This window comes from Saccoglossus kowalevskii, chromosome 22, assembly GCF_978046115.1.
Source record: "Saccoglossus kowalevskii chromosome 22, keSacKowa6.1, whole genome shotgun sequence".
Lineage (NCBI taxonomy): Eukaryota > Metazoa > Hemichordata > Enteropneusta > Harrimaniidae > Saccoglossus > Saccoglossus kowalevskii.
Window position 1 is genome coordinate 18,516,589 of NC_140662.1, and position 134,685 is coordinate 18,651,273.

The window sequence follows — 134,685 nt, forward strand, 5'->3', positions numbered from 1 at the left end:
TTTTTACGTTCGATTTCACGCATAATGCGTGATTCTCGCAGTGAATGGTCTATTCGCCTTTCCAATAAATCTCACTATCTAGGTACAACTTCATCTGTGACGTCAAAGTGACGTGGATATAGTGTTAAAATAGAGTTGCACAAATCCACTCTGTAAGGTTAGGGATAGTTCGTCATTTGAAACACAGAAAACTCAAAATAATATTTCTTGTTTACTGTCGCTGTGAAGGAGATCTCTTACACACGGTGACTTACACCAATGTTACGTAACTTCGTAGATAGAATTTAGCTAATTCTAAATGACGCTCATTTGTATAGTATTTATTATCGGATCTGCTACTGAGTGTCCGACTCTGTAGCGCTTCCTCTGTGAGGCACTGTGAAAACGCAATATATGTACTATTTTTTTTTTATTACGAGACTGCTCAGCTGCGACTTCGAATATTTGCCGATGACGAACTTCAGGTAACATATTACTGATGGTTGTAATGTCTTCATTTGTTAGCTGACACGGTTTACCGAGCTTGGATTATGTTTCAAGTTTAAAATGTATTAAAATAAATTTAAAGACAACGTTAGTTATTCAATATAATGATCCACAATTGTGAAAAAGTTGACCTTACCTTCCTTCCTACCTAAGTTGATTTCTAAAACTTTAATTGAATGTATGTGCTGAATGTGGAATTCAGTGCAGATTGTAAGCCGAAAAAGTACACCCCATTGTTGTGTGTACATTTGGGTTAGCATTATAGCGCCACCAGGCGTTCAACTTCACTATTTTCATTTCCATTGTTTTTCTACATCACCGGGATTTTTGAAGAGTATACAGAAATCGATTATACTGCCTACAATTCTAAATGACCGCCTCGTACACATATATGTTGTAATACTACTTTGTTAATAAGCGTCTACTTCTGATGGCTGTGGTTCTGATGGTTACTGTTCTGTTTGGTTCATTTTCACCGTTGTAAATGAGGTGTTTGCTAAGCTAGCCATTTCAGACTAATCATCACATGCTTATCAAGTTGAATGAATACGTATACGACGACGCTTTAAGTTTCTCCTGTTTATCACGTGACATGTAAGAACATGTGTGCATGCAGTCATTCTTTGCTCTTGGGATTAACTTGCGGAATAAGTTGTGATTAAAGAAGAGCAGAGATCTGGATTTTGTCACTCTGTACACGAAATTTGAGATCTATGAATGAATTCTGACGATAAAAACGAAATGCCCTAAATATCGAGTATAAAACGGGCTGTGAAGTAGACGACACACGTCCGCTTTGCTTGGCGTCATTTCGCCTGTAGAGGGCCAGTCAAATGATGTCATCAATGAACACTGGTAATTGAACCCATTCATTCTAGTATGTCAATCCCATAGAAGTGCTATTATGAATGACCTTGTTAACTGAAAATTTAAAAGTTGAAACATGATGAGGTGTTGTGCGATTTTTAGAACAGTCTACCTTGCTGAAATGTACAATATTATTTTGCAGGGCAATGAGCTCACGCTTCGTATCTCGGATTTGTTTGATACACTCGCCGCTGATCATCGGAGTCAAGCTCACCAAGGCAGAAAGTTTTAATTTCTGCAATAAGTGTTTGCGATCTTGTGGCCACCTCGAAGACATAGAAATCGAATACATGTCGTATTATACTGAGTTCATTATTTAGTACAAGAATGGACCCTTTTGGCACAGATATATCCTAAAATGATGCCAATTTATTCCCGATGAAATAACGATGGGTAACCGACCTAGTTTTTGAATAATGAACCCTAATTGTGTTTCTCCAAATTCACAAAGTCGTTGTCTTTCTGTCATGCAAATGATGTCTTTCATGCCCATCCTCAAATTATTTTTCTTGTGATTTTAAAATCTTATCTACGTGACTGGGTGAGTATTCTTCGGTTTCTATTGAATCAATCCCAAACAACACACAATGCTACAGATATGTTTTCCCAAGCTTGTGAAATGCAATATCATCACCGTTTTCAACAAACTACTAGTATCCTAACGAGTCATGCCCTCTTGTGACAGAGCGCTTCTGTGATGTCGTACGTTGTGAAAGAAATGTCGTTCAAAACTGTGGGCTGTGTTTGGTTGTGTAGTCGTTCGTCGTCTAGAGTTTAGGATTCATAAAACGTCGCACTTGTCTACATTTTGCGTACGTGAGCTTGCGCAGTAACTGGTTGGCAATAACTGGTGGTTCGCTCCGAAGATAAAATAAAATATAATGAAATAAAGGCGTTGTTCGCTTCTTCCGTTATTGAATATTCATGTACGTTTCTTGTTAATAAAAAAAACTAATAAGCAATGTTGACACATATTCTCATACTGTTTGGCAAATATGTAAACATATGACGTGACATTGCGACGGTATGTAAAATCCTTGGTATTACACAGTAGACTATTGGTACCTTCCTGGAAGTCGAAGATCGGCGTTTCGCCTGCACGCGCGCCGTTTTGAGGTGTAACGTAAACTTGCACGCGTGATGCTGTGTGAGCTGCTGGGTGTACCAACCAATGTCATAAAAATAAAAGTATATTCTATCGACTATCAGCAAATTCACATGTTTGTATTTTGCGCCATGACAAAACAGAAGTATTTCTGCACCCCAGTCTCGCTACTTCCGAGAAAGTGGTCTATGTTTTATCCTATATACCATATGTTTTTCTATATCATTCTACGTAATCCGGTGATTGATTCGTGCAACGCATTGCAGATTGAACTGTTGAAATCATGGTTCTTGCACTTTCGGGACCCCGTAGTCTAGTGATTAGTTCACTGTATTTCTTGTCGCATTGTTATGAATTCTTTGTTACGAATTGTTATGTTTTTTTTTTTGTTTCGTATGAGAGCTAAAATGTGTGAGTATGTGTTATAAAGCTCCACACACCACACGCGCGAGACATCTTTTCTCCCAGGCAACTTGTCTGCATACCGCATACCTGGCGGCGTCAAATTATAGCTAACTTCGGGGATTCATTTCGTGAATGCCACAGATATAATTGATTTAGAATTAGTAATCATGTTACCAACACACTCCCGTAACCACATACTGGTGAAAATATCTCACAATCAAATGGGAGTAATAAACTCAGAACAGGTGATCATGAATGATATTGAGACAGAACGCTTCACAATGTCTTGAATACATCATCATCACAGATAACGTGTGTAATAAATCTGATAGTATAGTGACACTCATTACGCATATCATTATGTTCTTTTATATTTATATCTGAAAAATGTCTGACAGTATCTGCAATCTGGAATTCGTACACGCGCGTAGTATGAATACAAGCCATGCATGGCACAGTCCCCGTTAGTTATCGAATTTGAGATATATAGTTTTGTTTATAGTAATATAGCTGGAACATAAACATGTCAGCAATATGATTATGATGATTGTTTAACATTAAAAAGATTGACATTTGTATCTGATCGTCAAACGAGTATTGAGAGATATTGCTCTGGAACAGCATTAAAAAAATACATAATGAATATATAAAATTTGAACATAATCAGTCAAAGCATGTCAGAGATATGGCACTAAAACCACATTCATTAAAACAAAATGGCCGCTAGTCGGCCATTTTTAATCTTATCCGAAAAACAAAATGATGTGCATCAAGGTCCTATAATGTGTAACGTATATACCAATTTCGAACAAAATCCATCTGTAATCAGCCGAAAAATGCTTGATTTTGATGATTTTTAGCTATTCGGCCATCTTGAATCAGATCGTAGAACAAATTGACGTGCGTATGTATAATATCATGTATGATGTATGTGTGAAGTTTGATTGTGATTGGTCCAGGCATTTCTAAGATACCGGTCCGGACGCACGCACGCACGGACGCACGGAGGTCAAAACTTAAGGTCTTATGCCACTAATTAACCAATGGCTGCAATGGCTGCTATTTTGGTGTTATGCTGAGTGTGTATGTTGCCACTTTCTACAACTAGTTGTCTGGGTATAGGGCGCCACCAAGTGGTAGATTTTGATAAATAACTCCTAGGGTTTAAATTTTGGGGATTTTTTATGCATGGGAAATTACTCGTCTAATGATATTCCGTTATATATAAGATCAACAAGAACTTTATTAAACCTTCTTATTTCTCTTAAGGTCTCATGCCACTAATTAACCAATGGCTGCTCGTAGCCTCAATTTAAATGCCTAGCAAGAACCAATGAAATTTTTTAAATATTATTTTTCTCAGGTGCTCCCTGTTTGAGGGCGTAATCACCTGGGTCAGAGGTGAGACCAAACATGTGGTCTTTTGTTTACTACTTAGCGGCTGTGTACCTGTGGGTTTATTCTGTGTGTTAATGGATGTTCTAATCTTGGTGTTTTTCCAGTGATTTCTCTTGGTGCAATCCAAATACAGTAGGTGTGTCTTGTTTACCTGAGATTTGCAAGAGTTTGAGCTGGCCAACATGTTAGTTTTTTTCATATGGTTGATTACTGGCATATTGATTTCCCATTTTTAAGCCATATTTTCAACTTTCTTCGTCATTTTCATATAGCAATCTCGTCATATGTTAACATTGTCGTCTATGGAAATTCAATTAGTGGTATGAGCCCATAAGTCCCCGTTTTCGGACTGCGTCCGAACGGGAACTAATAGATCATCACGTACATTCAACAAATCTGCTGTATTGGTATGTTTCGACGCAAGAGGGCGATGTTTCAATGAAAATAATACACAATGCTCAGAGGAGTGTTCTCATAGTTATCTTCACACTTATTTTCGACGGCGTTCTTACTTAGACATATATTCTTACGTTTGAATATAATCGGGCATGGAACTGTGCCAATGGACGGTACGGCCAACTTCCACGATTTTATCTAAGTTAAACTTGTATGCACCTAAAATAAATGCTATGCATTTACTGCTAGACGATGCAATTCCACTTTAAATGCAAACATTTGTTTTCATAATATACTTACAGCTGTTGACATAACACCGTCCGGATTGTGTTATTTTGAAAACAACTAATGACAAGAGGTGGTGATGGTTGTGAACCATAACTGCCTCAGCACAACGACTGTTGTGTAATACAAGGGTTGTAAAGGGAAATGTATTGTAGTGTTACCTCTGTGTAATTTTGCATTGTGGGATATCGATATATGGATGATAAACAGCAAATGATATTTCCAGAGATATAGATGTTTTGTTTACTAGAAGGAAATGTCCTTTGGCAGCATTTCTTGTATTTATTTCCATTGCACAAAAAAGCGGCAAATACTGTTACTGAAGCACAGGATTTGCATGTTTTTTCCCCCGGCCATTCATGCAAACTGCAAATCAAGTCTTATACTGCGTCGATAGTTGTTGACAGTCGCCATGATGGATGTATTGTGACTTATTTTAACCCCCGGAATCTGACCCTGCATTCTTGCCACATTTACTGCCCTTTCATACCCGTTCAATTTCCTTTCGATATTTCATCCAGACTCCATGATATTTAATATTTAAAACCAACTTTTTTTCACAGTCACTCTAGTTTTCACTTTTCTAAAATTATTTTACTGATCAAAAGACTGTTCACTCCCATCATGCAATCTCCCATAGTACTTCCGCAGACACAGCGGCGATCGGCAACATAACTACAAATAACCTCGCTCCCAGGAGCTGAGGAATAACACAAAAAAATCATTATCTTGTGGAAATCAAGCATTGGAAAAGTCAGTTCTTGTGCAAACCGAAAGAAATCTTAAACCTGACTTGATGTTTTATTTAAATGTACGATTTAAAAGATTCCTCGCAATCCGGACGGTGTTTCTACAATTACTGTACTGGTATGGCTCATCTCTTGACATAATATAAAAGGGGCAGTTCAGATACATGTAGCTACCGACATCATACATAACTGTAAAAGTATTGTTTTTAGTGCTACCTGCCTTTACTTTATTGTTGTGTCTGTGTCACACACCTATTAGCAATTCCACAGCACGTAAAACATTGATGACGGAGATTTGGGTTTGACTATTTTACTTTTAAACTGTGCAAATCGTCACTCTGCTACATTACATTGCATTAAGGCATGGGTATTTTTTATGGCAATGTATTATAAAACCTTTTCCTCCGGAAGACGTTTTATTCCACTCTTGCACTGCATATAAAAGCTATTTGGCAACGCCCATTACATACGTGATTTACCGGTAGTTAGTTTTCTTCAATCAATTACCGATGTATGGCAATGCGAGCGATTTCTATTATAATACTGTCATTTATAAAACATTTACAAACTAGTTTATATACAATAACATTCACGCCTTCGTAAAACTCACTATATCAATTTGATGTAAATTATAGAAACTGAAATGTTTCAAATATTACCCTCATCCAGAATCCAAATCAGGCTAGGTTTTCTTTCAGTTACTGATACTTTTTTACGTGCGATATTCAAAGTAAAATGTGTGGTATTTCTGTCATTTTAAAATTCTTTTAATTTTTGTATCATATTTGTTCTATTTATACTGTTTACAGACGTCCTGGTTATACGTGATTCAAACTATGCATGGTGTGAGGAATATCTCTTTTATATGGGCGTTAACCTCATTTTTTTAACTTGAGAAATTCAAGTAGAGGCATTAACGTTACACTTGGGGGAGTTGTTGGAGTTTAATTATAGGGCGGTTTTGTCCGTTTATAAATACCCGACATGGTATGTGACTAAATCCTGTATCGTCAGGCACTGGCGTTTAGTCTACGCATTTTTCTGATTCACACCTATCGACCATTAAATGTGTAATTATTGTTTTTGTTGATCACCATCAGGTTTTCCCACGTGGGTTTTCCGTACTGAGATTTTCCGTATATGAAAGGGGCGTAGCTAACAGCAACTCCGGGTCGAAAGGTCAGTTCATACCCGATCTAAATAGACGACGACAGCACCACGGCGACATGAACGCGGGGTAGCTTCCTTCAGAACATAATAGGACCATGCTAACTACACCGAGATTTAATACGGGAGAAGTAAGCAACACGATCACTTAACAGCAATGTTTACTGACAAAGTTGCCAAGCGGTGGGGCCAATTGCACCGGCACTCCTCGCCGAAAAGCAAACCGGGTACGATGAGAAAAAGCAGGACGGAACCGATATTTCACAATGTAGAACAGGTATGGACAAATCGCAAGATTATTGTCACAATTGGATTGACTCTGTGTTGTTAACAATATACATTAGCAGTTGCCCAGCTAATGCGTTCTAAGTGCTGGGGTTCGAATATATGAGTTTGTATTGTGTTGGATGTTCGACTAGAATACATTACATACACATAGAATACAGCCTGAGAGGGGGGACCTTGTTTACACTTTGTGTCATGGTGTTGAATAACCAAAGTTCCATAGAGCACGATAAGCCGTCGCATGACAAGATCCGTATTACGTGTATCGAATTTCCTCGACTTGCTCCATTTTAGAAATCATGTAATATCAAGGAAACACACACACAAATATATAAATATAATTTAGTACTACGTTGATACGATGCAGCGACAGCGGTCCACGAAATCCCTGAAATTGCGACGACATAAACGGTAGCGCAGGTGGTGTCCGCCCCTTTAACGGTGACCACTACTTATTAATATATAGAGCGAGGGCCGTATAATCGTGTGTGTTGTGGTCGTCGCCAGAAGACCGCCAACAGAAATCGCTTTCAATTATTCATTTATAGACAAAACGTACACAATTTGAGCAATAACAACAATAGCATGTTAATCAAAGAGTTTTCGTTTCAGAGGTTTCTTTGCGTGAATATGTTATTTGTTGCGCAGAGCCTGTATGTGACCGAGTTTTGTCAGTATGATACTGCGACCCTTTACTTTATACCGTACGCAAGGTCACGTCGAACAAAGTACACCGTCATTCGCCGCACTACATAGCCTCACTGTGGCACGTGTTTGCCCAGTCTGTAAATAATAACAACCTTCAGATGGCCCTATATAATATTTACGACGTCACTCCCGTGCAAAATAATTATATTGGTATTTCGAGAAGTGAAAATAATCCGTAACGGCGATGAGATTTGGAATTCAATCCTTTGGGCACGTGAATCATGTTAATAGGGAACAGCGCTGTAGTAAGCGAAAATTACGGGATATAGCATTTCTTTATTGATTCTTTGCTGAGTATGTCTTATATCACCTACTTTGATTTGGTAAACAGACCAGACATCACGACGTATGATATTTTGTTTCCACCTGTAGAACCCTAACCCCTGACAGTTACGTACGGCTGTCACGTTGGGTTTTGTCCCGTAATGACTAGACCACTGTTTGTCTATTATTTTGCGTAATGGTAAGGCCAATCGCTGGATCGAAATTCAATTAATTATTTAATTTAATATTTTTTTTTCAATATTTCACTACGGCGGATGTCTGCGGTTGGTGGATGGGCGGTTGTTAGGGGCGATGAACACTTAAATATGAATTCGCTTCCGTTTACGACCTGCCTCCCTGAATGGACAGCGGAATGGGAAGGGTTATGGCCGTTAACGATCATTAAAAGATCAACAGACATCACGTGACGAAATGTTCCTATACTCACCTTCGAAATGCCTTACATCTGACATGCCCTTATATGGTATGCAAATATAGTTCCATTTGAATGGAATCGCTGAAGGCAGTCATCGATATATGAATCAGGACTCACTTATGCTAATTTCACTAATGCTAATCTACTGGTTATTATAACAAATAATGACTTGGTAATATCCAACAATTAGTGTTTATATTGCCTTCTACATGTATATTAGTATTCTATTGGATGCCCTTGACGGATGACGTCATTTATCAAATGATACGTCATTTGGTTCCTAATCAAAGTTGTTCTATATGTTGTTGTAGCATTCAAAGCCGGGATGTCGTCAACTGCGCATGCGGCAGACAGCCATAGTATGTCATTGTTTACAAATGAGCGCCTACCCATGAGCCTTTGCGTGCGCGATCTCTACGCTTCAAACTAAATATGAATTTGTTGGAGAAGATAAACTTTACAGTCATCAGAGTCGTTAAAGGCAGCTCATCGTTCTTGCATTTATTCTGCGGTCATGGATTGGATATGTTCTAAGCAGAATGGCTAATCAATGTAGACCGACAAAGTCACGTGAGTTACGCCCTCGACGACGGCAACATATTTTATTTGTCAATGCTTTATTTAAAGTAACACACAGTTGTTATTTAACGTCACTCACGGTGATTGTGCTCTCATTGGTGCGTCAATGTGTCAAATAATTTATCGTCTGCTGCTGAATTGACGTTTTTGTAAAATAAATATCGCTGCCAATATTTATTCTGGCAGACAGTGGGGCACGTGACTTAACTTGGCGTTCGGAATGTTTCGTGTGACATTCCGATGATATACGAGATGCCTTCTCCCACTTTCTCCGTCATGTAAGGCGTAAAACTTTATCGTTTCCAAGGAGGAAAATAAACTGTATTTTATTTTACTGTTTAATATAATCTGTAATCTGTAAAATGATATCAGTCAATTGAGCGATGTAAAATTATTCTTGACTCGGAGTTGCCTGGGTGTTAACATTATGTTTTCCCTGGTGATTTGTTTTCGTACAGTTCAGTCCTACTCAAAGTTTCAATACATTGAGTGATCGGTGCTCTGATGGCTCTCCCCGGGATATATTCGCGATAATATGAAGACAGTACTAGTTATTATTGTGAATGAATTGCTGTTTAATTTGTTGTTACACGTGTATACGTAAACATACCCTCACCTTGCCACCCATAGCTCGTATAGAGCAACTATACGAAACAATACACTGTACCGCGTTTACAAATTATATTCATACTTAAAGGGGAAGTCAAGTGAAACAAAATAATGTTCCCCAAGGAAAGAGCTCCACAAATGTAGGAGAATGCAATTTACAGTTTTTGTATATCACTTTTCTTTCTCTAGATATTCGACTTTTCATCACGATTATGTAGTCCGCCATCTTGATTCTCCAGCAAGGTATTGTGGGTAAAGTGTGACATCATATCCATTGCTATAACGTGAGAAATACTGATGGAAATTTGTTCAAATTTTCGGTGTGCATATAACTCATGTATATCATTATAGTAATGGAAATTAGAATGTTACAAATACACATAAAGTGAAATTATTGCTAAAATCATTATTTTAGTCGTTAAAATAGAATGACACTTTTTAGTCTCTTTTTTGTGGTCAACAGGCTATATATTACCTATACAACCTACTCACATCGATAAATTGTATACAATATTGGAAAATTTGAGCATTTGGTAGAAAAACACAAAAATGAATATTTTCAGTACTGTTGCCATGACAACTTTTTCATAAGCATGTTTGGCACCGGTACATGCATGTTACCATGTTCTAAACTTTCAGCCAATTTAAAGTTCAACTTTTGAAGTTATAGATGAAATCATTTTCTCAATTTCTGACAACAGTGGATTTGATGTCATACTTTACCCATAATCCTTTGCTGAAGAACCAAGACGGCGGACTACATAATACTGGCGAAAAGTTGAATATCTAGAGAATGAAAAGTGATGTAAATAAATTGTAAATTGCATGTCCTAGAATTTGCCGAGCTCATTCATCTGGCAGTAATATGTTGTTAGTCTTGATTTCCTTTAATTTGTAATCCGTATTAGTACATGCCAATTCTACTCTCTCCATTTGGTTGAAATATGGCCTGAATCTAATTTCAATTTATTTTTCCTTTGAGCTCTGAGCATTTCTGTCATATGAATGTCTTGTGACCAAGTCCTACGACTTCTTGGGTGCAGAGGTTGGTGAACTACGATCTATGCACCGCGTGATCTTCTTTCATCGTATTCACCCCACTATTGTGAACGCTTGACATGTTCGTCACGTGACTTCGCAAAACCAACACGGACACTACTGCGTGTCGTCATGACGATATGAGTGTCATTTTGTCTTGGGTGATCCATTAAAACCAACTCGGATGTATTTTTTAATTTTCGGAGTCATTTCGTACCCAACTTCACGCAATAAACACTTAACAAGACACAATATACCGTTGCGGTTGATCGGATGTTTATTCAAAGATTTAGCTCCGTGATTTAACAGAATGTACTTCCTGGTTCAGAGTTAATGCAACACTCCTTAGACAGCGGAGGGGGGCGGTCCGGGCAAAGTTCGTGGGACTAACAGTGCCCCAGACGGAGGATTGTAAAAAGTACATGTTGCACAGGCATGGATGACGGCGAGGTAACTTTGTAGTTTCCCCTGTCACGGCTCACGGACCGGGACGAGATGATTAAAAGTACAACGTGACGCTAAAAACAAACTTTCTTGTTTAGTTTTTACAATACGGTTCGAGTGACAATGTCTGTGTTTATTGCAGATCGAAGCAGTTCAACAGGACAGAGAGGTCGAGTCTGATTACAAGGCATATTCACGCAGGTGAGAACATTTATATGCAAGTTCATTCGTTTTGACACCTGGTAGCAACATTTTCGGGCAACTACGTAGCAAAACATGTACGAAGATGCCCATTAGAGATACTTCTGCGATATTTTGTTGTCAGCTTTCTTTCCATAGTTGTATGCTCACTCAAGCAAGACACCGTGACAACAACTCACTGTGTTGCCTCAATGACAAAAGCCATTTTTTTGACTCCGTATAGACTTAAGTATCTGCGTCTGTCTCCGTGCCACTTCAATGAAATCAAATGAACCTCGTGTCGTATTTTCACCTTCCTAGTTTATAGTGTATTTATAATACTAGTATGCAAAATTAAAGGGGAAGTCCGGGCAAACAACATACAAGTAATCAGTGGTGGCGGTACGGGGGCAGAGGGGCGGTCACCCCTTCGAAAAAAATGCTGGGGGCGTCGCCTCTTCAAAATGAAACCCTTGGTGTCAGCAAAATTTGCTCCTCAAAATGCAGGAAATAGCGTTTGAGATGGTTTGGATTTAAAACAATTTAAGAGGGGGCATGCCCCGGACTCTCCTAATAAAATCACGCCTCAAGTTCGGCGTGAGGTTGGTGAGCAGATCTCGCCGCCTCCATGCAAAGTTTCGTGCCGCCGCCTTTGATAATTCTCACAGATGAAAGACCTTCACAAAAGTAGGAGAATGCAATTTACATTTATTTTAAATCACTTTTCATTCTTCTAATATTCAACTTTTCGTATGTCTTATTTAGTCCACAATCTTGATTCTCCATCAAAGGACTGTGGGTAAACTGTGACATCATATCTACTGTGGAATTTGAAAAAAAAAATTAGTCGGTTGATAGCCTGAGTTCTGCACGAAACTTATATACTAGTATGAACAAAGGAAAGAAAAATATATTTAATACATGACATGCGCAGGCGACGACTCTCCCGCTTTAAGTATGATTATTGGTAATATTTATTGTTTATAATAGTTATATCAGTCGGTGATAATTAATTTGTCTAAATAGAGGTCTACATTATTTGCCCACTACGCGGGTACCATGTAGTATTGCTGTTTCATACACCAGTCTACAGAAGGATCTAAATAATTCAATGTTGTATAACAATTTTTTGTGTTTACCGTGTATAAGTATTTTACAATGAAATGAAAGTCTTCCCGGCGCTTTTATGGGACATCACACTTTGTATTTGGTATACTACATCCGGGCTATAAAATTTGTATTATGAAATAAACTATGGAATCGATATAGCTTTTATGGCTATACATGTAAAAATATGACACGACCTGTCCAGCTATAGGTCAAACACCCCCCTCTCAGGTCAAATCAGAAAGTTTGGGGCAATATAATTGATTGATTTATTTCATAGACAATTGGACCTTACCATTATTCCATAAGATAGCTTACACAAAAGATGAAAGTCCCTAAAACAAGACCAATTCGTTGACCCAGCTGAGTACTCTCTTCAAATGAAGCAATCCGCCATTTAAACTGCATTTTAGAATTTCAATAAAAGCCTACTCGAAGTTTGTCACTCGGTTAATAAACTCGGCGCGTACACTAGAAGCTGTCAGTTAGTTTCATAGTTCCTTAACTACATTTGCTAAGCATTTTGAACTCATTTATATGACAGTTATTGTTGTTACAGTGTTCTTAGGTTCGACTATTAGACTGTTGAAGGAGGAAAAGCTCGGCAAAGTGTTTTTTTTTCTGCATAAATATATTAATGCTCTCTGGAAAACCTTTTCCTTAACTCCACTGAGCAGAATTCTTTTCTGCCTCGATTTTTCTAGCAGATTTCGTTTTCTTATTTTCCCCGCACCCTAAAAACCAAAGATGGCCGAGTCTACAATGTAATATAATACACAAATTTTCAAGTAGTTTAGTACAATTTTAAATTACGACTTTGTTTCCAAATTGAGAGACGGTTGTAAAATAAAAATAATTAGGTCAACTATACATTATCGGAGGAACGTTTTTTAAACGCCTTTGGTGTCAGCTACATGCAGTATTAAAACATTTACTAGTACACTCACTGTACATATCCATTTTCATTTGCAGCGAGACTGTTAGTCGTGTTTCCGAGTCCATGCGCGAAAAAAACGTATATGATGATAAATACTGAAGCATTCCCTTGAAAATATCGGTAAGAGGATTGACACCAGGGAGGATGCACGCTTGTTATTGTTTCCTTATCTAAAGCGAACCCGGATTTTTCAGTGAGATGACTACATGACCTTTCCCCTCTCACGTCAATATCCTGCGATCAAGACAAAGCTCCCACAGATCGGTAATTGGGTCACGTCTGTTCATACGGGCACTGAATAAACACACAAATACAACCCGGACTTAGAAACCTCTCGTTGCAAAACGTAGTGAAACGCGTGAGATTTGGGGTTGGTTTCGATGTTTTTTGCTTTTAATTTTTAATTTCAACACTTAACCTCATTCGACCCGCCCAGATGGGAATAATTATATCGAGAGGGCGAACTTCAAACAAACAATAACAGGGCGTGTCCGGGAGTGCCTCCCGCCCACCGCGACGGCACGCTCTTAGGATTTTCCAACGAATAGCGAATAGCGAGTTTTCCCAAAAATTATTTCAACCGACATTCCACTCACGTGATGCAAAACATCGATAAAAAAGCTCACTTCTCGAATTCGGTAAGATCGTTCTTGGTCCCATGATAACTTCAATTAACGATACCGCTCCAAGTATTGTCGAGTTACAAGTGCGATGTTTTCGATATTCAAATTCGATTGCATTCAACTGTTCATTTCACTGTGACGACGGGATATTATTATGATTATGTGTTTTTTCTACGCTTACAGGAGAACAATACTGGTGAAGCCAAGGAGGCGTGGCTATGGCTTCTGTCTGGAGGTAAGACTTAATTTAACGTCAGCTGTAGTCGTAAGATAAAGACTGGCAATACCCCGGGGCAATACCAACCCCGTATTCTGTATTTATAGCAGAAGCAGGAAGTTCCGTGGAGAAAATAAAATATTACGTGACAGAATACATATTTTTGCTTGATCGATAGAGGGCGTCACTATGCTCACCACCATCTCAGAGTTTGCGACCAAATGTCATGCAGATTCTATCGTTTTAAATACAGTCTTATTTTCGGAACTTTGAATAACACACAATATTTGACTCGATTTTAAATCATTTTAGTATAAAAAAGTAAAATATGATTACGTCATTTGAAAATCACACTAGCATAGTTTTACGTTTACTACCGAAACATACCGTCACATAAACCTCTTCTGAGATGACAACTGTGTTTTGTAACAATTGCGTGACGTACTATATGATGGTGATGATGGTGATGATGAATATATGCACATTGTTAGAACACACATGGGAAAAAAGGAGGTAGTCGTCGCGCAGCGCGTGGTCGATTTTCATGTAAATAAACAATGTATTTGACATGCGTTGTGTACGTCGCTATGAGTCCCATATCGAACAGGACGCGGCACGACGACCACCACCCTTTAACTACTTGAATACAATTGCAACGACTTGGGCACGTTGTTGTCGATTCGATGAGCCCCATCCCACTTTGAAGGAGATGATTTGAAATCTTAAAATCGTGTTTATTTGCAGAGTTACAGGATCTATCACAAGTCGACGGGTGATACTGAGATCGTTACGTTTGTTTCCAACGTGCAGTACGACGGCCCAGCTCACATAGCAGGGATGAGAATAGGTAATACAAATCACGTCAACATTTTTCCATTCACACATGTTCGATGAGTCGTGCCCTCTAGGGTCGGAACTTTGTCATGACGTAACAATTAGATAAGCGATATTTGTGTTTGTTTCCGAGTCGTTTGTTATTTAATAGTATGATAGCAAAATATCCCAAAAACAATACGTTTTATTGACGACCGTATCGCAGCTCCGCCGCTCAAGTTCTCGGACGTACACAGCTCAAAGCCAGACCGTCTCGGAAAGTGTACTCAAGCAAGACGTCTGTTTTTGTTAAGGCAAAACAAACATGTAAATCTGCTGATATTCACTGAAAGGGGATCTTATTTTTGTCAAATCACTTACATGCTTACGAAACGACGTATCTTCGACTCCCTGGAAAGCCTTTCTTCCACATATTCATGTTTAAGTTTTCGTCGCTAGAGGGCGTGACTATAAAATTTATATTTCTTATGAGAATTTGGAGCATTTCGACGGGAACTATTTGATAAATTTTATTCACATTGCCTTTTGGTAGCATGGCAACTAAACATGTTAACATAACCACCATACTAACGATAGTTTTGTATTTTGAAGGTGATGTGATCGTTTCGGTGAACGGTATGTTGGTGTCGATGTTGGAGCACGAAACAATAATGGAAACGTTTAAGAACGCAGCTAAAAACGACATGGGAAAACTTAGGTGAGACCACAGAGGGCGCTATAATACTAGCTTACGCGAATGCTTCTGTTCTATTTCCAATTTATTTGGTTACGGTGTTATTTTTCAACGTGTATACGTATATCTTCGCACTTATTCAGGTTAGTGGTTGTGTTTGAAGACTGCATTACAAGAATGAATTTACATAAAAGAAGAATGCAACTCCAGGTAAGACTAAATTGTCCCTGACACGCCCTCTAACGGCAAAGATATTCTATGACGTAAGTGAGTGTAATAAAGACAGTTCGCACACGTTACTGTGTTTCTCTTTAATAAGTACATTTGTCTGTGAGAGTAACAAATCCTTACAAACCGAACGCATTTGTGAGTGTAAACGACATTACTCTTGTCATTCTACTGCGACGCCGTATTTTAAGTCACAAATGTGTTTCGGCACTAGAGGGCGCTAATAATAATAAGGATTCATTGGTTTAAACAGAAATGTGCAAGTACCTAGACATGCCACGACATCTTTCAGTCTCATTAAATTAGGAGAACAAATAACACCTGTAATATATTTTGTTTCAGAAATGGTTCTGACTACAAAATGCTTTATTGCTTAAAGATTAAATTAAATGCAGCTAAATTATTCATTGTTTTTAATTTACATATTTGTACCCGTGGAGTAAATTTTACAAGTGTTTGTGATATGAAATGCTTGAAAAAAACCAAAACATGTTCTAAAGATGTTTTATGGCCACATGATTTTCTAATATCACTATACTTTGGTTATAAACCTTGACATTTGTAATACACGTCTAACTTATTTAGCATTCGAATGTTGAATTGGGTCTGTGTTATGGGGCTCTGATTAGAGCGGCTAGTCACATAACATATTTTGAGTTTATGCAAAGCTACTGTGCCTCATTGGCTACCTAACTTCTAACGCCTAACAGTCAGACCAATCAGAGAGCAGCTTACTGTTGACAGTTTTTTTAGACATATCAAATTCAGCGTTGTATAGATGTTTTAACTCAACTGCTATTTACAATGAAAATGGTCGTAAACATAGCTTGATTGGCAAGTTGAAAACGCAATGATGTCGCTAAAAGACGGCGGTCGTCACGTCACGCATGTGCGACATTTGTGACAATCCAATGCGCTCTTCTAATGGAAATCACGTGTGTGAGTTTTGACTTGAGGGCGACGTACATCAATTACCGCTGGTGACTCCTTCGATACCACAGTCAGCTGGCGCACACGTGATAATTAAATAAATATGATATTTACTATATGGAGCCGCCATCTTGAATGACGCATAAAACTAAATAAGAGACAAGTTGTGAAACGCGTTTTTTAGATTCCTACAAATCAGGACAAAAATACCAATCTTTCACAATAATACGGTCCGTTGGGGTTATATTAAGCCAACGATAACAAAATTCGGCCTAATTCGTCGTTTTTGTGTGGAAAAATCCCTTGCATACGAACACCTAATTATGCGAAGAACCTAGAACACTTTCCTGGGGTATTTAAAACTAAAAATTGGCATTCCAGCCCAGCAGCCAATCAGCGACGGCCTAACGCTTAGATGACAATTTCGGTTTCAAATACCCCGGTTTAGTGTTCTAGGTTCTTCGCGTAATTAGGTGTTCGTATGCAAGGGATTTTTCCACACAAAAGCGACGAATTAGGCCGAATTTTGTTATCGGTTGGCTTAATATAACCCCAAAGGATCGTATTTTTGTGAAAAATTGGTATTTTTGTCCTGATTTGTAGGAATCTGAAAAACGCGTTTCACAACTTGTATCTTATTTAGTTTTATGCGTCATTCAAGATGGCGGCCCCCATATAGTAAATATCGTATTTATTTTATTATCACGTTTGCGCCAGCTGACTGTGATGAGACCCATATCTCGCACATGTGGGGTGCGACGACAACCACTCTTTAACAATGATCTAAGATATCTCCGTTTTCTCTCATCCCCTTCAGAAACAGCTGACGATGAAGATAGCAGAGTTAGAGAATCTTGAGCTGAAGGAAGTGAAAATATTGCGGAGACATTCACGACTGCCAAACCAGTACGACGGGACATTCACATCGCGAAAAGGATCCATCAGCAGCTTCGCTGATCTTTCTACTATTATCGGGGCCACGACATTGTCATTAGAGTCGGATCTCGATTGGGTTCCCAGTGAACGAATCATTGCCGGAAACAGCATGTTTTTCACGAACTTTAATTTTGACCCATCTGCCAATATTACACGCGGGAATAGAGGGAACAGGGGTTCTTTGAGTTCCTTAAGTACAAGTTCGTCATTTGACGGGATTATTATCGATTTTAAAAATGAAGGACGGGAAATCAAGCCTCTTTCCACAGACTGTGACGAAATTGATCAAGTGACATGCACGTTCCCTGAACTGAAATCACCAGATTCCGGTTTCCAAGGTTTCGATTTTTCACCCAGTAACAGGACTAGTCTTCCATTAAACGACAAAGATTACATGACATCTTTCAGTTTTGATGACGTCACCGCGTCGTTGATGGATGATGAACTACACAATAATTCAGATGATGAAGACACAAAGTTATGAAACAGCGCCATCTATCAACCCTTCAAGAACAATCTTTTGTTTATTTTATACAAAATTACCAGTTGAAATAGACAACTGATCTAAATATATATCCAAAGAGCACATATATTACTTTGGTTTCCTAGAAAAAACATATTTATCAAAATCTGTGCTGAAAAAATGCAAATTTTTTTAAGTCAAGGTATCTAGAACCTTCGTTATTTATTCAGAATTTCCCACCAACGGAAGCAAATCAGCTGTTTTTGTTAATTACAAACATTTAAACAGCATTATATCAACAGCATGCCTTAACCATTTGAGTGCCAATCAGTGATAATAAGGAATTTAGTGCTGTCTATGTATTTATGTAACGAGTTACCAGAATATTCTTGAGTGCGCTGGGAAAGGCACTCTGATTGGCTGGATTCCAGGCGACAGATGATTGTGAGCAGCCAATCACTATCAGGATTTGATATTTGAATACATTCAGTCATGATCCTGATTGGCCAGTATAGCAATCTTGCAGTGAACTGCAATCATAGATGGCTAATTTCTCAAATTTCTCCATGGGGGGTACCTGGAGATGTTTAGCTCGACATTTAGGTGTCATATGCGAGTTTCAGTTTACATCGATTCAACACAGTATTTACCTTGCCATGTATTCAGTGTTATTTGTGTCAAAAAAGTATATAGTTTTCATATTTAGTATTATTATGGTTACTGATATTTTTTAAATTTAGTGAAACATGTCGGTCAATGTTTATCACCTTCGTTATGACGTTAAATTGATTGCAATCCTTATCGCATAAATTCAAACATCTATGCTCTTGTAAGAGGCAAATGCATTCTGTGATGGTGCAACTCAAGAGACAATTAGTCTAAAGTTCCTCATGAAAACAAATGATGGCGACTTCCCTGTGCCATTACAATCCTCTCTGCCAAACTAATGTTGGCGAAGCAGTCGGTCAAAGCGCATCATTACAAAGATCAATCAAGTAATACATGTACGAATCAACAAAATTCTTTAAATAAGTATAAAAACAAAGCATTTTATTGCAAAAAAGTCCATTTACATATTATATAACAATTTCTTATAGTTGTTTACATTGCTGTTTGATGACATAACTAGTATTTTGAGCATTATTTTCCCCGACTGAATAATGATTTATAGTGCAAGCTAATGGAAATCCTGGAAAATACCCAGCATGCACCTGTTGTGTGTCACTTAGCTGCGCACTCGTAGTGTTGTAGTACAGCATGTGTGAGTTGGTTCTAGTCAACGTTCACTTTGATTTTACATAGTATTTACATCTTTTCAATGTTATTTAATTCCTATGTCATGAGTTTACAATTATCTCTCAGTACTACTTAGTTTTCACCACCAGTCTTTTTTTTTTTTATATTCTTCAATATTTCTGGAAATGAACTCTAATTTTGGAGCCAATAGACAGAATTTGAGTCAATTTTAAGTTTTCACGCAAAAAATTTGGCTATTTTTGTCCCAATCTTCTAAAGGAAAGAGCAGATTGTCATGAAAAGAGGAAACTGGTGGTGAAAAGGTTAATGCTACATCCTTACTTTCACAATTTATATAATTTTATACAAGCAATTGTTGCAATGTATGGCTACACTGATGTGAGTCGGTTTTAGGAATGCCTGGTGGCTACCGGAAGATGCGCAGTGGCATGCAGCCTGGCGAATACGTGCCATCCATGTGCATTGGTTCGAGTCACGCACGCAGTACATAGCTACTTTGATTTAACATAGCATTTACCATGCTGTTTATTCAGTGTTGTTTACTTACTCCAACCATTGGATGCCTTTTAAAAACTAAACCAACACGTACCAGATTTACTCTAATAGAGGCATGCCTCCAATTGAGAAGCGCTAGGGTGAAAAATGGTTCATTTTGCTAAAATACTCTTTTAATTGAGCAATTACGGTACTGAAAGTTGTACATTGGCTATAGTATGGCAGTAACTTATAGATGTATATGGACAGAAGCAGTGAGTGAGGAGATTGAACAATATCTTAACATTGATTGGTTTAAAAAAGATTTAAAAAATTCATGTTTAATAAATATAAATTATAAAATAATTAATTTATCAAATTTACCTGCAAAAAAAAAATTATTGCAAATAAATCTGAAGTGCCATATTTGCACCGCAATAAAAATAAGAACTTGGTATTCTTTGACTTTATAACCGATACATGGTATTTGTTCTCTATCCAGTACTGTGTTATATTGAATACAATAAATACACTGTATTTTAATAACCCAACTACATTGTGAGTGATCTATGTTATGACGATATTACAAGAAAACCGCAGAGTAATCACAAAGGTTGTACGGTGAGATGGAGATGATGAGTTATCGTACTGCCCGAGTACATGCTTTGCAGTATTCTTGTAATAACATTATTATTATACATCTTTTATCTGCTTGCAATATTAATTAAATTACAGATAACAAAAGAAAATCATGCTGCGTTTGCTGCGAAAGCTTGCGTTTAGTGATAGGATTCTATTTCCATTGCACACTGATAGCGCTCTGACATCTGAAGTAAACAAAAAAAAAAGTTTTCAAATGTGACGCAAACGTGACACACAATTTCCAAATAAGTAAGACATACACAACTGTTTCAAACACATCAGTTCGGTGTAAATTCTATTGTATTCAGTGCCAGATATTTACCAGTAATAATGTTTATTTTTTTCAGGCTAAGTGGAGATTAGGTCCAGAACAAAAAAAAAATATTCATGGTTCTGCACATTGGGAATTAATGCTTTTTTTTTCTAACATTGTCACAATTTTTGAAACAAAAAAAAAGAAAAATTGACTAAAAGCACATTTTTTTTATGACAATTTTAAAATAAAGATTACAATAAAATAGGTGTACCTTCATTGAGTATGAAAAAACAAATTGATCCAATAATTACTTTACTTTTTAGACTGGCATCAGTCATTGCACCATATGGGTCATGCTATAAAAAACATGTATATTGTTTTATCTACAGAAAATTGAGATTTACATGGTAAAAATTACTTATTCTCTGCACTCAATTACCATGCATCTGATTTCAATTGGTCATGTGATAAATAATTTTTCTTATTGTTACAAGTTATAACTTTAAAATTATTATTAATATTATTAAAAATGCATACCAATAAATGTGAATATTATCCATTTATACTAAATATTTCAAGCAATCTAAATTTATCTCATTAGGATTATTCAATGGTTATTTTATGATTTGGTGTCATTCCGTAAAGGGATGAACAACTTTCATATTGATTTATTGCACAATATTGGTATTTATATATCTTTGTATTATTAGCTCCTTATTGATGAAAAAGAATGTCAGTATTTTTTTCCTTGAAATATGCACCCTCTAACCTCGTTACTAGGAACAAGATAACTTATGAGAAAGGTAAAATAATTATGTTTTGGTGAGAGCCATGAAATTGTAATAATAATCAATTGGTTTTGTGATGGTAATTGTTTCCATCTTCTTTTTCACTTCGCTGAGCTCATCTTGATCCCTTTGACTCTCTGGCAACTGGCTATTGCACTCTGAATCATCCCAGAATTCTTCACAAGTTGTCATAGCAATAGCATCAGTGACAACAGACTCCAACTTGGTTGATTTATCACATGTAAGCACATTGATGATGTTCTCAGTTATATCAGCGTTTGTTTGCAAATTTGATTCATTTCCAGCTTCCCAGTATTTTGTAACAAGATGAGTTGGTTGCTTAGCAACAGTCTCTCTACTGCACTTACAATATACAAATTTAACACGTGCAGTACTTCTTGCAGTTTCCACATCATTTTTTTCCATTTTCCTCTTGACTCCACAAAACAATTTGGTTTGTAACCTGCTAGTCCTGCCATCATCACCATTTATCATAAATTCATCATTTTTCTGCTTCTTGATCGCATCTCTAAAATCAGATCTCTCTTTGATGTGAGAAGCATCTTCTCTCATCTTGTCTTCTGTGGCAGTAATAAATCCTGAACATCTCTGACATCTATTCCCACTCGGCCCAATGAGGGCGCCATCATCTGGCTTCAGAATGCTAGTAACCCTGTATTTTAGATATTCATGACATGCTCGGTTGTACTCGCTCTTCGTGACCAGTCTCACAATATCGTCCTGAGTGTCGTCAGGAATTCCCTCTATTTTTCCTTGCAAGTGATAAGTATCAAAGTGTTTGAATGGGCACCCGCCTTCCTCTCCTGGACCGAGCAGATGACTCTGCAATAAGATAAATATAAATGTATGAGTTAATATTGTAAGTAAAATTGACTGTGAATATTTCTAGCACCACAGTGGGACTACACACAGCTAATGTACAGTGCTTATTAACATTGCATGCAACAAATGCTAGAATTTCAACTCGTGAAATGCTGGAACAAAAGAGTGAAACGTGATTACAGATATCATAAAATTGTGATATCAATATGACATAAATGTAACATCACCATGGCAACAATAATATCAATACAACACCAAAGTGATATCACTATGACACTAACATTTGTTGTGGCATGACACCCATGGGATATTATCAGGGGTTTTTCTAGAAAAAAAAAGAGAGGGAGCACTGCAATTCAGCGGCGCCACCAAGTTGGGGAGATAGGGTTCTCCCTACCAGGGTATGGATTTTTTGATAATTCTAAGTTAAAATAGAGCATTCTATGGCTTCCTTGGGGCCAAAATTACTATCAGACAGATCACAGTTGAAGACTGTGGCCACATGTGATCCCTGGTCAATCAGAATTTTATGGCTGCCAGAGGATCTGCTGCCCAGAAAGGGGGGCACATGGCCATGGCATGAGGGCGCTGCGCCCCTGTTACCTTGTTTAATGTGACATCATTATCGCATCAATGTGACATAAATGTATTACAAGATAAAATTACAAACTGACAGCAACTATGTTGTGTCTCACTAATGCTATTGATCTAAACATGCTAGTCAACTTTGGTTGATTGACTCGCAATCAAAATCATTGACTCTAGAGAAACACTGCAGACCAGGACAGCACCAAAAAATTCAGATGCACCTATAATCAGTTGTTATGAATACAAGTCACAAAATATACAGATTTTGGTTATTATGAAGACAAATCATTTCAACATCTCAACTATAGAGGGCATAGTTTCACCATGAATACAAATTACCTGAATTGCTTGACAGGAGTGGGCTGTATAATTTGTACGTCCACCTTCCAAACCATAGAGATGTCTGATGCTATAAGCATAACGTTTGCCATCTTTTGCCCAGCTATGTGTACAACCATCACCATGACAACCATGCGGCTGAGAGTACTCTGATCTCCAAAATTTAAGAGCACCCTCAACTGACATTCCAACTTCCTTCAAGAACAGTGTGTACTGCACCTAGGATGACAACGAAATGAACATCGTAATTTTTCCTAAAAATGTTGTGGTAACAGTTTATAAGTTTTATTACTATAATTTCTTTTTTAATTTTTACCAAAAAGATATAATTTACCATGTCTTGATCAAATTTAGAATAAAATGTACAAAGCATGTTCAAATGACATCACAAAGCATTATGTCATGTGATTAATTATTCACAAAGACATTCTATTGGGACAAAACTAAAATCGCAATAGACTCATTTATAACTGAAATAGTTTCTCAAGTGCTTTTTAGGAGATAAACTTTTTGGAATTGACAAGAAATCACAGATTTAGTCACGGTTATAAATGTCTTTATTGTCTGCATGAATTATATTCATTTGGTCTGTTACATGGTGTATCACGTTTTATGAATGTGTCACTTCTTTTTTTAGAAAGATCTTATAATCATGACAAAAATTTTTTTTTTAATTTGAGAGCTGCACATTTTGTTTTCATCACACTCTTCATTTGATGAGGAATTGTGAAAAATCAAAATAGAAAAACATGAATGCATAAGTAGTGTAGCAATTTAATTTTTTTACAAAATATATGATATTTTGAAATTTTTGATTAAAATGACAATTGTTACCATTGCTTACAAGTCTTGACAAAAACATAATAAAATTTGATGTATTTGTTCAAAATCAACAATTGTAGCTGTCCTCACAGGTCCAAAACCCTACTTAAAATATATATATTTGTACATGTTTTAAAGAGATGTAGATAATAGTAGTAAGCATGTCATTGAATGCATGATTGCAACTCACCCTAGAATGATGCCGAAGTCTGTGGTTTTGTCGCAATTTATAATGTAGATGTGACATGCACATAGGAAACATTTCTACCAAACCGTCAACATTAGAGCACTGTCCTGCCAACCCAAGCTCTGAACCATTATTGTGAAAGTCAGAATCTTGTTTCAAAAGTCGTCTGTACAGCTGCCTCACATCTTGAAAGAGTTCTCCTATCCGATCGTCAGTCATTAAAGCAGTTGGTAGTAGTCTCTGTGCAACATCGGTACCACTCTTTAAAAGTTTCTGAAACAAAGAGACTGTGACTTCACTGAGTTTGCTATAAGGTACATGTGCAAATCCTTGGAAAAGGGTAACGTCTCTTGAAGCGACGGACTGCAAAGCGTATTGGAAAGGTGCTGTAAAAAAAGTACCAGCTTCTTCATTTTTAAAAAGTCTGACAACCTCAGTCCATGACATTTTGTTTTTAATTTTCAGAACAAGATCAGCAACTTCTTTCAGGTGGTCAAGCTGATAAGTCTTGGATGCATCATTTTCTTGAAATGTTAGCAAAGCCATCTCAAGTGAGTATAACAATTCAACAATCTCTTCTTCTTTCATTTGATTAAATCGGAATTTAAAAAGCTTGGTTTCTTCCTTGATCACAAAATTAGACAACCCAGTATCTCCAGCACTGATCAATCTGTAATGGCAATATTAAAATTAATATTTTGAATCATTTTTTTTAACATTCTGAGTATATCTAAAAACAAGCATTGCACAATATGTTCTTTTTCTTATTTCATTAATTTCATTTATTTTTCATTATCTTTTGACCACATACTATTTTGTGTTATTTTGACTACCTTGTGGGCTTTTGTAATTTACATGTACCATAACTTTCAAAAATACCAACAAATATTAAAATAAAAACAGAATAAATAATAAATTATATCTTTAAAAGTGAATTTAAAAAAACAAAAACAAAAACAACATACACACACACAAAGAAGAATATTATTTTAATCAGCCAGACAATAATATTTTAGGGTGGGGGGTTGGAGGGCAGGGGGTGGTTGGGTTACTCTCAAGTAAGACCTGGTACCCATGCTGAAGTATAGCTTTTCAAAAAAACTCTAAACACGTACATATTTTGTGAAATTGTACCCCTTTTCAAGTGTAGAAATTTAAAATAGATACCCTATATACATACTAAAATCATACTGGTTCCAAGTTGAGGTAACATAAATTCATGAGATTCCTTTTTTACTCCTTATTTAAATATTTTAAAATATTCGACCCTCAACACGCATCAAATAACAAAGTAACACTCCTTTTACGCCTTTTTTTTTTTTTTTACTTTAGCTTGCGTACCATATTTTATTCAGATACCCCCCCAATCGGATCAGTATATATTATACAAGGACAACAGGCATATATTTAAAACCATTACACATCCCCTTTGAACAGCAATTCCTAAAACGGTCATATAACACCCCCCCCCCCCGGGGGGGGGGGCATAAAAACTGATGTAATGTGTCTTGGCATTAGTATTACGGTAAATTGTCATGTAGTATTGTAGGTACTACCTACCTCAGAGTGAAATGTGTTATCGAGTCTTGCTTGGAACCCTCAATCAAGCACTCCGAATCTTTTACCAAGCACTGTTGTTGACATAATTTCTGAAACTCGACTTCAGTGGCGCACTTCGACAGTCGGCACAGAAATCGAACTCGGGCCAAGCAATACGAGCGTAGTGTTTCTAGCGGTACTTTCCCACGGGGTGGTTTGACGTAAAATACCATGCTCAGACACAGACATTAACGATATGAAACGCCCACAAGATAAATCCTTCACATTTTCTCCGTCTTGGAATGGACATGGCTTCCGCCATTTTATTAGCGGTTACATTTCACACTGACCATATCCATACAACTGTAGCATGTACATTCGTCAGATCATGGCCGGAAACCTTACTCCCAAGCCGCTATCTGTGGGCGAAGCGACTCCCACTACATCGACGCCGATAACAATAAAACAAAATAAATTACTAACCTACAATTGAAAAAAAATGAACTATGAAGAGGAAAATAAAATTAGAAATAACATACTCAAATATTATTAAAGGGTGGTAGTCGTCGCGCAGCGCGTGTTCGATTTTCATGTAAACAAACAATGTATGTTACACGCGTTGTGTACGTCTCCATGAGTCCCATATCGAACAGGACGCGGCGCAACGACCACCATAATTCACAATTTCAGACACAATCGGTCATAAATCGCATGACAATGTTCATTAATTTATTTACAATCATAAAGCTAAAGCATGGTAAATTGAAATAGTATTATTTTGTGTGTTACAGTTATGCTTTTTGAGAAACGTGTCTCTCATAATATTTCTTGAAAATTGCTATTTTTAGAACAATTCCATAGAATACAATGTTAAAGAAAAATTAAATTTTTTGACACTTTTAAATTTTTTTTAAAATAATTCAGAACAACAATAAGTACTCCATCACAAACAATATATGATTTTTTCAGCCTATGTCACCAAGCTAGATTTTGAGATATTGCATAATATCTCTGCCATATGAACCTGTGGTAAAAGTGTTATAATAGTGTAAAAATGGCAACTTTCCACTAAAATACAACCAACCATCAATTTCTCCTTTACCTATCCTATGTAATGAAACAAAAAGAATGTTTGCTTGTTGCATCGCGATTTTGTCACAAATATTGTCTTAAAATATGGTGACCTCAATACTCGTTAAACATTATGTTTCATGGCACCTATACGGCACCTATAAGGCCATGCTTTTTGAAAAGCGTCAGGTTTTTCGTATTTTAACATTTTTATTGATATTTTAAAATTATTTTGTTTGTTTCACAATTATATTAACCGGTAATAAACTTAAATTATTTGTAAGAATAAAAATTACAATTCCAAATGCAATTTACAATTTGTAATTTCACTTGATTTCAAAAATAGATTTACATTTGCAATCTTACATTTACTTGTAGTGTTATATACGTTACATTTACTGTTATATTGTGTTGCCTTGTATGATATTGTGTCGTTTTGTTTGGGTTTGTTTAAATGGGACTCTATATTTTGTGAAATAAAAGGACCGCTTCGTTATATTACACAGTATTATTACGTCAATGTTGTTTCTACATTGCCAATTCGAAATGTTTTGAAAATTGAGCGAATCACTAAAAGTTCCCGATTGAATGAAACCATCTTGAAAATAAAATAATAGTTTCGTTTATTAAACACTGAAGAAATGATTATTTACCAATAAGTTTTTCACAGGAAGGCAATAAAGTTGTGCATTATTGTATTATTTGAAAATAATATCACTATGGCAACCAAAAAGCTATTCCCTTGAAATTTATAAATATTTATATATTACACAATTAAACTAAAACAAGAAGGTTTCTATTGACCATGGAATAGCATTGGAGCATTTTCATATGACGTTATTACGCATTGTACTTGTTGATTGTCTGGTTGGATTCAAGTGCCATTACAATTTTTGTCTTCCAAAACACCCTATAGGTGGTGTTTGGTGGGGGAACTTCGTGAGTTTATACAAGGCAACGTACCCTACTCTGAAAGTGTTATCTTCAGTTTTCGTGGTAATTGCTAATAATGAGTCAACGTGCGTGCACAAAAGAAGTCAACACAATTATCAATGGATGTCAATAAATACAGCATTGTATACGAGCGTCTCTAAGAGTATGTTCTTTGGCAACTGAACATACTAACCCGAGTTAAAATCACGTGATGATGCTTTTTGGCTCAGCAATCTCTTTTGTATTGATTTTTCTTCTACAAAATAATGCTCCACATATTATAAAATTATTCCACCAACTTTGTATTGTAAAATCATTAAATGTCATCTGTAAAACCCAAAAAAAGAGAGACGCTATAATATCATAATTGCCATTTATAGCGGAATAATTTAAAATGACATTTATTTACAACCGGCTTGTTGGTCTTGTGGTACGATTCCTGTTTAGAGTACAGGAGGTCCCCGATTCTAACCCCGGACAAGCCCTATAATTTTAGAGAGTGCATACATAACCATGATACATTATGTACGTAAGTGTAAAAATGAATAGAAAATTATGCCGGTCATTTATATCAATATATCGCAAATGCATGATATAACATACTCTTATTACATATAAACAATTACCATCTGGGCCTTGTCATTTCATAGGAGTCTGTTTGTCTTGTTGTAGGATTTCTGTTTCGGTTAATGTAGGTTACTTTGACTTTGAAAAGTAGATTTACCTTTGGAAATAAAATTTTGAAACCCGTGTTTTATTTTGTTGCCTCGTATTGTGTTGTGTCGTTTTGTTTTTATGGGATTCTATATTTTGTGAAATAAAAGGACTGCTTCGCATTTTTACACACTATTATTACGTCATTGTTATTTCTACATTACAAATATGAAATGCTTTGAAAATTAAGCGAGTCACTGAGGGTTTCTGATTAAATGAAACTATCTTGAGAATAAATAACTGTTTCGTTTATTAAACACTAAAAAAATGATAATTTACCAATGACTTTTTTACAAGAAGGCAAGTTGTACATTATAGTATTATTTGAAAATAAAATTACTATGGCGGCCAAAAACCTATTCCCTTGAAATATATAAATATTTATAAATTTCCCAAATTAAACTGAAACAAGAAGGTTTCTATTGACCATGGAATTGCATTGGAGCATTTTCAAATGACGTTATTACGCATTGTACTTGTTGATTGTATGGTTGGATTCAACTGCCATTAATATTTATAAATGTCTTTCAAAACTGCCTAAAGGTGGGGTTGGGGGGGGGAACTTCGTGAGCTTATACAGGACAACGTAGCCTACTCTGAAAGTGATATCTTTAGTTTTCGTGGCAACTGATTATACTAACCGAAGTTTTTTCTGAGTAAATTGCAGCTGGCTGATGTTGGCTCTTCCATCTCTATTGTATTGATTTTTCTTCCACAAAATATTGATCCATATATTATGAAAACATTTCACCGACTCTGTATTGTAAAATCATTAAATGTCATTTGTTTTCATGGTAATTACTAATAACGAGTCAACGTGCGAGCATTTATCAATTGATGTCAATAAATACAAAATTGTATACGAGCTTCTGACGCCTGAATATAAAAAATGCCTTTCATGGCGGAGTGGTTTAAAATGACATTTACTTATAACTGGCTTGTTGGGCTAGTGGTACGATTCCTCTTTCGGGTACAGGAGGTCCCGGGTTCGAACCCCGGACAAGCCCTATAATTTTCGCATAGAAAATTACGCCCATCATTTATATGAATATATCGTAAACATATATATGATTAGATATTAACAATTACCATCTGGGGGTTGTCATTTCATAAGAGTTTGTTTGTCTTGTTGTAAGATTTCTGTTTCGGGTAATGTTGGTTCCTTTTACTTACTTTCACTTTGAAACATACATTTACCTTTGGAAATTTACTTTTGTACCCTTATTATATCTTGTTGCCTCGTATTGTGTTGTGTCGTTTTGTTTTGGTTTTGTTTGAATGAAACTCTATATTTTGTGAAATTAAGTGAAAGGACTGCTTCGTTTTATTACATAGTATTATTACGTCTTTTTTATTTCTTTGAAAATTTAGCGAGTCACTGAAAGTTTCCGATTGAAACCATCATCATAAAATAACTGTTTCATTTATTAAACACTAAAAAAATGATTATTTACTAATGATTTTTTTCACAAGAAGGCAATAAACTTGTACATTATAGTATTATTTGGAAATAAAATTACTATGGCTACCAAGAACCTATTCCTTGACGTTTATAAATATTTATAAATTTCACAATTAAACTGAAACAAAAAGGTTTTTATTGACCATGGAATAATATTGGAGCTTTTTCAAATGACGTTTTACACACTGTGATTGTTGATTGGCTGGTTGGATTCAACTGCCATTAAAATTTATAAATGTCTTTCAAAACACTCTCAAGGTTGGATTTGGTGGGGAACTTCGTGAGCTGATACAGGACAATCTAACCAACTCTGAAAGTGATATCTTCAGTTTTCGTGGTAATTGCTAATAATGAGTCAACGTGCGAGCGCAAAGGAACTAAACACAATATCAATGATAATTTACTAATGATTTACGCTCGTATACAATGTTGTATTTATTATATATTATGTATATCATATCGAATCATATCGTAAATACATAATATATAATAAATACAACATTGTATACGAGCGTCTATAATAATATGTTCTTAAGCAACTAAATATATATTCCGAAGTGGTACGATTCCTGTTTTGGGTACAGTAGGTCCAGGGTTCGAACACCGAACCAGCCCTTGCATAACCATGTTACTTTACGTACGTGCATGCATATAACATTACACCTGTCATTCATATCGTAAATACATAATATAGCATACTTTTATTACATATAAACAACTACCGTCCGAGACTTCACGTTTCGAGTAAGAATCACACATACACAAGAATCACGAAAACTAAACAAACAAGTTTCAACATATTATGCTAATAACGCATTTTAGATATTATGCATTATAGACCATTATTTAGAATTTATTGGTGATGTTGTAAGGTTTAGGTTTTCATGGATCTAAGTTGGTTATTATGGTCACCGCTGTTTGCGGCGAATGTCTTTTTATAGAACACCTGACACCATTATAGTTAGAACACAATATGGTTAGTTTTGTAAGTCTTATGTTATTTCACTTTAATTACTAGACATATATTCGACACTTCCTTACACATGCCAGCATATGTTTACACCAACATTGTCTTTCATCATTGTGTTATACATAAAGTAGAATTTTTTTTATTTCATTGTATCAATCATCATACACATTTTAGAGTGTTACCTGATCATTGCACCTCAAATCATGCATTGGCTATGATGTTATCGATTCAGCTGGGTTTCAGCAACTTTCCACTCTCTCCCTTTAGAGAACACAACCGTGTAAAATTCGGAAAAGGAATAGATGCTAACAACATCAGTAGTATACTACACAATAAGGTTATTACCACAATAAAAGTCTATTTCTATTCTGTTTTCTAAATACAACAATACACTAGCATCTAAGATATTCAAGAATAAAAAAGGCATTGCATCGTTTAAGTGTTGACAACCACCCCAGTGACTGTTCGCCTTCTTCATTTAACTATGGGCCATGTTATTGTGCAGCAATAATTTCATGTGGGCAAACATTTAGAAAGCCTCGAAAATTCATTTAAAAAACACCAAGGAACACGAGTAAGTCAATCACTGGGCAAAAAGTGAGAAAGTTGGACCTTACACACTGTCCGAATGAGTCAACGCTGTTAGAGGTGTAGTATGTTACCTTATTAACAAATTTCAATTGTGTAGACATTTGCATTTTTCCATAAATATTTATATTTTCATTTATTGTATTGTAGATTATTTCGTTTATTAAACACTAACAAAATCAACGCAAATATCCGTTTTTTGAGTAGATGATTATGTGATATCGCGATCACGCGAATGCCATAATTCATATGTTTAAATGTGTCATACTTCGCACATTATTATCACTTGACAATTATTATCTAGTTATAGGGTATTTTTTTAAAATTTTATTCGTCACCGACCAATTGTATGACAACGCGAGCAACCCACAAGCGACCACGTTGCAGCTCGTGATTTCTTGAGACGATCGCGAGCCATGTTGTTACTGGCCATTAGTCCCAGCTCCAAACGTAAAAGCAGTGGGCTGAAATTTTCAGTGTGATGTTGGGAGGGTTATTTTGAAGTAGTGAAGTTGTAAAGCAGGTTGACCTTGAGTAGTACTTCAAACTAAATTAAAGCAGTCAGTTCAAAGTAGCTAACACTACGAGACATCGGAGAGACATCGTGGTGTTTCCTATACGTATATGATTAGCAACGTATACAATACTATTTTAGCAGCGGTTTCCAGAGACCACAGCGAATGCACACTTCCTATTTAAAACCCACTAAAATATTCTAGACTTCTAGACTTCTGTTTCTAGACATCAAAGAGTACATTCTATGCAAAAAAGTTCACTAAAAGGCCGTTTTACTAGTTGACTGCTATGCGCTGAGATATGTACAGTGCCGTGAATGTGTGAATGCTTTGTCAATAGCAACTATTGAAGTCACATGGCCAACTGTCTAGAAGGTGTCCTGTCAGGCACAAGAACGTGAGACGCTACAATATAATGATTTATAACAGACTAGTTTAAAGAGTCGTTTATTTTCAATCAAGGTTTGTTGATCTAATGCACGATTCCGGAAGTTCCGGATTCCAAACTCGGGCAAGTCAATTACTTTGCATGAGAGTCTCAATGGGGCTTGTTGGTCTAGTTGTACGATTTCTGTTTCTGATACAGGACAAACCCTGTATTTTACGGGACAGTTGCGACACGTTACTTAATGTGAATGCAAGTCTGCGGAATCTCACACAAATGCATTACGACTGCCATTTGTATATGAACATAACATCATACATACTATGAAGTTCTTGTATTATATATTGACAATTATGTTTTATTGCTTATTATTTTTCTCATTTTGTAATTGTTTTAATTGAAAATGGTTGTATTAGAACAGCTTAGTGGGTTATTATCTTATTTTGATGAGCACATTAAACTATGTAAATAATTATTGCTTTAACTCAATCCGTAATATTTTGTTTTATATTTAGAAGATCATGAGTAAAACATCACAGGGCTACGTGTAATAACCTCTTATTATATACGCCTTAACAAACTGTATTTCGTCTGGAACTAGGTTTGATCTAAGTTTATGGAACACTTCATAGTTGACGGAGGGACCGTGGTAATAAATACGCTCAATTTAAAATTAGCAAATTAATTGCGGTGAGATATAGACAATTGATGTCCCCGGCTGCTTATTGGTCCTCGTTCAGATGGTGTCCGAAATCGGAGACTATATTGGTTCCATCCGTCCAGGCGTTCGAAGCTATTTCTCATGCATGATTTGACCGGTCATATCAATGTATCATGAATTACATATTGCATATGAGTTTCATTACCATTTGATTAGGTATTGCTGACTGGCGGGCATTTTGGTAGTCAACATTGCTAAATTCAAATACTTAAACGTGTCCGCGCTTGCTTCTCAGAGATGGACAGGGCGATTTCATTCAAACTGTGTTTCATAATAATGCATATAGAGTTTCAGGTGTTTGCCATATGGTTTATTATCTAACCATTTTAGTTTTATTAACTGAAAATCGGGTTACTAAAATCGGAGATCAATAGTTACAGCTGTTACCACTTCAAATATATATGTATATATATATATACATTGTCAGTGCTTGTTATTTTTCTCAGTTTAAAAGTTATCTTGGTTTCAATGAGTTTCATATCTTGGTACTTGAACAAAAGTAATTGTCGAGTTAGTTGGAGAGCCGTGATCGATATTATTTTGAGTAGTACATTGTAAATACCTAATTTAACGCTTTTATCATGGTGGGTGATGCGATATTACCTGAAATACCGAAAACTGACAGGTATCCACAATATTGTTCACCCTGCACGGCAACCAGCGCTTTGGGAATATGATATTATAATGAGAAATATGAAAACGTGTTTGTTACGTAATAATTTTCACGTATTTTTCCCTGCTTGTCATTTGCTAATTTGTAATTAGCTTGTGCATTTGGACGCACCCAAGTTTCCCACCTGAATTCCTGCAACTACAGTAAGATAAGGATGGGAACGTAAGTGATGCTCTTTCAACTGCACAGCAAATTCTCACTTGTTTTAATCTAAAATATAGTTTTTTGGGACCCAAGTATCTTTTTATATAGAGTCCATATTCCATTATATATATAAAACTGTATAAATTACCCAAATTTCGGATTTTTATAATAATTTGAAAAATACTTCATATACTACTTATTATTTATACGCATTTTGTATTTTGGAAAGAGATAAACTCTCCTGAAACAACGACTTGTACGTCGATAAATGTTTTGGATACACCCATTCGACAAGTTTGACGATTTTGTGAAGGGCTTGTTGGTCTAGTGGTACGATTCCTGTTTCGGGTACAGGAGGTCCCGGGTTCGAACCCCGGACAAGCCCTATAATTTTCGCATAGAAATTTATATGAATATATCGTAAACATATATATGATTAGATATTAACAATTACCATATGGGGTTTGTCATTTCATAAGAGTTTGTTTGTCTTGTTGTAAGATTTCACTTTGAAACATACATTTACCTTTGGAAATTTACTTTTGTACCCTTATTATATCTTGTTGCCTCGTATTGTGTTGTGTCGTTTTGTTTTGGTTTTGTTTGAATGAAACTCTATATTTTGTGAAATTAAGTGAAAGGACTGCTTCGTTTTATTACATAGTATTATTACGTCTTTTTTATTTCTTTGAAAATTTAGCGAGTCACTGAAAGTTTCCGATTGAAACCATCATCATAAAATAACTGTTTCATTTATTAAACACTAAAAAAATGATTATTTACTAATGATTTTTTTCACAAGAAGGCAATAAACTTGTACATTATAGTATTATTTGGAAATAAAATTACTATGGCTACCAAGAACCTATTCCTTGACGTTTATAAATATTTATAAATTTCACAATTAAACTGAAACAAAAAGGTTTTTATTGACCATGGAATAATATTGGAGCTTTTTCAAATGACGTTTTACATACTGTGATTGTTGATTGACTGGTTGGATTCAACTGCCATTAAAATTTATAAATGTCTTTCAAAACACTCTCAAGGTGGGATTTGGTGGGGAACTTCGTGAGCTGATACAGGACAATCTAACCCACTCTGAAAGTGATATCTTCAGTTTTCATGGTAATTGCTAATAATGAGTCAACGTGCGAGCGCAAAGGAACTAAACACAATATCAATGATAATTTACTAATGATTTACGCTCGCATACAATGTTGTATTTATTATATATTATGTATATCATATCGAATCATATCGTAAATACATAATATATAATAAATACAACATTGTATACGAGCGTCTATAATAATATGTTCGTAAGCAACTAAATATATATTCCGAAGTGGTACGATTCCTGTTTTGGGTACAGTAGGTCCAGGGTTCGAACACCGAACCAGCCCTTGCATAACCATGTTACTTTACGTACGTGCATATAACATTACACCTGTCATTCATATCGTAAATACATAATATAGCATACTTTTATTACATATAAACAACTACCGTCCGAGACTTCACGTTTCGAGTAAGAATCACACATACACAAGAATCACGAAAACTAAACAAACAAGTTTCAACATATTATGCTAATAACGCATTTTAGATATTATGCATTATAGACCATTATTTAGAATTTATTGGTGATGTTGTAAGGTTTAGGTTTTCATGGATCTAAGTTGGTTATTATGGTCACCGCTGTTTGCGGCGAATGTCTTTTTATAGAACACATGACACCATTATAGTTAGAACACAATATGGTTAGTTTTGTAAGTCTTATGTTATTTCACTTTAATTACTAGACATATATTCGACACTTCCTTACACATGCCAGCATATGTTTACACCAACATTGTCTTTCATCATTGTGTTATACATAAAGTAGAATTTTTTTTATTTCATTGTATCAATCATCATACACATTTTAGAGTGTTACCTCATCATTGCACCTCAAATCATGCATTGGCTATGATGTTATCAATTCAGCTGGGTTTCAGCAACTTTCCACTCCCTCCCTTTAGAGAACACAACCGTGTAAAATTCGGAAAAGGAATAGATGCTAACAACATCAGTAGTATACTACACAATAAGGTTATTAGCACAATACAAGTCTATTTCTATTCTGTTTTCTAAATACAACAATACACTAACATCTAAGATATTCAAGAATAAAAAAGGCATTGCATCGTTTAAGTATTGACAATCACCACAGTGACTGCTCGCCTTCTTGATTTAACTATGGCCCATGGGCCATGCTATTGTGCAGCAATGATTTCATGTGGGCAAGCATTTAGGAAGCCTCGAAAATTCATCTAAAAACCACCATGGAACACGAGTAAGTCAATCACTGGGCAAAAAGTGAGAAAGTTGAACCTTACACACTGCCGGAATGAGTCAACGCTGTTAGAGGTGTAGTATGTTACCTTATTAACAAATTTCAATTGTGTAGACATTTGCATTTTTCCATAAATATTTATATTTTCATTTATTGTATTGTAGATTATTTCGTTTATTAAACACTAACAAAATCAACGCAAATATTATTATTGTGCGATTATGTGATATCGCGATCACGCGAATGCCAGAATTCATATGTTTATTACAATTGGAGGGCTTTTTCAATCGTTATTGATTGACAATGTGTCATACTTCGCACATTATTATCACTCGACAATTATTATCTAGTTATAGGGTATTTTTTTAATGTTATTCGTCACCGACCAATTGTATGACAACACGAGCAACCCACAAGCGACCACGTTGCAGCTCGTGAATTTCTTGTATTAATGAGAGACAATCGCGAGCCATGTTGTTACTGGCCATTAGTCCCAGTTCCAAACGTAAAAGCAGTGGGCTGAAAATTTCAGTGTGATGTTGAGAGGGTGGAGTTATTTTGAAGTAGTGAAGTCGTAAAGCAGGTTGACCTTGAGTAGTACTTCAAATTAAATTAAAGCAGTCAGTTCAAAGTAGCTAACACTACGAGACATCGGAGAGACATCGTGGTGTTTCCTATACGTATATGATTAGCAACGTATACAACACTATTTTAGCAGCGGTTTCCAGAGACCACAGCGAATGCACACTTCCTATTTAAAACCCACTAAAATATTCTAGACTTCTAGACTTCTGTTTCTAGACATCAAAGTGTACATTCTATGCAAAGAAAGGGTCACTATGGCAATAGCAACTATTGCAACCGACTAGACAGGCATAAGAACGTGAGACGCTACAATATAATGATTTATAACAGCCTAGTTTAAAGAGTTTAAAGAATTACAAGTCCTGTATTTTACGGGGCAGTTGGGCAGATACTTAAACGTGTCCGCGCTTGCTTCTCAGAGATGGACAGGGTGATTTCATTCAAACTGTGTTTCATAATAATGCATTTAGAGTTTCAGGTGTTTGCCATATGTTTTATTATCTAAATATTTTAGTTTTATTAACTGAAAATCGGATTACTAAAATCGGAGATCAATAGTTACAGCTGTTACCACTTTAAATATATATATACAATGTACATTGTCAGTGCTTGTTATTTTTCTCAGTTTAAAAGTTATCTTGGTTTCAATCAGTTTCAATATCTTGGTACTTGAACAAAAGTAATTGTCGAGTTAGTTGGAGGGCCGTGATCGATCTTATTTTGAGTAGTACATTGTAAATACCTAATTTAACGCTTTTATCATGGTGGGTGATGCGACATTACCTAAAATACCAAAAACTGACGTGGTTGCCGTGGGTGACCTATAATTTTCGAGAAAGCATAACCATGTTACTTTATGTACAGCAGTGTAATTACGCCGGTCATTCAAAACAAAAAAGAAGTCCTGACTTTGCCAGTGTTTTATATCAATATCAATATACATAATATAACATACTCTTATTACATATAAACAATTACCATTTGGGTCTCATCATTTCATAAGAGTTTGTTGATGCTGCTTTAGGATTTCTGTTTCGGTTGATGTAGGTTATTTTTACTTACTTTTACTTTAAAAAATAGATTATCCTTTGGGAATTTACTATTATACCATGTGTTAAACTTTGATGCCTCGTATCGTGTTGTTTGGTTTTGTTCAAATGAAACTCTTTATTTTGTGAAATAAAAGGACACAGTATTAATACGTCATTGTTATTTCTACTGTACCAATTCGAAATGTTTTAGAAAATTGAGCGAATCACTAAAAGTTCCCGATTAAATGAAACCATCTTGAGAATAAAATAATAGTTTCGTTTATTAAACACTGAAGAAATGATTATTTACCAATAAGTTTTTCACAGGAAGGCAATAAAGTTGTACATTATTGTATTATCTGAAAATAATATTACTATGGCGACCAATAACCTATTCCCTTGAAATTTATAAATATTTATATATTACACAATTAAACTGAAACAAGAAGGTTTATATTGAACACGGGATAGCATTGGAGCATTTTCAAATGACGCCATTACGCGTTGTACTCGTTGATTGGATTCAAGTGCCATTACAATTTTTGTCTTTCAAAATACACTAAAGGTGGGGTTTGGTGGGGGAACTTCGTGAGTTTATACAAGGCAACGTACCCTACTCTGAAAGTGTTATCTTCAGTTTTCGTGGTAATTGCTAATAATGAGTCAACGTGCATGCGCAAAAGAAGTCAACACAATTATCAATGGATGTCAATAAATACAACATTGTATACGAGCGTCTCTAAAAGTATGTTCTTTGGCAACTGAACATACTAACCTGAGTTAAAATCACGTGATGATGCTTTTTGGCTCAGCAATCTCTTTTGTATTGATTTTTCTTCTACAAAATAATGCTCCACATATTATAAAATTATTCCACCAACTTTGTATTGTAAAATCATTAAATGTCATCTGTAAAACCCAAAAAAAGACAGACGCTATAATATCATAATTGCCATTTATAGCGGAATAATTTAAAATGACATTTATTTACAACCGGCATGTTGGTCTTGTGGTACGATTCCTGTTTAGGGTACAGGAGGTCCCCGATTCGAATCCCGGACAAGCCCTATAATTTTAGAGAGTGCATACATAACCATGTTACTTTATGTACGTAAGTGTAAAAATGAATAGAAAATTATGCCTGTCATTTATATCAATATATCGCAAATACATAATATAGCATACTCTTATTACATATAAACAATTACCATCTGGGCCTTGTCATTTCATAAGAGTCTGTTTGTCTTGTTGTAGGATTTCTGTTTCGGTTAATGTAGTTTACTTTGACTTTGAAAAGTAGATTTACCTTTGGAAATTTAATTTTGAAACCCGTGTTATATTTTGTTGCCTCGTATTGTGTTGTGTCGTTTTGTTTTTATGGGACTCTATATTTTGTGAAATAAAAGGACTGCTTCGCATTTTTACACACTATTATTACGTCATTGTTATTTCTACATTACAAATATGAAATGCTTTGAAAATTAAGCGAGTCACTGAGGGTTTCTGATTAAATTTAACTATCTTGAGAATAAATAACTGTTTCGTTTATTAAACACTAAAAAAATGATAATTTACCAATGACTTTTTTACAAGAAGGCAAGTTGTACATTATAGTATTATTGGAAAATAAAATTACTGTGGCGGCCAAAAACCTATTCCCTTGAAATATATAAACATTTATAAATTTCCCAAATTAAACTGAAACAAGAAGGTTTCTATTGACCATGGAATTGCATTGGAGCATTTTCAAATGACGTTATTACGCATTGTACTTGTTGATTGGCTGGTTGGATTCAACTGCCATTAATATTTATAAATGTCTTTCAAAACTGCCTAAAGGTGGGGTTGGGGGGGGGGAACTTCGTGAGCTTATACAGGACAACGTAGCCTACTCTGAAAGTGATATCTTTAGTTTTCGTGGCAACTGATTATACTAACCGACGTTTTTCTAAGTAAATTGCAGCTGGCTGATGCTGGCTGATGTTGGCTCTTCCATCTCTATTGTATTGATTTTTCTTCTACAAAATAATGCTCCATATATTATGAGAACATTTCACCGACTCTGTATTGTAAAATCATTAAATGTCATTTGTTTTCATGGTAATTACTAATAATGAGTCAACGTGCGAGCATTTATCAATTGATGTCAATAAATACAAAATTGTATACGAGCTTCTGACGCCTGAATATAAAAAATGCCTTTTATGGCGGAGTGGTTTAAAATGACATTTACTTATAACTGGCTTGTTGGTCTAGTGGTACGATTCCTGTTTCGGGTACAGGAGGTCCCGGGTTCGAACCCCGGACAAGCCCTATAATTTTCGCATAGAAAATTACGCCCATCAATTATATGAATATATCGTAAACATATATATAATTATATATTAACAATTACCATCTGGGGGTTGTCATTTCATAAGAGTTTGTTTGTCCTGTAGTAGGATTTTTGTTTCGGGCAATGTTGGTTCCTTTTACTTACTTTTACTTTGAAAAATACATTTACCTTTGGAAATTTACTTTTGTACCCTGTATTATATCTTGTTGCCTCGTATTGTGTTGTGTGGTTTTGTTTTGGTTTTGTTTGAATGAAACTCTATATTTTGTGAAATGAAGTGAAAGGACTGCTTCGTTTTATTACACAGTATTATTATGTCTTTGTTATTTTTTTGAAAATTTAGCGAGTCACTGAAAGTTTCCGATTGAAACCATCATCATAAAATAACTGTTTCATTTATTAAACACTAAAAAAATGATTATTTACTAATGATTTTTTTCACAAGAAGGCAATAAACTTGTACATTATAGTATTATTTGGAAATAAAATTACTATGGCTACCAAAAACCTATTCCTTGATGTTTATAAATATTTATAAATTTCACAATTAAACTGAAACAAAAAGGTTTTTATTGACCATGGAATAGCATTGGAGTTTTTTCAAATGACGTTTTACGCACTGTGATTGTTGATTGGCTGGTTGGATTCAACTGTCATTAAAATTTATAAATGTCTTTCAAAACACCCTAAAGTTGGGGTTTGGTGGGGGAAATTCGTGAGCTGATACAGGACAATCTAACCCACTCTGAAAGTGATATCTTCAGTTTTCGGGGTAATTGCTAATAATGAGTCAAAGTGCATGCGCAAAAGAACTAAACACAATTATCAATGGATGTCAATAAATACAACATTGTATACGAGCGTCTATAATAATATGTTCTTAAGCAACTAAATATATATTCCGAAGTGGTACGAGTCCTGTTTTGGGTACAGTAGGTCCAGGGTTCGAAAACCGGACCAGCCCTTGCATAACCATGTTACTTTACGTACGTGCATAGAACATTACACCTGTCATTCATATCGTAAATACATAATATAGCATACTTTTATTACATATAAACAACTACCGTCCGAGACTTCACGTTTCGAGTAAGAATCACACATACACAAGAATCACGGAAACTAAACAAACAAGTTTCAACATATTATGCTAATAACGCATTTTAGATATTATGCATTATAGACCATTATTTTGAATTTATTGGTGATGTAAGGTAAGGTTTAGGTTTTCATGGATCTAAGTTGGTTATTATGGTCACCGCTGTTTGCGGCGAATGTCTTTTTATAGAACACCTGACACCATTATAGTTAGAACACAATATGGTTAGTTTTGTAAGTCTTATGTTATTTCACTGTAATTACTAGACATATATACGACACTTCCTTACACATGCCAGCATATGTTTACACCAACATTGTCTTTCATCACTGTGTTGTACATAAAGTAGAACATTTTTATTTCATTGTATCAATCATCATACACATTTTAGAGTGTTACCTCATCATTGCACCTCAAATAATGCATTGGCTATGATGTTATCAATTCAGCTGGTTTTCAGCAACTTTCCACTCCCTGCCTTTAGAGAACACAACCGTGTAAAATTCGGAAAAGGAATAGATGCTAACAACATCAGTAGTATACTACACAATAAGGTTATTACCACAATACAAGTCTATTTCTATTCTGTTTTCTAAATACAACAATACACTAGCATCTAAGATATTCAAGAATAAAAAAGGCATTGCATCGTTTAAGTGTTGACAACCACCCCAGTGACTGTTCGCCTTCTTCATTTAACTATGGGCCATGTTATTGTGCAGCAATAATTTCATGTGGGCAAACATTTAGAAAGCCTCGAAAATTCATTTAAAAAACACCAAGGAACACGAGTAAGTCAATCACTGGGCAAAAAGTGAGAAAGTTGAACCTTACACACTGTCCGAATGAGTCAACGCTGTTAGAGGTGTAGTATGTTACTTTATTAACAAATTTCAATTGTGTAGACATTTGCATTTTTCCATAAGTATTTATATTTTCATTTATTGTATTGTAGATTATTTCGTTTATTAAACACTAACAAAATCAACGCAAATATTATTATTGTGCGATTATGTGATATCGCGATCACGCTAATACCATAATTCATATGTTTATTACAATTGGAGGGCCTTTTCAATCGTTATTGATTGACAATGTGTCATGCTTCGCACATTATCATCACTCGACAATTATTATCTAGTTATAGGGTATTTTTTTTAATGTTATTCGTCACCGACCAATTGTATGACAACGCGAGCAACCCACAAGCGACCACGTTGCAGCTCGTGAATTTCTTGTATTAATGAGAGACAATCGCGAGCCATGTTGTTACTGGCCATTAGTCCCAATTCCAAACGTAAAAGCAGTGGGCTGAAAATTTCAGTGTGATGTTGAGAGGGTGGAGTTATTTTGAAGTAGTGAAGTCGTAAAGCAGGTTGACCTTGAGTAGTACTTCAAATTAAATTGAAGCAGTCAGTTCAAAGTAGCTAACACTACGAGACATCGGAGAGACATCGTGGTGTTTCCTATACGTATACGATTAGCAACGTATACAATACTATTTTAGCAGCGGTTTCCAGAGACCACAGCGAATGCACACTTCCTATTTAAAACCCACTAAAATATTCTAGATTTCAAGACTTCTGTTTCTAGACATCAAATAGTACATTCTATGCAAAGAAAGGGTCACTCTGGCAATAGCAACTATTGCAACCGACTAGACAGGCATAAGAACGTGAGACGCTGCAGTATAATGATATATAACAGCCTAGTTTAAAGAGTTTAAAAAATTACAAGTCCTGTATTTACGGGACAGTTGGGACACGCTGCTTAATGTTAATGCAAGTCTGCGGAATCTCACGCAAATGCACTAAAACTGTCACTTCTATAAGAACATAACATCATACATAATATGACGTTTTTGTATTATATATTGACAATTATGTTTTATTGCTTATTATTTTTACCATTTTGTAATATTGTTTTAATTGGAAATGGTTGTATTGGAACAACTTAGTGGGTTATTATCTTATTTCGATGAGCACATTAAACTATGTAAATAATTATTGCTTTAACTCAATCCGTAATATTTTGTTTTATATTTAGAAGATCATGAGTAAAACATCACAGGGCTACTTGTAATAACCTCTTATTATATACGGCTTAACAATCTGTATTTCGTCTGGAACTAGGTTTGATCTAACTTTATGGAACACTTCATAGTTGACGGAGGGACCGTGGTAATAAATACGCTCAATTTAAAATTAGCAAATTAATTGCGGTGAGATATAGACAATTGATGTCCTCGGCTGCTTATTGGTCCTCGTTCAGATGATGTCCGAAATCGGAGACTATATTGGTTCCATCCGTCCAGGCGTCCGAAGCTATTTCTCACTAGTGCATGCTTTGACCGGTCATATCAATGTATCATGAATTACATATTGCATATGAGTTTCATTACCATTTGATTAGGTATTGCTGACTGGCGGGCATTTTGGTAGTCAACATTGCTAAATTCAGATACTTAAACGAGTCCGCGCTTGCTTCTCAGAGATGGACAGGGCGATTTTATTCAAACTGTGTTTCATAATAATGCATATAGAGTTTCAGGTGTTTGCCATATGGTTTATTATCTAACCATTTTAGTTTTATTAACTGAAAATCGGGTTACTAAAATCGGAGATCAATAGTTACAGCTGTTACCACTTTAAATATATATATATATATATATATATATATATACATTGTCAGTGCTTGTTATTTTTCTCAGTTTAAAAGTTATCTTGGTTTCAATGAGTTTCATATCTTGGTACTTGAACAAAAGTAATTGTCGAGTTAGTTGGAGAGCCGTGATCGATATTATTTTGAGTAGTACATTGTAAATACCTAATTTAACGCTTTTATCATGGTGGGTGATGCGATATTACCTGAAATACCGAAAACTGACGTGGTTGCCGTGGGTGACGCAGGTATCCACAATATTGTTCACCCTGCACGGTAACCAGCGCTTTGGGAATATGATATTATAATGAGAAATATGAAAACGTGTTTGTTACGTAATAATTTTCACGTATTTTTCCCTGCTTGTCATTTGCTAATTTGTAATTAGCTTGTGGAATTGGACGCACCCAAGTTTCCCACCTGAATTCCTGCAACTACAGTAAGATAAGGATGGGAACGTAAGTGATGCTCTTTCAACTGCACAGCAAATTCTCACTTGTTTTAATCTAAAATATAGTTTTTTGGGACCCAAGTATCTTTTTATATAGAGTCCATATTCCATTATATATATAAAACTGTATAAATTACCCAAATTTCGGATTTTTATAATAATTTGAAAAATACTTCATATACTACTTATTATTTATACGCATTTTGTATTTTGGAAAGAGATAAACTCTCCTGAAACAACGATTTGTACGTCGATAAACGTTTTGGATACACCCATTCGACAAGTTTGACGATTTTGTGAAGGGCTTGTTGGTCTAGTGGTACGATTCCTGTTTCGGGTACAGGAGGTCCCGGGTTCGAACCCCGGACAAGCCCAATAATTTTCGAGAAAGCACAATCATGTTACTTTATGTACGGCAGTGCAATAGAAAATTACGCCGGTCATTCAAAACAAAAAAGAAGTCCTGACTTTGCCAGTCTTTTATATCAATATCAATATACATAATATAACATACTCTTATTACATATAAACAATTACCATTTGGGTCTCACCATTTCATAAGAGTTTGTTGATGCTGTTTTAGGATTTCTGTTTCGGTTAATGTAGGTTATTTTTACTTACTTTTACTTTAAACATAGATTATCCTTTGGGAATTTACTATTATACCATGTGTTAAACTTGTATGCCTCGTATCGTGTTGTTTGGTTTTGTTCAAATGAAACTCTTTATTTTGTGAAATAAAAGGACACAGTATTATTACGTCATTGTTATTTCTACTGTGCCAATTCGAAATGTTTTAGAAAATTGAGCGAATCACTAAAAGTTTCCGATTGAATGAAACCATCTTGAGAATAAAATAATAGTTTCGTTTATTAAACACTGACAAAATGATTATTTACCAATAATGTTTTCACAGGAAGGCAATAAAGTTGTACATTATTGTATTATGTGAAAATAAAATTACTATGGCGACCAATAACCTATTCCCTTGAAATTTATAAATATTTATATATTACACAATTAAACTGAAACAAGAATGTTTATATTGAACATGGAATAGCATTGGAGCATTTTCAAATAACGTCATTACTCATTGTACTCGTTGATTGGATTCAAGTGCCATTACAATTTTTGTCTTTCAAAACACCCTAAAGATGGGGTTCGGTGGGGGAACTTCGTGAGTTTATACAAGGCAACGTACCCTACTCTGAAAGTGTTATCTTCAGTTTTCGTGGTAATTGCTAATAATGAGTCAACGTGCATGCGCAAAAGAAGTCAACACAATTATCAATGGATGTCAATAAATACAACATTGTATACGAGCGTCTCTAAGAGTATGTTCTTTGGCAACTGAACATACTAACCTGAGTTAAAATCACGTGATGATGCTTTTTGGCTCAACAATCTCTTTTGTATTGATTTTTCTTCTACAAAATAATGCTCCACATATTATAAAATTATTCCACCAACTTTGTATTGTAAAATCATTAAATGTCATCTGTAAAACCCAAAAAAAGAGAGACGCTATAATATCATAATTGCCATTTATAGCGGAATAATTTAAAATGACATTTATTTACAACCGGCTTGTTGGTCTTGTGGTACGATTCCTGTTTCGGGTACAGGAGGTCCCCGATTCTAACCCCGGACAAGCCCTATAATTTTAGAGAGTGCATACATAACCATGTTACTTTATGTACGTAAGTGTAAAAATGAATAGAAAAGTACGCCGGTCATTTATATCAATATATCGCAAATACATAATATAGCATACTCTTATTACATATAAACAATTACCATCTGGGCCTTGTCATTTCATAGGAGTCTGTTTGTCTTGTAGGATTTCTATTGCGGTTAATGTAGGTTACTTTGACTTTGAAAAGTAGATTTACCTTTGGAAATAAAATTTTGAAACCCGTGTTTTATTTTGTTGCCTCGTATTGTGTTGTGTCGTTTTGTTTTTATGGGATTCTATATTATGTGAAATAAAAGGACTGCTTCGCATTTTTACACACTATTATTACGTCATTGTTATTTCTACATTACAAATATGAAATGCTTTGAAAATTAAGCGAGTCACTGAGGGTTTCTGATTAAATGAAACTATCTTGAGAATAAATAACTGTTTCGTTTATTAAACACTAAAAAAATGATAATTTACCAATGACCAATTATAGTATTATTTGAAAATAAAATTACTATGGCACCCAAAAACCTATTCCCTTGAAATATATAAATATTTATAAATTTCCCAAATTAAACTGAAACAAGAAGGTTTCTATTGACCATAGAATTGCATTGGAGCATTTTCAAATGACGTTATTACGCATTGTACTTGTTGATTGGCTGGTTGGATTCAACTGCCATTAATATTTATAAATGTCTTTCAAAACTGCCTAAAGGTGGGGTTGGGGGGGGACTTCGTGAGCTTATACAGGACAACGTAGCCTACTCTGAAAGTGATATCTTTAGTTTTCGTGGCAACTGATTATACTAACCGAAGTTTTTCTGAGTAAATTGCTGCTGGCTGATGCTGGCTGATGTTGGCTCTTCCATCTCTATTGTATTGATTTTTCTTCTACAAAATAATGATCCATATATTATGAAAACATTTCACCGACTCTGTATTGTAAAATCATTAAATGTCATTTGTTTTCATGGTAATTACTAATAACGAGTCAACGTGCGAGCATTTATCAATTGATGTCAATAAATACAAAATTGTATACGAGCTTCTGACGCCTGAATATAAAAAATGCCTTTCATGGCGGAGTGGTTTAAAATGACATTTACTTATAACTGGCTTGTTGGTCTAGTGGTACGATTCCTGTTTCGGGTACAGGAGGTCCCGGGTTCGAACCACGGACAAGCCCTATAATTTTCGCATAGAAAATTACGCCCATCATTTATATGAATATATCGTAAACATATATATGATTAGATATTAACAATTACCATCTGGGGGTTGTCATTTCATAAGAGTTTGTTTGTCTTGTTGTAAGATTTCTGTTTCGGGTAATGTTGGTTCCTTTTACTTACTTTCACTTTGAAACATACATTTACCTTTGGAAATTTACTTTTGTACCCTTATTATATCTTGTTGCCTCGTATTGTGTTGTGTCGTTTTGTTTTGGTTTTGTTTGAATGAAACTCTATATTTTGTGAAATTAAGTGAAAGGACTGCTTCGTTTTATTACATAGTATTATTACGTCTTTTTTATTTCTTTGAAAATTTAGCGAGTCACTGAAAGTTTCCGATTGAAACCATCATCATAAAATAACTGTTTCATTTATTAAACACTAAAAAAATGATTATTTACTAATGATTTTTTTCACAAGAAGGCAATAAACTTGTACATTATAGTATTATTTGGAAATAAAATTACTATGGCTACCAAGAACCTATTCCTTGACGTTTATAAATATTTATAAATTTCACAATTAAACTGAAACAAAAAGGTTTTTATTGACCATGGAATAATATTGGAGCTTTTTCAAATGACGTTTTACACACTGTGATTGTTGATTGGCTGGTTGGATTCAACTGCCATTAAAATTTATAAATGTCTTTCAAAACACTCTCAAGGTTGGATTTGGTGGGGAACTTCGTGAGCTGATAAAGGACAATCTAACCAACTCTGAAAGTGATATCTTCAGTTTTCGTGGTAATTGCTAATAATGAGTCAACGTGCGAGCGCAAAGGAACTAAACACAATATCAATGATAATTTACTAATGATTTACGCTCGTATACAATGTTGTATTTATTATATATTATGTATATCATATCGAATCATATCGTAAATACATAATATATAATAAATACAACATTGTATACGAGCGTCTATAATAATATGTTCTTAAGCAACTAAATATATATTCCGAAGTGGTACGATTCCTGTTTTGGGTACAGTAGGTCCAGGGTTCGAACACCGAACCAGCCCTTGCATAACCATGTTACTTTACGTACGTGCATATAACATTACACCTGCCATTCATATCGTAAATACATAATATAGCATACTTTTATTACATATAAACAACTACCGTCCAAGACTTCACGTTTCGAGTAAGAATCACACATACACAAGAATCACGGAAACTAAACAAACAAGTTTCAACATATTATGCTAATAACGCATTTTATATATTATGCATTATAGACCATTATTTAGAATTTATTGGTGATGTGGTAAGGTTTAGGTTTTCATGGATCTAAGTTGGTTATTATGGTCACCGCTGTTTGCGGCGAATGTCTTTTTATAGAACACCTGACACCATTATAGTTAGAACACAATATGGTTAGTTTTGTAAGTCTTATGTCATTTCACTGTAATTACTAGACATATATACGACACTTCCTTACACATGCCAGCATATGTTTACACCAACATTGTCTTTCATCATTGTGTTGTACATAAAGTAGAATATTTTTATTTCATTGTATCAATCATCATACACATTTTAGAGTGTTACCTGATCATTGCACCTCAAATCATGCATTGGCTATGATGTTATCGATTCAGCTGGGTTTCAGCAACTTTCCACTCTCTCCCTTTAGAGAACACAACCGTGTAAAATTCGGAAAAGGAATAGATGCTAACAACATCAGTAGTATACTACACAATAAGGTTATTACCACAATAAAAGTCTATTTCTATTCTGTTTTCTAAATACAACAATACACTAGCATCTAAGATATTCAAGAATAAAAAAGGCATTGCATCGTTTAAGTGTTGACAACCACCCCAGTGACTGTTCGCCTTCTTCATTTAACTATGGGCCATGTTATTGTGCAGCAATAATTTCATGTGGGCAAACATTTAGAAAGCCTCGAAAATTCATTTAAAAAACACCAAGGAACACGAGTAAGTCAATCACTGGGCAAAAAGTGAGAAAGTTGAACCTTACACACTGTCCGAATGAGTCAACGCTGTTAGAGGTGTAGTATGTTACTTTATTAACAAATTTCAATTGTGTAGACATTTGCATTTTTCCATAAGTATTTATATTTTCATTTATTGTATTGTAGATTATTTCGTTTATTAAACACTAACAAAATCAACGCAAATATCCGTTTTTTGAGTAGATAATTATGTGATATCGCGATCACGCGAATGCCATAATTCATATGTTTATTACAATTGGGTTTTTTTTCAATCGTTATTTATGGGCAATGTGTCATACTTCGCACATTATTATCACTTGACAATTATTATCTAGTTATAGGGTATTTTTTAAAAATGTTATTCGTCACCGACCAATTGTATGACAACGCGAGCAACCCACAAGCGACCACGTTGCAGCTCGTGATTTCTTGTATTAATGAGAGACGATCGCGAGCCATGTTGTTACTGGCCATTAGTCCCAGCTCCAAACGTAGAAGCAGTGGGCTGAAATTTCAGTGTGATGTTGAGAGGGTGGAGTTATGTTGAAGTAGTGAAGTCGTAAAGCAGGTTGACCTTGAGTAGTACTTCAAACTAAATTAAAGCAGTCAGTTCAAAGTAGCTAACACTACGAGACATCGGAGAGACACCGTGGTGTTTCCTATACGTATATGATTAGCAACGTATACAATACTATTTTAGCAGCGGTTTCCAGAGACCACAGCGAATGCACACTTCCTATTTAAAACCCACTAAAATATTCTAGACTTCTAGACTTCTGTTTCTAGACATCAAAGAGTACATTCTATGCAAAAAAGGTCACTAAAAGGCCGTTTTACTAGTTGACTGCTATGCGCTGAGATATGTACAGTGCTGTGAAGGTGTGAATGCTTTGTCAATAGCAACTATTGAAGTCACATGGCCAACTGTCTAGAAGGTGTCCTGTCAGGCATAAGAACGTGAGACGCTACAATATAATGATTTATAACAGACTAGTTTAAAGAGTCGTTTATTTTCAATCAAGGTTTGTTGATCTAATGCACGATTCCGGAGGTTCCGGATTACAAACTCGGGCAAGTCAATTACTTTGCATGAGAGTCTCAATGGGGCTTGTTGGTCTAGTGGTACGATTTCTGTTTCTGATACAGGACAAACCCTGTATTTTACTGGACAGTTGCGACACGTTACTTAATGTGAATGCAAGTCTGCGGAATCTCACACAAATGCATTACGACTGCCATTTATATATGAACATAACATCATACATACTATGAAGTTCTTGTATTATATATTGACAATTATGTTTTATTGCTTATTATTTTTCTCATTTTGTAATTGTTTTAATTGAAAATGGTTGTATTAGAACAGCTTAGTGGGTTATTATCTTATTTTGATGAGCACATTAAACTATGTAAATAATTATTGCTTATAAATATCACAATTAAACTAAAACAAAAAGGTTTTTATTGACCATGGAATAGCATTGGAGCTTTTTCAAATGACGTCTTACGCACTGTGATTGTTGATTGGCTGGTTGGATTCTGTCATTTAAACTTCATAAATGTCTTTCAAAACATCCTAAAGGTTCGGTTTAGTGGGGGAACTTCGTGAGCTGATACAAAACAATCTAACCCACTCTGAAAGTGATATCTTCAGTTTTCGTGGTAATTGCTAATAATGAGTCAATGAACTAAACACAATATCAATGATAATTTACTAATGATTTACGCTCGTATACAATGTTGTATTTATTATATATTATGTATATCATATCGAATCATATCGTAAATACATAATATATAATAAATACAACATTATATACGAGCGTCTATAATAATATGTTCTTAAGCAACTAAATATATATTCCGAAATGGTACGATTCCTGTTTTGGGTACAGTAGGTCCAGGGTTCGAACACCGAACCAGCCCTTGCATAACCATGTTACTTTACGTACGTGCATAGAACATTGCACCTGTCATTCATATCGTAAATACATAATATAGCATACTTTTATAACATATAAACAACTACCGTCCGAGACTTCAGGTTTCGAGTAAGAATCACACATACACAAGAATCACGGAAACTAAACAAACAAGTTTCAACATATTATGCTAATAACGCAATTTAGATATTATGCATTATAGACCATTATTTAGAATTTATTGGTGATGTGGTAAGGTTTAGGTTTTCATGGATCTAAGTTGGTTATTATGGTCACCGCTGTTTGCGGCGAATGTCTTTTTATAGAACACCTGACACCATTATAGTTAGAACACAATATGGTTAGTTTTGTAAGTCTTATGTCATTTCACTGTAATTACTAGACATATATACTTCCGTACACATGCCAGCATATGTTTACACCAACATTGTCTTTCATCATTGTGTTATACATAAAGTAGAAAAATGTTATTTCATTGTATCAATCATCATACACATTTTAGAGTGTTACCTCATCATTGCACCTCAAATCATGCATTGTCTATAATGTTATCAATTCAGCTGATTTTCAGCAACTTTACACGCCCTCCATTTAGAGAACATATCCGTGTAAAATTCGGAAAAGGAATAGATGCTAACAACATCAGTAGTATACTACACAATAAGGTTATTACCACAATACAAGTCTATTTCTATTCTGTTTTCAAAATACAACAATACACTAGCATCTAAGATATTCAAGAATAAAAAAAGGCATTGCATCGTTTAAGTATTGACAATCACCACAGTGACTGCTCGCCTTCTTGATTTAACTATGGCCCATGGGCCATGCTATTGTGCAGCAATGATTTCATGTGGGCAAGCATTTAGGAAGCCCTGAAAATTCATCTAAAAACCACCATGGAACACGAGTAAGTCAATCACTGGGCAAAAAGTGAGAAAGTTGAACCTTACACACTGCCCGAATGAGTCAACGCTGTTAGAGGTGTAGTATGTTACCTTATTAACAAATTTCAATTGTGTAGACATTTGCATTTTTCCATAAATATTTATATTTTCATTTATTGTATTGTAGATTATTTCGTTTATTAAACACTAACAAAATCAACGCAAATATTATTATTGTGCGATTATGTGATATCGCGATCACGCGAATGCCAGAATTCATATGTTTATTACAATTGGAGGGCTTTTTCAATCGTTATTGATTGACAATGTGTCATACTTCGCACATTATTATCACTCGACAATTATTATCTAGTTATAGGGTATTTTTTTAATGTTATTCGTCACCGACCAATTGTATGACAACGCGAGCAACCCACAAGCGACCACGTTGCAGCTCGTGAATTTCTTGTATTAACGAGAGACAATCGCGAGCCATGTTGTTACTGGCCATTAGTCCCAATTCCAAACGTAAAAGCAGTGGGCTGAAAATTTCAGTGTGATGTTGAGAGGGTGGAGTTATTTTGAAGTAGTGAAGTCGTAAAGCAGGTTGACCTTGAGTAGTACTTCAAATTAAATTAAAGCAGTCAGTTCAAGATAGCTATCACTAGGAGAAATCAGAAAGACATCGTGGTGTTTCCTATACGTATATGATTACCAACGTATACAATACTATTTTAGCAGCGGTTTCCAGAGACCACAGCGAATGCACACTTTCTATTTAAAACCCACTAAAATATTCTAGACTTCTAGACTTCTGTTTCTAGACATCAAAGTGTACATTCTATGCAAAGAAAGGGTCATTATGGCAATAGCAACTATTGCAATCGACTAGACAGGCATAAGAACGTGAGACGCTACAATATAATGATATATAACAGCCTAGTTTAAAGAGTTTATAGAATTACAAGTCCTGTATTTTACGGGACAGTTGGGACACGCTGCTTAATGTTAATGCAAGTCTGCGGAATCTCACGCAAATGCACTACAACTGTCACTTCTATATGAACATAACATCATACATACTATGAAGTTCTTGTATTATATATTGACAATTATGTTTTATTACTTATTATTTTTCTCATTTTGTAATTGTTTTAATTGAAAATGGTTGTATTAGAACAGCTTAGTGGGTTATTATCTTATTTTGATGAGCACATTAAACTATGTAAATAATTATTGCTTTAACTCAATCCGTAATATTTTGTTTTATATTTAGAAGATCATGAGTAAAACAACACAGGGCTACGTGTAATAACCTCTTATTATATACGGCTTAACAATCTGTATTTCGTCTGGAACTAGGTTTGATCTAAGTTTATGGAACACTTCATAGTTGACGGAGGGACCGTGGTAATAAATACGCTCAATTTAAAATTAGCAAATTAATTGCGGTGAGATATAGACAATTGATGTCCCCGGCTGCTTATTGGTTCTCGTTCAGATGGTGTCTGAAATCGGAGACTATATTGGTTCCATCCGTCCAGGCGTCTGAAGCTATTTCTCATACATGCTTTGACCGGTCATATCAATGTATCATGAATTACATATTGCATATGAGTTTCATTACCATTTGATTAGGTATTGCTGATTGGCGGGCATTTTGGTAGTCAACATTGCTAAATTCAAATACTTAAACGTGTCCGCGCTTGCTTCTCAGAGATGGACAGGGCGATTTCATTCAAACTGTGTTTCATAATAATGCATATAGAGTTTCAGGTGTTTGCCATATGTTTTATTATCTAAACATTTTAGTTTTATTAACTGAAAATCGGATTACTAAAATCGGAGATCAATAGTTATTTTTCTCAGTTTAAAAGTTATCTTGGTTTCAATGAGTTTCATATCTTGGTACTTGAACAAAAGTAATTGTCGAGTTAGTTGGAGAGCCGTGATCGATATTATTTTGAGTAGTACATTGTAAATACCTAATTTAACGCTTTTATCATGGTGGGTGATGCGATATTACCTGAAATACCGAAAACTGACAGGTATCCACAATATTGTTCACCCTGCACGGCAACCAGCGCTTTGGGAATATGATATTATAATGAGAAATATGAAAACGTGTTTGTTACGTAATAATTTTCACGTATTTTTCCCTGCTTGTCATTTGCTAATTTGTAATTAGCTTGTGCAATTGGACGCACCCAAGTTTCCCACCTGAATTCCTGCAACTACAGTAAGATAAGGATGGGAACGTAAGTGATGCTCTTTCAACTGCACAGCAAATTCTCACTTGTTTTAATCTAAAATATAGTTTTTTGGGACCCAAGTATCTTTTTATATAGAGTCCATATTCCATTATATATATAAAACTGTATAAATTACCCAAATTTCGGATTTTTATAATAATTTGAAAAATACTTCATATACTACTTATTATTTATACGCATTTTGTATTTTGGAAAGAGATAAACTCTCCTGAAACAACGACTTGTACGTCGATAAATGTTTTGGATACACCCATTCGACAAGTTTGACGATTTTGTGAAGGGCTTGTTGGTCTAGTGGTACGATTCCTGTTTCGGGTACAGGAGGTCCCGGGTTCGAACCCCGGACAAGCCCTATAATTTTCGAGAAAGCACAATCATGTTAATTTATGTACGGCAGTGCAATAGAAAATTACGCCGGTCATTCAAAACAAAAAAGAAGTCCTGACTTTGCCAGTCTTTTATATCAATATCAATATACATAATAGAACATACTCTTATTACATATAAACAATTACCATTTGGGTCTCATCATTTCATAAGAGTTTGTTGATGCTGCTTTAGGATTTCTGTTTCGGTTAATGTAGGTTATTTTTACTTACTTTTACTTTAAAAAATAGATTATCCTTTGGGAATTTACTATTATACTATGTGTTAAACTTTGATGCCTCGTATCGTGTTGTTTGGTTTTGTTCAAATGAAACTCTTTATTTTGTGAAATAAAAGGACACAGTATTAATACGTCATTGTTATTTCTACTGTACCAATTCGAAATGTTTTAGAAAATTGAGCGAATCACTAAAAGTTCCCGATTAAATGAAACCATCTTGAGAATAAAATAATAGTTTCGTTTATTAAACACTGAGGAAATGATTATTTACCAATAAGTTTTTCACAGGAAGGCAATAAAGTTGTACATTATTGTATTATCTGAAAATAATATTACTATGGCGACCAATAACCTATTCCCTTGAAATTTATAAATATTTATATATTACACAATTAAACTGAAACAAGAAGGTTTATATTGAACACGAGATAGCATTGGAGCATTTTCAAATAACGTCATTACGCGTTGTACTCGTTGATTGGATTCAAGTGCCATTACAATTTTTGTCTTTCAAAACACCCTAAAGGTGGGGTTTGGTGGGGGAACTTCGTGAGTTTATACAAGGCAACGTACCCTACTCTGAAAGTGTTATCTTCAGTTTTCCTGGTAATTGCTAATAATGAGTCAACGTGCATGGGCAAAAGAAGTCAACACAATTATCAATGGATGTCAATAAATACAGCATTGTATACGAGCGTCTCTAAGAGTATGTTCTTTGGCAACTGAACATACTAACCTGAGTTAAAATCACGTGATGATGCTTTTTGGCTCAGCAATCTCTTTTGTATTGATTTTTCTTCTACAAAATAATGCTCCACATATTATAAAATTATTCCACCAGCTTTGTATTGTAAAATCATTAAATGTCATCTGTAAAACCCAAAAAAAGAGAGACGCTATAATATCATAATTGCCATTTATAGCGGAATAATTTAAAATGACATTTATTTACAACCGGTTTGTTGGTCTTGTGGTACGATTCCTGTTTCGAGTACAGGAGGTCCCCGATTCTAACCCCGGACAAGCCCTATAATTTTAGAGAGTGCATACATAACCATGTTACTTTATGTACGTAAGTGTAAAAATGAATATAAAATTATGCCGGTCATTTATATCAATATATCGCAAATACATAATATAGCATACTCTTATTACATATAAACAATTACCATCTGGGCCTTGTCATTTCACAAGAGTCTGTTTGTCTTGTTGTAGGATTTCTGTTGCAGTTAATGTAGGTTACTTTGACTTTGAAAAGTAGATTTACCTTTGGAAATTTAATTTTGAAACCCGTGTTATATTTTGTTGCCTCGTATTGTGTTGTGTCGTTTTGTTTTTATGGGATTCTATATTTTGTGAAATAAAAGGACTGCTTCGCATTTTTACACACTATTATTACGTCATTGTTATTTCTACATTACAAATATGAAATGCTTTGAAAATTAAGCGAGTCACTGAGGGTTTCTGATTAAATGAAACTATCTTGAGAATAAATAACTGTTTCGTTTATTAAACACTAAAAAAATGATAATTTACCAATGACTTTTTCACAAGAAGGCAAGTTGTACATTATAGTATTATTTGAAAATAAAATTACTATGGCGGCCAAAAACCTATTCCCTTGAAATATATAAATATTTATAAATTTCCCAAATTAAACTGAAACAAGAAGGTTTCTATTGACCATAGAATTGCATTGGAGCATTTTCAAATGACGTTATTACGCATTGTACTTGTTGATTGGCTGGTTGGATTCAACTGCCATTAATATTTATAAATGTCTTTCAAAACTGCCTAAAGGTGGGGTTGGGGGGGGGGACTTCGTGAGCTTATACAGGACAACGTAGCCTACTCTGAAAGTGATATCTTTAGTTTTCGTGGCAACTGATTATACTAACCGAAGTTTCTCTGAGTAAATTGCTGCTGGCTGATGCTGGCTGATGTTGGCTCTTCCATCTCTATTGTATTGATTTTTCTTCCACAAAATAATGATCCATATATTATGAAAACATTTCACCGACTCTGTATTGTAAAATCATTAAATGTCATTTGTTTTCATGGTAATTACTAATAACGAGTCAACGTGCGAGCATTTATCAATTGATGTCAATAAATACAAAATTGTATACGAGCTTCTGACGCCTGAATATAAAAAATGACTTTCATGGCGGAGTGGTTTAAAATGACATTTACTTATAACTGGCTTGTTGGTCTAGTGGTACGATTCTTGTTTCGGGTACAGGAGGTCCCGGGTTCGAACCCCGGACAAGCCCTATAATTTTCGCATAGAAAATTACGCCCATCATTTATATGAATATATCGTAAACATATATATGATTAGATATTAACAATTACCATCTGGGGGTTGTCATTTCATAAGAGTTTGTTTGTCTTGTTGTAAGATTTCTGTTTCGGGTAATGTTGGTTCCTTTTACTTACTTTCACTTTGAAACATACATTTACCTTTGGAAATTTACTTTTGTACCCTTATTATATCTTGTTGCCTCGTATTGTGTTGTGTCGTTTTGTTTTGGTTTTGTTTGAATGAAACTCTATATTTTGTGAAATTAAGTGAAAGGACTGCTTCGTTTTATTACATAGTATTATTACGTCTTTTTTATTTCTTTGAAAATTTAGCGAGTCACTGAAAGTTTCCGATTGAAACCATCATCATAAAATAACTGTTTCATTTATTAAACACTAAAAAAATGATTATTTACTAATGATTTTTTTCACAAGAAGGCAATAAACTTGTACATTATAGTATTATTTGAAAATAAAATTACTATGGCTACCAAGAACCTATTCCTTGACGTTTATAAATATTTATAAATTTCACAATTAAACTGAAACAAAAAGGTTTTTATTGACCATGGAATAATATTGGAGCTTTTTCAAATGACGTTTTACACACTGTGATTGTTGATTGGCTGGTTGGATTCAACTGCCATTAAAATTTATAAATGTCTTTCAAAACACTCTCAAGGTGGGATTTGGTGGGGAACTTCGTGAGCTGATACAGGACAATCTAACCCACTCTGAAAGTGATATCTTCAGTTTTCGTGGTAATTGCTAATAATGAGTCAACGTGCGAGCGCAAAGGAACTAAACACAATTATCAATGATAATTTACTAATGATTTACGCTCTTATACAATGTTGTATTTATTATATATTATGTATATCATATCGAATCATATCGTAAATACATAATATATAATAAATACAACATTGTGTACGAGCGTCTATAATAATATGTACTTAAGCAACTAAATGTATATTGCGAAGTGGTACGATTCCTGTTTTGGGTACAGTAGGTCCAGGGTTCGAACACCGAACCAGCCCTTGCATAACCATGTTACTTTACGTACGTGCATATAACATTACACCTGCCATTCATATCGTAAATACATAATATAGCATACTTTTATTACATATAAACAACTACCGTCCAAGACTTCACGTTTCGAGTAAGAATCACACATACACAAGAATCACGAAAACTAAACAAACAAGTTTCAACATATTATGCTAATAACGCATTTTATATATTATGCATTATAGACCATTATTTAGAATTTATTGGTGATGTTGTAAGGTTTAGGTTTTCATGGATCTAAGTTGGTTATTATGGTCACCGCTGTTTGCGGCGAATGTCTTTTTATAGAACACCTGACACCATTATAGTTAGAACACAATATGGTTAGTTTTGTAAGTCTTATGTCATTTCACTGTAATTACTAGACATATATACTTCCGTACACATGCCAGCATATGTTTACACCAACATTGTCTTTCATCATTGTGTTATACATAAAGTAGAATAATGTTATTTCATTGTATCAATCATCATACACATTTTAGAGTGTTACCTCATCATTGCACCTCAAATCATGCATTGGCTATGATGTTATCGATTCAGCTGGGTTTCAGCAACTTTCCACTCCCTCCCTTTAGAGAACACAACCGTGTAAAATTCGGAAAAGGAATAGATGCTAACAACATCAGTAGTATACTACACAATAAGGTTATTACCACAATACAAGTCTATTTCTATTCTGTTTTCTAAATACAACAATACACTAGCATCTAAGATATTCAAGAATAAAAAAGGCATTGCATCGTTTAAGTGTTGAAAATCACCCCAGTGACTGTTCGCCTTCTCTATTTAACTATGGGCCATGTTATTGTGCAGCAATGATTTCATGTGGGCAAACATTTAGAAAGCCTCGAAAATTCATTTAAAACAACCAAGGAACACGAGTAAGTCAATCACTGGGCAAAAAGTGAGAAAGTTGAACCTTACACACTGTCCGAATGAGTCAACGCTGTTAGAGGTGTAGTATGTTACTTTATTAACAAATTTCAATTGTGTAGACATTTGCATTTTTCCATAAGTATTTATATTTTCATTTATTGTATTGTAGATTATTTCGTTTATTAAACACTAACAAAATCAACGCAAATATCCGTTTTTTGAGTAGATGATTATGTGATATCGCGATCACGCGAATGCCATAATTCATATGTTTATTACAATTGGTTTTTTTTTTCAATCGTTATTTATGGGCAATGTGTCATACTTCGCACATTATTATCACTTGACAATTATTATCTAGTTATAGGGTATTTTTTAAAAATGTTATTCGTCACCGACCAATTGTATGACAACGCGAGCAACCCACAAGCGACCACGTTGCAGCTCGTGATTTCTTGTATTAATGAGAGACGATCGCGAGCCATGTTGTTACTGGCCATTAGTCCCAGCTCCAAACGTAAAAGCAGTGGGCTGAAATTTCAGTGTGATGTTGAGAGGGTGGAGTTATTTTGAAGTAGTGAAGTTGTAAAGCAGGTTGACCTTGAGTAGTACTTCAAACTAAATTAAAGCAGTCAGTTCAAAGTAGCTAACACTACGAGACATCGGAGAGACATCGTGGTGTTTCCTATACGTATATGATTAGCAACGTATACAATACTATTTTAGCAGCGGTTTCCAGAGACCACAGCGAATGCACACTTCCTATTTAAAACCCACTAAAATATTCTAGACTTCTAGACGTCTGTTTCTAGACATCAAAGAGTACATTCTATGCAAAAAAGTTCACTAAAAGGCCGTTTTACTAGTTGACTGCTATGCGCTGAGATATGTACAGTGCTGTGAAGGTGTGAATGCTTTGTCAATAGCAACTATTGAAGTCACATGGCCAACTGTCTAGAAGGTGTCCTGTCAGGCATAAGAACGTGAGACGCTACAATATAATGATTTATAACAGACTAGTTTAAAGAGTCGTTTATTTTCAATCAAGGTTTGTTGATCTAATGCACGATTCCGGAGGTTCCGGATTACAAACTCGGGCAAGTCAATTACTTTGCATGAGAGTCTCAATGGGGCTTGTTGGTCTAGTGGTACGATTTCTGTTTCTGATACAGGACAAACCCTGTATTTTACGGGACAGTTGCGACACGTTACTTAATGTGATTGCAAGTCTGCGGAATCTCACACAAATGCATTACGACTGCCATTTGTATATGAACATAACATCATACATACTATGAAGTTCTTGTATTATATATTGACAATTATGTTTTATTGCTTATTATTTTTCTCATTTTGTAATTGTTTTAATTGAAAATGGTTGTATTAGAACAGCTTAGTGGGTTATTATCTTATTTTGATGAGCACATTAAACTATGTAAATAATTATTGCTTTAACTCAATCCGTAATATTTTGTTTTATATTTACAAGATCATGAGTAAAACATCACAGGGCTACGTGTAATAACCTCTTATTATATATGGTTTAACAATCTGTATTTCGTCTGGAACTAGGTTTGATCTAACTTCATGGAACACTTCATAGTTGACGGAGGGACCGTGGTAATAAATACGCTCAATTTAAAATTAGCAAATTAATTGCGGTGAGATATAGACAATTGATGTCCCCGGCTGCTTATTGGTTCTCGTTCAGATGGTGTCTGAAATCGGAGACTATATTGGTTCCATCCGTCCAGGCGTCTGAAGCTATTTCTCATACATGCTTTGACCGGTCATATCAATGTATCATGAATTACATATTGCATATGAGTTTCATTACCATTTGATTAGGTATTGCTGACTGGTGGGCATTTTGGTAGTCAACATTGCTAAATTCAGATACTTAAACGTGTCCGCGCTTGCTTCTCAGAGATGGACAGGGCGATTTCATTCAAACTGTGTTTCATAATAATGCATATAGAGTTTCAGGTGTTTGCCATATGTTTTATTATCTAAACATTTTAGTTTTATTAACTGAAAATCGGATTACTAAAATCGGAGATCAATAGTTATTTTTCTCAGTTTAAAAGTTATCTTGGTTTCAATGAGTTTCATATCTTGGTACTTGAACAAAAGTAATTGTCGAGTTAGTTGGAGAGCCGTGATCGATATTATTTTGAGTAGTACATTGTAAATACCTAATTTAACGCTTTTATCATGGTGGGTGATGCGATATTACCTGAAATACCGAAAACTGACAGGTATCCACAATATTGTTCACCCTGCACGGCAACCAGCGCTTTGGGAATATGATATTATAATGAGAAATATGAAAACGTGTTTGTTACGTAATAATTTTCACGTATTTTTCCCTGCTTGTCATTTGCTAATTTGTAATTAGCTTGTGCAATTGGACGCACCCAAGTTTCCCACCTGAATTCCTGCAACTACAGTAAGATAAGGATGGGAACGTAAGTGATGCTCTTTCAACTGCACAGCAAATTCTCACTTGTTTTAATCTAAAATATAGTTTTTTGGGACCCAAGTATCTTTTTATATAGAGTCCATATTCCATTATATATATAAAACTGTATAAATTACCCAAATTTCGGATTTTTATAATAATTTGAAAAATACTTCATATACTACTTATTATTTATACGCATTTTGTATTTTGGAAAGAGATAAACTCTCCTGAAACAACGACTTGTACGTCGATAAATGTTTTGGATACACCCATTCGACAAGTTTGACGATTTTGTGAAGGGCTTGTTGGTCTAGTGGTACGATTCCTGTTTCGGGTACAGGAGGTCCCGGGTTCGAACCCCGGACAAGCCCTATAATTTTCGAGAAAGCACAATCATGTTAATTTATGTACGGCAGTGCAATAGAAAATTACGCCGGTCATTCAAAACAAAAAAGAAGTCCTGACTTTGCCAGTCTTTTATATCAATATCAATATACATAATAGAACATACTCTTATTACATATAAACAATTACCATTTGGGTCTCATCATTTCATAAGAGTTTGTTGATGCTGCTTTAGGATTTCTGTTTCGGTTAATGTAGGTTATTTTTACTTACTTTTACTTTAAAAAATAGATTATCCTTTGGGAATTTACTATTATACTATGTGTTAAACTTTGATGCCTCGTATCGTGTTGTTTGGTTTTGTTCAAATGAAACTCTTTATTTTGTGAAATAAAAGGACACAGTATTAATACGTCATTGTTATTTCTACTGTACCAATTCGAAATGTTTTAGAAAATTGAGCGAATCACTAAAAGTTCCCGATTAAATGAAACCATCTTGAGAATAAAATAATAGTTTCGTTTATTAAACACTGAGGAAATGATTATTTACCAATAAGTTTTTCACAGGAAGGCAATAAAGTTGTACATTATTGTATTATCTGAAAATAATATTACTATGGCGACCAATAACCTATTCCCTTGAAATTTATAAATATTTATATATTACACAATTAAACTGAAACAAGAAGGTTTATATTGAACACGAGATAGCATTGGAGCATTTTCAAATGACGTCATTACGCGTTGTACTCGTTGATTGGATTCAAGTGCCATTACAATTTTTGTCTTTCAAAACACCCTAAAGGTGGGGTTTGGTGGGGGAACTTCGTGAGTTTATACAAGGCAACGTACCCTACTCTGAAAGTGTTATCTTCAGTTTTCCTGGTAATTGCTAATAATGAGTCAACGTGCATGGGCAAAAGAAGTCAACACAATTATCAATGGATGTCAATAAATACAGCATTGTATACGAGCGTCTCTAAGAGTATGTTCTTTGGCAACTGAACATACTAACCTGAGTTAAAATCACGTGATGATGCTTTTTGGCTCAGCAATCTCTTTTGTATTGATTTTTCTTCTACAAAATAATGCTCCACATATTATAAAATTATTCCACCAGCTTTGTATTGTAAAATCATTAAATGTCATCTGTAAAACCCAAAAAAAGAGAGACGCTATAATATCATAATTGCCATTTATAGCGGAATAATTTAAAATGACATTTATTTACAACCGGTTTGTTGGTCTTGTGGTACGATTCCTGTTTCGAGTACAGGAGGTCCCCGATTCTAACCCCGGACAAGCCCTATAATTTTAGAGAGTGCATACATAACCATGTTACTTTATGTACGTAAGTGTAAAAATGAATATAAAATTATGCCGGTCATTTATATCAATATATCGCAAATACATAATATAGCATACTCTTATTACATATAAACAATTACCATCTGGGCCTTGTCATTTCACAAGAGTCTGTTTGTCTTGTTGTAGGATTTCTGTTGCAGTTAATGTAGGTTACTTTGACTTTGAAAAGTAGATTTACCTTTGGAAATTTAATTTTGAAACCCGTGTTATATTTTGTTGCCTCGTATTGTGTTGTGTCGTTTTGTTTTTATGGGATTCTATATTTTGTGAAATAAAAGGACTGCTTCGCATTTTTACACACTATTATTACGTCATTGTTATTTCTACATTACAAATATGAAATGCTTTGAAAATTAAGCGAGTCACTGAGGGTTTCTGATTAAATGAAACTATCTTGAGAATAAATAACTGTTTCGTTTATTAAACACTAAAAAAATGATAATTTACCAATGACTTTTTCACAAGAAGGCAAGTTGTACATTATAGTATTATTTGAAAATAAAATTACTATGGCGGCCAAAAACCTATTCCCTTGAAATATATAAATATTTATAAATTTCCCAAATTAAACTGAAACAAGAAGGTTTCTATTGACCATAGAATTGCATTGGAGCATTTTCAAATGACGTTATTACGCATTGTACTTGTTGATTGGCTGGTTGGATTCAACTGCCATTAATATTTATAAATGTCTTTCAAAACTGCCTAAAGGTGGGGTTGGGGGGGGGACTTCGTGAGCTTATACAGGACAACGTAGCCTACTCTGAAAGTGATATCTTTAGTTTTCGTGGCAACTGATTATACTAACCGAAGTTTCTCTGAGTAAATTGCTGCTGGCTGATGCTGGCTGATGTTGGCTCATCCATCTCTATTGTATTGATTTTTCTTCCACAAAATAATGATCCATATATTATGAAAACATTTCACCGACTCTGTATTGTAAAATCATTAAATGTCATTTGTTTTCATGGTAATTACTAATAACGAGTCGACGTGCGAGCATTTATCAATTGATGTCAATAAATACAAAATTGTATACGAGCTTCTGACGCCTGAATATAAAAAATGCCTTTCATGGCGGAGTGGTTTAAAATGACATTTACTTATAACTGGCTTGTTGGTCTAGTGGTACGATTCCTGTTTCGGGTACAGGAGGTCCCGGGTTCGAACCCCGGACAAGCCCTATAATTTTCGCATAGAAAATTACGCCCATCATTTATATGAATATATCGTAAACATATATATGATTAGATATTAACAATTACCATCTGGGGGTTGTCATTTCATAAGAGTTTGTTTGTCTTGTTGTAAGATTTCTGTTTCGGGTAATGTTGGTTCCTTTTACTTACTTTCACTTTGAAACATACATTTACCTTTGGAAATTTACTTTTGTACCCTTATTATATCTTGTTGCCTCGTATTGTGTTGTGTCGTTTTGTTTTGGTTTTGTTTGAATGAAACTCTATATTTTGTGAAATTAAGTGAAAGGACTGCTTCGTTTTATTACATAGTATTATTACGTCTTTTTTATTTCTTTGAAAATTTAGCGAGTCACTGAAAGTTTCCGATTGAAACCATCATCATAAAATAACTGTTTCATTTATTAAACACTAAAAAAATGATTATTTACTAATGATTTTTTTCACAAGAAGGCAATAAACTTGTACATTATAGTATTATTTGAAAATAAAATTACTATGGCTACCAAGAACCTATTCCTTGACGTTTATAAATATTTATAAATTTCACAATTAAACTGAAACAAAAAGGTTTTTATTGACCATGGAATAATATTGGAGCTTTTTCAAATGACGTTTTACACACTGTGATTGTTGATTGGCTGGTTGGATTCAACTGCCATTAAAATTTATAAATGTCTTTCAAAATACTCTCAAGGTGGGATTTGGTGGGGAACTTCGTGAGCTGATACAGGACAATCTAACCCACTCTGAAAGTGATATCTTCAGTTTTCGTGGTAATTGCTAATAATGAGTCAACGTGCGAGCGCAAAGGAACTAAACACAATTATCAATGATAATTTACTAATGATTTACGCTCTTATACAATGTTGTATTTATTATATATTATGTATATCATATCGAATCATATCGTAAATACATAATATATAATAAATACAACATTGTATACGAGCGTCTATAATAATATGTACTTAAGCAACTAAATGTATATTGCGAAGTGGTACGATTCCTGTTTTGGGTACAGTAGGTCCAGGGTTCGAACACCGAACCAGCCCTTGCATAACCATGTTACTTTACGTACGTGCATATAACATTACACCTGCCATTCATATCGTAAATACATAATATAGCATACTTTTATTACATATAAACAACTACCGTCCAAGACTTCACGTTTCGAGTAAGAATCACACATACACAAGAATCACGAAAACTAAACAAACAAGTTTCAACATATTATGCTAATAACGCATTTTAGATATTATGCATTATAGACCATTATTTAGAATTTATTGGTGATGTTGTAAGGTTTAGGTTTTCATGGATCTAAGTTGGTTATTATGGTCACCGCTGTTTGCGGCGAATGTCTTTTTATAGAACACCTGACACCATTATAGTTAGAACACAATATGGTTAGTTTTGTAAGTCTTATGTCATTTCACTGTAATTACTAGACATATAAACTTCCGTACACATGCCAGCATATGTTTACACCAACATTGTCTTTCATCATTGTGTTATACATAAAGTAGAATAATGTTATTTCATTGTATCAATCATCATACACATTTTAGAGTGTTACCTCATCATTGCACCTCAAATCATGCATTGGCTATGATGTTATCGATTCAGCTGGGTTTCAGCAACTTTCCACTCCCTCCCTTTAGAGAACACAACCGTGTAAAATTCGGAAAAGGAATAGATGCTAACAACATCAGTAGTATACTACACAATAAGGTTATTACCACAATACAAGTCTATTTCTATTCTGTTTTCTAAATACAACAATACACTAGCATCTAAGATATTCAAGAATAAAAAAAGGCATTGCATCGTTTAAGTGTTGAAAACCACCCCAGTGACTGTTCGCCTTCTCTATTTAACTATGGGCCATGTTATTGTGCAGCAATGATTTCATGTGGGCAAACATTTAGAAAGCCTCGAAAATTCATTTAAAACAACAAAGGAACACGAGTAAGTCAATCACTGGGCAAAAAGTGAGAAAGTTGAACCTTACACACTGTCCGAATGAGTCAACGCTGTTAGAGGTGTAGTATGTTACTTTATTAACAAATTTCAATTGTGTAGACATTTGCATTTTCCCATAAGTATTTATATTTTCATTTATTGTATTGTAGATTATTTCGTTTATTAAACACTAACAAAATCAACGCAAATATCCGTTTTTTGAGTAGATGATTATGTGATATCGCGATCACGCGAATGCCATAATTCATATGTTTATTACAATTGGGTTTTTTTTCAATCGTTATTTATGGGCAATGTGTCATACTTCGCACATTATTATCACTTGACAATTATTATCTAGTTATAGGGTATTTTTTAAAAATGTTATTCGTCACCGACCAATTGTATGACAACGCGAGCAACCCACAAGCGACCACGTTGCAGCTCGTGATTTCTTGTATTAATGAGAGACGATCGCGAGCCATGTTGTTACTGGCCATTAGTCCCAGCTCCAAACGTAAAAGCAGTGGGCTGAAATTTCAGTGTGATGTTGAGAGGGTGGAGTTATTTTGAAGTAGTGAAGTCGTAAAGCAGGTTGACCTTGAGTAGTACTTCAAACTAAATTAAAGCAGTCAGTTCAAAGTAGCTAACACTACGAGACATCGGAGAGACACCGTGGTGTTTCCTATACGTATATGATTAGCAACGTATACAATACTATTTTAGCAGCGGTTTCCAGAGACCACAGCGAATGCACACTTCTTATTTAAAACCCACTAAAATATTCTAGAATTCTAGTCTTCTGTTTCTAGACATCAAAGAGTACATTCTATGCAAAAAGGTCACTAAAAGGCCGTTTTACTAGTTGACTGCTATGCGCTGAGATATGTACAGTGCTGTGAAGGTGTGAATGCTTTGTCAATAGCAACTATTGAAGTCACATGGCCAACTGTCTAGAAGGTGTCCTGTCAGGCACAAGAACGTGAGACGCTACAATATAATGATTTATAACAGACTAGTTTAAAGAGTCGTTTATTTTCAATCAAGGTTTGTTGATCTAATGCACGATTCCGGAGGTTCCGGATTACAAACTCGGGCAAGTCAATTACTTTGCATGAGAGTCTCAATGGGGCTTGTTGGTCTAGTGGTACGATTTCTGTTTCTGTTACAGGACAAACCCTGTATTTTACGGGACAGTTGCGACACGTTACTTAATGTGAATGCAAGTCTGCGGAATCTCACACAAATGCATTACGACTGCCATTTGTATATGAACATAACATCATACATACTATGAAGTTCTTGTATTATATATTGACAATTATGTTTTATTGCTTATTATTTTTCTCATTTTGTAATTGTTTTAATTGAAAATGGTTGTATTAGAACAGCTTAGTGGGTTATTATCTTATTTTGATGAGCACATTAAACTATGTAAATAATTATTGCTTTAACTCAATCCGTAATATTTTGTTTTATATTTAGAAGATCATGAGTAAAACATCACAGGGCTACGTGTAATAACCTCTTATTATATACGGCTTAACAAACTGTATTTCGTCTGGAACTAGGTTTGATCTAACTTTATGGAACACTTCATAGTTGACGGAGGGACCGTGGTAATAAATACGCTCAATTTAAAATTAGCAAAGTAATTGCGGTGAGATATAGACAATTTATGTCCCCGGCTGCTTATTGGTTCTCGTTCAGATGGTGTCCGAAATCGGAGACTATATTGGTTCCATCCGTCCAGGCGTCCGAAGCTATTTCTCATGCATGCTTTGACCGGTCATATCAATGTATCATGAATTACATATTGCATATGAGTTTCATTACCATTTGATTAGGTATTGCTGACTGGTGGGCATTTTGGTAGTCAACATTGCTAAATTCAGATACTTAAACGTGTCCGCGCTTGCTTCTCAGAGATGGACAGGGTGATTTCATTCAAACTCTGTTTCATAATAATGCATATAGAGTTTCAGGTGTTTGCCATATGTTTTATTATCTAAACATTTTAGTTTTATTAACTGAAAATCGGATTACTAAAGTCGGAGATCAATAGTTACAGCTGTTACCACTTTAAATATATATATATACATTGTCAGTGCTTGTTATTTTTCTCAGTTTAAAAGTTATCTTGGTTTCAATCAGTTTCAATATCTTGGCACTTGAACAAAAGTAATTGTCGAGTTAGTTGGAAGGCCGTGATCGATCTTATTTTGAGTAGTACATTTTAAATACTTAATTTAACGCTTTTATCATGGTGGGTGATGCAACATTACCTGAAATACCGAAAACTGACGTGGTTGCCGTGGGTGACGCAGGTATCCACAATATTGTTCACCCTGCACGGCAACCAGCGCTTTGGGAATATGATATTATAATGAGAAATATGAAAACGTGTCTGTTACGTAATAATTTTCACGTATTTTTCCCTGATTGTCATTTGCGAATTTGTAATTAGCTTGTGCAATTGGACGCACCCAAGTTTCCCACCTGAATTCCTGCAACTACAGTAAGATAAGGATGGGAACGTAAGTGATGCTCTTTCAACTGCACAGCAAATTCTCACTTGTTTTAATCTAAAATATAGTTTGTTGGGACCCAAGTATCTTTTTATATAGAGTCCATATTCCATTTTATATATAAAACTGTATAAATTACCTAAATTTCGGATTTTTATAATAATTTGAAAAATACTTCATATACTACTTATTATTTATACACATTTTGTATTTTGGAAAGAGTTAAACTCTCCTGAAACAACGACTCGTACGTCGATAAACGTTTTATATACACCCATCCGACAAGTTAGACGACCAATCAAATTTGTGAAGGGCCTGTTGGTCTAGTGGTACGATTCCTGTTTCGGGTACAGGTGGTCCCGGGTTCAAACCCCGGACAAGCCCTATAATTTTCGAGAAAGCATAACCATATTACTTTATGTACAGTAGTGTAATAGAAAATTATGCCGGTCATTTAAAACAAAAAAGAAGTCCTGAATTTGCCAGCCTTTTATACCAATATCAATATACATAATATAATATACTCTTATTACATATAAACAATTACCATTTGGGTCTCATCATTTCATAAGAGTTTGTTGATGCTGTTTTAGGATTTCTGTTTCGGTTAATGTAGGTTATTTTTACCTACTTTTACTTTAAAAAATAGATTATCCTTTGGAAATTTACTATTATACCATGTGTTAAACTTTGATGCCTCGTATCGTGTTGTTTGGTTTTGTTCAAATGAAACTCTTTATTTTTTGAAATAAAAGGACACAGTATTATTACGTCATTGTTATTTCTACTGTGCCAATTCGAAATTTGTTAGAAAATTGAGCGAATCACTAAAAGTTTCCGATTGAATGAAAGCATCTTGAGAATAAAATAATAGTTTCGTTTATTAAACACTGAACAAATGATTATTTACCAATAAGTTTTTCACAGGAAGGCAATACAGTTGTACATTATTGTATTATTTGAAAATAAAATTACTATGGCGACCAATAACCTATTCCCTTGAAATTTATAAATATTTATATATTACACAATTAAACTGAAACAAGAAGGTTTCTATTTACCATGGAATAGCATTGTAGCATTTTCATATGACGTCATTACGCAATGTACTTGTTGATTGGCTGGTTGGATTTAAGTGCCATTAAAATATATGTCTTTCAAAACACCCTAAAGGTGAGGTTTGGTGGGGAACTTCGTGAGCTTATACAGGACAACCCAGCCTGCTCTGAAAGTGTTATCTTCAGTTTTCGTGGTAATTGCTAATAATGAGTCAACGTGCCTGCGCAAAATAACTAAACACAAATATCAATGGATGTCAATAAATACAACATTGTATACGAGCGTATATAAGAATATGTTCTTTGGCAACTGAATATACTAACCGAAGTGTTTCCTTAGTAAATATCAGCTAGATAATGCTTCTGGTTCAGCCATTTCTTTTGTACTGATGTTATATAATATGGAATTCTCTCATTGCATATAGAAATTTATCATCTGGGTTTCTTGGATTGTTTTCAATTTTCACTTGATGTATTTTTAAATGTTGCCATTTGAAGTAGATTCTCAGATGGGTCATAAACATATAATTTCATGCAGACTTTAAACTCCATATATTGCAGAATTTCAGACAATGAAATATTTCTTGAATATATTTGTATGTTTGATATCGCGATCAACACATATGTCATAATTTATTACATAGTTTAGTTTAAATTAGCCAGAACGTTCATCACTGCCCTGAATACGCTCTAACAAAGTATGATTACACTGTGTTACGCGCTGTTATGAGAATGTTCGTTTGTCAGTTATAATTTATGTTGCATATAGACGACAATTTAGAGTGTTTTTAAATTTTGACATGTTTCAATCTAAAATGTAGTTTGAACCAATACTGGTATATCTTATTTTATGGTGTTCATGTTTTCTTTAGCATATTAAAGTTGAATGCTACTTAGGCGTTTTTACACGTACGCATATTTTAGCGCTTACAGAAGTAGCAATATTCTGTGTCAAAGTCTGTTTAGTATAATTGGTTCACTGTTAATTTGAAAAACGGTAAAATAATACGAATAAAATTCTTAGCTTGGATAATGGGACGTACCAACGTCATGTTTCCTACTTGAATTCCTGCAACCACACTACGATAATGATGGGAAATCTAGTCCACTGACTGACGGAGTTGCACAGCAAACACTTCCTGCTAGACCTCGAACACCCCGCACACATTGGCTCCATTAGCTTGCGCGATTATTTTCAAATATACTATATACTCATATTATATGGAGTTCATATTTCATTATATATACATTGAACTGTATAAATTAACCAAATTTCAGATTTTTATAATAATTTGAACAATACTTCACATAATATTCATTATTTATACACATTTTGGATTTTGGAAAGAGTTAAATAGATCCTAGCAAAGTGAATACCGATACGTACGTCGATAAGAGTTTTGGATACACTCGTGCGACAAGTTTGATGACTAATTTCAGTTTCAGAAGGGCTTGTTGGTCTAGTGGTACGATTCCTGTTTCGGGTACAGGAGGTCCCGGGTTCGAACCCCGGACAAGCCCGTATTTTACGCCTAAGTTGTGTCATATTACTTCATGCGAACCAAAGTGCCTTAAGTCATACTATATCTGTCCCTTATGCCCCAAATACGTAGTATGGTTTATCACATATTTTCTTTCATACTTTAAACTGCACAGAATAACCGAATCTCAGATTTTTTTTATAATAGTTTGCCCAATACTCCACTGTCAGTCAGGCTGTGTTCGAGATAATATTAGTTTCCTACGCGAATTTAATTGATACCACTACTAGAAAATGCAACACCGCAGCATTTTTGAAGAAAAGGTATGTTTGGAAAAACAGATTTTAGTATTTCAGATAACACTTGGATGATTCTTCTATAAATCAGGCTTTATGTGGTGTTTTATGCAGCTTAGGTATCCAGTAAAAGCTTGGAAAGTCATTAGTGTCCTCCGGATTGGCGAAGTAACATTATTAATAATTTTAATTGCACTTCAATTACTTAATTTGCATAACTATTCATTTGATTTACACCAAAAAACATGTACGCATACGATTAGCTTTTTTACATGCACCCTTTAGTTGTGGTAAATGTAACATTAGTTGTTTTCGAAACGCTGTACATAATTCCCGGTTCCCGAATTACCGTCAAACGCGATGTAATTCTATTTGCGCATGCGTAACCCACCTAGCAACGGCAAGGGTCGAACAAAATATAAAAAGTCAAATGAACACCGGCAGACAATTGCAACAACCCCGGAAGAAGTCAGCGGCATATTTGAAACAGTTTTTAAAGATAGCGGAGTGGGTGAGGGTGGGTACAAACGAAGCAGAACCAGAAAAACAATTTAAGACAGCTGAGAAACGTGGATTTCCAGTTGAAAAAATGATTTTTAAGAGAAAATGGACTGAAATAGAGATGGTACGTCCGTATTTCACAGAGTAAACATGATCGTGACATCGTTTTTCAACTCCCAAAATACCTGCAAAAATATGATAATATTACACTATAGCCAAAGATAATTTGCATGCTTGTTATTCTTGCTTAGGCAGAATAGTGTGCAAATTTTCAGAGGCTGGTACGAGATAGTTGAAAGATGATGGAAGGTTTATTATAGGGGAATGTTTACGTTGCGACTTGGAAGCATTGATGTTCGGTGCACTGCGACTCTGCGCGTTTGGAACGTTCGGAATCTGTCCTACCTTCCGGTTTGTTCACTCCAGGTCACGCAATATGCCATTCTCCATCCCAGAGTTGTTAGCGTAGGCAGGCTAACACCTCTGCCACACATGACTTCTCACGCTATGATTTGCCACATATCAATACGCAGGTGTTGTTCGGTTATTCAAGACGGTGGCCAATACCCAGTTGGCAAGTAAACTATTAAATATTTTCTTCCCATACACTTTCCATAACTCCATCTGCTTTGGTTTCAATTCCACGTCAGAATTGTATTCATTCAGAATACGTTTTAAGTTCCCGCGAACTCCGACATATTTAAATATAGTTCGGGCTTGACCCTACCAATGACCTTTGATTTGCATAAATGCATAATCAAGCTGTGGCAGAGATGCTTTAAAGTCTTGCGTGGAGAGTGGCAATATGCGCACAAATGATGAACGCGCAAACGCTATCAATGCGGGAATTGGGTATATGTATATATAAGGTGGGTATGTAATGTATCTGACTTGAAATTGAGTTTATTCATTCTGATTTCAAAAATGTTGTTAATTGTTACATCCTCCTTATATTACGTATTATTCTCCTAATAATTGAATTGTTTTGAAAAGTTTTTATTTGATATTCCTGTGATCGAAAAAGGTTTCGTCGTTATGATGCAAACGAAATGACATCCTGTCATTGTTGATTGTATGTGATTTAGTTTTGACTAATATAATGCTTGGTATTGGTTATAATGGCAAATCTCGGGGTAAGACTGGATGTTTTAATTGATGGTCTTACTTCGTCCAGTAATGAAACACTACAATAAAGGAGACCAGTGATTAAACTTAGCTCAAATTCAGATAAAATTGACTTATTGCACCTTATCTTGGTTTGTGTACATGTTCATGGCGATACGTAGACTTGCTTGCAGTCTGTTGCGATTTCGATGAAAAATTCTTGAAAAATAAATAAATAAATAAATATAAATAAACGAGGGGTGAACGCGAAAATCATGTGATCACGAAATCCCAACAGACTTGCCATCATTGTCGGCCAGATTCAGGCGGGAAGACTCGTTTATTAAAAATGGTCAAACATGTAATGTAATGTAAGTTTTGAACGTGTGGATCCCGAAAAAATCTTATAACGTTGAGTGTGAGCGAATACTTTCATATTTACCCGCATGTTCACACAATCAAATATGTCACATACAAGCCACATAAAACTTCGGAACTTCAGGATTGAGTTCAACTTTAATATCCTAAATTCAATATAAACTATGATTACTACTCATGTTCATGTATACAGCCATTCATCATAATGGAAAGTAAGACTAAGTATCAAAATCTCTGTTCAAACTTGCATGTTTTGATTCACATTGAACTAAGAATCACTATACCCTCCATATACATTTTACCACGAGTATGATTATTTTAAACACAGTGTTAGTTTGTGAACACTTTATTGTCCGTTAAAATGTCACCAAGCCAGCGACAATAACATGAATTATTGCCTAGTATGTTCTGTCCTGTTTTATTTTAGTTATAAGAATATATAAGGAAAAATAAAAACAGCTAAAAATCTAGTGAATCAGGCTGTAAATAAAGAAGTATAAAATCAATGAGCAGTGGTGAGTTTTACATATTCCATCTGATACATTCGCCGACGTTGATGCTCCTGTCTGTGAACAAGAATAACCATCGGTATTCAGTATATATCCATCCATACACTCACAGTAATACGACCCAGCCGTGTTAACACACATGTGATTGCAGGAATGGGCATCTCTAGTACATTCGTCTAAATCTGTAATAGACAAAGCAACAACGTGTAGTTATTGTTGATTTTCTCATGCGTCTTCACCAATGTAGATTTGGATAGAAGCAGCTATATATATATTGGAGTTGTTGTATGTCACATTTGCGGCTACGGTAATAAGATATTGTGTGTGATTGTGCCGTTTTATTGATTCTAGGATAATCATGATCGTGTGAATTGATGCATGAAGAAATCAAACATATTTTTGTATGTATGAGCTCTGATCAAGTATGCGATTTTCCATTTCCAATGGGGAGGAAAGGAACGCGGTCTTTATGTGTAATGTGTGTGCTGCCTTTTCCGATATTGACAAAATAACGCTGTCGTTATGCACTTGCGCGAACTTTGTTCATTATGCGTTAGATACGACTACATTTTGCTTTTTGCGATGGTGACAATTAGAAGTAATAGTTGCGATGCCGATGGTAGTAATTAGAAGTTGCGTCTCCATTGGTGGTAAAGAGGAGATGGCAAGTTAAGGCAGCAACGTAAATACAAGAGTTATGATAACAACCACAGTAGCATTATCAACAACTGATTGGTGTGTGGTTTGTACGCAATTGCAAAAATGTATCATATACATTTCACTTGTTTAATATAATAACCAAAGTGTAACTTTTAACTCTGTACGTTTTTATATGGGTTATTTATTAAACCATCGAGCCTCAAAACGCCTTTCCATAATCAGTGTGCATGCCATACTGGCTGTGCAGTTGACGCAATACCATTAAATCAATGCAATGACAAGTGTTCAATCTAAGGCTGCATTATTGTTCATTGTAATATAATTACCTTGACAGTCAGGCGTGAAATTACCATATGGAGATACGTACCCAGACTGACATTCCAACTCATCGCCTACAATATAAAATTTTGGAAAATAAAAATCCGAATTATAAAGTAATTTGTAAAAATATGATTAATTCATGCGTCAAATACGCATTGTAGTTTTTGTTCAGTAATAGACCACATACCGAAGACAATACTGGCAAGAGTGGGAACTGTTGAAAGGCTGCAAAGTATTGCATTGGCGATTTTTCGCGATTGGCATCACAGCGCCACATTTCGTTTGTGACCAGTTGTTACATGTTAAGCCATGGACCTCGGATGAGCGCATCCTTTAGAGGCGCCCTCCAATCAGATCTATGCATTTTGTCGAGGTGAATTCTGGGTGCAATCCCGCACGGGTTCGCGGGAGAGTATGTTTACATCGAGCTCGCGAAACCGCGCGATTCGGACGATGACTCCAAACATACTCTGGCAAAAGTAGAACGACAAGGCATGTCTTTATGAGCTAGAATTTGCATATTCAATACGGAAACGTCATGAAAGCAAATGACCAGTCAGTTAATAAGAAGTTTTTTTTATCTATTTCTGATGAGATTGAATGAATATTACTGCGGCATTTTTGTGGTAACAACCAGGTGCCTTAGGCTGGAACGTCGACATTGATGTCGTTTTTTTGTAGTTAATAATTAATTTTTATTTTAAAGCGAGTAGTCGTCACCTGCGCATGCGCCAGCTGGCCATAGCTTGTCAATGTTTACAAACAAGCGTCTACCCATGAGTCTGCATTTTTAGCGTGTGTTGTTATCTTCGCTTGGGACTCAATTCCCGCGCGTGCGCAGGTGACGACCCCTCCGTTTTAAAACGATTTGTCTAAGAATGGCAGGGCGTCATCCTCCAGCATGGCGTTTATTCCATCATGCTAAAATAAGTCACGGTCAAATAAATAAATAGCGCCACATTCTGTCATAGACTTCGAACGAATAGTGACAAAATTGTGGCGTAGCTCACCTGCACAGTAAGCTTCTGAGCAACCTCTTGTTCTGATTAGAAAGTATACATAATACGATGAGCAATTTTTGACCTGCATTGGGTACTCCTGGTAACAAAGAGACCCAAGGTAATTTCCACATGTTGTACGATTGAAAACATCGTCTTCCACCGTAGGATGTGTGCCGTTCAAATACAAAGGTATATGAGTACCACAATGGTAAGCAGGTATATCGTTATTAATGGGCATTTCACCCCCAGCACCACTAACAAAACGATACCATCCTGAAAGTAGATTCTCATCACACAGCAGTTCTTCCCATGTTTGGTTTGCACCGTATGCAGTACTCCGCTTGGGTTTGTCTATTTCTGTATATGTGACACAGGGATTGATGTCTGGCGCATTGTATGCTCTGACAACGACTTCTAAGGAAACATTAGGATATACCATTATTTCAGATTTCAGTGTCAGATAGTAGGGGTAGTAGTAGGGAAATCTTGCTGTCAACGGTTTTGTGTATATTGTGCTAAATCTTGTGGCATGCTATTTTTTGACAGTGACAGTGCCTCGCTTTTAACACTTTTATAATGACAGTTTCTGATACAATAAATACATTACATCTTCCTCGCTTATAATAAACACACTCTACTGTAGCAAACTAGTTGTATGTCCCTCAAAAGTGTTCCTTATAACAAGGACACAGTTTACAGGGACTATAGCAGTTACCTAAATATTGCATCCGGCTTATTAAGATTTGGGATTTAAGATGTGCGCGAGATGACGAAAATGTGATTTATTAACTCGTTTCTAGCTTGAATTCATCAAGCTCAAGTAAAGTTTCTAACTTATTTTCCCAAGTTCACAGTGACATTTTCACGTTTGGTTGATATATGCTCATCATGAAAAAACAGTTAAGATTTGGAAAGTGTATGTTAAACCGAAAAGTGTTTTGGTAACTAGTTTCTAGCCAGACTCTATCAATCTCAACAATAGTCTTCAACATACTCCCGGCAGTAAAAATGATGAGTATAATAAATAAGTCGCAAAGTCTGACCATACTTATTTTTCAATTATTAATTGTGCGTACTATCGACTAAAATAACGACTACTTGAATTGATTTAGTGGGAGACCATGTCACAGTCAGGTACAGTAACATCACATTGTAATTACTAAAAACAATTGCCATCGACTTCCCTTATATATTTAGTGCAAACCAACAACATAATTATATTATACAAAGAAATCAGATACAATGAACTCATCATGAATTCTGTTCTGTCCCGTCGTGATTTTCCTGTGTTTATAGCATTGCAGGAACAAAGGTACACGGATATCTGATCTGCGCTCAACAAATAAACGCCAGTAACTAAATGTTTATTGGGGACAAGTCACGACATAATCTGAATGAAAATTATGGGGGAGATCGATATATGCGCCTCGCCACGTGACGCCGATCTTTGTAGGTTGATAAACGAGGTGTGAGATTGCAACACACATCGTATGGTTATACGCAGAAGTATAATATTTTTGGAAAACTTAAAAATTGTTTTAATATGAAATGAATGTTAACACCTGCGTCGATATGATCTTCATGGATGGTTGATGCACAACATACATACATGGTAATTATTTTAAATAATATTAATATGATTGTATAACTGTTATGCAAATAACGTTACAGACGTGATACAGCATGTTTTATTAGCCATGAATCATGTCAGTGGCCCGAAAGTTAAAAACGTCCCTGTAATTAAGTATTGAATACTATTTAATTACATCAATTACAAATAATATTGTTGCATGTTACAAGTAGGAAAAGTAATAATACATATTTGATTACATTATACAATTACATATATATATATATATATATATATATTTAATTTAAATTAATAATATATTTATTTTAAATTAAATTAATTATATATATATATATATATAATTTAAATTAATAATTAAATGAATATAATTTACATAATTATTGAAATGGACGGCATTTATTTGTTTTTCTCGTGTAAAGTATATTAAAAACACTGCATAATCTTCTAATTTACATAATTCTGGTTATGGACAGTATTGAAAATTACTTGGTCAGTTCTTCTAGGGTATGATTCAAGTTTTTCGAGTATATGTTTCACATTATAATACATAAAATGACTATGCGTTTTAACTGTGACGAGTCACTTTATGTGCCTATTTGTAATTTTCAGTTGGTTCCACCGTGGTTGTAGAGTTGACGTCACCCAGTTTGATTGCTGGAGCTACTTTGTTTTTCTTGGTTACCCTAAACAATAGAAATTAAATAAACGTGATGTATCCATTGATAAACGGCGATATATACATTCGATCTTCGGCTAAGAACTCAACCCCATCATAGATAATGATATAAAAAAAGTGCACGCATTAAATGCATGCGTACAACAATATTAACATAACTTCAGCAATTAGCATCAAACGAGGAGTTCAATTAAGATTATTTTATGCACCCCCACAAAGTCGAGCGTTGGTCAATAATAGCACATCCCTGGGATATTGTGCGTTATATGATCTTTTACGAAACCTTTTTTGGAAGAGAGCAAAAAAGTATTATCTTACTTTTTCCATACAACTACCGTCACAACCACGGTAATTGCAATACAAACACAAATAACGATCACAATCCAAACCCAGGAGTTACCAGTGTCACTTGGTTCTATCCCCACCATTCTAGGAGTTGTTAAATTTCCAACTATTCCAGGAGTTGTGACCGGTGTTGACAATGATGGCGTTGTCTTCATAGTTGATGCAATGGCCTGTGTGCATAGATCTACACATATGCAAATTTCATAAATAATTGTAAAAATTACAAATACGAAAGCTTTTAACAGAAGAGAGAAATCACTCCGTACATCAACTGAAATATCGCATGCATGTATCAAATCACCAACTAGTAGTTATTGACACCGCCTGTAATTTGCAAACATATTTACTATTTTACTCAAAAATATAATTATAAGACATAGGTGTCAGCAAAGTCATATCGGTTGTGTTTATTTTAAAGAATCATAATAATTATATGCTATTTATTTGTCTTGAAATAAGTTCAGTTATTAACCAAACGCAATGTTTTTTTTAAGCTAGATATCATGAAAGAGTAGCTAGGTATCATGAAATACCGACCTGGTTGGTGAGTCCAAAATGAAGTGGAATTTTCTGGGACACAAAGATGACATTCACTAAAGTAACTGGTCTCTCCAGGGCTATAACATCTACCATCTATCTGACAAGCATCGGACTGTACACATAAAGAAACACATTAAATATTCGAACACGATTCAGTTTCGCGGAATTGAGATGAGCTCAGTAGATCAATTTAAATTCATACTCACACGTTGAACGCACGTGCCGTCTTCTGAACAATTGACACATACAGAGTCGTACACAACGATAGGGAGCATGCTGCTTTCAGTTACACCATCATTGCTGACGGAAATATTAAACGCGTGAATAGGAGATGCTGAAGGGTCGGTACGTGAGTCTAGGCTTATTCTTGCGTATGTCAGCGGCAAATAACAGTTCATCTGGTATGCACTCATGAAGTCAGCAAGCGTGGTCGCTACAACACCCGTATCCGTCCAAATCCCGATGCCTGAAATATACTAACGAAAATTTAAATATATAATTAGAAGTTCAATTATATGTCAGCAATTAAGAACAATAGGAATTTGCGGAATTACTTATTCATACATACGTCAAGCTCATAAATATGGCAAGTCAAGTAACCCGAGTCAAATATCCCCGAAGCTGCAACAGAAATCCTAGCGCACGGTCTGCTCCGTATATCACAAATATTGCCGCCATATACTTCATACACTCTGGGTGGTTTACCAATATCTATACTGCAGTCAACAGACGTGAATCCTTCCTCACAGATGCATACACCCTCCATGCTACAGTTGCCGTGTCCACTGCAGTGACCCGGGCATGTTGCTCCAACAACAGACTCTGGAGGGGCTAATTCACCTTCGTCATTTGCTACCCACAAACTCGTGTTTTTGTACACCACCGACAAGCAACTGCTTTCCACCACAGATCGCGCATTGGAAGTGGCAGATAGATCATCCATCGCCTGTTGAACAAATTGTATTCATGTTTAAATTCAATATCATTTGTAAGTTTACTTAAAATCTATAGCAAAATTATTCAACCAGTACCACTGAATTGATAATCATTAACATTGTAGTCTGCAATACTACCAATAACTACGGTTGTCAGGTTGACGATATTCTGTTAAAAATTGAACTTTCGTAATCAAACAGATAAAATATGGACAACATGACGTCACTATGCTGTTCCTTTGAGATGTATTATGACAAATCTATTCCAGAGTTTCTAAATTAGAATTGTTAAATTATTAAAAAGATCTCGCGTGACATGACATTACGAGACAATTATGATGATTTAATGTGATGCGTAATGGAGTGCACTAACTGATCCCTATGTGTAATATTCGTATTCCATTGATTATCAGAAAGAGGATTTATTCACCTGAACGTCAAACTTGCAGTCCGCTAATGCATTATCAATATCGTCCGCTATACTTTCAACTTGTTCGCAATATTCAATTATGTTAGACTGGTGAACTGCATCATAACACGCCCTCATTGCTTCGTCTTCTGTGATACCACTAGGCGTAGGCCAGGTAAGGCTATCTGCATTGAAGTCATTGATGGATAAATCCGAACTATGATGTGAAAATATGGATTCATATACTACGTAGTCGTCATTATATGTTTTAGGCATGCCGGAACTGAACACTTCTTGATGCATGTCCTCACATGAGAAATGTTCAGTGCCATCATCATAACCTTTTATTCCATCACTATAACTTCCACAGACTATTATACTCCCACTTTCCGGGCTCTCAGGATCCTCCGCTAAACACTGACATGTGGGATATGAAGATGGAAGATTGGGATTGGCAATGGGCATATTTTCTTTATAGAAAAGGCTTGTGCCTTTATCGAGCCTGTAGACGAAAGAAAACTAAGATGAAGAGTCCGATAGATGCATCGTGAAGCGATAATCTCATTTACCGGAACAGCTGTAATAGAAAATCGAATTGCAAGAAATTACTTATTCACACATACGTTAACTCGTTAACTGGATATTTGCTTCTATTTTTATATGAAATACTTCTATGCCATTTGTTTGTAAATTGCTCTTTCACATAATGAATGAAAAGTTTTTGACAAGATAGAACAACAATTTACTCGTATGACTTTGCAAAATCGTCTGCATTGTTGTTAGATATTACATCCCCTGTTGCCGGGTCGATGTAATCTAAATCATTATTTTTATTCTCATCAAAAGAACCACATAATCCTTCTACACGTTCAAATAGCGCTCCATTGAAATCTATATATACATCGGGATAGCTACCATCTACGTATCGTACAAGCTGGCCGGATCCAGTGTGTACCTGTATTTGAAGATAACAAAATTAGTTTAAAATGCTGTAATGCAAATACAAAATCTAGAATATTGATGTAATGTGATTCGGACAAACCCACAACATTGCTATAGTCAAGGACATATTAGTACATTGTGTTTACAACATTTCTTCGCATTTATAAAACATATTTTTATTTGGACCAGATATTGAAATTTTCAAAGTGGGATTAAGCGCTAAAATATGTATATGTTACAGAAGTGTTCTACATGTGGTGCCACTAGTCTATTAACTTTGAACTTCGAAAGTTTTCTTGAGGTCTATAATTTGTTTAGAAGAATGGTAACAAGCAATACTATAGAAAGTTAATAGTTCTTTGAAAACGCAATGTTAATAAAGTTAATAATATACGATTTATAATTTCACAGACTCGTTAAATCAATCCCTGTGACAATAAAATACATGGCGCCTCGCTAGCAGTGTTACATCAATGCAAGATACGAATACCTACATTTGTCCGTAAGTCAATACTGTGCAAGATCTTACCCATACTTCTTTACCATTTGGTGAAATGGAAACTGTAAATGCTGGGTTACAATATACATGATCCCTGTGAACATAATATTTCATTGGTCCATCGCAACTATCAACAATAGCGACGTCATTCCCTTCACGTACAGCTACTGCACAATTACAGGAAGGGTTGTTACTGTTACCATGGTTACACTTTTTCAGACGCACTTCAACCTAAACGCAATTAGAGTTACAATTTATTTAGAAATATTAAATACTATTACGTTTTCTGTCATTCTCAAAAGTAATACGACAGAAACGGAAGTTAATTTAACGTGTCGCGGTGCATTCTTTGATTTATCCTGTGGCTGTATTTTCACAAGTGTCACGGCGTGCTGTTATTGTTATATGCCATGTTTAAAGATTTTTCAAATATCGAACCGAAAAGTCGTAACCACTTCATCCAAGACTTTGGTGTGAGTGCAAGGCAGTGACTTATTTTAAATTCTCTTCAATGATTGGTTAAGACGGCATTTCATTTTATTAATGTACAAATGTTGGCAGACGCGTTTTCCGAACGACAAATGCAGCAAACAGAACAAAATTATTTAAAAAAAATAAAAACAATACAATGTAACCCTTCTGCATAACGTGGGGCACAATGTGTCATCATTTGTATGAGCCAGAGTAATAACTTAAATTAGAAGCCGACAAATGCATCGTTAATGTAGTTAATATGTGTAAATATCTGGACTTGTTGTTGGCCCCTGATTGGAACCATTCCATATGGCGGAGAGACTGAATCTCACAATGGCTGTGATAAGGTCTAAGTGAAGTGAAATCAGTGAATAATATAATTGCACATAGCATCAGTATTGGAGCTTGGTTCAGGCTCTGCTTGGTTAAATTCAAAAACCTTAGATAGTTTAGAATAGTAACCGTTCATTCATTCATTCATTCATTCATTCATCAATTTAGTTATTAGTCTATTTATTTATTTATCCAGTTAATTTTTTTCAGTTATTTATTAATTGATCTAATAATTGATACAATTTTCATCAACAGTTTGTCATTTTACTTTACATTAATTGACATATTTGATTTTATCATTATATTTCTTAGTCATGCAGGCTAAGCTAAGCTAACATTGACCAGACTAGTTCAATATCGAACTATTTCCATGTCCCTCACCAGTTGCATTCCTGCAAAACAATATTTCATATTTCACACAATAAATGCATTTGACTTTTCATAATACTTTGTATATGTATTTCTGTACATTAGTATTAATTTAATTTTCTTAAGTTACGGTTGAAATATTGTTTTTTTCAAATTAGGCTAAGCAAACAAGCCACGTTGTCTTCAACTACGTATCCATCTTGTTGCGAAGGATCTAAATCTGACAAAACATTGCTTTGAAAAGTCAAAATGAAAAGATTATCAACATCCTGGAAGTTTATAAAAATAATTAAGTAGCGAATTGCTCTCAGGTTGAACGAGGGTGCTGAAAATCGCACACCACCAAAAAGCACTAAGAAGTGGGTAATGATGTAGCCTAACGTTATCCGGTGACGTGTTTCAAGTACATTTTTAATGACTAATAAGTTGATATTCAGGATTACTAACCTAACCTATCCTTTCAATATTTCTTTAAAAATACCCCAACTTGCAGATTCATGACCCAGGTCTAGATAATTAGTTATTAAACCTCACGCAAATATATCATATTATTGAAGGGAGTGACAATGTACACGTAAACAGTTTCGTACACCATCAAACTGCAATCGACCGAAGGGTTTCTGAGTTCTATGGACTGAACTCGTACCAGCTTAGACATTAATATTACACATGTAAACAAACAAATAAATAAAATAAATAGGAAACAATTTTAATGACATGTTAATTGGTAGATCAGATAACCTAATTACATACTTTAAGGAGAGAACCATAACAACGTGATTATTATGTTTTAGACATATATGTAGATGAGACATGTCGCGTCTGAAAACATAATTACCTCCAATTATGAACGTTAGTAAGCATATTGATCAACGAATGATACCTACAAGAATTATATACACCATTGACCACCAGTCGTTCATATAATAATGTCATAAAGACCGTTTCAAACTTGTTTGACGTTTCTAGTTTATACTGACTTCACATACCGTAAAATTAAACATTTCAAATCCCTCTTTTTCTTTGACCATTACGTAATCATCAACTCCATACCAATCATAATATCTGTGCACAAAGATACACGGTTAAATTTCACGACATTTCAAATCTACTTCAAATAACGTTGTCATCGCGCTGCATGATTTTCTAGGATACCTTTAAGATGACAATGACATATCTCGACAGTAATAACCTTAATACTTACGTGCCGTCAAATGTAGTGTAATGAGGGTCACCAGTGGCTCTACATTGACCAGCATGTTGTTTATTCACATGTACCTACAAATATATTGAATACATTTTTTTTATTAATTTTACGGTTTATTGTTTTGTAGAGGATTTCAGTTCGTATGGTAGCTTACCGTGACTTCTCCGGGGGCGTATCCTACGTAATATGACGGGTTAGAGCTATCGAATGTGTCGAACGCTAATATGTACACTCCCGCTTCATATGCTGGTTCATTAGGATGGCATACAATGTCTATAGTCTCAATTGTTCCCACAATGTAATCATTTGTAAGTTCAACATAGCAGTCTTGAATATTGTATATAAGTTTGTTCTCTATACTTGTGTGAACTCCGACTCTTGTATAACAGTAATCGGCGTCACGATCGCAGACTATAGGAATGCTGCTGCTAAAGTTAATTGAATACGGTTCGCTGTTCTCCTCTAGGTAAACCACGGTGTCAAATATCTGTAAACACATGAATTTTAATCGACTTTAAATTACTTTAATTTCATATTTAATCAAAACATTGAGATGCAATAACAAATTTGCTAGCTAACTAATTAATATTAATTAGCTCAATATTAATATCGATTAACACTCTTGAAATGCAAAGTTGATACCTGATTTTAGTCCATATTTTTAGATGAAAAAAACACCTTCCGCGACAATAGTTATTTCATTATGTATATACATTGTTTAACATCGAGTTGCAGTAACACACGCGTTTGCTTAAAATTACCAAGTAATAGTATTTTATGTTACCTTTATCCCGGCAAAGTAGGAATCCCATTTTTCGGGACTGATGGTGTCTTCGTCAACAAATTTTGAAACAACACCGCATTTTATCTTATAAATAAATGAAATAAAAAACAACAACAGATAAATAGGTGAAATATTGAATGTATAAATCAATAAATAAATAAAAAAAATATTGAAGGAACTAATGAGATAAATAAATAAATAAATAAATAAATAAATAAATAAATAAATAAATAAATAAATAAATAAATAAATAAATAAATAAATAAATAAATAAATAAATAAAATAGTTGTATTCCTCGTATGTTCGTCGATAGTTTATTAATTATGATATGTACACTTGAGGCTGAGTTTATATTAAGTAATATGCTTTACTCACTGTTTGTCCAATGGAATATAACCCATCAACCGATGGTGATGGATGGTCGAAATCATCTAACGTTAATTTGACATTTCTTGTTTCGCCTTTCTCAATTACTAGGTTTTCTACTTGTACCAGTTCATTGTCTGCATACCAGTTGATAGTGAACAGTGACGTGACGTTTTCATATGTTGTAGGAGTGAACTCACAATGAAATATTGGTGTCATCAAATTTACGTCTCCGAGTTCAGGATAGTTCTGTTCTTCCATACTTATTGACACGACTGGTTCGGATACGAGCATTGGGTAAGTATCTGTAAATATAGCGTGGTTATACAATGACTTATTCAAATAATATTACGAGGGAGTGGCAAAGGTTTATACTGGACAGTGGGGGTGATCTGAGGGCATAGCCGAGAAACAAATCACCGATGTCCCGTGGTCTTACCTACTTATAAACTGTCTGCTTCAATGAATTGCACAATGAATTTGACGACTAAAGCAGTATCTCTCTAATATAATACTTTAATTATGTTTTATACTGGGGAAACTAAATTGAATTGTGGATATTTATGTATATAGATAGAGCTTTAATAAAAAGTCACTCAACTGCGTGATTCAATCAACATATTTGCTGTGCCTTATGATGCACTGATACGTACGTTGTAACACTTTTTAAAAACTAGGTTTATATTCGACTTCCATCACAGCAAAGTAGAAGTAGTAGACTTTGTACTCACCGGAACAGCCTGGGGTAAACCCATTTGGTGAAGTCTGTCCTTCTTTACATTGTAGCTCAGTGCCTGAAATTAAACATACGCCATTACTTCAGGACCTGATGATCTGTAGCGTTTCCATCCACCATCAAGGAGATTGGGTTTTAGACCCAGGCTTGCGGTATTCATATTGGGAGAAAAGCGTCCTTTCGGAGGGGGCGTAAAGCTGTGTCCCATGTACTGTCCCGATCTTCAGTGCACGTAAACTATCTTGCTGTTCATGTCGCAAAGAGTAGGTAGATACCCATCATGCACACGCACGTGAACACAATCGTCGCAACCTTCTCACAAAATTATACATGGCCAATTTCAACGATGCATAATGTGTGAACTTTTCATAATCAAATATCCCAGGTGCTATAAAATTGATATTTTTTCTCTAGGAATTAAATCTAAGGTGAATATATAGCTGTCATTTATTTTGTATTAGTAGCGTCAGTCCCCTATAATGTACAAAGATTGACTTGGCTTTAAACCGTCATTACTTACCTGCACAGTATGCTCTTGTGCACTCAACACTTCCCAACTTATAAACAAAGTAATCGCCGCAATTCTTTACTTGCATGGGGTATTTAGTGAAGCACCTAGTGCCTAAAAAATTCCCACATGCAATACGCCATTCTGTTTGGTTCCCAACCGGGTGTGTTCCGTCCATATAAAGTGGGATTTCTGTACCGCAGCTGTAATTCGGCAAGTCGTCTATATTGGTCATTTCACCACCAGCTCCACTCACAAACCGATACCATTGCCAAGGGAAGTTATCATCGCATATTAGTCCCGGGTCACTTGAGTCCACGTGGTAGTTAATACTCCTTGCTGGCTCGTCTATAGGAACGTAGTTGAAGCACGGGTCTTCCTCTGCTTCGGTTACTGCAATGACAACAAATAATCACACATCACATTAAGTTGTTGGACCCTCAAGACAAGAGGATTAGATACGCAATTGTGAAGTCTTTCCTCGTTTCTAATATTGTAAATGTTCAAAGAAATAGTATTTTTTATTGATGGAAGACAGCAATGGACGCTGGTAAATGCACATCGTTTCTAGAACGATGTTCATAAGAAGTTGACTAACTCCAACATATGAATGTTACATCTATAATATTTGTTCTCCTTGAATACACACCCAATAAAACAATGTGAAATGTATGCCGGCAACACGCCACATTCATGCGACGTTATATTCCCACTTTATTGCAACCCATTGCATGCACGTGTGGACAGTAAGTTGCGTACAATTCATGAAAAATCTTATTCAAGAGAATAGAATTTAGAGAACCTCGCAATATAAAATAAATGACCTTGAATAATTAAACCAATGTAAAATTATTTTTGATTTGCTGATTAGACACTTGATTGTGCACTGCTGCAAACTAGCTCCAATTCTCCGACTTATCAGGATCTGTTTGCCAAACAACCGATTTTTCTTTGTTGACTGGATGTTACTATCCATCAACGCATAACAGGTACGTACGTTAGCAGTTTAGGTTCCACTTCCTCCTCACATTTTAAAGTTGTCTTGTGTAATGTATATTTCTGGAATCGTTTAAACGGGAGCAACAAATTACTAGTCTGGAGAGCGCGATGGATTATGATTCATTTACAACTCTGCGACTAGGCTCGACTTCTGTCTCAAGAACGCTCTAATCATAACTAACAAAGGCAAAACGAAACGTTCAATATTCGGGGCCGCTGTGGCAATGGAAGTAGAATAATCGCCATAATTTCGAAGCCTGTGCATGAAAAAGAAAAGATTAAGGCTGCCAACGGGTTATTGTATGCCCTGATGTTGTCTATATGGAAGGTATGCCTTTAAGCTCAAGGGATCTATTGGACAGTGCCATTCATAAGCTATGTAAAGTTTTAACATGCAGGCAAACACTATACAATAGCATCACATAACCATGTTAAATACAACATATTAAGTTGGTCGTAAAAAGACTCAAACAAACAAACAAAACAAACATAACAAACCCAAAATATTGGCCATTTTGACAAACCACGTAACAGATCAACATTTTTTTTCTCAGAAGAAGCTGTAGCTATACATGCTACATCCAACTATCCCACTGATCGGTTAAAGCATTCGCGAGAAACATCACTCTGTTACACTGAAAGAAATAGTTTTTCATCAAATAATACAGGTATTGTGTATGGGAGATGGCTGTCTGATGTGGTAAAATAAGTAATACATAAACATTAGTGCAATATCATGACTTGCAACAAACCACGACAATATATCCCCTAGCAAACATTACAAAGATTACAGTTACACAGATGCAATGATTCCGGTAACATAAATATATTACGTAAAAACGTTAAAAATGAATGATATAAATTATATAGCGGCATACTGGGCAGTACTTACCACTCAACGCCACTAGCAGCGCCCAAACACAAAGTTGCATCGACAACATAATGTCACGTATGTGAAAAAGTGCGGATGTTCTCTGTCTATGTATGTATCAAGCTATCCGGTAGCCCTGGACAACTGACAATTTATTACATTTGATCGTGACATTTGCATCTGATAAAATATAACTGATGCAACCTGGTCTAATCAGTTCTCTAATAAATGACAACAATATAAGTAACTTACAGAGACAGCAGTCACCATAGAAACCGATGTTACAGCTACATCCGAACCCAATTTGCAGAGGTTCTCCTCGCCCATAGCAAGTAATTTCATCTTCACAAGGTGTAGTTTCTTCGAGGGGTTCCGTGCATTCGCTCCCACCACAGTGCGACGAGAACAACTCCGTTCGTGTTCTTTTCTTTTCAGACCTTAACCCACATGGCGGGCTGCAATGTGACCAGTCACTCCATTCTGACAGCGTGCAGTTTATCAATACACATGAACCACAGCATCGACCATCCCATCCCGCGTTGCACTCACATGAATTTGTTAGTGGCGTACCATTTCCATTGCACCCAGGTACGTTACACGAACGTGTCTCAGTGCTTGATCCGGAACACGAGCTCCCGCCACAGCTAGCATCCTTGTCCTTGCTTCTAGTGCGCGTTTGCGTTCCATCTGTCCCACAGGGATATGTGCAATCGGACCAGCTACTCCATTGTCCCCATTCGCAGTTGACGGGGGAGCATCGCCGTCGTCGACGTCGCCGCCACGAGTCTGTTTCCATTGTAATGCATATGATAATCACCAGTAAGAAGGTACACATTCGGAGATCCATTGTAACTGATTTTACCCAGTTCCTACCAATAATTGTCTACTTGTGTTTATTGGTATTTATACATGACGTTTGTGAATAATACTGGAATAAATTTGCATACATTGTCAGAATTAGGACGAGTACATACATTATTGACGGGATGCAGAGAACAATGGAAAAATAGCACAGTCACTTGGGGGCTGAAAATCAATAAATACTAATTTTCAAAAGAAAATCATCCGCTATACGTATATAAATAAACAAGTTGTGAAACACGGCACCTAGTAAATCGACACCCTGTCGGTTTCAAATGTCGATTTCTTACCTTAAAATGCGAAACAATTTTTTTAGAGGGGATCAGGTGTTACGTTAATAACTATTGTTCATAATCGCTAACTTGGTTTTATTCAAAACTGCACAAATCCCGCGTTTTCTGATGATATCCGACGATTTCATGAACGAAAATGGCCAGCAGCCAGAATCAAGGGGGATTCGTACTGAGTTCTGGGTAAATCAAGTGCGCATACTCATTTTCAGCCAATCAGGCGTGCCGTAACAGCGAGTATTTCCTTGATTTACCCAGAACTCTGTGCGAATCCCCCTTGATTCTGGCTGCTGGCCATTTTCGTTCATGAAATCGTCGGATATCATCAGAAAACGCGGGTTTTGTGCAGTTTTGAATAAAACCAAGTTAGCGATTATGAACAATAGTTATTAACGTAACACCTGATCCCCTCTAAAATTTTTGTTTCGCATTTTAAGGTAAAAAATCGACATTTGAAACCGACAAGGTGTCGATTTACTAGGTGCCGTGTTTCACAACTTGTTTATTTATATACGTATAGCGGATGATTTTTTTTGAAAATTAGTATTTATTGATTTTCAGCCCCCAAGTGACTGTGAAAAATAGGCATATCTGATGCGACATTATGACACAGTAATGGTTATGGAATATTATAATAAATCGGTAGAGAATATGGTACAACATTGGAGACGGTGGATGAATGTATAAAAGTTATTGGAGAAGTCAAACAAACGCCAGTGAACCCCCAGTGTGAATAAGCTAATCACAAGAACTTAAAATTCAAACTTAATCAGAGATCACATCTCAAAACACTATTGTAAATCACTATTTTTATCACACCAATTATAATCGTATGAAATCGTGATTCTACGGCCGGATGGTGTGTCAGGCACGGATGTATCTCAGTGTGATCACGATATCGGTGACATTCAGTAATTAATGGTATCTAGCCCTAGCAACATGTACATTGTTTATTGTTTACACGTAGACACAGATAGGCGACGCCGAGACAGAATCAAAGATGAGTTAACTCTATCCGGGGATTGTGCAGTTTAGTTAAATCAACGGTGAGTATTCTAGTATACATATAGTATATCGAATATTTCCATGAAAATTAATGGTCCGTGATAATAATAGTAATATCGTAGCACCATGAAATCGCTTGCACTCAAACCAAAATGTGTTGAAATATGTTAAATTGTTAACTATCTTTAATAAATGAGTCTTCCTTTAGACTCCGTTTTAGCTGTCACGCATTTACCTAATGAGAAACTTAAAACTCGTAAATTTGTTGTTGTAAATCCCTATTCTCGTCGCATCCAAATATACAAAGTCCGTAACACCAATTATAAGATGTACAACTACTACTGATGATTCTACAGCCGGATGGTGTTGTGACAAGTCTCAGTATTATCACGATATCGGTGACATTGAGTAATTAATGGTACTTCGCAGTACCTAGCTACACGACAATGTTGCCAACGCATTGTTGACCTACTTCATAACCTTCTGCACATTGTGTATTGTTTACATATAGATTAGATATAAACGAAGATAGGTGACCCCATTACAGAACAGAATCAAGAATGGGTTTATACTACCTGCTGATTTTGCTGCTCTGTCCAGTCAACGGTAGGCGTTCTATTATATATACACACTATTTAATTTATTTTATTTCATGTTAACGTGCAGAGTTTGGACATGACTCTACATAAACACAATTTTACGTGTACTGCTTTTATTGACGTACCCTTTTTATTTTTGTTCTGCGTCTTTTATAGTTGATTTCATCTGAAAAGGGACAAGTCTCTATTTCTATAGAAGGAAATTTGCGCAAGACTGTTGGCAGGGTTCACGCGAATTCTTCAAAACTATTAGACTTCCTTCAAATTTACTTATAAACCTATCCTACTCGGAGGATCGTTGGCCTCGGAGCGGACTGTATATCTAAGTCTTAATCTATAATTGATACTAGGTTTATTATTTACACTATGTTTCATCATACACATGTGGCCCGGAGTATACTATTCATCACCTGCCTAGCGGGCAGCAGGTGGGGTGAGGTGGCTGTAATCAGAATACATGAGAAACGGTAGATGCCGACTATTCCATTAAACAATGTATGATTTGTTGTATGTCTTCACGTAATAAGTGTTATTTTTTGGCCGGGCCGACGTCGTTCAAACTCGGCAGGCCGGTCACACCTTCAATCTATCTAGGTGGTAAAATTTGAAAAAAAGGATTTGTGAATACCTTCGCGCCAGATATATCTCCTCCTACAAATCTAGGAGCTAAATTCTCGGACATAGCTCATTGTAATCAGCTTTTGTGTGATTCCAAAGTTGTTATTTGTTTTCTTTTTATATCTTTTTCTTATTACCGAGAATTTTGACTTCAAAGTTTAGGTAACTTTTCAGCGGGAACGGCTATTTAACTCTTTTGTGACTGTGACTGTTATTATAGACACCCAAACGTAACATACACGGAAACTAAAATTTAGTAACTGTGTCATGGTAAAACAAAAGTAACAAAAATAGTTTCATATTTCACAATGCTAAGGAATAACGAAATTGTCATCTTATCGAAATCTAGGTCAAAAGGTCAACTTGCGTGAATATACTGAAGGGAAACAGAGTTCTGGCGTTTGTCACCCAATACATGAAATTTAAGATCTAATGAATTTTGGCGATAAAAACAATTTGTATATGTTGCGGAATTCCCGAAATATCGGATATAAAACGGGTTGTTGGTTAATGACGCCACTTATGAATACGATGTCTTAGCCATATCGCACTTGTTACGCGTACTACATTCTCGTTTCCATAGACGTTGAATAGCGTTCTAAAATTATTATTTTTTTTTTTATTTTCAACCAGCTATAATTTTATGCACATAATCTGACAGTTTGACCTAGATTTGACTGGGTGGAATATTTCGGACGTGAAGTACTGTCACAAAAAATATAAACAAAAGTACGATATTATTGTCGGATTTGCAAGAACATCGGTATAATTTTAGGGTTTCCTTTCCTGCATGTTGACTCCTTAGAATGTGTTCACGATATGTATAATTATTTTTGTTTTACCCAAGAAGAAAACATGGAAAGTCATGGAAATAAAATAAAGAGCTTCATGCATGAACTGAGTAAAAAAAATATTCCCGAATCGAACATAAAATTACACCTCTTCATGCATTCGTTAATTTTGTCCATGTTTGGAATTACGGTATGTTTGTAAATATTTGTCTTTTAATATTAATTTTGATTGTTTAAAATGCCAGAATTCATTCGTAGATCTCAAATTTCATATACGGAGTAACAACAACCAGACCTCAGCAAAGGACGCGCCAGTAATTAAAGCGGGAGGGTCGTCACCTGCGCACGCGCGGGAATTGAGTCCCAAGCGACGATAACAACACACGCTAAAAACGCAAATGCTCATGAGTAGACGCTTGTAAACAATGACACGCTGTGGCCATCTGACGCATACGCAGGTGACGACTTCCCTCTAACTTCGATCTAAAGACTGAATGCCCTTTGCATACTTTATATATTTGGGGCTCCGGTACCAATTATGAACCGACGTTAGCTTCACGTTCGTGTCCTCATGGCAACACACTTAAAATGTTTTTTATAGCGCAGAGTATCGCCAATGAGCCTACTGACGTGTTGTTATATTCATTGCACTTGAACATTTTTTTCAGTGACTATGAATATATTCAGTTGTTACATTTACTTACAGGAGTCGTCAATGCGTATGGCGCGTTGGACACCGATCCCTGTGTTACATATACAGCAATAGACGAACCCAAGCGAAGTACTGCATACAGAGCAAATCAAACATGGGAAGAACTGCTGTGTGATGAGAATCTACTTTCAGGATGGTATCGTTTTGTTAGTGGTGCTGGGGGTGAAATGCCCATTAATAACGATATACCTGCTTACCATTGTGGTACTCATATACCTTTGTATTTGAACGGCACACATCCTACGGTGGAAGACGATGTTGTCAATCGTACAGCATGTGGAAATTACTTAGGGTCTCTTTGTTACCAGAAGTACCAAATGCAGGTCAAAAATTGCTCATCATATTATGTATACTTTCTTATCAGAACAAGAGGTTGCTCAGAAGCTTACTGTGCAGGTGAGCTGCGCCACAATATTGTACTATTCGTTCGAAGTCTATGACAGAATGGCGCTATTCATATATTTATCTGACCGTGTCTTATTGTAGCATCGATGGAATGAACACCGTCCTAGAGGATGTCGCCCTGCCATTCTCAGACAAATCGTAACAATTAACTACCAAAAACGACATCAATGTCCCAGCCTACAGAACCTGGTTGTTACCACAAAAAAAAACACGCCGTATAATACTCTTACACTGTAATATTCATTCAATCTCATCAGAAATAGATAAAAAAAAGCCATTGTTATAAACTAGCGCTGACTGGTCATTTGATTTCACGACGTTTACGTATTGAATATGCAAATTCTAAGCTCATAAAGACAGGTCGTTCTATTTTGCCAGAATCGCGCGGTTTCGCGAGCTCGATGTAAACATACTCTCCCACGAACCCGTGTGGGATTGCACCCAGAATTCGCGTATTTCACCTCGACAAAATGCATAGATCTGATTGTAGGGCGCCTCTAAAGGATGCGCCCATCCGAGGTCCATGGCTTAGATGTAACAACTGGTCACAAACAAAATGTGGCGCTGTGATGCCAATCGCGAAAAATCGCCGATGCAATATTTTGCAGGCTTTCAACAGTTCCCACTCTTGCCAGTATTGTCTTCGGTATGTGGTCTGAACAAAAACTACAATGCGTATTTGACACATGAATCAATCATATTTTTACAAATTACTGTATAATTTGGATTTCTATTTACCCAAATTTATATTGTAGGCGATGAGTTGGAATGCCAGTCTGGGTACGTATCTCCAAATGGTAACTTCACGCCTGACTGTCAAGGTAATTATATTACAATGAATAATAATGCAGCCTTAGATTGAACACTTGTCTTTGCATTGATTTAATGGTATTGCTTCAACTGCACAGCCAGCATGGCACGAACACTGATTATGGAAAGGCGTTTTGGGGCTCAATGGTTTAATAAATAACCCATTTAAAAAACGTACAAAGTTACACTTGTATTTAAACTAACGCATTTCCAAAGGCTATTTTATGTTTTATTACCACGGAAATCATTCGTTATTACATTAAACAAGTGAAATATATATGATACATTTTTGCAAATGTGTACAAACCACACACGAATCAGATATTGCTACTGCGGTTGTTATCATAACTCTTGTATTTACGTTGCTACCTTAACTTACCATCTTCTCTTTGCCACCAATAGACACGCAACTTCTAATTATCACCATCGGCTTCGAAACTATTACTTCTAGTTGTCACCATCCCCAAAAGCAAAATGTAGTTGTATCTAATGCATAATGAACAAAGTTCGCGCAAGCGCATAACGACAGCGTTATTTTGTCAGTGTCGGAAAAGGCAGCTCCCATTTGTAACCAGCGCACACATTGCACATAAAGACCGCGTTCCTTTCCTCCCCATTGGAAACGGAAAATCGCATACTTGATCAGAGCTCATACATACAAACATATGTTTGATTTCTTCATGCATAAATTCACACGATCATGATTATCCTAGAATCAATAAAACGGCACAATCACACACAATATCTTATTACCGTAGCCGCAAATGTGACATACAACAACTCCAATATATATAGCTGTTTATATCTAAATCTACATTGGCGAAGGCTAATAAGAAAATCAACAATAACTACACGTTGTTGCTTTGTCTATTACAGATTTAGACGAATGTACTAGAGATGTCCATTCCTGCCATCAAATATGTGTTAACACGGCTGGGTCGTATTATTGTGAGTGTATGGATGGATATATACTGAATACCGATGGTTATTCTTGTTCACAGACAGGAGCATCAACTTCGGCGAATGTATCAGATGGAATATGTAAAACTCACCACTGCTCATTGATTTTATACTTCTTTATTTACAACCTCATTCACTAGATGTTTAGCAGTTTCCTTATATATCCTTATAGCTAAAATAAAACAGGACAGAACACAATAGGGAATAATTCATTTTATTGTCGCTGGCTTGATGACATTTTAACGGACAAAGTTTTCACAAACTAACACTGTGTTTGAAATAATCATACTCGTGGTGAAGTATGTATATGGGGGTAGAGTGATTCTTATTTTAATGTGAATCAAAACATTTTTGATTCTTAGTCTTACTTTCCATTACGATGAACGGTTGTATACATGAACATGAGTAGTAAACATAGTTTATATTGGATTTAGGATATAGTTGAACTCAATCCTGAAGTTACGAAGTTTATGTGGCTTGTATGTGACATATTTGATTGTGTGAATATGCGGGTAAATATGAAAGTATTCGCTCACACTCAACGCTATAAGATTTTTTCGGAATCCACACGTTGAAAACTCTATTCAAATTAAATTACATTACATTACATTTTTGATCATTTTTCATAAATGAGTCGTCCCGTAGATTCTGTTTTAGTTGTAATCACTATTCTTATCACACCCACATATGATACATGGTATACAAAGTCCGCAGCTGTACTAAGTACCATAAGGTACAATTATAATCGTATCTACTTGTAATGTAACAGCAGGGGGTGTTGTGATGTGTCTCAATGTGATCACGATATCGGTGACATTGAGTAATGAATGATGAGTAGTACCTAGATACAAAGCCTTGTTGCTCATGTTATGCATTGTTTACACATTTAGATAAACATAGAGAGGCGACGGCTGAACAGAACAAAGTCAAAATATATCCGCTGATTGTGCTGTTCCGTTTAGTCAATGATAAGCATTTAAGTACTACGTGTTTCATGGAAATTAGGGCTCTGTGATGGTGTGCATGATATAGCATGATACCGCCTATTGAGTAGTGATATTAAGAGTTATAACGTATCGCCATGAACTCGCTTGTACACAAACCAAGAAAAGGTGCAATAAGTCAATTTTATCTGACTTTGAGCTAATTTTATTCCTTGGTCTTCTTTTTGTAGTGTGTAAGTACTGGATGAAGCATGACCATCAATTAAAACATCCACTCTTAAAAATAATATAAAATAAAAAGAAAGACCCAAAGCTCAACTTATGACATTTAAAAATGTCTACTGAACTAGCAATATGGACATACGAAGCGGAGATTTCTGAAGCGAGCATGAAAAGGAATGTTGGAAATAGTGTAGGGAGAATCAAAAATATTATTAAGGCATTTATACAAAAAGACGGAGTCAAGTAAATTTCTACAATTCTCAAGTGGCAATAAATTAAAACGAAGGCATAACCAATGATACTGTGATGATCCAAATGGGCGAGAAGTAAGATAACATAAGTGTATGACAAACTTTTGTTGGACCCGCTCAACTCTACCAACCAGATATTTTTGATGAGGTGACCAGAATTGAGTACAGTATTCAAGACGACTTCTAATTAGTGAAATATACAAACTGCGTAGACATGTAATACTGGTAAATGCTTCACGTGCCTTTTATTAGACCTAGCATTTTGTATGCTTTTGTCACAATAGTGCCAACATTAGCGGGCCAACTAAGGTTATCCATCAATATGACACCGAGGTCTTTAACTTGAGTGACACGTTCAATAGGCAAACCATCTATCTTATAATTGTGATAGAGAGTCGAGCGTTTCTTAGTGAACGAGATAACGTTACACTTCTGGGGATTTAGCTTCAGAAACCAAGCCTTACACCAATCATGGAGCCTATTTAAATCATTATGGAGGGTGAAACAGTCTGTGACATTTATGATAGATTTATAAAGTTGTGTATCATCGGCATAGGTTAAGCAGTAAGATGAACTTATGTGATCGGGGAGATCGTTCACATAAATAATACAGTACTGGTCCCAAAATGGGGCCCTGTGGCATTCCATATGTAATACCCGCCCATGCAGATTGCGCGCCCCAATAACAATACGCTGTGTACGGTTACATAAATATGAGCATATCCAATTTGCCATCATAACCAATACCAAGTATTATATTAGCCAAAACCAAATCCCACAAAATCAACAATGACAGGATGTCATTTCGTATGCATCATAACGACAAAACCTTTTTCGATCACAGGAATATCAAATAAAAACTTTTCAAAACAATTCAATTATTAGGAGCATAATACGTAATATAATGGAGGATGTAACAATTAACAAATACTAAATTTTTGAAATCACAATGAATAAACTCAATTTCAAGTCAGATACATTACAGACCCACCTTATTCATATATACATTTACCCAATTCCCGCATTGATAGCGTTTGCGCGTTCATCATTTGTGCGCATATTGCCACTCTCCACGCAAGACGGCACTTCTTCAAAGCACCTCTGCCACAGCTTGATTATGCATTTATGCAAATCAAAGGTCACTGGTAGGGTCAAGCCCGAACTATATTTAAATATGGCGGAGTTCGGGAACTTTAAAACGTATTCTGAATGGATACAATTCTGACGTAGAATTGAAACCAAAGCAAATGGAAAGTGTATGGGAAGAGAAAGATTTAATAGTTTCCTTGCCAACTGGGTATGGGCCGCCGTCTTGAATAACCGAACAACACCTGCGTATTAATATGTGGCAAATCATAACGTGAAAAATCATGTGTGGCAGAGGTGTTCGCCTGCCTACGCTATGAACTCTGGGATGAAGAGTGGCATATTGCGTGACCTGGGGTGAACAAACTGTCGTAATCTGTCCTACCTTCCAGTTTTTAAACTCATAGTTGCTGTCGACATAGGAAGTAAAGTAAGCAAATAACACCGAATAAACGGCAAGGTAAAGACTATGTCTAATATAGTAAATACGTACTGCGTGCGTGACTCGAACCGGCGCTCGCGTACGGCACCTAATCGCCTAGCTTCACGCCACTACACGTCTTCCCCTCGGCCACCGGGCATCCCCAAGAAAAGGAAAAGATGAAAAGACAGTATACCTTATACTGCCGCTGTACTGTCTTCGTGTATACTCTAAGGTATTGCGAGCGCGTCTGTATTTCGCTATAAAGGAGAAACCCCGCTAAAGGACTATGAAATGAACAGGGTCATTCTCCTTCCCAGAGTTCCTTGCGGTTAGATCACCGAAAGTATCTCTGCCACCACACACCGCCATTTTGTGGTGAGACACCACAAGACTTTTACTACGCGTATTATTTGCTTATTTTTGTCATTAGAGTGCTCTCGTGTTGATTTATTGATCCTAGTAAACAAGATTTAAAATATTTTATCGATAGCTGTCAATGATTTTTCGTAAATATACTGAAAACGGTGAAATTGTTATAATTTACAAAAGAAAATAATTTCATCGCGGAATAAAGGTTACTAAGTTGTTACTCGGTTCATCAAGCTGACGGCCCTGTCAATCGCTAGGCGAAGAAATATGAAGAAAGGAAAGCACTTCGTGGTATCCGGACGTGGTATTGACAGCTAAATCGTTCAATTGCCACTCTGTTTGTGCCAAGGAAAGTAAAAATATGAGCTTTTCACTGTGAAAACTGCTAGAATCAACAAACAACGCGTACGCTTTCATTTGGTTCGAAAATCGAACACCTGCATGGCGATGTTTTGTTGGGCGTCTTTGAAAGCAGTGCCACAGTAACGCATCGATCGCCGAAAGTATCTCTGCCACACACCGCCATTTTGTAGTGAAACACCATAAGACTTTTACTACGCGCATAATTTGCTGTGGTGATTTTTTTCAGTTAAAAAAAAATGGAAAAAATAGTTTTGCAAAAGGTGGAGTGGACGCGAAACCACCACAGACTGGTCTTATTTGCCGCGAATGGTTGCTATTATTTATTCATGAATGGGGTCGTGCGCGCTGCATAATGAGGTAAAATTGTGAGTTTTCTGTGCAGATCGCGCTTCACTGTAACCAAGGCTATTTCTCTCCATTAGAATAATTTGTACGAAACGTTATAAATAGTAATTCGTTATGATTGACGATCGAGAAACTTGAAGAAAAGTGAAGTCTCCAGGTACATTACAGGTTAACTAGATATAGTTTAAAGGTCAAATTAGTCTGATTGGATAACGTTCTTGCCTGTCATTCTGCTCATTAACATAAAAACAAGTATGAAAACACACTAGTTCCTGCTCTCACCACAGAGGGCGCGGCAAAAACGTCCAGTCTCGGTGATTTCGCGGTTACAGGGGATTTCGCGTTAACACCTCCATTTCGCTATTTTTTTCATTTATTTAATTTTAAATTTAAAAAGAAATAAATCGCCCAGATTGTGCCAGTCTAGTGGCAGAGATACTTTCGGTGACCTAACCGCAAGGAACTCTGGGAAGGAGAATGGACACAACGCTTTCAGCCGAAAGGTTACGTGCAAGAACTACGGTTACGTCTTACCGGCAGCCCTGCGTTAAAAGTCAACTACGTCGCCATCTTGAGAGACTATGTCTATTTACTATGAAGAGCGCAGTTGAAAGCGTCCCACATTCGAACGTTTAAAAAAGCGCGCGACCATGTCTTGTACGCACTATGCGTACGTATTCTAAAACTCATAGCCTGAGCAGGGCACAAAACCACTACGAAGTCAAAACATGTTACTACAACAATTTGTGTAGTACTGCTTTTTATTTCTGACTGGAATGTTACCAATAACTTATTATAACAAAGAAACGTGAGGGCGCAATTCTATGTTATAAACCATTAGTCTCCGCGCATGCGCACTTCATTCGTTTTCGCCATATTTGTTTACTTGTACCTAAACATTTTTTAACTGTTATGCAAGATTCCATCCACTGTAATCAGATTATTACCTGTGCCATCCAGCCGTAATCTTGTTGAATGTGTATCTGGTAAGATTTGATGCTTTTGTATATTAAGTTTATTTGCCATTTTGTTTTTGAAGATGTTTCAACTTTTGTATACATTTTTTGTTTTTCGCGTATTTATGATCACATTTTGTATTTTTCGTATTTTGTGCTTTATTGCTTACAAACAAAGTCGATTGCTCATGAAGTGACACCCTGTCACAATGATTCTGTGTGTTATATTTTCTTGACGTTATGCAAATTGTGAAGAAGTATTTCTATTTATTTCATTTCATGAATAGTTTATCTGTAAAAGTCATACTTATCTGCACTCAAGTTTGCAATTCTCTGAGATTCTTACATTACTGCTTTATTAACATGTGTTAAGATATTCTCTGATATTTTGAGGCTAGAAATCGTGAATGGTGAGGACAGAAATCTTCTTTGTTATGTACTGTCGGGGTGAGTGATATATAATACAGAGGCGGCGGCACAAAATTTTGCATGGAGGGACGAGATCTGCTCACCAATTCTCGCCGAATGCGCGACCTTCCTAATCTAGACCCTCTGATACGCTATTCCCTGCATTTTTAGGGGCAAATTTTGCTGACACAAAGGGTTTCAGCTTGATCTTTGGGGAGCGACGCCCCTATGATTGTTTTGAAGGGGCGATCGCCCCCTATACCCCGCCCCGTGCCGCCGCCACTGTAGTACACGAGCCTGTTTATATTGCCTGAATTATTATGTAATACAACAAATCTTTGCAAAAGTTTCTTCTTCATACTGCAGTGTATATAAACACCTCGTTTATGAGTTATTTCAGTATTTTATATCTCTGATATGACATTGCATTGATTTTGTATATTTTGACATTAATAATGTTTGGGTTGCTTGTGTGTAGTTTAACTCCAAATGTTTCAGTTATTCTTAGAAATTTATTTTGTATCCCATACATGATGTCATAATTTTGTGGCCAACTGATATAATCTATTTTTAACAGTGTTTTCTATTCTTCTGTATGCAGATTTCTGCAATGTATCTTTGTCATATACACACATAATTAAGAAATAAAGAGCACCTTCTGATCAGAATATAATGTAGAAGATTGTATGAGGTGTGTAATCGTCAACATGTACCTTCATTTCTGCATTGCCCATCCATCCATCCTGCATTGCCTCTGGTTGGTAATACATGTTTAAATGTTCCATTCATTTCCTAAATTGACATGTAGGCCATAAAAAAGATGAATCTATTAAATATTATCTTTAAAAAAAACTGCTATATTTTGTTTATTCTCTATTATTGCTTTCAACCTGCATAGCGTCAGGCTAATTGATATTTCAAATAACATAATAGTAAAAACTTTCTGTCTCGGGGTAGGTCACATCATACTTATTTGCCGGTTTACTTAAAACTAATGCTAAAACACAATGTTTGTCTTTGTACTCGAAACGTCTCTTACCCAAATGCACCTATATTTTTCCCATAGAATTCCCCATTAGTTGTATGAAGTGTTTGTTGAATATAAGGATATAGGGCTTATCATATTCATAAACTTCAATATAGTATAATTCATTGAAAACTTCAGCACAAAATCGTGTGAGAAAATGTCTGGGTTCTGGCTGCACTGCTTTATTTTAAAACACAACGTTATTTTGCAAATTTGTTATTCTATTATGGCTTGTATTATTTAGTCCATATTGAAATACCCACTAAAATTGTGTTCTAAAAAAACCTGTGTATTATGATCTTAAACATAACCATGATTTATATCAGGGAAGCATGTCTTTGCAACTCTGAAACGTAGTTTTCGTTGCCAATGGTAACATTGATTATGATGACTCACCTATGTGGTCCTAAATGAAGCAACTCTATCCCAGTATAAAATAGTTGGCTTTATTACCAAACGCTTCAGCGTGGTATTAAGATTTTGTTTTCAGGCTTGGGTGGTACCAAGGTGGAAAATGGTTGCACTTATGGGGGGTAATTCCTGGAATTGCAATAGAGAGGGTTCAGGCCGAAATACATATATATAGTGTTTCCATGTTTCGTCTGACATTTCTGTGGTATTCTGCTGCTGTAAATAATGCAAGATTTGTTCCGAAATTTAGTGTGTTGTGTGCACTCCAGGGTTATTCGTTTTTTTGCTCGAAACACCCCTATTTTTTAATGGCAGAGTCGAATAGTTTCACTCCCACTGGGAAATCTGCATTGTTACTTGAATGAGAGCTAACTAAACACATTTTTCAGACCGGCGAAAGTGTATGCAACAGCCAATTTTAACAGCCTGTCACGTGATTTTAGTCTGAATGTCAACATCAAAAGAGGCTAATCCATTTACGCAGGTATAACTGGGAATAGAATATGTGAGGGATTGTATCAACAGAGATGTGTATAATGAAAAGTAACATCTATCCTTCTTTTGCATCGCTGAGCATTTCTGTTTTAGTATACTGGTTTGAAAATGTTGAATTTGCATGATTTGCAATGTGTTTTTTTACTGAAACTCCCCTATTGATCGAATCCCGGGTTTGAAAGAGAACGGCACACCACGTGATTCGTTTGAATACAATGGTGAAGGCACGCAAGCATGACTTACGTTGTCAGCAGTAGTCGCTGAGCTTCACACTACAACTTCACTTGTGATGTTGCTTGTTAGCCGTGGATTGAATTAATCTTGATTACCGGTTAAAATGTTGCTTATTTGGCGTTGGTGATCTTTATTTGGAACTGGGTAACGTCGCCAGCAGAAACCTCCTGGGATTTTGATGTTGATGGTTGCGCCTCCATGGCAATCGCTAATTTTACTGCGGGTGGATCTTCCAAGAGCCCTTCGGGGTTTATAAAACTCATTCAACATACATAAAGTTCTCTCAATCGTAGTAGTCCATGTGATGTACACCTAATATGCCAAACATGTTGCTGAACGATTTTGCCAATGAAAACAAGCCGGTTGGCGATCCACTTCACTAAAAAAAAACTAGCAATATGTTTTCGGCTGTTGCCATGGTAGGACATGAACGTGAAGCTAACGTCGGTTTATAACTAAAACCGGGCACCGTATACAAAGTTCGCAAAAAAACATTCAGTCCTTAGAAGTCATTTTATTTTATTGCTAGGACGTATGCTGTTGTTAGGGATTGGTCAGTTACTTCGGCCTGGGGGTGGATCAGTAGAGGGGTTACCCTGTTTTTGATTTTGCGAATGGGGGGGGGGGGTCACCCTGTTTTTCACAATTCACACACGCGCTTATGCATATATTGTTTTAAATTTTATTTCAGAACAATAGATTAAAAAGTTAATCGTACAAATGTGTTCTTAATAATAACTATTACCCATATTGCCTATAAATTTGTTGATGCAAAAAATGTTATAGGCTAAATATTTTGGGGTTGAAGTTGACAAATAACTAACAGATTATGCAATGCGGCAGAGCCCCATGCAATTATACAGTTAAGTTTTGAACACATCCCAAGTCCATGTGATATCAGATTATTTTATTTAAAGTCTGAAGTCACCATTGTATAAGATATTTACTGGATTTATCCAATTGTAGCTGGAGACGGAAAACACAGCAATTAGTACAAAAAGCAGTGACAGTTGTTGTTCAGCAAATCAAAAAAGTTAAATGGATTCATGTATATAAATAAATAGTTTTTTTGTTTTTTTAACTTTTAAATATGCATATTTTGCTCTGTAAAATACCAAAATCCAACACAAATTTACACAAAAATCAAAGTGTCCTTTGTTTTCATAAGCACAGACTGTGCTTCAGGTGTAAAGCTTTCCTGGTCTATAAGATATGAAAGATATATTAAATCCAAATTAGTTTTCAATCCGCCTAGATTCAAATCCTCTTTTCCTATCTTATAAGGGCGTTTATCAAGTGAGTACTCCACAGCTTTGTTTTTATTTACTATCTTTAGCAGCATAGATTTCCCTACTTCCTGCAGCCTTTTCTGTAACGTTTTTTGGCTTTATGCTTCCCCTCCCCTCCTAAGGTGACTGGTCTATTAAATGCAAACACTAAAAATTACGGCAAACCACGATATTTTCAATGCACATCATACATTTTGTAATCATGTCAGAGCCAAAACTGTTAATGTTTCTTTGTTTTTCGGGGGGGGGGGTCAGCATGTTTTAAAATATAATGTTAGGGGGTCGCCCACTTTTTGTTGTTGATAGGGGTGGGTCAACTGAGATTTACAGCTGACAAAATGGAATCTGCCGACCCCCCCAGGCCAGAGTAACTGAACAATCCCTTAAATTTATTATTTCCAACCGATAGTATTTTCTAGATTGCAGGCAGCATTTACAGTTCATTCAAAGTTCAAAGTTGCGTCGGGATTACGTTGATACAGTGTAACAATGTCGGCGTTGGTGATCTCTTACCGGTGTGCAATGTAGCCAAAATAAAAGGCATGAATACAAGACTAGTGGGAGGTAATAAATTTGGGGTCGAAAGTATTCAAAAAACAGTTTTTGGCTGTTGCCATGGTAGCTGTGGACCAGGATTGTTTTGCCAATTAGTGACGGTACGACCTGCCTGTCAATTATAAACAAAATTAGCCAAGCCAAAACAAATCTCAGTAAATTATTGCCCACACTCAAGCGGATTAGAATGAGCTACGTCCATGCTTTTTAATCATAGAAATGTAGGGTGTGATACATTTGGCGTGAAGGTATTAAAAAATTCAGTTGTTGGCTGTTTCCATGGAAACGGTGGTCAGAATTTGTTTTCAGATTTTACCAATAGTAACTTTGTGCCCACAATCAAGCTGAGCAAAATGAGCTATGTCTGAGGTGTTGTATCCAAAATTTGTAGGAGATACATTTCCTGATAACTAGGGTGAAGGTGTGATCTACCTGCTAAGTTTGAGCGAAATCGGCCAAGCCAAACAAATCACAGAAGAATTAATACGTGAAAACACTAGAAATCACACACACACACACACACACACAGATACACAAAATTAAAGTGATTTTAAGGGCAATCCAAGTGGAGCGAATCGCCAATACCATGTTCATTTGCATATTGACCGTGAAAATACCAAAAACATCATTGCATGGGTGATATGCAAATTAGTTTTAGTCAAAATAAGTTACTGCTTAGAAGTACCATTACTGTTGTTCAAATTTCATTTCACTCGGCAAATATATTTATGTACCCAAACGTAAAGTATCGTACTTCTAAATATTGTTTATTTCTGCTATGTTTCGAAAAACGCTACTCTTGAACGGACTACTTTAGTCGCTCTCAGACCTCATTTGCATATGGGGTGTGGAAGTACCGATTTTGATTTCAGGGACGAATCAAAATAAACTGCAGTATATATGTAATAATGTGGAATACTTCCTTTCACTGTGAACATTTTTCCGCTAAAATAAATTCCAGTGAAAATGCCATTTCCCCTCATACTCTATTGGGACTTGACACAGCACAGTGAAAATTTGATTTACACCGTATGCTTGAAAACTTTTCATCGAAAATAAATTAAGTGAAATTCTGTGTGATTTCATGAGAGTTGAAAATGAAAAAATTATATGACACCCAACCCTACCACTCCATACACAATGTAACCACACCTCAAAAACATCCTTTCACCAGTGTATTCTATTTGAATTCAGGAGAAATTTAAATAAACAAATTATATGACAACGAACTTAATTATACTTTCAACCTCTAGTTCAGCACTGATTAAATAAACTACCTCGTCTTTAAGCCAACTTGAAGTTATTCAATGCCTACACCAGTGACTTCAAAATCTATGTTTCAACTCCAGGAATTTCACTTGCTATTAATTGTATGGGAGTGCCAGTCTTTTATTTTCTATTGTAATGTCAATTTCTTGTGATTACTCGGAAAATGAAGCTGTAACCACAGACCACAGTGCTGCAACTAAATCCTGGTATAAGCACCGGTTAGGCAGTCTTGAACTATGCATGTGAAGCCAGCTGAGAGGTATATCCAATCCTATAGATTTCTCATTGTTTGGTAACTATTTGCTGCAAATGCAACAGAAATCAATATAAAAATATTACCCACACAGCATTCTACAGGTTACTTGTATTTATTTTGTTTCGATGACTTTTACAAAGAACGTGAGCTGGATTAGGTCCCCTTGTATATGTTAAATTTAATTCACTTTAGACTGATATATCTGAAATTATTTTAATACTACAACACATTTTATGATAGCATGATGTGATAAGATTTGACTGCTTTATTTATCGTCAATAGCGCATTCAATTTTACATGAAAATACATTTCATTAAATATATCACGTGAAGCTTTTCAAGAAGCATGACAATTGTTTTCCTGAATAACAAACGATTAATATGATAACGTCATTCATATTTGTAAATACACAAATAAGGGTAGAGCTACATACAACTTGTTAATGCTTGTATACAAGTTGTACAAATTACATCTCCCTTGAACCAACTATATTAACATTTTAAATATATATTTCCAAAATACATTTTTTTCTACATAAAATTGCCCTTGCTCCGGTTTCTAACATGTTGGTGTTGAGTAGTGATGATAAATTAAATAAATTTTTCTTTTTGGTAATTCATAAAAATTAAGTGCTATTTGACGTTTTTCAAGTTGGTTAGTTTTGTTTGATCTCTCGTATACACATAATCCTGCGATCTGTGTACCACATGGGAGAGAAGGAGCGACTCCACAAATACAACGATGAGCAAAATTAAATATATAATGCTTTATTCATCGTTTCAAATGTACAGGATACAAACAATATATATATATATATATATATGACCGGTGATACGAAGATAAAAAAGTAGGAATACACAAGTAATGCATGAGTAACATTATTATACATCTGTCACCGTAACGCAATAAGCTACAGCGTGCCGTAATTTTGAGGTATTTTACAGGTTATTTTCATCCTACCATATTTGGAAATGCAAATTACAATTATGAAATGTTTACTTGCGTAAGCGTCCTCTAATAATAAAAACAAACATGGCTACCATCAGGAGACGTTCGCTGTTCTAAACGTTTTGGATTTCGGGATTAAGTATTCTTGGAAAGAAAAGATGTATAATAATAATAAGGTTATTACGAGGATACCTCGCAAGTATGCACGAAGGCAATACAGCGGTAGTATCGACCAACGCGAAGCGGAGGTCAATGCAATAGCGTACTGTCTGAGTATATTACCTCATAGTATATTACATTATTATGTCTAATCACTGAAATCAATTGATCATTATGATCTATTGTTGTGCCGTAGCAATACATATATATAAAATGATGAGATTAAAATTACGTAATAAAGTGCTCTCAAAGCAAAATAAATTGGTTATACTTTAATAATTGAAATTACATCACCAACCCGCTGGCTCGATCTTAATGAGTGTGAGAGCTATCAAATTTTAAAATCCCACAAGACTGTTCTCTTTCTCTTTCCGTTACTAGAAACAATTACAAAGTGTTTACCAATAGGTTAGGCGACAATGCAAGAAATCAGAGCCAATACAGAATTCTAGACTGAACGCACTAACCGAAAATTTACCAAACTCGCCTTTTATTATTATTATTATTATAATTATAGTCTCAGTATAAAATAAAATATTGTACCTTGAAAAACTTCTATATTTAATCTTGCGACGTGTGTCGAGAATCAACATAAGTAAATCAGTCATTTGAACTTGTGGACACTATTTGGTATAAAATGTTATTTCTTTGTTAGCAAATATTATGCCTAATTTAGAATATACACATGCATCACTGGTCGAATACCAGTCATTGCCATTATTGTTGGAAGCACCCCTGAAGAAACAGTAGTGAAAAATTCCATTTGTGTTTTGATTGTGTTATTATTTTGAAGTAACATTATTATTATTATCAATATTGAATTTAGAAGAAGGTCATATTATTTTTTACAAACCCAATATTGATTTCCCCAAAATCGAGAAGTTGTACGTTTTCTGAAAATATGTTACTTACTGTTATACTATAAATGTACTTGTTGGTTATGATGAATAAATGCGGCGTGTGCACTACACTACGTCGCACTACACATAAATACACAATATAATAAAATACAATATATTGCACTGTAATACAATACAATACAATACATTACACTTAAATTTAAAAATAGAACGCACATGATGCAACCAAAATTACAAACATAAAATGGTTAAATAATTTTAATAGTGATATACATGTTCATCCAATTCGACTTGCAATATCAGATTTGACCAGATGGCCATAAGGTAACAATCCAGCTTTGTATTCGACCAATGAATGCTACAATATATTACAGCCTGCTATGCTTATTGGCAATTCTGTTTCTTCAGTTAGGCATCCAATAAGTCACACCTGGAAACAATGAAACATGAAATTGTTATGATTACTGTCTGTCGGCCGCATTTTTTTTATAATAGGCAACTCAATTTGTAGATAAACTATATTCACCAAAAAACAACATAAAAAGTTATGTTGTGAAATGCTAAAAATTCAATACATTTATAATATGGAAATTTCCCAACTTACTGAATTTCAACATCTTTAGAATTAGCACACGAACTGTGTGTTGTTGTAATCCTGGTATGTAGACTTTTATGAGGTTCAACTTGTACTACTTTATGGTCCATGTACTGTAAAATATTCCAGGAAGGAAGCACAATAAACATATGAAACATCATATAATAAATCGAAATAGCATAGCAGAATGGCAATAGATTAAAAATACTTATTCACAACATTGCAACAATGTCTTATGCTCAAAAAAGTTATACATTTAGTTTCATACATGGCACCTGTCCTGTATACATGTCTGAAGTTAGATAAAAACCATTTAGCGAAACGTAACATAGATTTTAGTGGCACGTATTGTATTAGCATGTCGCTTATATACAGTGATGCCCGTCTTCCGTTAGACTCAAATGTATGATCTTCAACTTTGACAGGCAATCAATGTAATCTAATAAGTGTTGGATTGATATGATCCTGTATGTTTTACTGCCACCGATAAAACTAGCAGCATTATGCATCATCTGCAATTTAGAAATCAGCATACTGGGTGAACCATACATCAGGTAATTACAGTAGTGCTATTCTCGAACTGACAAGGACGTGTACCACCATTGTGTTTTTTTCAATAGATGAACATTTTCTAATTTGTGTTATTCTTTGAAATTGTTGAAATGACGTTTTTTTTCCCAATAGAGAGTTTAAGATTTGCGTACGTAACGAGAACGTAACATGATGTTCTAATTTCGTTTGCGTTACGTTCTCGGGTGTCAGAAAACGATTAAGTACAAGCGCCCACAATGGGAACGTAACTGAAACCAGAACCATGTCAATCCGTCTCTCATTGGGCAACAATAACTACCTAATAAAATTTGTTATGTCATTTCACGTCCGGAATCAGAATTAGTAGTTAGTTCACAGACATTTGACAGAGCTCTCACTATTTCCATCCACTCTGCTGAGGTCCTAGGCCTGTTTGCCGAATCCTCTTTCAGCAGATCAATATCATGCGTTTTCAGTGGGTATAAATGTCAGCTAAAATGCATCCAATATTTCTTATTTCATCATAAATATTCAAAAACACTCTAATATAAAACGTTTTATCAATGTCAATGAAAATTATTCAAAATTGACAGCGAGAAAAGCTCTCGGAAATCAACTACGAGTCAGTCACCTTGACCACGTTCAAAACGACTGCCGAACGACCAGGCAACGTTCTCGTTCCGTTCTCGTATGCGCATCTTAATGTCTCTAATGTGTGCAATGTGGTCCCGCATCGCCATCTCGATGTCAAACATGACGCCAAGGTTCCGTACATTGTTATCACGGAAACTAATGTACCATCAATGTCTACAATTTTTGGCGTTTTTTTCAGCATTTAGTTTTAATTTATTCAAATAGACATCCACAACTCGATATAATGAATCATGTAGATCGTGGTAAATTCCGTTACAGAAAGATATAAGGAAGGATAAACACTTCTTGTGTCACTTGTACCAGTGCATATAACAGATTAATTTTGAGACCCTTTTTATAACATTATTGATACCAAAATTACATTATTTCCCAAATAAACATGAATGTTTAAGTTGTTTGCCTGATATTTTGGATAGCATAAAGAACAAGCAGGTTATTGCTTAATACCGGTCAGTCTCATACATCATACCATAAACTGTTTTTTTTCAAGAAAATAGCCAGAATCATTGTCCGTGGTTGATAAATTTGAAACAAATCCACATCGGAGGTAAATATTAATACATACCTTAGGTATAGACAGCAAGAACTGAGTAGCAGTGGTCCCCAAAATGATGAATGTTGAAGAAATTACGTAACACAGAGTCGGTTGAAATCGTAGAATATAGACCAGGGGTGCACCGAGACCGCACAAGATGACCACGTTGTAGATGCATATGCCGATATAGCGTGAGTCGTTCAATGCAGGGATATGCACCTGAAAATTAACACATTCCGTATTAGTAAGCGTGTTCAAACACATGCACAGACATAGGACTTTATTGACTCATTTATTCATAAACGTATAATGTTATTTTGCAATGTACAAAGTAGCGAAAATTAAAATATTCAATGAATCAAGGTCTAACCTTTCTAGTTTCCCATGCCAGGAACACACCGAACAGAAGTAGCAATAGTTTGATACTTAAGATAGCAGCCATAAAGTAACCAAGGTTTTCTGATGTACAGGACGATACTTGATAAGTGATTATAACGTTTTCCAGCTCTTTGGGCTAAAAATGCAATAGTGACATAACTTAATGACAACGGTGATATTATACTGTTAGTACACTGAATGTTGTCTCTCCTGACGCTCCACGATGATGGCAAAATCTCGTAAAATGTTGATGCACAACCCATTCAGTTTATTTGAAACACATGTACCGACAGTTGGGAGTGAATACTGACATCATTGATTGTATGCAAATAGATTATATTTAATATGATAAATGTAATATACTCACTGCTGTCACTGTAACAAGATGTGACGTCATTGGATATATTATCTCCCATATAGTGATTATCAACACATCTACGACAAAAATCACTAGAACAATTCCAAGTAGTTGCATGTCTTTTATTTTCTGTAATAGTTATTGTTTTGAAAGTGAATATGCCTATTAAAATAACCATTTGTCTATTTTGAACTGATAAGAACCACACAAACAGAATGGTGCCACTAAAGAGGAATACCATTTTAGAAAACTAGTAAATATAATTGAAAAAATGTACATTTTAAAAATTGTTCTAGCAACAATATATAATCCTTATTTTGAAGAGTAACTTAAAAGAGAAGAGATCAGCGTAATAGTCTGAAAGAATGTTTAGAAAATCAAATGGTTATATATATATTTCTGTGCAATATCAAAATAGAAATATATTAATGTGCGTGCAATAATAACCGACATGAAGAAAACTAGTGTGATTTCAGAATTTCTAATTGAAAGGCGGCATGTACCATTTATTGTCACTATAATGCTCACATGTTTATGTGAAAGCCTTCTGTCTTAAAGATGAACGACATGTTTTTGCACATCATGTCCAGTAGACAAAGGACTCGGTGATTATAAAATATGCGATTGCCTTGCGATATTTCCGGGTATTGAATATCTATCGTTACGTATCACTCCTCGTGTGGTAACTGTTTTAAAGTTGACAAAATACAACCTTTGAGAAAAATACAAGACATTGCTCAGCAGAAAAATATGCTTGTTTAGAGTCAATTAAAGTAAAAAAAAACATTCCATGGACTGCGATATTATAAATCATTACTTACTATTTTCTGAACACGATTTTTGGTGAATATTACATACACTCTCCATGTCTTTGAAAATAATGCACCGTAAGCAATCGAAAAACCAATCATTAGTAGATAGACATAAGCTTTGCAGTAAACTGGTGAGTATTCTGTTGGAGTGTCGCAACATTCCTCAACAAAAACCGCTGAATACGTAATGATACACCCAAGCAGTATGAAATTGTTAATTGTTGGCGAGGACATCTTAATAGTTCTAAAAAAAGACATATTAACAAGTTGAGTTATTTTTTTTACATACCAAGTACAAGCGACCTTTTGTTTTAGTAAATATTGGCATTATTTTTACACGTAATTAGCATAATTAAAAAGATAACAGTCGACTGCATGTTGTCATCAATGATTTAAATGTGATTTCAAAAAAAAAAGTTATGCTGACTTTTATTTACGCCTACTAAATGACGGCGAATCTACCAAGTTACGACCCTCACTATTTTTATAATTTATATTAATATTTAATCGAATTTAAGTCAAGTTTGCATAGCTAGGGTTTAGTAGGTGGAATGTATTGTGTAGTTTATATTAATATTAATATAATTGTACCGTACCTACCACCTACTAAATCTAAGTTACGCAAACATTTCTATGTTTTTTAAAGTTCAAATTAATACGCAACCCTAGACACACGCTCCAATCCAAACATAACGCAACTATATTATAAATGAAATCAATTATATTAAATGTTAATACAATGTGTGTGACGACGATCAATATGCAACTTACGCGCACGGGAAAATCGGTTTACGCGTGGCATTCTAATCATGAACTACGCGCATATCAGACTTCTTTATGGCAATCCGAATTAAAGTAGGGATTGGGCTGCAATATTCAATAAATATATTTACAAACAGACTACTTAGAATATACTTTCTTGGTGTCGATCTATACCTAAACCCATGTCTCTAAATGATCGACTGTTGACAATTCTGGCTTGCTATGTTCCTTCTACTTCTACAAGGTGGCGGATGCGGGTATGTACCCTGACAAAAAATATCACCAATGTGTGGCTGACAGATTAATAAAGAATTGCTACTACATTACTCCTACTTACCTCTTATGCCTGAATTTGATGTTGAAAAATAACAATGTGACTGCACATATGATTCCAGTGGCAGCTAAAACAGACATAATAAAATACACGTAATCTGGTACTGTGTAGATTCGGTACTCTTTGACAATTTCATCCTTCGGTGGTCCTGACCCTAGTGAAATTGAAATAAAACACCCAGTCATGGATAAATGAACAGTCATATGGGGAATACAAGTGAAAATCATCAATCCATCTGGAAAAACAATTACCTCACACGTACATTACACAACACAGGCAAATGAGTAAAACAAATGCATATAGATCCCTTTGTATTCATGGAGTGACGTCAATTAAAAAAAAAAGTGGACATATTTTGATGTACATATACACCGCCTTGAGTTGAAATCCAATAATGACTATGGACATTTTTGTAAAACTGTTTAAATCATAAGAGCAACTGAATTTGACAAGAAAATTCAGAAAAACTCATGTATAACTTCAATAAATATAAAATACTAATTTTACTTGTTTATTAAATACTGTACTCTTTATTTTAAAGTAAGAAGAGCATTTAGTTGTCAATTCGGTCCAACCAAAATGTCTACATAATTTTTCACCATATGACTAACAGTTGAAAGCTTCAAGTTATATGCGAACTTTGTATACACATAGTTTAAACGGTTAAAGAAAATTAAACATCGAAATCGAATGGTTAGTATAGTATCAATGGTTGCCAGAGAAGTTAAACGGACCATTAACGTATTACTCGTAAGGAAAGTGTCATCGTGTGACTTTCTGATAAGCTTCCGGACAAAATGCCTGCATTGATAGTAATACTTAAAGTGAAATCATAATAACAATTGTGAAATCTACATTAATGAATTGTGTATATTTGATTCGGTACTGTTATCAATATTATCAATGCGTTTAGAATTAGTGTTAATGCTGTTCTGAATAACAGTTACATAAATTGTACATTCCAATGATATTTACCTTGCCATATCACTGCATCTTTGCTCTTAAATTCGAGAAAATCAGTACCTATATAATATCTAGCAATCTCCACAATCTCGCCGCCTGTTGAAATAATAGAGCAAACAATTAAAACAAAAAATCTTCCTTCTCTCATGAACAGTCTTTTAGAATATTACAATAATGGGAGTATTGGCGACAAAATAAAGTAAGAGAAAGAAATGATGTAGTACCTTGAAATTGTTGGCATCTCGAATCTATTGAAGCTTCACCATTATTGTCAAATGATGTGTACGTCTATGATAAGATTAAATGAAAACACAAAGGTATAATTTTGGCTGAATATGCAGTTTTCTAGTTACTTAAAACACATTATGTATTGTATCCCGAAACAATGTTATTATTTAATTTTTAGGCATTATGAATGGAAATACTGAATTTGGAAAAAATACCTAAAAGATTTCTACATGAAGTACTACATGAAGTACCACATATTATATCAATTACTCATTATTTATTTCACAGACACGAGACAAAATATGTAAATGTGACTGAATCTTACCAAACCATAAATGATTGAACAACAATTCAAGAACACATACAATCAACAAGACAATGCACAAAAACAAAATTATACAACTGACAAGGACATGATCACTACAATGTCAAATCAAAACCTAATAGGACAAGTTTAAAACACGATGAAATGATAAAATCGCCACCTTGACACCAGAAAATGACACATTTTTGAAACTGCTCAAAATCAAGTCTGCAAGTTCACAATCTCCATATTCATAATCTTCTAATCGCTTGTTGTTATATTTCCCTTAAACCAAAAATACAAAATTAAAATGAGCACAACTACACATGTAATTTGTTTTTGATCATTATCAAGGATTCCAAGTTCAAATACATAGTGCAACGAACGAACCCGGTTTCATATAGCGCAAATCATAACACTTGAACTGATGCGAAAATTCGGGAATATATTAAACAAATTATAGTTCTTACTGTTGGATTTCAGTACGTTTATAGTGTCATTTAACGCCAATGCTATTGCCCATACAGTATCATATGCGTAGGGTATGTTGATATATCCCACTAAATTGTCAGCAGTGTGATTCATATAATTGTTGTATAATGACAGAAACTCATCTGGAGTCTGAAATATAATAAACATATTATGTCATAATATAATGTTGAAGTTGTGTAATCGAAATTTCATATATGAACTGTAACCAACATGAATATGTGGTTGTATCGCTCTTGTGTAAGAACGAAGTGCAGTTAGAATAAAACATTTTACGAATCAAAACAACTGAAGACATATTAAAATTTAAATAACAATTTAAGATGTGCATTTCCAACAAAAATCTTGGCAACTAATATTTACGACGTAAAAACAATGTGATCCAGATTACAGAAAATAAAGTTGATTGTACTTCTGAGGTTTACAGTCTTTTTTTTCAGAGCACCGCTACCATAAGTTCAATTTGAATATATCTTTTCAGATATCATATAATATTGATTAGAGAATAAATATACATGCTTAATCTATTAAACTAAATTACAGACCTATTCAATGGACCAAATTACAATGAAGTGATTATGCATATTATCCAAATTTGGCAATTAATATGCTAACATTTCAATCCCAAAATAATCCGGTATTTAGCATTGTCCCCATGTACTTATATACCAAGTTTCATTAAATCAGTTATTAGTCGTATTTACCCAAAACTAATCAGGTCTTCACAAAGCATACATGTCCCAAGTTTCATTGAAATCTGAATAGTGGTTTTTGGTAGAACAGACAGACATACATATAGAGAGGATAACCGCAATGACTCCCATTGTTTGCTTTGCACAAGGGAGTCAAAAATCAGGGAAACATCGTATACAATCTATTTTTCATTTAATAATCATTATATTCTCATCGTGAGTTGGCTACATTGTCTTTTATTTTACGTGTTCGTGAAAATACAAACGGTGTCACTATCATATTGCTAAACTGAACTGATGTTTACTTCCACTGTATATGCGATTTGCAGCAAGTAATGGTAGATATCGTAATGTAAAGTGATTGTCTCTCAGAAATAAACGATGATGATAAACTATACAATAATCAAACAATTGCATAATAATACATTTTATTTGATCGAGTATCAATAGTTTTATTCTACGGTCAAAATGTGTGTGTTTTAAGTTGATTTTTTATTAAAGAAGAGAAGATGTGAATCTGCAAATATCCGCCATAGTTCACATCACCTTTTAGATTTAGTTTTCAATAAATCTGTTTTATGACGATTTTATATAGACAAATAAACCACTCTTTCAAGCCCTTTTCAAGACCAGTTTTACAACAAACTTGCATATCTATATAATAGTTGTATCGTACACAAACGCCATTCAAACGCATATTTCATTTTCCATTTTTATTCGTTCACGCGACGTTTTCACTATTTGTTCATTCATTCTGCTGATGAAAATTAACTATCGCCATCAGTATTCCGTTATTATTCGACATAACAATATTTATTCATTATTATTGTTATTCATATCAACACGAGCGACCGACTTGACTATTTCCGTCCCGCTCGTTGAATTACTCTCATTGAATTTCAATTTAAATGACACTACCTGTTCATTCATTTATTCGTTCATTCGTTCCTTAAACATATCTACACTGGCAGAAAGAAAGAAAAAGCACATACTAACCAAATTTGAAATGCCTTTAGTGTTGTCCGGGTTCGTCAAATACATATATGCAGAGAGCATAGACTGCAAAAATAAGCAAGACATTATTTTAGCATCAAGTTATTATGCATTCACAATGTTATTTGTCGAACGATTATGAAATAAAAAAAATAAATCTAAATGCCATATTTTCATGTAAGATGGTTACAAATTAAATTGTGTGTACCGCTATTCCATTGCATTGAATTTGTTGTACAATTATTGTAATGTATGTCATTTTTCAAATATAAAATAGCAAGTTTATTTTACAATACAAAGTATTTATTTTTTAGCACACTCTTGTCTTCATTTATTGTTTCAACTTCACAGTAATTATACCTTCAATTGTTAAATATATAAAAGTGCGACTAGTCAATACACTTTTATAATAAGATATTCATTAGAAAACATGCAATGGAAATGCAATATCACAAAGGTGAATGAAATCATTTGGGATTGAGTTCTAGATTGTCATTTTATGTATCACTTGATATATTTTGGTTAGGATAGAACTTTTTTTCATTTGATTCAGATTTATTTGCAAATCAACTTAATCATCCAATGTTAACATCGTTTTTTTCATTATTATTATAACATAGCAGCCAAATGCATTGTTCAGCTATATTAGCAGAGTACCAAACATGACAATTGCATCTAACTTTGCCAGATTCCAATCAACTAGGTAAGTCAAAAGATGATTCCTCGAAACTGTTAGAAAGGGCTATTCCAACAATTTAAAAAAAAATTAAACCTCATTGAATATAGAATGGAACATTGTACAAGTATATCCTATATAATGAATAATCAACATATCAAAAGACAATTTTGTCATTTGATTCATATTCATTTGCAAATCAACTTAAGATAGAGATTCAGTTTACCTGACAGGTATTTTAATTAGTTAATTAGGAAACCAAGATGACCTCCCTTGTCCACAAACTATATATTTTCGGCTTATTGTATGAATTTTAAAATTTTGTTAGTATTTTTTTATGGACACTGTAGTTAGAAATATGCACGAAATTGTGCTTTTTTGGTCAAAAGTGATTTAAAAAAAATTAGCTTATAAACCATGCTTCTGTTTCCGGTCAAAATTGGCTTATGGATACATCTGTTTACTATGAAGAAAGCGCCGTCTTGAAAACTGTCTACCAGTTGTCAATTGTGCAGGGCATCAGCTCAAATTTTCACTACTAAGTTTATGCATAAATTAACACCCAGGCTAGTTGTCTGTACTATTGTTGTAACACTGTTCAACCAAAAACAATGCTCCGACGGCGTTTTGAAGATAAACACATTTTCAATCATTTGTGAAAATTTCAAAACAAAAGGTCGAAGCGTCTAGGAGCTATTTTTTTAAAGTTCTGAGATGTGCACTAAAAAGAAGCTGAGATAATTGTTAATTTGCATAACAATTCACTTTGCTAATGCTCATAATTAAAATGGCTGTAAATTTAAATGTATTATCGTTTTCTTACAAGTTAAATATAGTGCATAATATGGAGATCCCGTCATTTATTTTTTTCACTATGTTTCTTTTTTTATTATTTATGTACAGCCTTGCTAAATCTTGCTAAGCATTCAAAAGAGAGAATGTTTGCATCCGTTATCTATATTTTAAAATCGTTTTTTGAATATGTTTCACTATTCACAATTCCACAAAATGTTTACAGTCTATAGACAAGACTGTTTGGATAATAAAAAGCAAAAAAAAAAAAAATGTCACTCCCAAGTGCCCACGAACCTGCATCTCTACCTTAATCATCCTATGTTAACATCGTTTTTTTTAATCAAAACCATAGATGACCCAATTATTATAGGTAACTTTGTGTGACCAATGGAAAATTCAAGTTAAAGAACACTACATATATAGCTGAACATCTTTACAGATTTGAGTCAGAAATATTATAATTGTCAAAACCCTGGTCTATCATTTGAGATACAAAATTCATAGAAGATATAAGTGTAATGACAAATGTTAATTATAATCTATATTGAATATAAATGATTTAGATATTTATGTGTGTATGTACATTATACATGCTTCGATAAACAGATGTGAGAGCTATCATGACAGTAATTAAAACAACACTTCATCATTAGTACAACACAGCAATTGCAATGCTCAGATATATTAGCAGAGTACCAAACATGACTATTACATCTAACTTTGCCAGATTCCAATCAACTAGGTAAGTCAAAGATGATTCCCCGAAACTGTTAGAAAGGGCTATTCCAACAATTTTTTTACAAATTAAAACCATGTTGAATATAGAATAGAACATTGTACAATTATATACTATATAATGAATAATCAACATATATAAACATAAACAGCACCTCAAAACGATTGTTTGTAGATGTGATAACGGTGAGGCATACCTCCATAACTTCATCAATTTGCTCTCGTGTGCAATCAACAGTGGAGTCACTATAGGCGCTGTCAATCAATGATTTTGTGAACCATCCCTGTACGAACCATACATATTTCGCGCCGTACATACCACGTTTGTAAGCCTGTAATGACATGATATTTTACTAATTACAACCTAACAATATTATCCATCATGCTGTTTTCATGATTGAGAATAAATATCTCCACTAGCTTCTCACAATTGAGATGTATTCATATCACCGAACGAAAACATTTAGCATAGTAAGCGCATGTGGATTACAAACTGGCAAACGATACGATTTTACATGGCCAAGCACAATGAGGCTTAATTCCTAATATATCTATTAAAAACCATAATTATTTGATTATTTACCTCACAGAATACCTCGATTGCCGCGGGAGTGTAGAAATCACCAACTATTATTCTCACATCTTCACGCTAATATTCGGTAAAACAATTATATAAAATGTATTAAACATAGTCATCTCTTGTGTAACTGAGACTTGACGTGTCATACATTGTTCATGCAACAAGTGAGTGATAGAACTTCACATATTTATAGGGTATGGTGCATGCTGGCTTAGTTCACAAAGTGCATGCATAAACATTTTGTTATTTGGTGATTCTTTAAACCAAGTACATTTTTCATTACAGGTGTCATATGATAAATATATGACTGATTTGTAGATGTGATAATTCCTTAATACAGGCCATCACGTTTTTATGACTGTGTCATTGATTTAGCAGTATATTGGGTGGCGTTCTTGTTGATTGTATGTCATTTATTTAATCTTGCGCAACATAGTGGCTTTGACCAACATAGTTATTAATTAATTATGCTCTGTGACTATACTGTGTGGTATTACCTACTGGTGATATATCTTACCACTGTATAGATACTGTAATTAGATAATTGCCCTCAATAAATTGTTTCTGAAATTATTCTAGTTTCCCTGGTATCAAATGGCTATCTCAAATGTAGATAAAAGCAGGCAATCCAAAACATCTTGTAAAGATAATTACTCAATATTTGTATTCCATAAACTAAAGTTTATTAAATAATCTGGAGACAATTCATGGCTTACCAGTGAACCACGGCGAATGATTAAGTACAGAGAGTCGGTGATGAGGGAGTCAAAGCAACATACGTTGAGTGCTTTCCGATCAACTGGCCTTAAAAGCCATCTTGTGTTTAAACCGGAATATTGTACAACGTTTTTTATCGAGCTTGAAGGTGGCATTTTTATCAAGGGAATTTTTTTACTGAACAATATGCCGGGGTACTTTCAAATAATGACAAAGACAATATATTTGTATACAGTAATCTACGTTAGAAGAGCAATGATATATTATATGAACGCTGGTTGAAAGGTTTTATGAAGGGTGTTCAAAATGATCTTGCAGAAAATATGCAAAAGTTGTCAGATTCGTTACATTACCTGCAAGTGGTCCAGTGCCAAATTAGTGTTGTCAATGAAAGGGTCTGTGGTCACCACGTCGATGCCATCATTTTGCATTCTAACAACCATGTCTTGCATCAACTGTAATAGGAAACATGTCAGGGTAATTATTATTCAATAAGACACTATAAAGTAACGTTTATCGTTTATGGAAAGAAATTGAATTCCCTCTGTATAATAAGTGCGTCAAGTGCTTACTACAAAATAGTTTCAGCAAGCTCAGTGAAATTGTCTTGAAATGATTTGTATCAGTATCCGGTACTATTATTTTTAAGTATGTGTTATGTTTGAAGGAATACATGTCAACCATTTTTGAATTTCGCTTGTATTTGTAGCATATTTTTTTTACCAGGCAGAGTTTTGACTAACGTCATTTTTTGTTGAACCCAATGCGAAGAAGTGCGAACATGTAATGTGAACATACATTTGATTTGTTAATTGAAAAGCAATTAGAATATAAGCAATATAATAATTAGCTAAAATGAATTAGCTGTTATATGATTAAATGTAAAACGGAAACGGAAAATGACATTGTTGACACAGAGCTGCTTCATCGTGGGTCGCTGAAAACATCTAACGTTTTGAAGAATAAAACATAGTTCATACCGACAAGTAATTGTCTGTTGCTTCTACGATCGTTCCTATTTTCTTCCAACCATAATGTCGCATTAGCGCCAATCTCGCTGGATTGTGAACGGTATTAGCGGGCTTCATTCTCATAAAATATGGGTATAGTTCTTTATTTGACAATGACGAGGACCCAGCTGCGTAAGAAACCTGTTGAGTAATAAAGCTTTTGTAAAATTAAATTGAAGTTTAATTGAAGATCAGAGGAACTATTAGCATCTAATAACAACTGATAATAGTTTTTTCACCACAAATATAATTCAGCAAACTACCTGTGGTAGACTCCAGAGTTGTGCTGAAATTGCTGTTGATTCGGACGTCGTTGAGCACCCCGGCCCAATAATGAATAACTTGGTTGGTTTCTTATACAACAGACTATACATAGCATCGACGGCACGACCCGAGTCACACTGTAATGTAAAAATAAAACGAGTGATCTGTGATTCAGACATTTATACTTAACACGCTACTATAACAACGTATACATTATCTTTTTAAAATGTTTTTGTGCCAGGCGACAGTTCTGGACGTTGAATGTCACTGTTTTTTGTAAGTGCAAATGCTGACACATAGTGCATTTTTGCCACAGAAGTCATATTCATGTTTGGAACTACATAACAGGGCCATGTGGTCATCTCTCTATCAAATGGCATTTTAATGCGCTATCCTGGCGTCAACCGGGCTCGCTCGGTCGAGCCTGCGGACTTTAACCAAGGCTCCCTCAAAGTCGCATTCATATTCGGTCATCTCATTTTTTCGAAAAGCAAACAAATCGAAATACGTCTTAATATTTCAAGAAATTTTCATTCTTTGACTATAGTTCTGATATGTTCTGTCGACATCATCACGACTTCTCAGTTCTGTGGTGTATTGTAGCACACACCCTACGTCAGTTCACTCTTGACGTAACTTTCCCGGAAATTGGACAATACAGAGTTTCAGTACAATGGTGACATGTCGGAAATAGGTTATTGATTGAAAGTATTATGTCGCGAAATGTTTTCGTGTTCTCCCCAAAGCGTTTCACGATAAGTAGAATAACTAAGACGCAACTCAATGGACGTTCAATCTCGACTGATCTTATCTGATCGGATAATTTATAGTCATTCATTACTCACAACAACAAAACAAGAAATATCTCTGACGCTTACCGGTCGACTGAAAGAAGGTGTGAATATGCACTAAACTCGATTTTTTCAAATAATTACAAAACAGAAAATCTTCCAACAGATTTGTTAAGCCAATAATAAATCGAAAAGTAATTTATTGGTACCAATAACTTTTTGTTTAGATCAAATAACTGTACTCGTGTATCACCAGAAAATCTAACTGTACTTATGTACCCTATAACATTTAAAACATAACTATACCTATGTACCCTATAACAGTTAGAACATAGCTGTAATCAATTATCCTAACAATTTGTAACATATTTCTAATCACACACAAATTCAGATAAGCGAAATCATTGAGTACTGAATATGTTTTACTCCATATTTTGCTAGATTAGAACTTTTTAACATTTGTTGATTGTATGTGAGGTTCAAATTGTATGAATTTGTTTATTCGAGGAGCGGACATCCGGGTATTTTCATCGCCTTGCCACTATCAATGGTGTAAATAAAGTCCGAAAACTATCAGAAAACTTTACTGTACTGTATGCAACATATCTAAATTTGGTTGCTATGTATTACTTCTAAGTTGAGTCTGTTTTGTTGCCTCGACTTCAGCTGTTGTCACTGGCATCTCAATGGGCGTTTCGCAGCAGCTCGCACAGAGTCCTGGCTGCATAGTTTTGTGACGTAGCTTAGCCCCCGAGAATGGTGGTAATTGCATACTCAGATTTAAAATCTCTGAAGTGGTAAAATACGTTTTTATTAAAAAATCATCATTCGTAGATGCCGTATTTTTTCTAATTAGCATAAATTAGCATAGTTAACACAGATTCACTGTTTAGATTCATTGCATCTTTGAATATTTCCAGCACCATAACTAATGAAATACCATATTGTGAAAAGGTGAATAATGTTGTCAACATAACAGTATATAAGTAAACTCAAGAACATTATTTCTCTGCATAATCTAACCCGACAATACGTTTAGTGTGTCTCACGCGTGATACTGATTCACCTAAATTATCATAGCTACAAAGAATCTGAACTTATATGCAAGTATTCAATTCTCTCAAGTACCAGCGATGTTAGCACATTTTAACTCAGTTGCGCGCATTGCATCTTTGGAAATGTAATTATCGGCAAAAAATATATATATTGACTAAAACATAATATAATTTCTGCCGAATTTCATTAGTACACACTGACAGACACAAATCTTCTACTTGTTTTATGTCCAATTATTTTTTTCTGCTTTTCCACAATTAAACAAAATGTGTGTTTATATTTTAAAACATTTGTCGATCCCGGAAGTGGTATAATAGTGAAAATATCACTTTGCGGAAGGGGCAACACATTAAATTTGTAACTTCATTTAATTAGGGTGGTATTTGCCATCAAATGTGCATTTTATTTTTCATAGACAAATTAGAGACTATTTTCACAGATCATATTTTCAGAAACTATAAATACAAAGTGATTTCAAGATTGTAAACGCCGTACTTGTGGTCGGCTTCATGCATTCAAGAAAGGCTAATCGCACTCAACTTGTGTGATTACTCATACTAGACAAAATCACATTCATGCAGAACGTCACGTTTCGTCTTTCACAATGACAGTTAGACTATCGATTATATCCATATTTTAATGTTTCAAGTAATGATATTCAAAAGTATGTTGCGTTTTAATTCCTCATCAGATTGGGGGTTGTTATTTGTTTTCACCCCAATCCTCGCTGTGTTAATACAGCGAATAGTTAGACAGCGTAATACATCTTATTGGTTGAGGGTACTGTTCATATAATATCCACATTGGCTTAAATGTTATACCGGCTAAAGACTGAAATTCTTAAGCATGCCAAGTAAATGAAGACAGTAGTCAGTACAAGGTGGGGGGGGGTACGCGTGGCAGATTAGAGCAGTCAGGCTCAATGCTTAAATGAACGATGACTTTTAAGCACGAAACGCGTATATGATCAATGTCAACAGGAGGGCTAACAACACATGTTATCGAGACTAGGGAACTTGTTTGTATATCTAATAATGAATGACCGTTTTGTGTACCGAACCTACCTGACTGTCTTCCCATAACATCTTCAGTTCATAGCCAGGCAGTATATCTTCTCGCTCGTTTACATGTTGTAAAGCCAATTCCACGGCAGGCAGTTGGGTTACACCACCTTCCCACACTGATGATTTCATCGGGAACAAACCCAACAGGTATAGATCCGTTTTATTGGTTCTTTCTCCAAGACAAACCGATGAGAATATCATACACGTCAACGCAATACGGATCATAGGTATCTTCCACGCCAACATTTCGCTTGACGCACCCTGTGTGACAACCCACACGGACGTGTACTTGCGGTGTTCCACCATACAGCAACAAATACATCAAGGATCTGCAAATCAATAATACAAATTTATAATACAGAGAAAAATATATCACATAAATGATTCATACTAATAACAATAGCTTTTACGTTGAAACAAAATATATATGATATTGTGGTTACTACATTCAGAGATAAAAATTCCTTGTAGACTTTCCAATATGCGTGAACAGGCTGACCATACCAGATAATAAGCAACGTTCTCACGCCGTACAATAAATCGCATTTTTAGTTAGTGTTCCCATATTTTACTAGTGAACTACAGCGAAATAGTCGCTGTAACCAAACGTTACAATCAGAAAATAAATAATTGTATTTATTGTCCAACCATTAAAAGTGTGCCATATCACAGTATACCCATTACAGTACGCGTTCAGTGTATGCAAAAAGTTCGCAAAGAAAACTATAAAACGTACTCAAAACTCTGCTTCCTATACCGACTAATCCTTGGATTTGGCGACATATCGAAATATCAAGATCTCTCGTGCATTAGATGCGATATCAGAAGATTTCTGAGTAATAAACCCTATACGTTGTATCATGTATTGTTGAGGGACAACGGAACAGTATTAAGAGAGTGAAATATATATTAAGTCGATACTCACATTTCCAAAAATCTTCAGTCAGACAGAGCATTGAGGTAATCTATTGCCTTATCAATCGAACACTATTTATATATGTTAAGCATAGGGTTCTACCATTGTACATAGGGGTGGATGCGTCACCGTATTTAGTGATTTCCTTGGCTACTTGTGTTTAACTGATATTCATATTTAACAATTCCTTGTTTTATACAACAACCATTGATACTTGTGATTGTGAGTAGTTTTGTTTATACAAATACACACTGTACTGGTGCAGACATTTCAAGTCATGTATGTTTGGTCAAAATATACTGAAATTTGCAAAAAATAAGGAAATGATTGTTTTTAACCGCAATTCTGGTAGATTTACAGCAATTCATATATAATCGCCATTTAAGAACGATTAGGAACGCACAAACAATAGGGGAAATAATTATTTCATTATTTGTGTCCATATACCAAATATTGAAAAAAACGTGGCTTTTATTATTCTATTTATATTTTTGTGTCAGTTTACTTTCTATCTTCAACTCAAAAATGTTGCACATTATGATTCACTAAAATATAACCAAATACATTTACTTACGTTATACAAAATATTTATTACAGACATGCATACTGTAATTAAGGGGGAAGAATTTCGATACGAATACAAAATGTTATCTCCACTTTTATATTTACGAATAAGAATTACCTTTATTGTCCGAAGGCTTGGCGTACTGAGTTGTGTCTACATACAGCGGCAAATGGTCTTGTTACAGCACTTACGTTATGCTGAAATATCGGAAAGATACATGCATTCGTAGTTTTAACGCAGACATTTCAAATGTCTTAATTTGCATTTGTGTTTAGACATGATTACAGATTCAAGGCATTAGGATGGATTACAAGATTCAACTTATACAGATAACAAACAACACATTAGCTGGTATTTGTAATGAGTTGTGTGTCTTTCCTAATACCTTATGATTGAATTTTTTCTTGAACACTAAATTAATTATGATGGATAATACTTTTACATAAAAGTCTGGCGTAATGATCATTTCCATGCGCAATGTGAGCACTTGATTTGCCTATTGCTACTTTTAACCTAAAATATTTACTTGTCACTTTATATTAATCATATGTTGAAAAACGACTAGTCCGCATGCGACGAGGGCCCACGTTGGATCATGTATCAGTTTTGCATAGTATTTGCTTATATAATATCCTACGCACGCCATTTCGGTTTTTACATTAAAAGTTTCTTCAAAATGTTTATTTCCAAATATCAGATTCAACATAGCTTTACTGCCTTTTGATTGGTATGTTAGTCATATTTCTTGTCAAATGCCTCCATTATAGTACTAGTTGTGTTTGCAACAGTGCTTGAGATATTACACTTATGCATATTAATTGAGGACACATGAATGCATTTATACGAAGTGGGTAGTTAATATGAATTTCAATTCTGAAGTAACCAGATTGTAGATTATTCAAATTCCTCATGCACCAAGTGTCATTGAAATTTCATAATTGTTACTCAGTATACATGTGGAATATCTCTAAATTGGTTAATTTATGCAAATTATGGAATTATTAGGCACATAATTTAATACTAAACTAATATATATATATATATATATATAGCTCATCCCAGAAGATATTTGTACAAAGTTTCATTGAAATCTGATAGGATATTAGTAGAAAATCTAAATGTATGCTACTCCATATGCAAATTAGGTTATTAGCATGCACGGATTAAAAACAACTAATCAATTTTGGGCATTATCCAAGAGAATCTATGTTTCATTGAAATCTGTTGAATGGTATACATGAGTAAATTGTAAAAATGGTCAGAAATTTGCTAATCAATATCAATCTATGTACCAAGTTTCATTGACATTGGACACATACACGCACATTGTTGATTTACGCAACTCTGCATTGTGTACCTAAAAATTGCATTATTGGTAGTATTATCGATATTCAGTATTCATTATTGGTACATTGTGTATTTACCAACATTAATATGCACTATTTACATATTTAATGTTTTTATTTTTGGTTAAATAAATTTCATTCATTCATTCATACAGATATACCGTTAAAACTACATAAATCAGAGTAGTGACTAGAAGAGTATGACTTTCAGCTTCAGGATAGAAGATAGGGGTATGATTCGCTAGAATTAAACAAAATTACGTATATATATTTATTAGTCTGCCAACAATTTGAATCAATCTCCTCACATTATTTTCAATTAGTAAGCAAGGAAGCGATGATAACACACTATTGGTACAGAGTGAGATTTTATTCGGACGGGGTTTGTCCGTTATGGGTCATACATTTTAATCGTGATCACAATGTAAGTGTTTGATGTTTGTACTCTGTATGTCTGTGGTGAGATGATGATACTTCGCTCACGATTCGCAAATATTCATCGACAAACGTTTCGGCCAGTTTTCTGTCGAAACCGAACATTAGGAAATTAGGTTAACTGGTAAATATTTTAAATTTGCAGTAATTAGTAATTAAATGTGTCGATGTTCGCCGCACTGTCAATCGTGGCGTCGGAATTGGAACTAAAATTGTAAAAATTAAAACTAAATTGAATTAATGTTTTGCTATTATTATTACAATGACTTTTTGTTAAATAATACAACCAAAATGCATGTAGGTCGAACTCATAAAACAGCGGTGTCCACAATATTTACATAACCTAATTTAAACAAGTGAGTTTTAAGTTTTGCAGCAGATCGATCACTGATGGCTCTTCTTAGCAGCCTGAAATTCGCTAACTTCACCAGCACTGATTTTCCAAAATCGTAGCTGTAACGTAACGTAGCGTAACGTTCAGTATTCAATATTCTATTGTACAATACTAAAGCTTTGGCATTCTACAGAAGATTTCTTGGAACTTTTCATCGGGAAGTCATATTCTCTTTATATACACCTCTTCACGTACATTAGACCTTTAGGGTCTATGTACGAGGGTAGGCAGTTTCAACTGTCAAAATATTGGTATCCCGATATTCTATGAGGCAAATAATCCAACATTACCGACGAGATTATTCCGATATTAAAATAATTGGAAGGGTAATTACAGTAACGAGGTATGAGGTTTTGTGGCAATTCTGAACTAGAATATTATATGTACATCGGCGGGTATGAATCAGCAGAACTAAAAGATACGATAGGAATCATACGCAAAATTCAAGGTTACCATACATTATACAGAGGTCTGGAAATGAATGTTTACCTATAATATAAAGATAATGGTAAAATAAATTTAAATCAATATAAAGAGTGAAAATTACTAGTGTCATACGGCAGAAGACTGTGAAGTCGGTCAACATTTGCTGGTTTCAACTAGGAATTAATGTATTGCAGTTGGTGTTGCATTGCGTTCTCCTTGGTGAAATTGTAATAGACGTTGAAATTTCTTGGTTTAAAATCTATAAGAATTGTCATGTATGTGTCTTACATCGTGATAAACAACGTTGTATTGAGTGATTTCCGTGCCCGTTGTCTTAATTTCGACACCAGACGGTCGTAATAGACATTCTCCAATATATAGCTTAGTTCAAATATGTTTTTGTGACAGTTCTAATGGTTGATATCATTGTGTTGCCATTTAACCTTTCTCGAGAGAAACTCACGTCAATGATAATATTACGCGGCGACAAAAATGAAATCTAGCCAATTCAATGTTACACCAATCTGAATCAAAGTACATTATAATACCGGAGAAGGGATAACATTACTTTCGTTTTGAAGCTGGCTATTATGCTACAATGGAATGAACGGAACAGAGTTACCACTTGATATGTCCATGATTGACTGCAGTGTGTTAAGTGCAATGAAGTACAGCTCGCGGTTATATGGCAACGAACAAAGAATATGACATTTTGGGCGGCTTTCTTTTGAACTTACTAAATTATTTCCGTTTGTTTGAGATACTTGGGACACACATGCATCTCGTCGATGCAGATATCACATTTTAATTTTGAAATGATAACACGTAATGATCTATCCAATTGATTCCCGTCCAGAGGGCAATGGCTATCAATATAACATTGATGATATGATTAGTCTGATTATACCTAATGTAGAAGCAATTTTGAAAAAAATATTTGATCGTTCTGTCACACTCAAGGCCCACCGCTTTTTCGATGTACGTTTCAGTAAATCTGAAAGGATGCGTTCCTGCAATTAGTCACTTAAATGGTCGAATCAGAATTGTGTTGTTACAGTGTTGCTAAAGTAATCTGAAATTTCCATTACCATTATTATCCATTTTATGCGGTGAGGATGTGGAAGGGGGTGAGCTCTGTTGGACCCGATAATGTAATAATCACTGATAATGCATCAATGACCGATAATGTTCCATCCGATATTGTAATAAAACTCGATGAAACACTCAAACAACACAAAAGGCAACTTTACAACAAATAACCGATAATGACATTTTTTAAAATCAATAATGTCATATATTTTAAGTTTCCAACCAATACTGCAACAAGACGTCTAACATTTTTGCAATAACGTATTAGCAAATGAAACAAAAATAACATTTACAAAATAAATTAGTGTTTAATTCCACACATTAAGTTTCACGGAATACCATCGATATATGTCAAAGCATGAACAAATTTCACTAATTTTGACGATATGTCAGTCACTAAAATAAGTATCAGTCAACATTTGTCGAAATTCGACGAAACTGGTCAATAAAAATGTTGTTGTTATTTATTATATATTTATTTGTCGTATTCTGTATTTTATCTTATTATTTATTTTTAAAAGTTAGGGGTATCGCGAAATTCAGATCAAATCTCGTTTAAACTACAGGAACTCAAACCTAGCCCTGAGTACTATTTGCTCACACGAGAAAATAAAAAAACGAATACATGCATATGAAAAGGGATCGTCTTGTGTTGCCATGGTTTTCATTCAGAAGACTACACTATCAATCTTGGAAGCACGTCCAAATTAAAAGCACGTTGTTGTAATTAAAACACATGTGTATAATACAAAAAATGTATTTTCTATCAAAATAGTAGTGTTTTAGTATTTTGAGAAAAGTGTTTTGGGGAGTTATTAAAACGATTTTTGATGAAAATTAAGCACATTGTAAACACACATAATACAATTTTTCAAAATAAAATATTGAGTTTTTTACGAGGACGTAAATGTGTCATTAAAATGTTTATTGATAGAACATTTGTGGACTAATGCATCCATTTTCGTGCAAGCAATATTAACAAAATTGAGTGCAATGTCTCGGGACTTGTAAGTGGACATAATGAGATATATGCCAACTAGACAATCACTGAAGAAGACATAATTGAAGAATTAATTGTATGTATGGTTTTACTAACTTAAGAACAAATAGAAATCGAGACACGTGGTGAATTGAGTACCTCGTGGTCTGACGGATTTTGGTTCTCCGCATTTGGTGAACGGTAGTGTGTGTTACAATCACATATGAGCACTTTCATATGTGATTTAAACAATTTCTTCGAAAACTGTTTGAAACACTTCAGAAGGATATATCACCAACGATGTTTTAACCCAAACACCAGATTTTAAATGTTTCACAAAAGGTTAATGTACAGAGTAACTAAAACACCTTTTTTCTAAATTATTTTTATCTTGAAGTACTTTCTAAAACAAACACACATGCAATGTTTCAAGGTGAAACACTCGACTACGCATGTTTTTAAGTGTTTATGTATACGACATGTACACAAGTTTATAAGAGTGATTAAAGAACGTTTTATTCAAACTGTTTCACTTTGAAGCACCTCTAAAACAAACAAACACACATATAATGTTTCAATTTATAATACTCGATTATATACTTGCTCATAAACATTTGTATACCGTCTACGGTATGCATCTATGCTTTGCATAATCAAAAACCGATTAATTCGCATTTATATAACATCTTGATTTAAGGATGTAGTAGACTTTCGTGGTGATTTTTTTTTTCATTTTTTTTTCTTTTATTAAACGGTGACTTATACCATAGACCTTAGAAAACAGGGACATGCAACTTCTGTCTAAGACAAAAGAAAATCCAGTTTCCTGTGTGCAACGTGGGTTATAATCCCCTGTATAGATAATCCCATTAATACATATACCTATACACCTGAAACAGTTTTAGTTCTTACCTTTCTACGTTTTTTTATATGTTTGATAAGTTATGCTGTGCCAATATTCACATTTGTCAGTGTATAACGAGTGCACTATGCTATATCTGCTCTAAATATGATGAAAAATCCACTTGTTATAATGACACAAATTTTGACAGGTCATTGTTTACGTTTAGGCAGTTTTGTTTTCTTGTAAAGAAAACTGGCCATTTTTATTCCCCTTTTCTGTTTTTATAGTGGAATAAAAACTGCTAACTTTGCTAACTCGTATCAACAGAATCAAATGTAATTTTTCTGATTATATCCTAACCACAAAGTTGGCTCAATTTGTGTAGCTACTCCCTGGCAACCATGTTTGGCTTATGTAACAGGAGATGATGTAACAGTGGTGTTGACATAGCTTTATTGTCAGTTCCACTAAGGTGTTAATTGGGTAGAGGATTATAACTAAGGTTACATAAAAAGGATACCTACAGTAGCATGTCCCCGTTTTCTAAGGTCTATGCTTATACCTGTAGGCAGTCATACAACCTTGTTTTTTTATTATTAAATCACGTTTTGATTTCAGGAAAAACGGTTCTGTAAAAATAAAAAAATTACAAGTAACGGAAATCTTGGGAATGTGCACTACGGCTAAGCCCCTCTGAGCCGAAACAATAACATATGTAAATCCCGCATATAAACATCGCGTGTACGCGTCCGATTAAAAGACGAACGCACTCACTCATAGCATCGCTTTTCTCTACTATATATACCTGTTCTGACAGACATCTGCTCTACCACACTGGAGCATGAAGACACCACCATAACCACCTCGAATTCTGACGATGGTGACACCACTACATTGTCACTGGAGGCTGGCGACACGACATCAACACACAGGATGAGCATGTCGAAACAAAAATTATCACCAGCGAATTTAGCAGTATCTGGCAACGCTTACGGTGAAGCGAATAGCATGAAGCTCGTCGACCTGGATATATTGAATGTGAATCTGACTGAGCGCTGAAAATGTTTTCGGTGCAAAAAGGGAAAAATATATATCCATGTAAATCTCGTGACTCGTTATAATCTGGGGTTCTCACTATAGTCTCCATTGCACATGTGGCCTTTCGAACATAACACATGTACGCGGATTGGCTAAGAATACGAGGTCGTCAAAAATAGAACAATCAGGTCCACCAGGAAGCGTAGACAAGACAATTTTCACTCCGCCAAGTTTAACGGTAACATACTACGTTTTGTACATAGATAATTGTTTGTTGTGATATGGTATAACACTAAAAACTGAGCTTGTCAAGCAAATAAATTTAAATTGATAACGTAATCATACTGTTTATTCAAGGGTGGCCATACTTTGTTTTCACGTTGCTTTTTTCAAATTATCGATTTTTGTCATAACTTTATCGGCCATGTACCAAACGTGTTGTTTTGATTTTTATAAAACCAACACAATAGCTATCTTAAACATCAAAAAACAATTGAATGCGATGCGCTGAACTGAAAATATCCTCTCGACTGTGCTATTTTTGGGTTTTGAGCCTTTTTAGCCATTTAAAAATTAACGTGTCTAACACCACGAAAATTACGACTACGCCAATAGTTGTTGTCCGATTTCATCGATTTTTTCAGAGATTGAACTCAAGATCAATTGAAAACAAAATGTAAAAGTCAAGTATCATTTAGCAGTCACGTGACGTAATTAACGTTTATGTTAGTGTTATCATAATGTTTAGATAGAGTGTTGCAAGGGCTACAATAACAAGTACAAATTGTTAGTCAATAATCATCATTTTTTGTTTATCAAACTTTTTCTGTTTTGCCTAAGGAAATTCTACCACATCGATCTTTAATAAGAACGAACTCCTGCAATTCGCAGGCCTGATCATGCTAATTAGGAACACAACGAGTAAGTAAGTACCGTCAACGATCCCCTCATCTGCGAGACGAGACCGAATTATGTTAATTTCAGACAGTTCTGTTTTCTAAGATGGTCGAAGTTTTAGACGTGATCACCGACG

At 35.0% G+C, this 134,685-nt stretch overlaps 8 protein-coding genes, 2 long non-coding RNA genes and 10 other non-coding genes across 21 annotated transcripts; 12 read left to right on the forward strand and 8 right to left on the reverse strand.

Moving 5' to 3' along the window:
- Window positions 1–6,807: 6,807 nt before the first annotated feature.
- LOC144355838 (uncharacterized) lies at window positions 6,808–20,631 on the forward strand. Of its 2 annotated transcripts, none has more exons than XM_078010874.2 (7): window positions 6,808–7,135; window positions 11,364–11,422; window positions 14,252–14,303; window positions 15,030–15,132; window positions 15,711–15,816; window positions 15,936–16,002; window positions 17,768–20,631. In XM_078010874.2, the coding sequence occupies exons 1-7, from the start codon at window positions 7,016–7,018 to the stop codon at window positions 18,368–18,370; spliced, it is 1,110 nt and encodes a 369-aa protein (XP_077867000.2). In that variant the 5' UTR covers window positions 6,808–7,015; the 3' UTR covers window positions 18,371–20,631. The 2 variants fall into 2 exon arrangements, with proteins under 2 accessions (XP_077867000.2, XP_085352223.1); XM_085496097.1 differs by lacking the exon at window positions 6,808–7,135 and adding an exon at window positions 11,131–11,227.
- On the reverse strand, window positions 12,090–13,599 carry LOC146729085 (uncharacterized). The gene is made up of 2 exons (XR_014928290.1): window positions 13,456–13,599; window positions 12,090–12,222 (listed from the first exon to the last, which is right to left on the reverse strand). It is a non-coding gene; the product is annotated as an uncharacterized LOC146729085 (long non-coding RNA).
- On the reverse strand, window positions 19,379–26,483 carry LOC102810018 (uncharacterized). Its single transcript, XM_006818800.3, has 4 exons — window positions 26,106–26,483; window positions 24,549–25,215; window positions 23,537–23,755; window positions 19,379–22,609 (listed from the first exon to the last, which is right to left on the reverse strand). The coding sequence occupies exons 1-4, from the start codon at window positions 26,315–26,317 to the stop codon at window positions 21,791–21,793; spliced, it is 1,917 nt and encodes a 638-aa protein (XP_006818863.2). The 5' UTR covers window positions 26,318–26,483; the 3' UTR covers window positions 19,379–21,790.
- An 8,090-nt stretch (window positions 26,484–34,573) lies between these two features.
- Window positions 34,574–34,645, forward strand: TRNAP-CGG (transfer RNA proline (anticodon CGG)). Its single transcript has one exon. It is a non-coding gene; the product is annotated as a tRNA-Pro (tRNA).
- Window positions 34,646–40,455: 5,810 nt separating this feature from the next.
- Window positions 40,456–40,527, forward strand: TRNAP-CGG (transfer RNA proline (anticodon CGG)). Its single transcript has one exon. It is a non-coding gene; the product is annotated as a tRNA-Pro (tRNA).
- Window positions 40,528–45,062: 4,535 nt separating this feature from the next.
- On the forward strand, window positions 45,063–45,134 carry TRNAP-CGG (transfer RNA proline (anticodon CGG)). Its single transcript has one exon. It is a non-coding gene; the product is annotated as a tRNA-Pro (tRNA).
- Window positions 45,135–47,561: 2,427 nt separating this feature from the next.
- TRNAP-CGG (transfer RNA proline (anticodon CGG)) lies at window positions 47,562–47,633 on the forward strand. The gene has a single exon. It is a non-coding gene; the product is annotated as a tRNA-Pro (tRNA).
- Window positions 47,634–55,030: 7,397 nt separating this feature from the next.
- On the forward strand, window positions 55,031–55,102 carry TRNAP-CGG (transfer RNA proline (anticodon CGG)). The gene has a single exon. It is a non-coding gene; the product is annotated as a tRNA-Pro (tRNA).
- A 2,456-nt stretch (window positions 55,103–57,558) lies between these two features.
- On the forward strand, window positions 57,559–57,630 carry TRNAP-CGG (transfer RNA proline (anticodon CGG)). Its single transcript has one exon. It is a non-coding gene; the product is annotated as a tRNA-Pro (tRNA).
- A 4,747-nt stretch (window positions 57,631–62,377) lies between these two features.
- Window positions 62,378–62,449, forward strand: TRNAP-CGG (transfer RNA proline (anticodon CGG)). Its single transcript has one exon. It is a non-coding gene; the product is annotated as a tRNA-Pro (tRNA).
- Window positions 62,450–64,904: 2,455 nt separating this feature from the next.
- Window positions 64,905–64,976, forward strand: TRNAP-CGG (transfer RNA proline (anticodon CGG)). Its single transcript has one exon. It is a non-coding gene; the product is annotated as a tRNA-Pro (tRNA).
- A 4,824-nt stretch (window positions 64,977–69,800) lies between these two features.
- Window positions 69,801–69,872, forward strand: TRNAP-CGG (transfer RNA proline (anticodon CGG)). Its single transcript has one exon. It is a non-coding gene; the product is annotated as a tRNA-Pro (tRNA).
- Window positions 69,873–71,995: 2,123 nt separating this feature from the next.
- TRNAP-CGG (transfer RNA proline (anticodon CGG)) lies at window positions 71,996–72,067 on the forward strand. The gene has a single exon. It is a non-coding gene; the product is annotated as a tRNA-Pro (tRNA).
- A 2,714-nt stretch (window positions 72,068–74,781) lies between these two features.
- Window positions 74,782–77,236, reverse strand: LOC100371981 (oncoprotein-induced transcript 3 protein-like). The gene is made up of 4 exons (XM_006818801.1): window positions 76,807–77,236; window positions 75,802–75,867; window positions 74,926–74,997; window positions 74,782–74,786 (listed from the first exon to the last, which is right to left on the reverse strand). The coding sequence occupies exons 1-4, from the start codon at window positions 77,234–77,236 to the stop codon at window positions 74,782–74,784; spliced, it is 573 nt and encodes a 190-aa protein (XP_006818864.1).
- Window positions 77,237–78,980: 1,744 nt separating this feature from the next.
- On the reverse strand, window positions 78,981–83,931 carry LOC102810249 (von Willebrand factor D and EGF domain-containing protein-like). The gene is made up of 8 exons (XM_085495802.1): window positions 83,923–83,931; window positions 82,765–82,965; window positions 82,040–82,248; window positions 81,315–81,795; window positions 80,518–80,895; window positions 80,156–80,425; window positions 79,383–79,579; window positions 78,981–79,071 (listed from the first exon to the last, which is right to left on the reverse strand). Exons 1-8 carry the CDS (start codon window positions 83,929–83,931, stop codon window positions 78,981–78,983), a joined length of 1,836 nt encoding a protein of 611 aa, XP_085351928.1.
- A 995-nt stretch (window positions 83,932–84,926) lies between these two features.
- LOC146729091 (uncharacterized) lies at window positions 84,927–85,399 on the reverse strand. Its single transcript, XR_014928179.1, has 3 exons — window positions 85,272–85,399; window positions 85,115–85,188; window positions 84,927–84,975 (listed from the first exon to the last, which is right to left on the reverse strand). It is a non-coding gene; the product is annotated as an uncharacterized LOC146729091 (long non-coding RNA).
- A 6,699-nt stretch (window positions 85,400–92,098) lies between these two features.
- Window positions 92,099–96,631, forward strand: LOC100372128 (oncoprotein-induced transcript 3 protein-like). The gene is made up of 4 exons (XM_002736624.2): window positions 92,099–92,144; window positions 94,253–94,654; window positions 95,419–95,484; window positions 96,350–96,631. Exons 1-4 carry the CDS (start codon window positions 92,099–92,101, stop codon window positions 96,571–96,573), a joined length of 738 nt encoding a protein of 245 aa, XP_002736670.1. The 3' UTR covers window positions 96,574–96,631.
- Window positions 96,632–109,535: 12,904 nt separating this feature from the next.
- Window positions 109,536–112,109, reverse strand: LOC146729092 (gamma-aminobutyric acid type B receptor subunit 2-like). Its single transcript, XM_085496090.1, has 4 exons — window positions 111,990–112,109; window positions 111,650–111,838; window positions 109,909–110,012; window positions 109,536–109,734 (listed from the first exon to the last, which is right to left on the reverse strand). Exons 1-4 carry the CDS (start codon window positions 112,059–112,061, stop codon window positions 109,713–109,715), a joined length of 387 nt encoding a protein of 128 aa, XP_085352216.1. The 5' UTR covers window positions 112,062–112,109; the 3' UTR covers window positions 109,536–109,712.
- Window positions 112,110–113,158: 1,049 nt separating this feature from the next.
- On the reverse strand, window positions 113,159–115,374 carry LOC146729093 (gamma-aminobutyric acid type B receptor subunit 2-like). The gene is made up of 3 exons (XM_085495803.1): window positions 115,239–115,374; window positions 114,267–114,417; window positions 113,159–113,411 (listed from the first exon to the last, which is right to left on the reverse strand). Exons 1-3 carry the CDS (start codon window positions 115,372–115,374, stop codon window positions 113,159–113,161), a joined length of 540 nt encoding a protein of 179 aa, XP_085351929.1.
- Window positions 115,375–115,894: 520 nt separating this feature from the next.
- On the reverse strand, window positions 115,895–125,866 carry LOC102800481 (gamma-aminobutyric acid type B receptor subunit 1-like). The gene is made up of 8 exons (XM_006818803.3): window positions 125,621–125,866; window positions 122,709–122,846; window positions 122,416–122,586; window positions 121,789–121,890; window positions 120,722–120,787; window positions 120,336–120,470; window positions 116,229–116,379; window positions 115,895–116,043 (listed from the first exon to the last, which is right to left on the reverse strand). The coding sequence occupies exons 1-8, from the start codon at window positions 125,864–125,866 to the stop codon at window positions 115,895–115,897; spliced, it is 1,158 nt and encodes a 385-aa protein (XP_006818866.3).
- Window positions 125,867–134,685: the final 8,819 nt, after the last annotated feature.

Excerpts from the sequence above, each read along its gene's own strand:
- LOC144355838 (XM_078010874.2), top strand. The coding sequence starts at position 7,016 with ATGTTTACTGACAAAGTTGCCAAGCGGTGGGGCCAATTGCACCGGCAC. Across the intron at positions 15,133-15,710 it reads CATAGCAGGGATGAGAATAG|GTGATGTGATCGTTTCGGTG; the intron begins GTAATACAAATC and ends TGTATTTTGAAG. Across the intron at positions 15,817-15,935 it reads AACGACATGGGAAAACTTAG|GTTAGTGGTTGTGTTTGAAG; the intron begins GTGAGACCACAG and ends GCACTTATTCAG.
- LOC102810018 (XM_006818800.3), bottom strand. The coding sequence starts at position 26,317 with ATGGTATTTTACGTCAAACCACCCCGTGGGAAAGTACCGCTAGAAACA. Across the intron at positions 25,216-26,105 it reads ATAACACATTTCACTCTGAG|ATTGATCAGTGCTGGAGATA; the intron begins GTAGGTAGTACC and ends TTGCCATTACAG. Across the intron at positions 22,610-23,536 it reads ACTCCTGTCAAGCAATTCAG|AGTCATCTGCTCGGTCCAGG; the intron begins GTAATTTGTATT and ends ATCTTATTGCAG.
- LOC100371981 (XM_006818801.1), bottom strand. The coding sequence starts at position 77,236 with ATGGTATATCCTAATGTTTCCTTAGAAGTCGTTGTCAGAGCATACAAT. Across the intron at positions 75,868-76,806 it reads CTCAGAAGCTTACTGTGCAG|GCGATGAGTTGGAATGTCAG; the intron begins GTGAGCTACGCC and ends TTTATATTGTAG. Across the intron at positions 74,998-75,801 it reads TTTCACGCCTGACTGTCAAG|ATTTAGACGAATGTACTAGA; the intron begins GTAATTATATTA and ends TGTCTATTACAG.
- LOC102810249 (XM_085495802.1), bottom strand. Across the intron at positions 81,796-82,039 it reads GATTTTGCAAAGTCATACGA|GCTCGATAAAGGCACAAGCC; the intron begins GTAAATTGTTGT and ends TTTCGTCTACAG. Across the intron at positions 79,580-80,155 it reads ACGGCACGTGCGTTCAACGT|GCCATTGCATCAACTATGAA; the intron begins GTGAGTATGAAT and ends CTATGCACACAG.
- LOC100372128 (XM_002736624.2), top strand. The coding sequence starts at position 92,099 with ATGGGTTTATACTACCTGCTGATTTTGCTGCTCTGTCCAGTCAACG. Across the intron at positions 92,145-94,252 it reads GCTGCTCTGTCCAGTCAACG|GAGTCGTCAATGCGTATGGC; the intron begins GTAGGCGTTCTA and ends ATTTACTTACAG. Across the intron at positions 94,655-95,418 it reads CTCAGAAGCTTACTGTGCAG|GCGATGAGTTGGAATGCCAG; the intron begins GTGAGCTGCGCC and ends TTTATATTGTAG.
- LOC146729092 (XM_085496090.1), bottom strand. The coding sequence starts at position 112,061 with ATGGCTGCTATCTTAAGTATCAAACTATTGCTACTTCTGTTCGGTGTG. Across the intron at positions 110,013-111,649 it reads TCTTGCTGTCTATACCTAAG|TACATGGACCATAAAGTAGT; the intron begins GTATGTATTAAT and ends AATATTTTACAG. Across the intron at positions 109,735-109,908 it reads TCTAAAGATGTTGAAATTCA|GTGTGACTTATTGGATGCCT; the intron begins GTAAGTTGGGAA and ends CATTGTTTCCAG.
- LOC146729093 (XM_085495803.1), bottom strand. The coding sequence starts at position 115,374 with ATGAGAGAAGGAAGATTTTTTGTTTTAATTGTTTGCTCTATTATTTCA. Across the intron at positions 114,418-115,238 it reads AGATGCAGTGATATGGCAAG|GGTCAGGACCACCGAAGGAT; the intron begins GTAAATATCATT and ends CAATTTCACTAG. Across the intron at positions 113,412-114,266 it reads ATCAAATTCAGGCATAAGAG|AACTATTAAGATGTCCTCGC; the intron begins GTAAGTAGGAGT and ends GTCTTTTTTTAG.
- LOC102800481 (XM_006818803.3), bottom strand. The coding sequence starts at position 125,866 with ATGTTGGCGTGGAAGATACCTATGATCCGTATTGCGTTGACGTGTATG. Across the intron at positions 121,891-122,415 it reads CAACAGACAATTACTTGTCG|TTGATGCAAGACATGGTTGT; the intron begins GTATGAACTATG and ends TTCCTATTACAG. Across the intron at positions 120,788-121,788 it reads TGGCACTGGACCACTTGCAG|CGTGAAGATGTGAGAATAAT; the intron begins GTAATGTAACGA and ends ACCGAATATTAG.